This window comes from Clinocottus analis, unplaced genomic scaffold, assembly GCF_023055335.1.
Source record: "Clinocottus analis isolate CAN_PGR_092001 unplaced genomic scaffold, fCliAna1.0.p SCAF_22, whole genome shotgun sequence".
Classification (NCBI taxonomy): domain Eukaryota; kingdom Metazoa; phylum Chordata; class Actinopteri; order Perciformes; family Cottidae; genus Clinocottus; species Clinocottus analis.
The window spans coordinates 4,493,348-4,637,526 of record NW_027175954.1 but is presented as its reverse complement, the minus strand read 5'-3'; the positions used below and the strand labels follow the sequence as shown (position 1 = coordinate 4,637,526).

Genomic DNA, 144,179 nt, shown 5'->3' with positions numbered 1-144,179 from the left:
CATGATGATGAATCCACTGCCCATAAGAATCCAGAGCATTATTTTGGAGTAATAAAACCCTAGTGGGTTACTGTACATGCACAAGGCAACATGAATAAGCTCTCACCTTGCATTGTTGTGAAGGATAAGGTGGTGCTGTCTCCCTCGGTGTTGATGATGATGCCATTGGTAGTGACATTGCCATTGGTAGTGACATTGCCATTGGTAGTGACATTGCCATTGGTAGTGACATTGTTGGCGCTAGTGGTTCTGGTGAAGCTGAAGGGTGCTCCACTGGAAGAATTTTTGACATCACTGGAAGCTGTCGATGCTTCATTTGCTCTGACAGAAGCAACAACCAGACCTGCAGGAAAAGATGGACAAGCACACAACTATTCAACAGGTGAACACAAACACGACTGAAGCTTGAGTTTATAACACAAGTTCAGATTTGAGAAAAACATACATTATTTTTTGGTCTGTTTGTCTTTTTTTTTATTTGATTGTGTATATATTTCTTTCATTTCAGACTTATTAGTCCATATAACAACAAATAGAACAACAACAATATATAAAATACAATACACTACAATACACAGGTATAACCATTCGTTAAAAAAAAGTCACTCGTGGTTAAAAACATACAGACACTTGTTCCAATGCTTCCAGAGACAAGAAAAATACCTTGTATTGCTCTGTGTTGGCTTGGACAAGGCTCTTTGCATATATACAATAAAGAATTAATCACATTGATCACACAAAAATGTACTTCATCGTAAGTTTATTTAAGGATATTGGTGGATCTGTAAATCAACCCTGCACCTCGTATTCAGACTACAAGACTTACAGTAGCTCTGTTAACTGCAAGCCTGAAAGGAAAACAGCTATGTACTATATATTGAGGTGTGCCAGGCCGTGCTTGTCTTTGTTTCATTGCATTTTTGCCATCTAGTTAACAAATACAGAACATTATACCAGGTTCTCAGAAACACTTTTCTATAGACAACAAAACACTTTGACAGCAAAATAAACATTCATCTAATACAGCTCATACAGATGCTTAAAACAAATATAAAGAGTCTTACCCAGAAAAAAGAAGGAAAGACTGATGGAGGGCATTGTAAGTTTGTTTGATGGTAGCAGCAGGTTGGGGTCGTCTAGATTCACAGAATACATACATATACATGTATAGATATATATACATGAACATATATATACGTATTATAAAAGCTTGGACCGTAAAGGTGATGCTTTCATATGCTCTGTTTCTTCCCCATTGCCTCAGAGCGTTGCATGCTTATAAAGAACCCCAAAAAGAGGATCAACGCCTCTGACCACAGCAGGATGTGTTGAGTGTTGCTCAAACAGTGTAAGTGAGAGGAAACATTGGTACGTTGCTTCAGTGTCAACAATATGAGAACTCGTCTCGTCTTGTTTTGGCTCACTGTAAATCAAAAGTAAAATTAAATGAACAATGTGGCCTGTTCGTGCCAGCTGTAACATCTGTGAGGGCAAATATTTAATCTAATATTGACCTCTTCGTGTTTGACGGATTAAAGTGTCAGTTTGTGTTTGCAATTTATTTCCACGAAGCAATACCTTGTTAAGTTATAACACAACTACTGGTCTTCTTCTTGGAAAACGTATAGTGTTGCAAATCATGTTATTGTTCCACTGTTGTCAGTAAATGTTCTGCTCACTAGATGTCGCTGTGACAAAAGGGAAAAATACCAGATGAAGTTAAAACAGTTGCCCCTCTTTTCTTTTGCTGAAGGTAAATTTAACTTACCTTTAACTTAACATCAATTTCCCTCTCTTGCGTAGGAGAATAAATGAGCTACAAAAGGTTCTTAAAATGTATAGGGACCTTGTATTACATCTGTATTACAGTTTAAAAAAAAGATCTATAACAATATGTTGAAGCATTTGTTGTGGAGGCTGAGGAAGACATGACAATAGTGAGAAAACAAATAGCGATGTAATAATCGATTAATCGATCAATAGGAACCCCGATCTGCAACTAATTTAATAACCGTTTAATAACTTCAACTGTACTTTATTTATTTATCAAGCAAAAATGCCAAATTTTCACTGGTTGCAGCTTCTCAAACACGAGCTGTGACGCTTTTCTTTGTCACATAAAAATGTCTTTAGGGTTTGGACTGTTGGTTGAAATACACAAACAATCTGAATCCATCTCTTTCATTGTTTGTCACTGTTTTCGGGCCTTTTACAGATGTGTGTGTGTGTGTGTGTGTTTTTTTTTGCTGTAATGCTGTTGCTTTTTAATGTTCATAACTTAGTGAGTGTGTCGTGTTACTTGTCCTGTGTGGGTTGAGTTGTTGTCAGGGTGTATGTGTGCTCAGCCTTGTAGGTTCATTTATTACTGTTTATTTCCCCATGCCAGTGGTAATCAGCAGCAGGATTAGTGTTAACTGCCACCCAGTCACTGGCAGGCTCCACGTGGGCCACCGCAGGCCCCTCCTGCCGACTGGCCTGACCGGGTCTGTCCGGGACCGGCTCGGAGTGACGAGAAACTGGGAGTCCGCTAATCCTAAAGAAAGACTGTCCGTCTGGCTTCCTCTCTGGGCCACCTATCACCACATCACAGAGACCAGGCACCGGCACCAGGCCCGGCCCGGTGGATGAGCTAATCACTGAGAGGAGAGCAGAGTGTGTTTCTATGTGGTGTGTGAGAGACACACAGAGAGGGGAGAGAGCTGGACCACCCACCCGGAGGATTCAGAGGCACAGGATTCACAGCCCATTCTGTTGACCTGCCACACCGCCCCAGCTCTGGGCAAGGCCCTCCCCAATTGTTCCGCCTGCTAACATGAGGAGGGGGGTTACACAAGGGGGATGGGGGGTGGACGAGCAGTAAACAGTGGGCTGAGCTTCTCTCCTTCAGCGCACAAAGGGGCTGAATTGTATCGGGACTGGAGCACTTTTTAGAGTGGCCCTGCCATGGGGCCTGAATGAAACATCTGTGGAGGCTGAGCCCGGGGGAGAAAATGCTATTTTGCTGTTCAACCACACTGACAACCTGTTTTCTCTTTCTTTATCCCCCCCCTTCCCCTCCCCCATCCCACACACCCACCATCACCACCTCCCCTCACTGTTATTTCTCACTTGGCCTTGTAAAACTATTCAAACTGTATACTCACATTTGCCAAGCAAGTAACAGAGAAGCAACAGTAAATGAGGGAGGGAGAGAGAGAGAGAGAGAGAGAGAGAGAGAGAGAGAGAGAGAGAGAGAGAGAGAGAGAGAGAGATGACTTGAAGGTTTGAATGAGGAAACACTTAAAGTGGAAACTGGATTTTTATTTTTTTTTAAAAGAATTCTATATCCTTATGAACCTGCGCAGGATTTTCTTTTTCAGTTCAGTTAAATTCAACAAATACAAAAAAAAAAAAAAAATCAAACTCATCGTAACGTATATTGAAATATTGTTCACATGGATGGCTGCCCAGATTTCAGTTTCCATTTGAGGACTAATTTTAATATAATTCTGATGTAACTTAGAATAAGTCCCTGAAAAGCATCCAGAGATAAAGAAAAACTATTTAAACAAGCAATTAAAATGGTAAGTACAAAATAACTATTTACCAAAAGCACTTCAGTCAAAGAACTGACCACTCACAGCAAATGGTTACAGTTAAATGTGGCGGGAAAAGCTCTCCTCCTTGAAGGAGCTGAAGGAATCCTAGTGGTTGTTGAAGGAACATGCATGAATGTTTAATCTTAATTATTAAACACCACATAAGGAGTAGGGAGCTGTTGCATTAAATGCTGTTGGCACGAGCACATCAGCAGATTGTGGTCTAACGTCCGCACTGTACACCTGCTGTGAATGAACTAAGAATGCTGAAGCTTATAGAAACCAATAGAAGTGTGAATTCAGAGCTCTCTGCCTTACCTTACTTCACTATAAAACACCATGAAAATAAATTGTTATACACTGGAACTATCCTTTAATTCATAAAAGTGTGGAAGCTGCAGACAGCTAACTTCCTTTAATCAGATGAATACAGTGACTGTGAAGGCTATCATGGGTGTCGAGTCCCTCCATCCGTCAACATCACCTCCCCTCTTCCAAAAGGAACCCCCGCACTTTCAACCCTCTTCCCCCAAAAGCCCTGCTCCACCACACGCAGCTCAAAGAGCGACATTTCAGTATAATTGAAGGGGAAACAAAGATCCCTGCTTACTTCCTGGTCACCCATTTTCTTTAATCAATTTCCTCCCTTTGGTCCTATATCATCTGTAATTACTTTCCCTTTCCCGCCCCTTGCGGGTTCCTCCTGGAGCAAAGGTCCAAATACACACATATAAGAAAACACACACACACACACACACACACACACACACACACACACACACACACACACACACACACACACACACACACTTATTGCTAACCCCCTACCGTAAGCAAGCAATACCTTTGGCATCAATACTCGTTGCCCCCCTTTGGCTCCTCCAGCCTGAACAATAGAGAAGGCCCACTGGCTCCAGAACCCCACCAAGCAACCCCTGACCCTGCCCACCTACTCCACTAAACCCCTACACCCCCCCACAACCACCCACCCACTTCCCCTCCCACCCCCTCCACACACAGACCCACACACACACGCACACACACACACTACAAAAAAACACACAGGTTCATGTGGTATGTACTCTCATATTCAAGTCGTAGACATTGTCACACACAGCTCACACGAGTCTGCAGTGAATGGGGAGGGGTGAGGAGAGGAGGGGGAGGCAAGGGGGAGGGGGTGGGGGGCACTTTAAATACCAGCTCAGCTTGTAATCACTGGAGTTTGAACTCAGAAGACTTCTTACGCTAAGAGGTCAAGAAGCCAGAACACTCATTCGCTCCTTTCTTTCTTCCCTGCTGCCCTCTGTCACTCACTCCTCTCAGCGGGTCCCTCTGATCCATAAGCTGGTCGGGTTGAGTACAGTGAAACCAACGCTGATGTCCTGGGGAAATCTTGCAGCAAAACAATAAGCGTGTTGTCTTCCAAGCACCAAATTCATCGTGGCACAAACTTTGACTTCCTCCTGCGCTCAAGTAACATGAAGCGAATCTTCTGCCAAACAGGAACAATTTCTGGAAGAACTGAGGTTTATTTGCAATCCAGATCCAAAGGGAATTCATTACATTCGGCCAACCTGCCAAAGAGACAATGAAGACAATACCTGTAAATATCATTATTATAGTGTTGGACCCGCTGCTTACCTCAGGACATTTTGTGTACATCTGGTAGAGGCTGGATGAAAATGCCCTCCAAATTATACACCTTTATTGGACTTCACATTTCCAAAATATGACCACCCAGAGAACGCAGCCCATACCACCCACACACTATTGAGTGGATTTATCACTCAGCTTATGCCAGTGTGCTTGATGAATGAAAGCGGCTTACAGTATTGGCATCATTGTTTGATGGGGAAGCGAAACATCAGACACTCCTTTATTAATAGGTAAACGCCATGAGAGGGGAAAGATGTTGCCTCCAGGCAGGAATCACGATCAAGCGCTGGTGCAATAATGTAAAAATAATTTAAAATAAAGTTGAGGAGGAAATGTTTGAGTGTGGTAAAGACAGGTCTAAAATTGGCCTCCAGTTAGTCAGCAGTGCAGTGGGATACAGATAGGAGGTAAACAGTGGTGTCAGCCAGAGGACATTGCTGCAACTAACAATTATGTTTAATGCCGCTTCATAATTCTTCAATAATGAATTTAATTAATCTGGTAAATATTTACTATTATAATTGTCAAAAAATACAACAAATATAATACAGTAATCAAAGGTCACCAGTTTTGAGAATTGATTATTAATTTTAAGCCGTGTCACATTTATGTGTCCAGCATCACAGTACTGGGATTTTTCTTTTTTTTCAGATTTATGTGACTGTAAATTGCACATCTTTGAGTTTTAGTTGGTGTTCAGAAATGCAAAGGGCTGCATTGATGCTGGTGTTTTGTTTCAGGTCAACTCATTTGGAGGAATTCCTATGAACTCCTATATTTGTCCATCACAAATATAGGAGTTCATATAGGAAACATACATTTTCTGACATTTTATAGACTGAACAATGAATTGATGAATTGAAAAAATAGGCAGATTAATCAACAATGAAAATAATATTTAAGTCAGTGACGATATACTGGTTTATATCTCACACACACACACACACACACGCACACACACGCACACACACGCACACACACAAACAGTCCATTGATGTGGGCCTTCTTGTGTGGGATTAAAGAAAGAAGACAGCAGGAAGGAAAGGACAAGACTTTGGCCCCAGAATTACTGGAGTATTTTCAAAAGTCTAATGTGCAAATGATAACGGCGGTTCATCCAAACAGTGTGTGTGGTCAGGTGTTGACACACACGCAAGCATGTTCTCACACACGCACAACATTGCCCACACACATACTGTATGCACGCACACAACAACTCAGTGATTGGAGCCTTTGGTCTTCATCAGGTCAATCAGTGGAACCATGAGACCTGGAGGCTGGATGTCCTTCTGCTTCCAGACTTCAATGTGGCCTGTTCCAGTAACTCCTGAGCAAATACAGACCATCAGTATGTGTGTGCGTGTGTGTGTTTGTGTGTGTGTGTGTGTGTGTGTGTGTGTGAGAGAGAGAGAGTTAAAGAGTGGGGAAGAGGAGGGATTGTAATCGTAGGAGCTGGGAACAAGCTTTGTGTGGGGTAAGAAATGAAAATTAGGGGCTATGACCTCATTGTCATTTACTGTAACATGCATTACACGTTATCCATCCAGGTCATTAGCACAGCCGTCAGCTCCGAGGCACCCATAATGCTCAGGGGTCTGCTCTGACATCACGTTCAGGTGCTGTGGTGTGCATGTGATCAGTAGTTGGGAGTATGCTCTGAATGGAGTTTGTTCATTCAAGAGTAAAAGACGTTTGTTGTTGCTATCAGTTGGGGGCCCACCTGCGGCCGCCTGTGAGCATGTGCGTGTATCATGCGTATCAGCTTGCTTCATACTCACAGAGCAAAGCCCACCACGGGCAGAGCCCACCACAGAAGGTGCACAGATGTTGGCTACGAGCAGAGGTAGGTCTCGCATTTAAAAGTGAGAGCTCTCATATGGAATAGTGAAATCTGACATCACTTCCACTCTGAAATATACAGCCAGAGAAGGAAGACAGATTGCAAAGCAATTTGGTGTAGAAGGAATATTCATGATCTTTCTTGAACATGAAGTTATGTGTGGACACTGATAAGGAAAGCGTGTAATCACGGCGTTCCACTTCACTGGTGGTTTGTGTGACAGCGGGTGATTGATTTTGTTTGTGTTGGGGATTTCTGAAAAATATATGTTTAGCCTGAATTGAGAACCACATCAGTAGGAAGACCACCAGCTCCTTCCTCAACTTGAAGGTTAACACATTTCTGTCCTCCACACGCATGAATCAAGAGCTTCATGAATGCACATTAAAGGATCGGTTCGCCCCAAACAACTTAGCAATGCAATGCAATGGAGGCGAATGGAATCGTGTTAGAATAATTAATTACATTTAAATTAGACAGAGTCTACAGCCATGCCAGCAGCTGTGTGAGGCATAGTGGTGCTTTGGGCTAAATACTGTTGGCATGCTAACATGCTAATATTTAAGAGGTATGAAATGCACCTTGTTAACCGACTTTCATGGCACTTAATGCCCCCTTCCATCACATACAATCCATAATGAAACAAACAATAAACAACAAGTTTACTGTGTTATCCTACTTAGCTAATTGTGTTATTGGCTAATTAGCGCTAACATAAAGTGAGTCTGATTAGATTAAAACTGTTTTGCAGGTATTTGCTCATAAACCAAAGTGTTGGACACACGAAGGGATTCATTTATATGTTAATGTTTTTTTATAGAGACAATTAGGATTATTATTAATCAAGGAGATGACAACTGACATTTGACACCAATATAAGTATGAAATAAATAAAAAAAATAAAAAAGTTGTTTAAATGCTTTTTAGCAGATATTTAAATACATGCAGCAATATAGACTCTTTTAAAAACATCTTATGTTCTTCCAATGCAGACAACTTCCTTACACGTATGGCAGACTGCCTTCCCTGATGTTGGTCGTGTGTTAAATTCTTTTTGGAAGCGAGAGAGAAGAAGATTATGGAGTGAAGCTGCCATGTGATATTCCAGTCAAGTGTTTTAATTACACTCTACTTAAAGTGACAAATAGAGTGATGTCTCACTCATATGTACGGGTCCATGTGACATTTGTCTGGTATATAAAGGTCTGTATCGTCGCTGCCCTGCGTCTTTATAAACTATGATAATCTGGTCACGAATCACATTTCTCGTCCAGGTTCCGTCTCACTCGCTCTTCCTCTCCGAGGAGTTCTCATACAATTGGAGTTACATCTAGTAACTACTATCAGCCTACTACAAACGTTACCAGCAGACAACTTTATTGTGTTGGAATGTGACGTTTTTTACATCTTCAATAATATCTGCTGTCACACAACTCTGCTCGCTCACTGGAGAAGCTCTAGTCTACGGCTGTCTTTGCCCATCTGTGGTACAGTGGCCTTCTTGACTATTACTCGTAACCTTTAACCATTCAGATAGTGCTCTGGTCGGACATGGGGTGAGACTACAGGTTACAGTTACAGACAGAGACAGGTGGCTGCATCAAAGACAAAGTAGCACATTTATTTGATCTGCTATCAGATCAAAAACAATGATTCTGACTGAGACCAATTATTGGTTTATCCCAAGTGTGGTTAACTGTCCCAAATCTCCCGTCAATCAATTTTGACGAAGCTTAATATGGCCGTCAGAGCCATGCCACTAATGTGGTCCTTGTAGAGGCTGTGTCTCTGGACCATTCACAAAAAACATTGGAACTATTTATATTGGTCGAAAGTACTCAAAGTACTCAAAAGTAAAAACAGTTGTTTTTTCATGTTGTGAACACCATAAACGAATTAGGGGTAGTGGTATAAATCTAAAAACCTAAAATGTAAAAATCTGGCCAAATAAAACTCAAACTATATTTATGGCATGAAGAAGGTAAGTGAGAAAACATGTTTTTTTTATTAGCGTTCCTTGTATTCCACCAGCAAACGCAGCTAAGTGAATTAATACCAAATGGCTTTCAGACATATCCCTGCCAAGTGCCAAAGTCGGGATTGCCCCTTTTTCATCCAGAAACCGCAAATGTAGCAGATTAAAGCTATACCACCACCCAGCCTGCCAATACCAACTAGCTTCATCTGCCATTTAAAGACTTCTAATCCATCATTAGCAGAAAGTTAGGTCTGCGCTTGCCACAAGCCTTTCTCTGCACTGTGAGTGAAATCTGCTCTGACTTGCTGCTGCCAGGTTCGATAGTTGCATTGAAACACGTGTGTACACACAATGGAAATTGTCTCATTTCCTGACAACAGCATGCCCCTCTTTCCAACTCGTAAAACTTGTTTATCTCATTTTAAGTTCCTTCAATAAAAATAATTTTTTATAGCAAGTCTCCCTGCTTGTTTATTCCCAACAACTTCCTTTTGATCCGGTCCCACAAATGTCACGCTGAGGGCACGATGTCAGTATTACTGTAAATCAGGAACCCAGTTTTTTCCGAGTACCGTGACACACGGCACAACCGGTAATGGCCACGGGGAGGGTCGTGGTGAAATTGGGGGTGAAGTGGGAGCAGAGCAGGGGTGTCCAGCAATGCGTCACCAATCCCCTGAGTGCTTTCATCTCCTCTGATAAGTGCCATACCTAATCAGGTTAAAGCAGCGCATGCCACGGAAGGAGAGGAAATTCCAGCCAAAACGGTAACGTATCTGTTCCGCTCTCATGCGTCGCATTCCTCCAGCTAATTAGGAGTAAATATCTGACCCCGGAGAGAAAACGTCCACATTAGTCCAACCAGTCAGTCGGTGTGGTCCATCTGCACTCTCTCTTTTGCTCTCCTCACCACCCCCCCCCCCCTCTTTCCTCTCCCCTCTCACCCTAATTTGGCCCACAGATGACAAAAAACATAGGGGAGTTCTCAGTAGGTTTCTTTCTTTCTTCTACGGCTCCCCTCCTTTTTCTTCTTCAGCGTTAGGCCCCATCATTACTGACAGGCTATCAGTTGTTCTCATACCAGATTATCTACTGCCAATGACCTCCAGGTCGTGGCAGCGTGCTCTCTGCCACTTTCTCTCTTTGCTTTGCCTTTGTCTGGCCCCAGATACACTTCAATGAGTTTTAAGGCCTTGCTGACTCCAAATCAAAGATACTAATGATTGTAGCTCCATTTTTATCAACAGCATAGTGTGTGATTCCCAAAATCACTCTGATTAAATTAAATGTATAGGAGTTAGTCATCACGGATGAAAACAAAACAAGGCTTTGTTTACACTGTTTCTTGTACTGTTTTATTGGTAGACAAATATTGTGTTTGTGCATTATGTTTCCTCACTCTCTTCACTTGAAACTGATTTCAAGTTGCCATGACAATTCTTATTGCAGAAAGGCCAAACTATCATCTGCCTGTGAAAATGATATGAAGATCTGCAGCCAGAAGGAGTTGAGAGCAGGATGTATGTAATCTTATCATCAAAATTGGAAAATAAAACGTTTATTTGTGCGGTCTCAACTCTTTCTCAAAAAAGAAGCGGCTTTTCCAACATCACACTTTTCTCCCAGATTAAGTTTCTAGTTTTAATCATGTGGTTAACTTAGCAAATACAAGAAATACAAGAAAATGACCTGGTTAGATTTAGTAAAATATTGGTGTGGCTGAAACTTTTATCATGTTATTTAAGTTATGGATTAAAAAGGTCAATGTTGACTTTTTGTTGCACACGAGACACACAGGGTTCTCCTGGGTGTCCTGTTTTTTTTGGTCAGCGATGGAGCCTCAAAGCTCTAACATTGATGATGTTGTTTTGTTTTTCATGAGATGATGGGATCATACCGTTTAATTTGTGTATGTGTAAAATCTTCCTGCTTCTGTCTGATGTGTTACAGGTGACCTCAGTTCAATTCTTTTATATATTTAAGGTGATGTAAAAAATCTTGAAAAAATGGGGGCAACAGTGCACATTTTCAGGTTTTTCCTGGAATGCATTATGAGAGTTACACATGGTTGTACACACAAAAAATACCACAAGGTAACACAAGTGCATAATTATATAACTCTGATTTTGTGTGATATGTGATCTTGCGATTCTCATGTGATCTTGTGAAATCCAGAGAATCCAGCTACTGTGCAACATAATTACAGTATCCAACATAGTCTTGTTGTTGGGCTTGAGACACGGGAGCACACTGCCGGCAATGCTTCTCATTGAGTTTCCTCGGCCGACTTTGGTGTGTGGCGTGTACAAAGTGTGCCAAACACCACCATTATTTGTTGACTTAGCCTTTCATGCTTTAAATGTAAAAAGGAAACAAGCAAGGATGAAATCTAATGAAGCCTGAGGTGTATTTGTAGCTGACAAACATTGTTCCTAACAGAACTTTTTTTGCTTTGTTGATTTCATCAATCTGTAGGGAAAACGTGATGCAATACATGTTGAACCCTGGTGTCCATGTTCACAGAAACAGTAACATATCCCCAAAATATTTCCCTGTCATTTTCAGCTTCATGTCATGATCAATTTCTGCAAGATTTTCCACCCCACACTCCGACAAATCAAAACAGTCCGTGGTAATTTGGCTGCTTCCATTCACTGTCCATGTATTTATAACTACGCAAACAGACTCACTTTATGTTTCATCAGCTGACGTACGCAGCATGCCACACACATAGCAGCAGGAAGCAGCCCAGTGTAATACACTTGGAGCTGTTGACATTGCATTACAGGGGGAGAGGAAGGTGCTCGAAAAGCACATCATCATCCTGACCCATGATCCTGACCTGTGCGCAAGTGGATGTCGAGCCGCAGTCCACATGTTCCAAACTGGACCGCGGTCAAGAGCAACATTAGCAGGGGTTTGGCAGGAAACTTCAAGATTGTGAGAGAACTACAGTGGGCAGGAAAGTACAGAGTGTGTGTGTGTGTGTGTGTGTGTGTGTGTGTGCTCTCTCACCACCTCCTTTATGCAACGCTGCACTTGCGTGTTATGAAGCATAAAGTTAAGCTCTGTAACAGCAAACATGATGTGAAAATCATATGGCGCACAAGACTTGTGTAGGAGTGACAAATGTTTCCAAGGCCGATGACAGATCTCTACGCATACAGGAGCTGCCATGATTCCTGATCGTAGAGACGGTGCAAGGCACCAAAAAAGGCTACATCTACTCCAATGTGTTCAACGAGGCATTTGTCAACAAGGAGGGGAGGACTGAGTGGTGATGATGATATTGCTGGGTTATGTTGTGGCAGCAGCATTATGAACACTAGAGTGTAGTAACCCACATAAAGTGCTCTCACACACCACTTTAGTTTATAAAGCAGCTGAAGACCACATTCGTGTGCAGCAGCTAGCATTTACACCCGGGTGGCTCACAATATCTTTTTTTTTTTTTTACTCATATTTACTCTGTGGAAGGTAATTAGCGTGCTGATCAGAAACCATATTTATTCCCTTGTGGTCAACCACAGCACTTTTTCCACTTTGAAGTGTTTGCTGAGCAAAAACAACAACATCTAAATGTTTCCAGATAATAAGACAAGAACTATTTTCAGCTTGATGTCACTTTTGTTGAGTGCTGGTTCTTTTGAATGGGTGGAAATTATGGCTGACTGAAATAAAGTAATTCATATATACACATGTTGTGTGTGTATATATATATATATATATATATATATATATATATATATATATATATATATATATATATATATATATATATATATATATATATTATAAGGACTACAATAAGGCCAAATACCACCTCTGTGGTGTTCCACTCTATGAATTTTCTATACTCCTCTGTGGTTATAACCAATTATGGCCATAGCTGCTCATTATATAAAACATTACTCAGTGTAGAAACACACTAAATGTTATGATTTAGATGGGAAGACATTTTTTGCGTCTCCACCTAATAAATAATTACATAGTATATTTCAAAAAAGTGCTCTTGCTTAAGTTTTGGAGCTCCTCTGTGCAGCCCTCTTTCAGTGAATGTCTCTCAAACCTGCAATACTGGATTACTTTGGCCTTTGGAAACAATTTGTGAACACAACACCGACTTATCGTTTAAGTTTATATACCAAACATTTTCGCACACAGTTGTTCATTTACACATCTAGCAGTTACAGAGCAACATCATCATTTTTTTGGAGTCATACTTATGGCCACCTGGTTGAAGTACGTCCAACAGTGACTCTCTTTTATTGGATTTTTGTCTTAGCAACTATTGAGGGAAGTATCTGGCTCTAATGTTTTATTGGCTAGGAATTCCATGCGAAAAAAAAAAAAAAAGGTCTGGAAAACAATGTGTCTTGTTATATTTCAACATTCTCCCTTTTTATTTTCGCTAGGTTATCTACCAGACCTCCCCAAAATGAATAGCATTGTATCTGAAAGGACTAATTTATGTTCAGGATAAGGTTAACCTTCAAATCAATTCAAGTTCATGGACTAGCGTATTCTAAATTGGCTTTTATGATGGAAACGCCGTGAACAATTTGTCGATTTATGCGAAGAGTATAGTTTGCTATTCTATGGTTTGCTATGCTAACATGCTTTGTGTGTTTATATTTAGCAAAATACAAATTTGAACTACCTTGCCTTCAGGCAAATCCCTTTACTTTTTGCAAGAGTTTGTCTTTCTTATGTTATACTTTATATTTTTAGGAGTCCTGCAAATAAGTTATTGTTTTAATTTAAACATCAAATTAAAATTGTACTCCTATATTCTTTTTTTTTTATTCGTCGTCCTTATATTATATTTTGTTGTGTTTCCACTTAATTCAACTAGTTATTGAACAATCTTGCCTGAAAGTCCATTAAGTAGCTGTTCAGGAGCTTTCAGTCACATCATATGATCTTCATCAGTATATTGACAGGTGCGCCCTGTGGTCATGTTTTCCTTTTTTTCTGAGGACTTAAAGTAGTTATTGTCTATTTGGGCTAACTTATTGAGTCCATTCATGAGCTTGAAAGCAGAAGTTGACAAAACAATCTCACCTCAAGGTCCATTTGGCAGCTGGAGATTTTGATCATATCACATGATCTTTATCAGCAGATGAATTTGGGTTGGAGTTTGCGTTTCAAAGGTCAAGAATGAACTTTGAATCTTGCGGTCACCATTTTCCGTTTCACGAATAATCCACAAGTGCTGCTCAACACACACACACACACACACACACACACACACACACACACACACACACACTCACATACACACGGGTCAGCGGTCTGTGGTTTGAGCCTTGTTGTAGTCAGACAGCATGATGAAGTGTGTAGAGACCAAAAGAGAAAGAAAAGTGCTTCCTGGGCAGTGATGTGTGACAGGAGATATCAGAGAACTGGTGCAGGGTCAACCGTCGCTGACAGCCACCACACCTCTTGACATCCACCCGAGACCCCGGGAGTTGTGCTCCGCAGATATGGGTCAGTGGAGGCTGGAGATGTGCGGGTTCATCACCTCAGTGTGTGTGTTTGTGTGTGATGGTCGTTTAGTTTTTTTTTGTCTGTGCGAACTCTTTTTGTGTCCCTCCGCTTGTATCCACACTATCTGATTCCCCTCGGAGCAGCACCGACTACATAGGTGGTCCTGAGCCGCGAGGAGAAGAGGCAGTGAGCAGGTAACCTAAACCTCCAGACCCCCTGCCTGCAGCTGCCTGATCTCCTCCCTCAGGAACCGGGGCTTCTTTTACTCTGCGCTTTGTTCTCCACCCTGCAGGACATTAGCACCACAATGACCTCAACAGAGAAACCCGAGTCCATAAAAACCTAATGGAGTAGGATGAGGCAGGCAGGCTGAGGGGACGGGTAGCTGACCAAAAAAAAAAAAAAAGGATGCCAAATTTTGTCAAGTTTATATTCACCGAAATTCCTGAACTAGAATTACTGCCTTGAGGTTGTATGTCACCGCCAGCCAGGCAGGTTGCAGTTTGCGTCCACGTCTGTCCAAAATGTCATCATTTTATCCTCTGAGACATTTGTATTCAAATGTTTAGCGCTTGAATTCTTGATTTATAACTAAAAATGTGTTTTGTAGGTTATAATGAGCTTTGATCGTCAACATCTTATCAGTTTATCCTTGACTTCAGGTTTGAGGAAGGTTTAAAGACATTTGCACAAGGCATACCTGAGATATCGGGTTCACGATAATGGATCAGATGTGAGGGCACAATGACCTTCACCTTTGACCACCAAAGTATGATCAGTTCATCCTTGGGTTCAGGTGGACGTTTGTACCAAAATTAGACAAAAATCCCTCAAGGCGTCCCTGAGTTATCGCGTTCACAGGAATGGACAGAGGGACAACAACTCTCAAACATAATACTCCCGATTCTGCTATGGCTGGCGCGGAGGCATAAAAAAGGATCTTTATGGCGCTGATTTGGACCTTGCCGAAGGGGGTTTGTTTTTAAGTAGCAACTGCAGTTTTTGATTTGGGCTCGATCATTTTTCAAAAATATCCCCCTATCAGCGGTGAGGCGGGGGGAAGCGAGAGGAGGGGACCACCATGGCATGAAATAATGGCCTGTCATTTTTCATCAACATTCCCGACAATGCATGACCCAGACTGGAGCCAGAACACACACTTAGGGAGCTGACACACAGCACAGAAATACATCACTTGGGTCAGAGGGTCGGCCAGCGTCATGTTTACTGGGACCATGAGACCCTGCGTATGTGTGCATAGAGTCAGGGGTATAGTCTTCAACATCTTGGCTGGGAGTTCAAGACAGGGGCTTCATCTGTCGGAAAAAGACGTGCGGCTTCCCCTATTCATCCCAATGTCTGCATGTCCTTCTTGTGCTTTTATTCGTACCATCAGGATGCATTTCTTGAGAGAAAGTCAAGCACACAAGCCCTTGAGCTGAGGGCCCTCTGGGATAGGATGGCTGCGCCACACAGACCCCCGCACCCCGAACCCCACTCTTAGCCCCCTTCTCAAATTAGATCTCAGGTCTAATCAGAGACAGCTTGGCGTTGTGGGTGGAAACTAGCCACAAACCTCATCTTCAAACGACTGTTGGTTGCTGTGAGAGGCCCCCCTGTTCTGTTGACTGGGCAGGATGGAGCACTGTAAGCGGCTCTCTCAATTCTCTTGACCACACAATGGAAAATGGGAGAGAGACCACACAACAATGAGTGATTTCCAACACAGCGGTTGACCTACACCGATTTTCAGAGAACAAACCTACTGGAATAATACTTCTTCTTAAAAAAAACAACAAATATTTAACGTCTTTCTTTTTCTTGGATGACAGGTCAGGTTGTAAATCCATCCAATAGTTACCTTGATAAAGTGAAACCAGACAAAAGTCAGGGAATCATCAAATTCATTATGACGCATCGCCTAAGAACATTTATAGCACATTGAATGGTCCAATCTACCCAGCAGTTGTTGAGATATTTCAGTCTCTACCAAAGTGCCGGAGTGATTGACCGACTGGCTCCACATCTCGCATGGCTAAAACTCACTTGGTTGCGGCATTATTTTAGCTGCAAATCAAATAGAGTCGTCAGGAAACAAAAGTAGCATACTGCATCCTCACATGCTCATTAAAATCGACAAATATAGCAGCAGTTATGTGACCTTGGAAGACTCAGCAGTTGTCGAGGTCAGCACTAAATTAGACAGCAATCAGCCAAGGATGAGCCCTCCTAACCCACTGGAGGAAAAAAGGAGAAAAAGAAAGCAGTAGTGAATTTCTGGCAACCTCTTCTTTGGCAAGCCCATGTGATTATCACGTTGTGTGGAAGCATTCATTTTGCTCTCAATTGTAAGACAGAAAAAAAGTCCATTCCCCTTATTACACTGGTAATGATAGATTGCTCTGGGGGAGAGCACATGCCCGGCCAGCCGGCCCGCTGCGATGCTACCTACACCATTGATACCAGAGCAAGTGGGCCCTTATTTGAATCTTGTCAAGGGTAAAATTGGGGCCGTAGCCAGTCATTACAAAGTGGCACATAAAGTCTAATTTGGGTCAGGCTGTGGTGGCCTAAAAGCAGTGTGAGTACAGTTTTACTACCCACGATGTGTCTTTGTGAAAATTAAACAAATGTGCTTTTATCCATCAGTGACAAATGGAAATGTGTGATGACCAGCGCTCTCTCCCTCAGGAAGTTTTTTCTATTATCCAACCAATAAACATTAAGAACATTAACAGAGAGTCAGATGACTCTTGGTGGATGTGTGATATTTTCAAGTGAACAAAATTGTGATTGACATGATACTGTTCCACATATCCTCTATGAAACAGCATCTGCTTTGGAAGGAGAGAATATCCAGACGAAGTACTGACGGAGCAAATATTACCGTCTAAATTCTTTCTTTCATTAATAAAGACTCAATCTGTAGCCAATCTCTCTTTCTCCATCATGAAGTTATTAATGTCGAGTGCTCATTACAGCTGTTCAAACACTGGATGGCGGCCAAATGACCCACGCTCTAGAAAAACACGGCAATCTGCTCTGGTGAAATCATTTTAAAGGGAGCATAATAACGCTTGTCATAACTCATACGACACCGCCGACCCGCCGAGAGAAGGCTTCAAACCCAAACACGGTGTGTATGAATGTTTGTGTGTATGACACAAACCAAAACAGGCAGCTGTTCACACCAGGCCGGTAAAGAGAGGAGCTGATCCAGTGATGGAGGCCCTCCTCAAAAGTGCTTGATTCATCTGTTGAGGAGGTCCAGAGATCAGAGGGACAGAGAGGGGTATGCACAGAGCGAAAAGTCTCTTATGAGTCGATCTCAGGGGCCAAAAATAGCGGCGAACGCCTCTCTCTCCACCCGTGACTCATCTGGAGTGTGTTAATTAGCAAGAGACGGTTCGCCACCATCGTGGCTGGACCCACACGGTGCGTGGTGGTGACAAGGCCCAAAACAAACGTTCCTTAAAGAGGGACAGGGTGGCAGGGGAGGGGAGGGTAAAGAAGGAGAGAGCCAGAGAGCAGGAGAGTGAGGATATGTCACACTTGGAACCGATTGATATTACCAAATCCTTCCAAGGACCAGGAGGAGGCGAGAAGGAGAGAAAGAGGGATGAGGGGGGGGGGGGGGGGGGGGGGGAAACCAGCACGACAAGATGTTAGGCAGAGAAAAAGTGGAGACGAACAAGAGCTGTCTCGTTTTGAGGATTATGATCCCTTCTACACCCCCCCCCCCCCCCCCCCCCCCCCTCTGGACTTTCCACTTATAACTCAAGAGAGTTGAAAAGTGGAACTTACTTTTCATCCAAACCAGTGCTGCATTTTCTCTCGATGGCATGCACGAATGCTGGTCTGTTCAGCAGCAAAACCTACAACAGGAGAGATTCCCAGTTGACTATAAGGGGCTCAACAGGCCCTTGGACATTAAAATTACACATCAATTAATTCACCTCCGTTTTCTTTGCAAACAAAATGGCCCATTCACATATCATCACAGACCCTGCTGAGCAAATAAATGCCTTCATCGTGTCCGTATGTTTTGGATCAATGTTTTCTTTGCATTTTGAGTCATATTGATTTATGTCTGGACCTCGTAACCTCTGTGTCTGTGTGTGTGTGTGTGTGAGTGAGTGTGTGTGATAGAAAAATAGAGAGATGCAGCAAGAAGAGAGAGAGAGAGTAAGAGCGAGAAAGAGAGACAAGTAGACACAGCAGAGGTACTCTGTGTACATTTGTGCGTTGACTTTAGAACCATGAGATGCCACTGGAAATAAGCCATTAAACCTTACATAGCTTGCCATATAAAAAACAAAAAACCACGTAATATGTTTTGTGGGAGGGATTGTTGGGGATCAAAGACAGAGCAGCAGATATGAGTTTCTGTTCCTGGCTAGTCGAGGAGGGGGGTTGTCATACCAGACATGGTGAGCACATACATTTCCTTGGGCCCCGGGCGTGTGCTGAGGTTCTGTTGGGTGGACTCATTACTCACTGGGAGCCCTGAGCCCGGGGTTGAAGGAGAAGCCTGTGTCACACCCACTACGTACTGACCGTTGTGTAATCCCTCCTGGGGTTGTGTAATGAGCTCGTAATGATGACTGGTTTTGATACAGCTTCACCCTCTGACACACGCAGAGATGCTCGAGAGGCACCCATGCACACACAGACCAAAACCTGCTGCGATGTAAGTGATACTATACCCAGCGAGAGCTTCTGTCCAAAGCTGGAAGCCCTGAGTAGAGGTTCACATGCACAAAAGTCCCGAAAGCCTTGAAAACTGACATGTTGCAGCAAAATCAATCAATTCCAATGGAACGCAGTGATCAGAGGATTCGCAGGCAGGGACAAAGTAAATCTGCATTTATCTTTTCCGACAACTGAACTTGAGCCATTGCTCAATAGAGTTTAAGGGGACAGAGAGCTGGAGAGTTGGAGATCTAGAACCCTACCGTAGCTCATTATTTCAGCCATGCGTGAGTCTGTCCATGTCCAATGTCGCATTCTGCTGCAGCAAACGGCACAATATTTTGGCAGCTCAGTAATGGCTGCTTGCTTAAGGAGGTTGTGGTTGCGGGGCCTTTGATTGCCTTTGATACTGCCATTGACCGCCTACTAAATCCTAAATCACTACCCAAGGTTAATAATATGAGTTGATAACGGGCCGATAGTGAGTCGATAGCTGTGGCCAGAGAGACATTGTAAGGGTGGAAACAGTTTGCACATTTGTATTGTTTCCGACCGTGTGATTGGATAACAGCTAACCAAACTACCGGTGCACATCGCCGCCATTCGGCTCGGTGAGAATACCTTTGAGTTTTGGCAGCATTGTTTGAAGTGTATTATACAACGACTTTGATCCCATTGCTTGTATAAAGTTACATCATCGCAACCTCCCTCTGTTAGAGTACATACTGCTCCACAAAAATGCACAATTTGCAGAGAGTTATGAGTCGATGGTCTTTTGAAGTGAAGTTACTGTCATTTCAACTGAGCTAACTGTCAGTAGACGAGCTCAATTATGCCACTCACTGATGTGGTCCTTTAAAACTGCACAAGTCTTCTTCTTTTTTTAAAACAATGGACAACTCAATGGAATGGAAAAAAAGGCCTGTCAGAAATCATTCATGAATTCCACCTGTAGCTCTATCAGCTTCCATAAACTGTTGTTCACAGATTCCGCCGTTAAAACGTAATGTTATGCAGAAACATTTTCTTTTGAAAAAGCACAATGAACCAAACCAAGCTCTCTGACCTGCTGCATAATTAGCCTCACCCCTGTGATTTTGTCTCTTTATCAAGAATGTTCACGAATCCCTGTGGATGACATCATCTTGTTCTGGAGAGTTGTAGCCAAACAGACAGAGAGAGAAGCAGCACCAAGCGTAGCATCCCGATCCAAGCCCTCAGCAGGCACTCTCTTGAGCCAGCAGACCTGGACACCAGTCGAGAGAAATGCCCCTCCCCCCCCCTATTATTGCTGCCTCTCTCCCTGTTCTTGAAAGCTTGGTTACATCATCCTCAGTGTGCACATTTCAATAATGCCTCTGAAATCTCCCACTGGCTACAAGAATCAGGGTGGGGGGGGGGGGGGACTAGGATGGAGAAAGAATAATAGCAGAATGTGCGATAAAGAATAATGACATGCATGCAGGAATCGTTGAGCATTCGTTGAAAGACATGAGTTTAAAACGTTTGGAACATGCCAATCGGATGTAGCTTTCTCTCTGTCCTCCTCTTCCCTCGTAATCCCTCCAAGTAGATGTGTAGTGGTAAGCGTTTGTATTGACTCAGGCTGGTCAGCCGAGCTCTCTTTTCAACCTTCAACCACCCCCCTCCTCCCCATTCAGCCAGTGGGGGGGCTCCGAGCTCCATGCAGACCCAGCCATAGCAGACATTTTTGTGGTGAAATCATTAAACCCACGTGCAGCTCTCTCTCTGTGGTCACTGGGGGTCGTGCTCCTCTGCCTTTAGCTGAATAAATCATAAAGTTTGCCGGGGGACCACACAAGAAGCCAGCACAGTGCAGCCAGCCCATCTAGTCTATGCAGCCAGCACAAAACACATGCACACGCACAGCCCCAGACCTTGTTATTTTTCAGAAAAACACCAGCAGCGAGACGGAGACAGAGGAAGCTAGACAGAGAGAGGCAAGGAGGCAAAACTGTTAAGGCATGAAAAAACAATAGTGAAGACATTGCATGAGAAATAACGTCAAAGAGAGGATACAAATGTGTAAAGTTAACATATCTGCGCTCTGTGAAACATAAAAAAGAAAGACTTGCAGGTACAGCAATGTGGAAATAAACAGAGAGAAAGGGAAAGATTGAAACTGAAGCTAATGCGCAAGAATTTGAAAAAGATGTCAACAACATTTGCTAGTAACATCAGCTCGGATGGAACTGAAAAAAAAAAACAACATTTTTCTGAGCGGGCTCGGGAGCATCATAAAGGAGAGAGATCCTCTCTCCCTCTCTGTCTCTGTTTGGATGACCTCGCCAGACTGATCCTTCAGACAAGACCTGACTACTCGAGGAGGAAGCACTGTCCTGTCTGAGGATCACATACTGTCTGGGGAACACTTAAACAGGTCCGGCTGAGAATGTGTGTGTTTGTGTGTGTGGGGCTGTGTGCGTGCATTCGTGTATTTGCAAGTTGCATCAATTAATACTGTCAACTACTGATTTTAGAGAAGAACGTCTGTGTGCGCTTCAGTCGTATTTAAATGTTTGATTGTACAAGAAGAACAGCGCTGGATGTTTTTGCTTCAGTATTTAGAACTTTACTTTTAAACCTCCTGTGAACCATGTTTTATATACACATTTCTACCAGGCACTTTTAACTGGCTCAATTTGATACTGATGCATTTATATGACCTACACAAACAAATGAGACCTGAGCTGATTATTCCTGAATCCCACGTTTCGATGACAGGCGATAGGTGCTCTGCCTCTAGTGGCAAAATCTGTAATTGCAGGTTTAGTTTATAAGTTATAGTATTAATACTAAAATGTGAACGTTTTTGTCTTGTTCATTTGTCATGACACGAAAATGTAGCTTTAACTGTTACTTTATAAAATATGGTTTCGAACAATGGCATTCAACAATGGCATATTTGACATGATCGGTTGTGTATGTTATTTCTTAATTTGCAATGTAAATTGGAATAAAAGGTAAAAAAGTGGAAATACAAGGGTAAAGTGCCTCATAATTGTATCTAAGTACAGTATTTAAGATGTTGTATATAGACTCCACCACTGCTTAACTTCTAATGTACAGACTGGTCATTTGATGAGTGAACCATGCATCTATACCATTACACCATCTTCACACTTGCTCCCACATTAAAGTCATTCATCAAGTTTTCCAAAAATCATTTTTTAAATGTTTGCTACAGACTTTCTCCAACTTAAATTCATCGACAAACGTAAACCACCAAACCACTTTTATTCTGTTTTCTAACACCATACTGTCCTGCTTTGTTGTTCCCTCTTTCTTCACCTCCATCCAGCCTCTGTCACCTGACTGGAAGGTGGGGGTCGTCACGCGTGTCATAGTGAGAAATGTAAGTGGCAGAGCAGCCTGGAGAAAGAGGAGAGGACGAGGGTGGAGGTTGAAACTCTACCCTCACCGTTAACGGAGGCCATACCACCTCTCGACCCCGGGCCACACATTTTTGAGTGAACTTTGGCCCTGTGACCACACCAGTGGTGCTGAGTACCTCCTCGAGTCATATATACACATACATACACACAGTATATCCTCAGACACCCTCTGGCTTGCAGGCAGGCAGCCATTACCTGGAGATTGTATCAGTGTCAGTGTGTGGGGGATTCTTGCTCCCTTGGGGTAAAGCGCAGAGGGCAGGCGCCTGATCTCTCTGTGAAATGTTAATGTGGAACAAAACAGGCTGAACTTTGAGTGTAGCAATGTGTGGAGCCGAGCTCACAGGTTAAAGCAAACCACCCGGTCAAATTCAAATTATCAAAAATTTGCCAAATGTGTAAAATTAGGTTTAAAAATCGCAAAAAAAACAACAACAGTATTCTCTGAAATGCTGGCACCACTTGTGTGGTCACAGCTGTGCGCTAAAGTGTTTTAGAAACATCATACTGTCAGTCGCTGATGGGTCATATAGTTTCGTCCTGTTGCTTTGCAAAGATCTGATGCAGATCTGATTGTAAATCCTGACATCTCGGGAATATGCATTCACAGAAAGTCAAGGAAGTTATCGTGAGCTGCAGGCTGTGGTAAGTATGTACGTTGTGTTGTAACTGTGTCTAGCTATTGTTTAGTGTTAAGGAAAGGTTATGCTCAGGATCAAGATCACATAAAGCCACGATATCAAGCCTGCAAAAAAAGATGAAAAACTGTTTAACAGTCCAATTCCACAATTCGGTATGAAATAGTGCAGTCTTTTTACATGTTTAATAAGGTTAATAATGTGACCAATCCCAAAACAAATCAGACGGCTTTGAGTGCTTTGCAAAGCTTTCGGAGCACACATCGATGGTTCCACAGTCAGATCACTGACTTGCATGCTTTGCAGTATATCTTAAATGTACTGCCTTCATTAGCCTGAGACAAAAATCTCCCATTCAAGCTACAGTTGGAGTTTTCATTAGCACTGGTATTTCAATTTTGAAGACCGTGAATTGGCCGAGGAATGCAGCTTGTTCCTTATCAAAGTCTGGAAGTCAGGGATCTGGAAATGCCTTGCTTTGTTGAGCGTTTAGTTTATCTGTCCCGTAATTGCACATTGTAAAACTGTCTTTCTGGGCTTCTTGCAATCCCCAGTGGCCAATGTAACCATCTGGCCCTCGCAAAGATCTGAGCAGGAAGTTATGTGAGACGTAAGAGGATAGGAACTCTGATAATGGATGTTTAGGCTCACATAAAGTCGGCTGATTCTTCAGCAATCCCGTCATTGTCTGAAGTACCTGTCACCGCGTGTTTGACTACCTTGCCAAAGTCGTCAATCTTAACGGTGCTTTCCTGCAGTAAGACGCTCAACAGGACGTTAACAAGCTTTTCACGTTTTTTTTTGTTTTTTTTTTGCACAACGCACTCTGCATTGGTGTGCAGGTGGAAAGCATGCAGACCGCTGCGTTACTCGACCTGGCATAAATGGTTCATTGAATCACAAATTCTGGCATCTCTTTACCTAAGTGCAGGTGGATGGAGCACACAGCCAAGTCTTTGTGCAAACTAGCATTGCAATATCACCACGAGGAGCACCTGCTGTGTTCCTGCACAAATATGTCTCTATTAGGAGTCTATATGTCAACATGACATAGTGATAAAAACATTTTTTCATTATTTTACCGTTATATTCTCCCTACTATCCTGTCATTTTAGGGCTTGTAAAGTTATGAAGACACATGTTCTGTGTCTATCTTCATCATGTTTGAACAATAAATCACTCTGTTAACACATGTATGCAGGTGGCTGGCAGCCTCTGCCCAGCCAAGTCACACAGTCCAATTGTGTAAGATGAGAGAGAGCGTGTACGTCCAGCATCCCTAGGTTTCAGAAATCTGGACACCGGGATATTAAGACAAGGAGGTCCGAGGAGAGTCAACCCTCTCAGGGCACCCTCTGTGCACAGATCCCTCTTTATGCTCCTGTTTATTATGGTCCCAAGTAATCCATGGCTTGTGCACTACACCAGAGCTGCCATATGTCAACATCTTGCTGGTGGTTTGCAGGGTTCCAAACAACAGATAGGGTGCACTGAACCTACCATGTAAACTTTATAAGACACATTCAGCCGAACTGTAATTATTTACAAAACCAGAGCATGGGAATATTTTTACTAGAGGAAGGGGGAAAGTTTGTTGCCCACGGCCTTTGATAAAAAAAAAAAAAAGAAAGTTATTAAGAATTATATTTTCAAAAGCACCTTGTTATGACATCTTCAACGCAACAGCGAGTTTGAAATCAAAGCTCTTATTTTTTAACGTAAGGACTAGAACATTCTGTATTGTATATGAGTGTTGAATTTGCGCAGCTTTCCCAGCATGGCTAACACACAGGATTGTGTGTGTGTGTCAACATTTCACCTTCAGTGCCTTCACGGTCTAATGGAGGGTTCTGCAAAATTTAGTCCACCTTTCCGTAGGGCAGGCGTGGCAGAAACCGGTGGGGAGAGGGGTAGTTGGTGAGGAGCGAGGGGGGTTATTTTTGTGAGCACCCCTACAATGCTCCACCTGTGCCTCAGCCATACCCCAGAGGACCACCCACTTAGGGAGAGAGAGGGCAGTCGAGAATCCCTATAACCTCTTTGGGTGGGCAATAAGGCCTTGCGCTGAAGTAGAGTGTTTGAGACAAGTGAAAGACTCAGGAGGAAGGACTCTCGAATACTATCACACCACCAGCGAAGAATAGCAAGTGCTGGTGTGAATTAAAGAGGTGCTACATCAGGGCAGCCTGTGTGTGTGTGTGTGTGTGTGTGTGTGTGTGTGTGTGTGTGTGTGTGTTAGTAGTAGTCACAGTAGTAGTAGTGGTAAATGCATTGTGTAAAGTTGAGTAAGAATGAAAAAAACTGACTTTATTTATCTGTATGGGAATTATACAACGGATTTACAAACCTGTGTTCGTTTCATCAGGGAACTCAGAAATCACCGTGCTAGACATCATGCTATAAATATCAAAGATACTGCAGACACTCCTCTCATCGCTCTCATCGCCACTTTCATGGTAAATTTCATGCAGATAACCATAAACATTAATAACTGTCAGTTATGACGCCAACATGAAACGGCTAACAGCAGATGAGTAGCAGGCCTCCACAGAAGACACACGGAGGTCCCAAAGGTCAAAGACACACTTCACCATTACTGACATACTATTGAGTAGGTTTGGTGCAGAGGGAGTCCTTATGGTAATATGAAACACCAGGGACGTGAACGCCTATCAGCTGTGATGTGTTTTTATTCTGATAAAATGTCTGCAGTTACCTGTAAACACACAAATCAGGGTAGTGAGAAAATACACATTTTATAGCAACTCATTTTATCGTGATCCTCTGTAAACCTGCATTTAATACTATTCTGTCTCTGTCGGGGATTATTGTCCACCTACGGACCCTGCTTCATCCATTAGTGGCCCTTTCCCAAGTCGGCTAGATATGGCAATGAACATTAAAGAGGGTCTGGCCTGATTTAAGTGGCATAAACCTCCCTATCTGTAAGCGTAAAGCCGGAGCTCAGTGTTGATTACGGCCTTGTTTGAAGGCGGGAATTTAAGGCGTTGTTAGACTTGTACTGCATTGCTTTTTGGATGGTCGAAAAGCATCTGAATTACAGTCCTCCAACATCTTTAAAAACAAGCAAAATGTTCTATCTGACAGTACGGTCCACCGCACGCAGCTTGGTGTGGAAAAAAGAGAATAGACAGGATTTGCGTCTGGTCCCGCTCTGCGACAGCAGGCTTTTTGAGTGTGGCTGTTGACCATAAACACTTTGCTGTCTGATGGTGGGAGGACGAGTCGTAAAAAGTAATCGTTTCAAGCACACTTTGGCCTTCAAGATTCACTCTGTGACAACTTTTAGGCATGGAGCGAAAAAATGAGTGTCAATTTGAACAGAACAAAGCCAACATTAAAATGAACCGCACATCGGTCAGCGAGAAAAAAAACACATGCTACTTTAATCAATGCACGGGAACCAAAGATCTGGCATCAATCACATACATCATAGCGTCTTTTCATCGTAGGTAATTCTGTGTGAAAGTAAGTGTAAATTACACGTAAGGGCAAGGTGTAAGGATGAGCGTCTGGTTGTGTTTGCTTGTATCTATCTTTGCTTATATGAATGTGAGTGATTGATGGCTGAGGAAAGAGGTGAAGGCCTCCTCCCCGGTGGTCTGACTGGGCTCTTAGCCACTGTGCAATGATCGCTGCTGCTGCTATCCCTGACCCACATCACCACATCATTGACACTAAACCGACCGCCAATCTTCCGTTGGCCTGTTGCCCTTGGCACCGTCTACGCTGGAGCTGTTTGGATTATCACCCGGCTTCATAATGAACGCTGAACAATAATGAAGAGGAACACTGTATCCACAAATACAAGATAAAGTTTGTTTGTCTATCATTATTGTCAGGCTGACTAATATTTTCCTCTTTAAAAAAACAGAAAGAAAACGCAGTACACACTGCTGCACAGGCCAACCCTGCGGTGCACGTGTTAAGTGGCAAACACAGGGAGGATAAAACAGCTCAGGAACACTATCCCATGTTCAAATAAACAGAGGTGTGTGGGGTCTGAAGGACAAACACACATTCATTAGGTGTCTCGGTGCCTCCAGACCCGTAGTGTTTGCGCAGTGATGCACATACACATTCATACACGTACACACACACACACACACACACACACACACACACAAACACACGCACATACTCTCTTTTTTATTTCCCAATTTCTCTTTTTCTCAAACACACACTCACACAGAGTACAACCCCCAATTAGACAATCAAACAGCTCCACTGACCCTTAGCTTCTCTGGGATTTGGAGTTTACGCCCCGACATGGGCCGCCCATTCCTGTTTACCCAAGAAACCTGACTGATGGATTGTATTGTTTGGCCTTTCGCAGTTATAATTGGCTCCGTTGTATAGGTTAAAGCTTGGGATATATTCCGCAGGCCCCAAACATGCCACGCTTGGCCTCAGGGTCAATGACACTCATATCAGACCAGGGCCCCCTAAATGGTAAAAGGGTCAGTAGCGAACATCACTGGCTCACTAACGACATCGGTCGGTGGCGATGACTTCACCAACTTAGCCCCTTGCTGCTGAACCAGAGACACAAGCTCGGCCAAGCATGTCTTCTAGTCCCCCAGCACCCAGTAAATATTTAGCCAGAACTCCACACTGTGACACACAGCCAGTCCAAACAACCTGCTAAACAATTATCATTGGCATAATCTGTATACTCCACTGCCTTCTTTATGTATCCATGTGTCAATATAGTATTTGGCTTTAAACCGCCATGTGATATTTTGTTAACTTGAAATGTCAAATTGTACTGAATGTGTACCAACTATCATTCTGACACCACAGAGAACGAAAACATACATTTCAAGATGGTAAATCAAGGCTGTAAATAATATCCAGGGACTAGGTTCAGCATGTTTCTGCTTTCACAAGCAGCATTGTACCTCAAACACAAACATTCTGCAATTCTGCATCAAGAACAAGTCGAATGCGCACAAGACGGTCAGCCCTGAAAGTTGATAACCAGGCTGGCAAACTTAAAAAAGGCAACTGCAAAGAGAGTAAACCCAAGATGTCAAAATAGCGGTATAACAATTCAAAGCATTGGCTATAGACGTCAGCTGAGTGACATCACAACAGCGACCGTGCTTGTGTAATTGTATACAGCTAAAGGACAAAATGCTCGGTCTAAATTCTTATTACATAACAGATGATTCAGCCATCGGCTGAAAAACTGTTTACATTACGGTGGGAAAATAGCTTCACAAAAAAAAGCTTAGACTGTATGCTATGATGGAAAAATAATTGTGTTCTGTGAATCTACAAGTGTCATTAATGACTATGCCACAGGTTGCTAAGCATTCAACAAAGACAGGTGCAAACACATGACACCTCTGTGTTTGGCCACTGGTGAAGTTGTCACACTTGGTTAAGCAAACATTTGTTAAAATATGGCTTCTGCTCCTCTGCTGCTCGCTAATGAGGCTGCAGGCACAGAGATTGAAGGATGTCCAGCATTTTACTTTTGCATTTTGTGTGTTGTAGTTTGTGTTACACTCTCAAGTTTTATTTCCGTCCACACTGGAGGTCTACAGCAGTGATGAAGAAGCAACACGGCACTCACAGTAACTGAGCTGTAATCCAACAATGATAGACGTTTGTGTAATGTGGCTGTGGCTGCCTATACTGCCAAATGCTATTTTGATTTCCAGATAATGCTGCACCGTTTGTGGTGGCCATCCAAAGTTAGATGGACCATATCTTTTAAGCACGTACATGTGCAAAATGGATAGTAAAGTATAGATCGTCATACACACTGAAGGCTGGACTGCCACCAACCTTTATTGAACTCTCTGAGATGAGTAATGAAAAGACATCGTAGTAGTAAAAAACAAGTAAAAAGATGAGAAAAGTCCAAGAGAAAGGTTTGTGATGCAAGCTAACAAACCATTTATAAATGGGGTAGATGGATAATGAATTTTCTTAAATTACAATGAGCAAAGTTGTTTTCCCCCAAACACACTGCTGACTCACAAGTGACCTCTAAAGCAAACTTCCAAAACATTCACTTAGTGATCAGAACATACACTGCATCGTTTTCATTTACATCATACTGCTCAGTGAGAGCAGAAATCTACATCTCCTCCCTTGATTATCTGCCACATTTGATTCATCGTACATGACAAAATAAATGCCAATACTTGAACAGCACAGTGTAAAACATGAAGCAAGTTCAAGAGTGTTTGAACATCACTGATGGGATTCAACCGCAGCAGCTCTGTCCAGTTGACCACACAAATATTTGGAGTACGCAGTGATACTTGGCAGCCTCCTTCTCCTTGAAACAGCATGCAAGCCACAGGTTGTGAAAGACTGGTAGGGGGAAAAAAAACCACTTTCTCAAGGAAGGACAAGTGTTGAAATGCATCTGAACATGACACTGCAGTGCACAGATGATTTATGATTAATCCATCCTTTCATTTTCTTGCTGGTTTATAACACCAGGATTGTCGAGTTTTGTTGTCTCTGCCTTGGACTCCGAATTCACAGAGCTCTTTTGGTGGGCTGAGTGCACCGCAAGAGCATACAGGCTCAGTTCATTTAGCATCTTAATACAAAACATGCCATATGGCTTCTATGTCTTGGCCTGTAAAAGCAAAGCAGCCTTTCTAATCAAAGACATTGTGTCAAAGGAATACTGATTCCAGTTGTGGCCTAATGTTGGCAAGACACCCCGTTTCTTTCTTTATATTCCTCTGCCAAAGGCTGAATAAAAAAGTCATGGTTTTACAGGAAATTAGCACAAACTGTACATCTAAGAGTATCGACGTCAAACACCTGCTCGAATGCAGACCACCATTCGAATACAAATATTGCTGTTCGCCATTATGCAGAGTATATACCAGTTGGAATTGAAAACAGACTCCTACATTAAAGGGTCGGTTCACCAAAAGTACAAACAAACATATTTTTCTCACTTCCAGATAGTTTTGTTTTTTATCCAAGCTTTGACGCATTAGAGTCTGAGATTTACTTCCACCACTTCAACATAATGGACGTGAATTACATTTGATTTAGACTATGAGCAATTCATTAAATAATTGGTGCGATAGTTTAGTCTGGACCATCCAACCTAACATCAGACCAATTTCGCCAGCCTTACTGCTAGCACGGTTAAACTTACATTAACAAAAATGAAACAGGAATGTTTCGCTCCAGAACCAAGGAGCAAGTTCCTCTTTACTATCTACAGACCTCAGTGTGGACAGTTTTCATTTGAACAACATTCTACTGAAGCCACAGTGTCTCTGAAAAGAGTTGACAGTGTGTTCTGTCGAATATTCAGAGTAACAGGGAAGTTCATTCTCAGATTGTCAACTTGCTTATAGAGTTGTTAAATAAAAAAGACGCCGTCTTAACGACAAAACACTGCCTCTCTGACAAGGAAAGAATGGATAAGCCGCAGAGGGAAACCTATTTGAGTCTTTGTACATCTCAAGTCATGTAAGTATACTTCAAGTCCTTGGTGGTCCAGTACTGCTATCAGCATCTGGAATGCAGCACAGTGGTGACTGCACCCTGAAAGTTCTGCTCAGTATCTTTGCAATTAGCTGAAGATAAACTTGGTGTTATACACTGACCTGATTTATCCTTTGTTTCTTAAATTATTTACAAAATTATCTTTCCCACAAGAAAGTACAAACATGTAGCCTGTGTTTATGGTCACTGACTTTGGTTAATTTGTTGTCTGCTTTAAACGGCTATGACGGGAGTATGAAGATAATGATGCAGTGTTTACGTGTTTGAGTGTTTTGTGGTCATAGGCCTGCGACTGTTTGCCTGTTTTGTACTCTTGTGCAGATGGGCTTCCACTCATGGGTGGAGGATATCTGCAGGTTTCAGACCATGTGAGAGACGGCTCGTCTGTCCAAGTGTCAATGTGATGGAGGGTTTGAGGAATGGGAGGGGGCCATACAGTGGCAGACAGGGCAGTGACCCCATCCGTCTGAGATAAACCCTGCTGAGTGAGGTCTGAGGTCGGGGAAGAAACTTCTTAATTACACACAGTGCGTTTACATGCACTTTGGGAAATCGTCAGATTTTTTGCATTGACTTAAAGTATCTACATCTGGGAAGAGAAACTTGGGTTTCTTGTTCATGTACACATTTACTTGTTTTTGATACGTGCCCATGTGGATGACACATATTTTAATGCAGCAATGAAAATAAAGATTGTTACCAGTCCTCTTTCTGAAATGTTTGATTCCAAAATTCAACGAAATGTAAAACTGACACTAATACAGATGAGTCTGGACAAGTCAGTCTCCACAGCTGACTGTAAAATTCAGATTAATTTCCACAGCAAGAAAAAAAGGTCTGCTACTCATTTAAAGCCAGTTCTCCTGCACCATCAATCCAAATGCTCCTCCAATAAATGAAAGAAAAAACGTGTTCAGCTGCAGTCATATATAACTGACTGATGACACTTAATATGGATGACAACATATGGTAGACATTACGGAAGAAACCTGATTACTGCATGTAGCGAATACAGACTTTACATTAACCAGATTATTGCAATGTGTATCAAACCCATTCTGTGATTTCCTAATTGAACTTTAATTCAACCTGTTTTTCTCATGTGCATGGAAAACACATACTGACTGACTCAAACCTGTCTCCACTGGGGCCAACATTGAGACCACCTTCTGACACAACGCTCACGTGCTGCTAATGAGAACCTTAAGGCCATAAGGAGGTAAAACACATCTGACTAACATGCAGTCGTGCATGACCAATACTGAGACTTTGTAGCCATTAAAGTGTTAGGTGATACATAAAGAGTAATAGCGGGGGCAAGGTGGAAATGCAGCTGGACATAAATAATGAAACATGTCAATGTCACACTGAGTTTAATGCAAGTGAAGCTAACAAAAGCAGTAGCAAAGCTGGCACATTACAGTTCTCAAGCTGTTGCATCAAAGCTACCACTAAATACCTTCCATGACTGGTATGAACACACAAAGGAGACCACAGTTTAAATTACATTTAGGGAGGCAATATGAAAATGTATACTGTAATAACTGGGTAGTGTTTTCGAGCAGACGTACCTTGGGCTAACTGAAAGGGATTAGAACAAAAACATCCTGACAGGAGAGAATGGCACATTATAAAAATGACTCACGCTTTGTAACCAGATCCCAGACAAAGGGGAAGTTTTCACTTTGGCTTTTTGATATAAAAGAAAAAGGGCCAGACGAGGAAATATTACTCTGAAATGAGACCTCAAAATAAGTCCCTGGGACAAAAAAACACAGTTGGTTCCCAAACAGTGACCTTTCTACGGCGGGATGAAAAAAACTGATTCCACACTACGCCCAACTGCCTTCTTTGGAGTGCCTGTTCCATTCGCCTCTTTTCCGTCTGTTGTAAAAAGATCCCGACGTAAAGAGGCTGTGTAAACCGGGATTTCACAATTGACCACAAGCCCTGGGAAAACCATATAATGCCCACTCTTGAGAGAACTTGTACAGCACTGCACTATCATACCAATCATCCCTCCAAAGTCAAGCTGAGGACCACCTTGAGAGGTACTTTTCCAAATAATGGAAGTAAAATACTTTCCATTTGCTCAATATAAATAAGGGTGGAATTGATTAATCTGGCTTGTGTGTCTGGAGGCATTTTTTGTTTTAATGATAAAAGTTCAACTTACAGTACATGGCAGTAAAGGCAAGACCCCTCAGATGAAATGTACAAGTTTAGAGTGAAGATTGCCTTTCATATCCACAAAAGTATTCGGGGCATAAACTTACTGGCATGGTTTTTATAAAGTCAGATCTTGCTTACAAAAAGGAATGACACTGTTGGTCAAAGTACTCAACAGTCCCTAAGAATGTCACGCCATTTGATATCACCTGTACTTCTTACCTGTCTGTGTCTGCAAGGATTACAGAAAAGTAAAGCCAGTGTGTGATGAATATTTTCACTTGAGGTGATTAGCCCAAAGGCAAGTTGATAGCCAGCTAATCACATTGGTGGGGCCTTATTCATCAAACTTTTTAGAGAGTACTTTAAGAAAACACACACACACACAGTCTTGCAGGTGCACACACACACACACACACACACACACACACACACACACACACACACACACACACTCCTCAACGTGACTTATTCGACGGCCATGAGACGAGAGGAGCACTCACTCGCTCGGGCCTACCTGATGGAGAGCCTGAGAGGCCAAGCAGGAACAGATGGGCTGAGGACGGCGGGGAACTGGGAATGAGGGAGTAACGGGAGGGAAAGACGGGAGAGAGCATTGACAGTCAGGGACCACCATCAATGCTGCCCACACCAGACTACACTTAGCACCACTCGCCTGCCCGCCCCCATCCCATCCCACCAAATTAATTTGCAGCTCAGTGATTCTAGACTGTAATGAATCTGCAACGTGCACACATATGTACGGTGCCCAACATGGTACTACTTTGGGATCTTTTAACCCCCCGATGGAAACATTTACAAACAAGTGGCCGCAAAGAGTCATCAATCGGCACATTAACCTCTTTCTTGCCTTTGGGGATTGTGCTATACTCTATTATAGGGTTCAGAGAGGACCAAAGAAACTGAAACAGGGGAGGAAATGGAAATAGTCCCTTTCAAAGCAGGCTAAAGAGGCAATTAGCCGAGCAAAAACAGGACCAAGCTATCGTCACTCCAGTCCTTGTCTTCCTTTTGCTTCAAGATCAGAAAAGACATGATCAAAGTGAAGTGAGAGATTTGAGACCCTTGAGAGGTGAAATGACCACTTCTAAGCTCCCTGAGTTGGAATCTAAAGCGTCAGTGTGCCTACACATCTGGAACGGCATCTATGTGAAGCCAATGCTGCTGTATTTATCTCCCTGGAGCTGTGTCGTTGTATTTGTGTGTATTTGTATGCATCAGGCATTGAGTATCGAGTAAACAGCGACGGGACACTACGTCTTCCCGACTTGTGCAACCCGGTATGTGTCTCGTGCCACCGCGCCAGGAAGCCCTGGGTGGCTTCAGTTACTCATGCCATGTGTATACTCTAGCCAAACAAGGCCTAAGGACACTCCAGGGTGGTACAGAGGAAGGAGGGGCGAGGAAGCTAAAGGCGAGGTAGTGTGGTCCGATGGTTGAAGCCAGTGATTTAGGGGCTGTTGATACCGGGCAGACAGCCCAGGCTCAGTCACTGACTCACTGTAGATGACGCTGCATAAGTCACTACACTTAAAATGTCCTCATATGTTTAGAAATGTTCAAGTGGAAATCAGGCGCGCTCACACAGCTGGAAATCGCTACTGGATCTGATTTTCGTGTTTCTCTCTAGCTTTTCCCTCAAGCTTTCATAAACAGATGGCCGAGGCTCATTAAGCTGTTGTCAGGACTATTAATGACATTGTGAACACTTTCCGAGTTCTGTGCGCCTTAGGGCTTGCGATTGCCAAAGCGGAGCCATTAAAGAAGGTGTGAGAATAACACAATGCTGCTGTGTGCTGCAAGGTGAGCGATGGAAGTCATGACAGAAACATACACACATCCTTGAATGGCTGTTGGGCTGAAGTTAATGATTTCATGTTCGCGGGGAGAAAGCCCGACAATGTTGCATTGCATGTTTACTTCAATACTGCGGCAGAGTGGACACACGACATTCATATCTGCTACTAGTACATGAGATAACACAACAGTTGCCATATGTTTCTAAGTTCTAAGTTCAGAACATTTTATGGTCTTGAACTCAAACAAGAGTGTGCAGCCACGACTGCGGCTCTGTGATGGCTATAATAGGGCACATCGCTGCTTTTAGCTAAATGCTAATATGCTTAGAATTTTATAAGGTTAACATGCTTGTATTAGGAAGGTATAATGCCCACCATGTTCACCATCTTAGGAACAAGAAGCATGCTCAAATATGTTGATTCAAGTGATTACAATTCATTCAGTGAGGAATATGAACAAACAAAATTTCATTGCAATCCATCCAATTGTTGAGGGATTCTACTCAAAGCCACACATGTGAGATGTTGTGGAGGAAATGTTTGGGTATTATTAAAGTCGTTAGGATTCAGGCTGTTAGGACCATGAATGTACATACCAAAATTCATGGTAATCATTCAATTTACTATTAAGATATTACTACTAAAGACGAACAGAAAAAACAACATTGGCATTCATAAAATAAAAAAAAAGAAAATCACTTGCAAAAAGACTTGTCACAGACAAAGGTTGAATTTGATTCCAACATATTTAAACAGGACTTTGTCAGGAAGATCCTGCTTTTCTTGCAGCTACGCAGATGAATTATTCTGGGCCAACAGCTAAGTGCTGGCTCCCTCTGACGACACTCAGAGACAACTCTAGGTGGACTTGTGAACTGTGAGGTGTGAGGTAGTGGTTTCGCCTGCCCGGAATGGAAAAATTCAAAACAGCTCAAATAAAGCCCTGTCATCAGTGCTGTTGTGTATGCTCGTGATTGTGTTAGTGAGTTATGAAGCAAACAATGCAGAAACAGAATAGACAGAGAGAACAGAGTCAACTTTCAACATCTCCTCAGTCTGGGAAACAGTGGAGGCGGCAATGAGAGCTCGCAGAGCTCCAGACCCATGTTGTTGATCCTTATGTGGTCACACGCAAACCTAACCATCTTCCTCTGGGATATCCTCTCTGAGTGCATGAGAATTCCCCCACTGACCCTGCAGAAATAAAAGGACAAAGCAGGTGGTATCTTTTCTTTTTTTTTTCTTTTTTTTTCAGGGAATCAATATTGAATCACAAGCACGATCCCAATTGAGTTAAATAAAAGCAAAGTGAGCTTCAGAATTCTACCCCACACCTGAAATGGGATGCAATAAATGTAATACAACCAGATTAGTTTGGATTACTGTGGAGGGAAAGTATTGCAAGAGAAGACAGTTCATACAGCTGTTTGCTTATTTCCTCTTGTGTATGCAGGTATGTACTGTATGTGTATGCATGTATGTACTGTATGTGTGTGCATGTATGTACTGTATGTGTGTGCATGTGTCTGCTCTTAGCCTGTGCCTCACTCGGACTCTGTCAGCTTAAAGCTGTGGTCTGTCAAACTGTGATTCTCTCTAATGGTCTATCTCTCCCAGCAGATGTACTCCTCTTTGCTCCACAGCTGCATCCCACATGTTTTCACGCTGTTCGACAATGCAGTTATATTCTTTTTCTTTGCATGGAGCTCGAATGTTGGTGGTGGCACATTCATTCTCTGCACATGGTTTTGTCCCTTCCCTCCTTTACATCCAGAACACTGCAGTAGCACTTTGGCTATACTTGGTCCTGAAATGCCTCCAGTTGGGTAACATAAGGAATGTTGAGGGTGGGGGGTCAGATCTGGCAGGGTCTGCTATACGGCTTCATAGTACACACAGTCATTTCCATAATTGCCCACAATCAAACCCACCCCTCCTGGATTCCTGTAGATAAGCTGAGCTGGGGCTCTGGTGAGTGCCGGAGACCCCCAAGTAAGAACAGGTGCCGCTAATGTCACTGATTTCAGATTCTAGCCAAAGAAAGGGGGGCTGTTTCTTCTCCAGTAATTGCCATGGTTGGACATTCCCTTTCGGATCGCAAGCGTGTGACTTTTCTGATGAGGAGAATGAAAGAGGATTTGTCCCACACTTGATACAGTACTATCAGGAGGCACATAAAGATGGCAGTATGTGCTATTGTCAGGCAACAAATTGCTGCCCAACAGGTCAAAGCGATTGATTCACAATGTAGCTGATTTCCCACTGCCAAACACGCGTGATTCTACATTCTGGGGCGAGTAGAATAAACCTTTCGATCATATTTTGCAACAAAGTCAAACACCCGTGACACAGTTTGTAACATAATATTCATTTTCATAATGTCACTGTCTCACAGAAATCCCCATGCCTCTTTCATGAGCTCATTTATTTGATAAAAAATAAAAATAACGTATTGCTCATTTTTCAAATATTTTAAAGACTTGGCTCATGGCCATGAAGTTACTCCAACATATGGACAGCAGTGGAATATTATGAATTCAGACCACGATGTAAAAATACTGCATTAGTAAAAGTCCTGCTTTCAATATCATACAGAAAGTAAAAGTACATATTATAGAAATAGGCTAATGTGAATCATTTGGGCAAAGCAATCTATAGGTTATTAGCCATAAGGGAACTGAAAAAAACCCACAAATAATATAATATAATAGACCACATGTCTGTATATTACTTTTTAAATCACACATTCAAAGTAGAAACAGACACGAGTAATACTGATCTTTACTGTTTAAGTCGATGGAGCCCAACACAGTGCGTCTCCCACTTCTTCCCCTCTCCGTCCGCTGCTGTAGCAGGTAACTGTTTATCCTCGACGTGGACGCGACTGACTGTGGCCACATGCGCGCACCCGCGAAGTCATACGTCACCGCGCTCGCTCCTCTTCTCGCGCGCTGGTTAAAAAGAAGGAGGAAAGAGCACGGGAAAACATGTGAGCGGTCTGAGGACTTTAGTGAGAGACAACTTTTATGTCTTCTATGTTTTTTTTTTGACCCCGTGCATGCACAAACCGCCGTGTTGTGCTTACAAGGATTTACATCTAAAGGAACGTCTGTTGCAGTTGGGGTTTTGACTTTTTGATTTCATCAGGATAAATTATTATTGTTTTGCTTTTATTTTATTTAGTTGTATTTCTGAGTTGTACTATATATGACGAAGCAGAAGCAACAACAATGTGTTTTTAAACAGCTTTCTTTATAGCAGTGAGTCAACATTAGGACACCTGTTCTGATTAACAGCATATTTGTAATTTTCTGGGAGTAATTGGCTTCTGCTGCTTTGAGAAATCCAGCCCAAAATAAATAAATACAGAGGCTGCATTGCAGGCTAACCCCACTCCTATTGTAGAAAAGGGGACCACAACTTTTTTTAATTTTTTTTTTTTATTGCATTTTTTTTATATATATATATATATATTTTTGTGAATCATTTTTTATTTTTCTATCACTATGAAGCATTTGCAATTTGTGCTCGTCCTGTCCATCGCGGTCAGCGTGTGGGAATGTGGGGACGCAAAATTCGGCGAGAGAGGAGAAATTAGCCCCAGGAGAAGAAGATGTTACGACGGAAGCTTGCCCAAGCGGCTGAAGAAAAGGGAGCGAAAAGTGCTGCTTGACGGCAGCAACAGCGGAGAAGTTTGCCACAGGCTGTACCCCCGCGTGTCCTGCTGTCCCACCAGGAGAGTCGCCTATCAGATCCTGCACCGCAGGGATGCCCGGGTAGGTTAATGTCCACCCACCACGCTGCATTTTCAAACCAAGACACCGGGGCTTTTACTGCTTGAACGCCCGAGGTGATGCATTTCACCCGCAGCCCTGTTTTGTATTGTCATTCTAGCTCTTGTTGCAGGAAGCTGAATTTGGGGATGGTCAGGGGGAATAGCCCTGCGGCGACGCTTCCCCTGAGTGTCCTGAGGGGGAAAGTATTGTTTTAACGTAGCTAATGTGCGCGTGGTAGCCTGGCAGGTGACCTCACCATGCATGGGTGTTATTTAATATCACCTATAGGTTCGCCCTGTAAAATCCCCATCTGTGAAACGCACGTTGTGTCTGTAGGCTCCTGTTATGTTATCACGTGTGCATCTCGTATGATTTCGCTAAATCCCTCCAATAGCTTCTCATTGATTAATGTATTGGATTATTATTTTGCTTATATACTACATCATTTCTGTCAGTGTGTACCTGTTTTGTTGTTGTTGTTTGTTTGTTTTTTACGAACCTGGTCTGAAGCTGATTTCCCTGCTTTTGAGGATATCTTTTCATTTAGTTTACTGGGTGTATATATATATATTGCTCCACACTGGAGCTGTGCAACGCGCTTCGGCGTTACCATGGTAATCATTTGCCGTTTTACGTTACTTCTCGCCACAGTCAACTTTAAGTGCCAGGAGAGAGGAGCAGCCTGCTAGACAAACTGCAAAGCTTAATCCTCAACATGTTCTTTTTTTTTCTTCTTTTTTTTTTAAAGTAATGTGATTCCCGTAGCTGATAACGAACTGTTTACCTGTCGCCTGGTTGACAGCCGTTAGTTCTCAGTGTTATTTCAGCGTTAACGTGCAGGAAGTTGTTCGGTGGCTGTCGAGGGGAAACAATCCACGGAATGTACCGCGCTCGCACTTTTACGACAAAGTCTCGTCCGTTGTGGCAACGGCCGAAGTGATCGAATGCTCGCTACCATGTAGCGTAAGCAGGAATTTTACACATTCGCTCAGTTTCCGGGGGAGTTAAAGGCATTACAACAACAACAACAACAACAACAACAAAAAGCGACTGCATGTACTAGTTGATTCTGTTGGATCCCGACTGAAACATTTCCCTGTAAAGCCGTTCCTAGAATCACTCAGTGGCTGGGTGGTATCTCACTTTGTGTTGCGACAAAAAGCCATATTGCATCATTTAATTTGCCCAAGTCATGCAAATAAGAGGAGGAGGAGGAGGAGGAGGAGGAGGAGGAGGGAGGGGGTGAATAGGACAAACTCGACTTCTCCTCCTCCCCATTACACTGCCCACACACGGAGCCCTTTCTGATTATGGCAAAAGAATAACAACCACACCATTGTGTTTGTTGGTTTCACTAATGGGAGAAGCTGGAGAACATCACTCTCCCCCAGTCATCAGCCCTGTCCAATCGTAATGCCTTTGAGAGGGTGTGTGTCCTTCACTATATCCCCCTGCCAACCAACTTACACCTATTCCCTGAGGACAAGTGTTTTGTTAAAGCTTAGCATTGCCCACATCAGTGCTCTCCCCCCTCTCTGTCTCCCTGACCATATGAGGTTAGCACAGTGTTCCTGATTTATTGCATTTGAATGGCAAGTGGGTTTTTTTTTTCTCTCTCCAAGTTCGGCAATGTATTTTATTATGTTTGTTCCGGCAATTTCATTGGCAAACGCAATCATGCAGATGCTCTCCTCGAAAGAAGTAATCCTGTAACAGCTGTTCTCCCATGTGACGCCATGCATTGCAACTTGGTGTGGTGCCAACTTTAGAGAATGTAATGTAAACATCTGAAATAGCCCGGTAATACCTCAATGACTATTTTAGTTTCTTCCACCATTATTGCTCCATGTTTGTTTGATTATGGCTCTGTTCTTGACTTGCTTTAGCATGTCCTCAGCAAAAGTGCAACAGCTGAGCCTCATTGCCATTTTCTCCTTGCTTTTGAGGAACGTATTCACTGAGATTCAGCTAAACACAACAAACAAAGGTCCACTTGTTCTGTTTTGGATGATGGCAACATTGGAGCCCATCCCGGCAACATATGGACACAGAGCATGGCTGAGAGCACACAAATGCTACTCTCCGTGGACCTTGTGCCAGCCCATGGCACACAGAATCAATGGGCAATTTAGAGCAGGAGGGCAGGCATGCCCACGACACTGCATGGCACGGGTTTTGAGGGAACGGAGACAGAGGAACACACCGCACAGCCTGGAGCTCCCTTTTTTGGAGGGGGGAGGGGGGGTGGCGTCAACAATTGGATAAAAATATAAACCAAAAGTGAGATTCCGATCTGAGTTTATCCATGGAATCTCAGTTCGGCCACAATTTGTTTTGCCATTTAGAATTCTGCTAAACTTTCTTTTGTGTTTAGATATTGTATGTTAGTATATCATTCAGGTAGACCCTCAAGTGTTTGCCAGATGTTCTGCTACCTGTTGGGTAAACACAGCTCTGAATAGCAGAACATCTTTTCTCCAGTTGCAGTTTATTTTGCTGTCAGAATGACTAGTCAGGCCTCCATATGTTGGCCTTGGGTCCGCTGGTTTAATTGACTTCGACAGACTGCTAATTTGTTGATACCAGAGTGGGAATGATGTGCCTGTCTATCTCTAAATTGGTGTTTACACATGGACCTCACACAGAGCAAAGCACTACCAGCCTGCCTGCCTGGCTGCCCAAGCAGCGCTGCTCTTGACCTAAAACAGATTACATTGTGTTTTATTACAGCTAATTTGTTACGTAAATAATCCTGCTAATTTCTTTTGGATTAACTCTTTGTGTACTTTTGTGTAATGACCCCCAAGTCTGTCTTTTAGGCTCTTATTTGGCTTCATTCATTTCAAGCCCGCGATCTGTCAGACATGGGAATTGTAATTTGACTTTAACTGTTTATGAACTTGGGTAAGTAGGCAGTGAATGAGATTATTTCTTTGTTTATTTCTCCAAACAGACAGGGTGTTCCAACCTCAATGTTTAACAAATTGGTATCAAAGGATATAGCATTGCATAATGCAGAATATGTTAGGATATAAATTTGAAAAAAAACCTGTGTACATAACTTTGCTAAGATTCAGTTTGTGTAGATTAAGATTGTAAAATTTCTGAAGAAATATTTCAATGGGAAATGTAGTCAAGAGGCTATACCGCTATCACCAGTAGACATTTGGAGTGTCTTTGCAGTGCGAATGGTGTGAATTATCATGCAGACCGTGGTGCTGTAGAGATGCTGCAGACTTTCACACCATCCAAGTGACTATCTGTGTCTCTGCTCATTCTTCATTCATCAAATGATGCAACCAAAACAAGAACTGTTCAGCACAATACCATATCAACCAAACAATACGTATCAAGATGAAAAACATGAGGATCATGTAGCATATATATATATATATATATATATATATATATATATATATATATATATATATATATATATATATATATATATATATATATATATGCTACATATATACATATATATATATATATATATATATATATATATATATATATATATATATATATATATATATTATACAGACATGATGATATTGATTAACGTGAGATAATGGGGTATTACACATAGTGTTGTCTTACACCTTGTTGCCATCAAGAGGGTATATCACTCTGAATGTGTCTTATGGGAGAAAGATGTTGTTATCAGACAGTTGCTTTCTGGCTGTGTTGATCTAACTTTCGAGTATTCGTGTGACGTAGAGATCATTGCCTATCTGTGAGGTACCTGGGGTGAAGTTGGCTAATTTAAGGCTGTTCAATAGAAAAGTACTTTTTCTAAATATTTAATCAAAACCTTTAGTTTTACACATTACATGGACTTATATATACACGATACAAAATGTAGGCAAACGTTTCCCCTTAAAACATATCGGACTCACCGGAATCATTTATAAACACTTTATTTTGTATCCGGTTTCACATTTCTTTTAAATCTCTGTGTTTTTTTTAAATTCATGATTCCGTCTATTTCAAAACGCACCTCACATTCTGAATTCAAGAAGTCAAAGTGAACTGCCGAACCTTTATAATCAAGCAGTGGGCCTTGTTGCGTGTGGTCCCCAGATTTTCTCCACCAACAACACCGAATGTGGACGTCTCCTGGAGGAGATCAAGTGTGCTCGTTGCTCCCCCAATGCCCAGGTGTTGTTCCACTCCTTGGACATGGATAAGATGCCACACAGGGAGCCAGACCTGCCGCGGCTCTGCCAGGACTTCTGCCGTGAGTTCTACTACACCTGCAGGGGGCACATACCAGGTAATTATACAGATAATAATGACCATGAATGTGACTTGAATTATAGCTCCTGTGTGGTTACCTGGTGATACCCAAGCAAACATATATATATACACACACACACACACACACATGAATGGAGTGAAAGTAGGCGTAAGTTATACCTGCTCATTTTTCCCATGCTTTTGAAATGAAACTGGCACTTTTTGATTGTGATGAATTCAAATTCCCAGCAGGCCACATTTCTCATTGAGACACAGCCTGCACATGTAGAACTGGCAGATTTTTGGACTTATGCAAGAAGTGGTGCGTCAGTAGTCTGGTCTGTGGATATTTATTTATCCAGCTCTTACCTCATCTGACCTCACCTCCATTTGTTGCTGAGCTTGTCTCATCCATTTGCGGCCTCTCTCCTCGCTTTACTGTTGCACTTTAATGCATCAGTAAAATGACTTGCCACACACTGCCCGTACAGACGCATCACAAGTCTGCAGCCTGACGTCGCACATTTGGTCTCGCAATATTTTAGCTTTTTATGAAGCAGTATTCCATCTAGCTGTGTTTATGGCGCCAGGTGCAGAAAGTTTTGTTCTCTTGTCTGTGTTTGGTTTGTTTGGACCGTGCAAGTTTATTTTAATCAGCATAAATATGTAAACATGACGTTTTTTTGGAGACCTTGAATGTTGTAACAGTCACCGATCGGAGGCGTTTCCTGTCATGTGAATGGAAAATATTTGATTTGACGGGTGTGAAAACATTCACCAACAAAAGCTGACCCAGCTAGACCAGTGTACCAGAAAACTGGACTGCATCAACTATTTTATAACCTGCTACCGGATACTGCTCACCAGACTCAACTCCTGGGGTTGATTCTCTATTCGGCGTGCATAAACACCCGAGCTGTAGTCTAGACGTGACTGTTCAGCACCTTGCCTTCCACAGACACTCAGCCACTTGAACACCTGTGGCGAGTAAGTCTGTATTTGACTTGTAAGTTCACGTGAATCTTAACAGAGCAAAGTTGCTTTTATCTCTGACTATGAGCTCTACTATGAATGGAAGAATCCCCAGAATAGGAGAAAAACACATTGATGCAACAGATTTCATTGTGGTAATGGTATTACTAAATGATGGGGACCCCTTTTGCCACTTGAAAGCATTTGGTCTTCAGAACTTCCTTTTTGAAAGGATGCAAGATCAGAGGTACCTGTGCCTTCACAGGGCATACCAAACATGATCAAACACTTTCTGACTGTCTTTGCTTCTCCTGCAAAGTCTTCTCCCGATCTCTGTCGCCACGAACTGATTAGATCTGCTGAGATTTGCAAACAGAGAACAGTTTCAAACACACTTGTCCGCAACCCACCCACATGGTATGCTTCAGCTCAAGTCAAATATCAAACGCATACATTCCATCCGAGTCCATCTGAGTCTGCATCTAATGGCCTGCTCGCATATCTTTGACTGCTGTTGAACTACAGCTGAGGTTTGGCGGGAGGAGGAGGAGGGGGGGGGGGGGGGGGGGGGCTCAACAGAGCCTAGAGAGAGGAAAGACGCAGAAGAAGACTTTGAGTTGACTTGCATTACTTGCTCAGGAGCTGACAGACATATGGGCGCAGCGAGTTAAACCAAAAAAGCTTGAGAGGAATCCAGAGAAGACCCCCCCCCCTTCTCCCTCCAGCCCTCCACAGATCAGCATATGTGGTGACGAATGACACATTTATTTTTCTACAAAGGTTGTGTGTATGTAAAACTGCTGAAGTGCATCAAGATGTCAAGTACTTTGGGTGGGCCACCCAGGTTGCCTTGGAAGATAACCAGATGGAAGTATAACTTTAGCGCTGGGGAGCCGGGAATATGGACAGAGTTCTGTCTCTCGCTCGCTCTCTCTCTCTCCCCCCACTTCTTTGCTCTTTCTCTCATGTCTTTTCTCTTCTTTTGCATGCTCTTCCTCTTCTCTTTTACTTGATTCACCCTTTTTTTTTTTAGATAATAAAGGTAGAAAAAACATACATATATTATAAAGGGATGAATTTGATTGAATCCTATTGCAGAGATAAACCTCGCCATAGAGTTCTATGCGTTTGCATGAACAATAACAACGATGTTGGCATTTTGGATACGAGATGTTTGATACAAATATTTGCGGCGCTGAATCTTTTCACGAGAGGCACTTAAACAGGGAACATAACCACCAACATGAACAGGCAATATTATGTCCTAAACCTTGTTTTAGTCAAAATCGCTGGCCAGAGAAATGAAAGTGAAACGGTAGCCTTTACTGCATCCGTAACTGTCGTCCTGCTCCCATGAAACTTCCTACCAGCCCTTGATTAGGGCATGTAGTTAGCCTCCTATTTCTCCATAAAGACATTTACTGCCTTGACTTTCACTTCTGCCTGGAGGCCTCCCACCTTCCCCAAACTCCTCTTCTCTCATATCTTCCTCCCCTCTCCACTCACAACCCTCCCACCCTGCACCCGAGGTCCCCAACCAGCATGCTTAAGATAACTGCAGACACAAGTGAGTGGGTGGTATAGCCAGAGCTCTGTGTCTGTGTGTTTGTGTGTGTGTGCGCGTGTGTGTGTGTGTTTGATCTTCATGTTGTGTTTAGATGTTTGAGGGGATATCCTATCACCTCCAGTTTTTGGTGCGGTCAGCTCTTGTGGTCGGTGTGTGGCAGGAGAGGGAGATGAAAGGAGGGACAGAGAGAGTCCTGTTTGTGTTTTTATCACTGGTGTATTTGCTCTCCTCTGTCCTCTGAGGGATTGACTAAAGGTAACAATATTGCCAAGATTATTTTTAGGTCGCAAAGGGCCTCTGAGACCCGCTGCACACTTTGCTTTTTGCCAGGAATAGTTGTGACTGCAGGCTGGAGGAGGAGCTGCGTGGACCTGTTGCGTTTACGCAGATCGCTTTTGGCTCTGGCACTGAAGCGGTTTAGGTAAACTGGCAGGCCAAAGAGACGTGGGGAATGATGAGATGGCAGTTGTATCTTGAATTGACATGCTAACTCGGTAGGATACAATCAGTTAGCCAAGTCACATCAATTCTATTTAGCCCATTCTGTGGAGCTTATGACACCCTCTATCGTTAAAAGAAAACTCAGGAACCATTTGACAACATCATGTCTTTGTTTGGCAATGCAATCTCTCACCCTGGAAACATTTATTTGTATATTCTAAAAAAGCCTAACCAGAATAATGTCTATTGAGATTTCAATATTTATGCTCTCTGGAAGAGGCACAGTTCATAGCATGGCCCTTTTTTTTAATCTGCGATCCATTTGGTTTGGCCCATTTTCTTTTTACTTGTTCATCCCGGCCCAGTCTAGCCAGCATTTGGTTTGGCTCTTCGAGCAAAACTCCAACCCTCCCAAACACACAAGCACATAACATTGGTTCTCTCTAATTCTTTGTCCTCTCTTGCACATACCCATGCACGTTGTAACACAGTTATTGTACAGCCCAATACAAGTACATAAATATGTACAGGAAGAGCTCAAGTACCATTGAAATAATGTTAGAAGAAAACTAATTGGATTTTCCTGGTTTAAGTGTTTGCGGTCGCCCTGTGTATGAAGTCATTTAACCATGCCATATCTACAGTTGGTTTAAGACCCTCTTTCTATGTCTGTGTGTGTTGTGTTTGCTAGAACTGTTCCAGGCTGATGTGGATGAGTTCTGCCAATACTATGGGAGGAGAGATGCCAGTCTGTGCTTTCCAGATTTTCAACGAAAGCAACCGCAAGGGCAAGATTCCAACTACTTAGAAGACGAGAAAAGGTTTGTGCCTGGCTTTTATCATGTATTGTTCCAGTTGAGGATTGACTTACACTGTGGAAGATGAACATAGTATTATTTAGAATGAGCTTTGGCTTGTTCTTCCATGTGTTTCAGCCAAGTCAACTTTCTGACTTTATCACTACTTATGAGTTAAGATTCATGACATTCAGCCATGATTTTTACGTTGTTATAGAAACATGTTCTGGGTTCACTGGTCCATTTTGACATGGTCTATACTCTCAGACAGAAATGCTATGCCATCTCCTCTCTAATCCTAAAGTTTGTCCAGACTGCATTTGCTCAGCTTTGCTCACATAATGAAAATGCTTATCCTGCGTCATTCTGGTTGCCTCTCTCACAGCAAAGGTCTATGCATCATAGAGGGCTTTGCCCTTTTGTCCATGGGGGGATGCCTTTCATCTCTGTTTTCCCCGAGGCAAGAGGGCCAAGCAGTATGTGCACCTGAATAGCAACGACCAACATTCAGTCAAACAACTTCAAAAAGTTAGCGAGTCAGGGGCTCATTTGTCACTTCTGCACCGTATCCTCCAAGAGGTCTGCTCAGATAAATGAGCAGGACTTTCTTCATTGAAGGCTGGAGGAAAAGATCTCAGTTAAATCAGAGTTATGAGCGAGCATTATGGCCTTTAGATGTGCTCATGTGGTCCTCATGAAATCATCAGAGAGAGTGCTGGTGCACTTTTTGGTATTTTCATTACTTTGGTAGCTAACCAGAGCACATAGAAAACCAGATAGGACAAAAAGTACAATTTATTTATAATAATCCCACCATTATAAATCAACAGCAGGTGTGTTAGCTAAGGGCTGGTATCAATCACGTCAGCTCTTGTCTGTGTTCTCTGCACCAAAAGGCGACCATCTACACAGGAAGGAAAGCAACACAGGTTATTTTCTGGCTCTACAGTTTAGTCCGGTACCTGCACAGTGGAGGCTGTACAAGGGAGAGAGAGAAGGAACCTTCTGCACTACTTTTGCTTCATCCTTCTCAGAAGACAGTGATGACGCACGTAGCAAGTTCCCTGGAGAACCAGTAAAAAAAACAGCGCGTTTTCTAGTTAATATTGAAAGACGTAGGGACATGATTGATGGGAACAGTGTGCAGTGATGTAGAACTACGTTTTTTAGTTGTTTTATAATACCCATGATGATGAACTCGAATTTTATTTTGCCTTTAAATGTTGCAGTCTTCTGGTTAAGAATGTTCCCACCTTGGCAAATGGCAAGTCATCAGATTAGTAAACCCGCAAAGGTGAGGGGAAAAACCTCACCGAGCTTTTGCAAAGTGCCATATCCCGCTTCTAATAATAAATAAAAAAGAGTCAGTTGAGACGAATATCAAAGTACTTGAAAAAAGTTCTATCTTCCTGCTGAATATCGTTTGCTTCCTTCCGAATATTACTGCTTCAGATTCTGTCATGCCCCTCATACCTCATAATTGGATTATTCACAGCCACCGTTGGTCTCTGACCTTTTGTCTCCCTTGTTACCCAGGAAACACAAACACAACTGCTACTGTGCCCAGGAGGTGTTGAGTGGTCTGAGGCAGCCGGTGGCCATGGTGCACTGTGGGGATGGATCCCAGCGGCTCTTTGTCCTGGAGAGAGAGGGAATTGTCAGGATACTCTACCATGACCTCGAGCTAATCAAGGAGCCCTTCCTGGACATACACAAGCTGGTGCAAAACGGCCTGAAGGTAGGAACAAGCGCTTCCTTTAGTGTTCACAGTGCTGGCAGATTTCCAGAGGTAATCGGATAATGTGGCTGTAATTTGGGCGCAAGATCTCGACTGAGTATGAAAATATTTGCTACATTGCTGGAGTAAAGAATTAAGGCGCTAGAGCCTTAACGCTAACGCAACACAACTGTTTGCACCTATGTAAACGTGTGAGGAACATTCACAGCCAAGACAAATTCCTTGAAACTGGTGCCTGCTCACTATTATAATTTAATCATATAATTACGCCAAACAAGGAGTCATTCATCAAATGGAATTGTGGCTAATCATTCTGCTATTATCTGCTAATTTACTGTACATACAGCACACATTGTGCATACTGCTAATTTTCTGCCAATTCTCATAAAATGGGTTAATGGCTTTCCTAATCTCTCCCACATTGTACCTATATGGGTTCTAATATCCCCCTGGTTACCCAATACTCTGTCTATACACTCGAATGCCTGTGATAACGCTTTCTCTTGCTTTCACTTGTGTAAAATAATGAGGGGTGTACTGAGAGGCTCTTTCTGTCAGGAATTAGTACTTATGTGGGATTATCTGCCAGAGCAGGGGACATGATAGAGGTGTCATGGGGCAAGTAGGACTACTTCTACTTCTGTTTGGCTTTGAGCCCTCTCTGAAAATAACATAAACATGGGCACGGCTGTATAAAAATAGATACAATTACATGAACTATATCTTTTCTCATTGATCCAAAATATGTTTGAACAAAAACACACGCATCCAAAAGATAAATACGAGGTGCTGGACAGAAGAACATGCTGGTCTGTACACTACAGGACGGTCAGTTGACCTGCTCTCTCTGGCAAACTGGTTCAGTGTGTATGTCAGGGTGTGTCTCTGTTTTATAGTCTCTGTTTGAAGAGGAGCTTGTCACACGAAACGTCACTCATCATTCATGGGAGCATTATCTAGTTTTTTCTTTTTCTTTCTTTTGTCTTTTCTAATCAATATTTTTCTAGCCTGATGTAAATTTTGGAAATTGTTACGTCAGAGTAGATATATTTTCAAGCAACTGTGTATTGTGGTATTTGCTCTTTCAATATCTTCTGCGTGACATTGGAAATATTACAAGATTTCGACATGAATTGTTTGTAACACCACATACATCGTAGCTCTTAGAAATCTTGATGGATCTCAAATGCAAAGAGAGGAAAAATGTCGTGATATTTGTTATTTACCGATTTTTTTGAATTTGAGAATTGTTCGGAAATTGTTGAGATGGCACGAGATTGGTTAGCTGGGATTTTTGTGGGGCACACTCCCAGACAGGAAGTTTATCTATCACGCATGCCTCCTGCTCTTCTACTGACAAGACCCTTTGCTTACAAGGAGTCAAACAGAGCGCAGCAAATGAATATGCAACTGCCCCCTGCGGTATGCTCTCGCTGCTCTGCTGTGCCATCTTATCGTCATTCAATCCAAACTGCTTGTGGATAAAGTGATCATTATGACAATTAGACGTGGCTCGATCCCCCGCAGGCCCCAGGAGTCCTATACTGTGATGTTGGCTGCCGTAACGGGCTCCCAGCCGCACGGGGTGAACAGAACCAGGGGAGGGCTAAGGTGTTTACTGGCAGCATCAACAGGATGGAGCTGCCTTTATACAGAGAGAGGAACCCGGGCCCCCAGGAGACAGGGCAGATAACGGGTTTATCATCAGCTCCACGCACATGCTTTGATTGTAATGTTCTGTGTTTCCTTCTGCTCCTCTATCCCCCCCCCCCCTCTTTCCATGGATCCCCCCGTGCCAATTAAGCCGAACTGCACAGAAACAATGCTGTGCTGTGGTGGTGTGGGCTCCTAGCTGCGCTGTGGGTGTTCTTCTCCTGAAATTCAATCTCTATACTATAAGAGATTGTGTTGCTTCAGCTTGGAAGCTGTGTGTGTCTGTGTGTGTGTGTGTGTATACTAAACAAGAAGATATATTATGAATATAACTTTTAAGTGGTCGAATCAAATATTATGTTTCAGCAATATTCTATATACAGTGCAATGCTTTAAAATGAAGTTATTTAAAACTGTTTTCCACAAAATTTGAGTTTCTTGTCGCAGCCTGTCCAATACAGTAATTTGAGTTGCTGAAATTTTTCACAAACCTCATGGACTTTAGGACAACGTAGTGCCGTTTCTTTGATAGTGAACCTCAGCCTCTGTTCAAACAATGAGAGCGCATTGGACGGTACAACTTCAGAAAACACGCTTGAAACTCGCATGCGTGACAGCGACAGTGAATGTTATAAATGAAGACATCTGTGAACAGCATCCCTAAACTAGCAGTCCACTGACATGCATTAGCCTGTGTATAATGGGCGAAGGGACCTCCAATAAAGTATTTCACTGTTAAAACAAATAAGTCACAGCATGTTATTCTTTCTTTCCCTGCTCCGCTGACAGCTGCTCTGCATTCTCAGTGGCCATCAGAGGCCCAGGGCTGCTCTGGACTAAAATAAGTGGCCTCCTCTTCACTATAACTCATAATGATCTCACAATTATCCCCAAACAGTGGGCTGTCTGCTGGTGAAAGATGTTAACAAATATAGCAGTTACAGTAGGAACAAAATAGAGTCTATTCTATGAATTTGACGGCCCAGTTGATGGATTATATCTTATTCTTGATTGGTGGCAGGATTAATGAGTCATGAAACTGCTCTGAAATTGTCACAGGCTTTATATGTAAACAGGTGGACTAGTTTCAGCGGAAATTGTGATCCTCATTGTACAAAGGAAAAGCAGACAATACTACACATTGTCTGTGTCGTGGGGGGCTGCGAGCGTAGATGCTGCAGGTAGTCTTTGAGTGAAGGGCGTAGACATTGCTTTGCTCCAATCAACTCATGTGGAATATCTTTTGGCGGAGGAATGCCCACGAGCCAATGAGGAAGGATCAAAAGGTTCAGGGTAACAATGCATGAACCAACAGGTGCGTCACTAAGACTCGAGGACAGCTGCCGCTGCCGAATTGGAAATCGTAGCGTTGTGTGCCTCCGCCACTCAGAAAGGACCGGCATTCAATGTAATGCACCGTGAGATGTGAGATAAAAACCGCTCCTCATCCTCGCGCCATACTTTCCCAGCTTTCTGTGGAGTGACGCCAACACTTTGACAGTGCCAAAGCCAGAGCCCCAGAGAACACTTGGAGGGAAAAGAGGAATGCAGAGGCAGGTGTTAGTGAAAAATGAAGAGATAATACCTCATGAGAGATCCAATCAGAGCCCCCTGCCTGGCTGTGGAAGAATGATGGCAGTCATAAAAAACACAAAGATGCTCACGAGAGAGATGGAGGGAATGTGATTTTAATTCGACACAACAGTCATTTGTACAGTTTGAGGTTTGGACATGGCAGGCGTTAGAATCAGCAAAATGAACCTCTGTTGTTGAGAATTTATGGAGGTTAGTGGTTATAGCACGGATCATTTTATAGCTTGCCTCTAAATTGTTCCTCATCTATGCATCTACTGAAGGTGAAAAGTATGCACACCTCTAGAAAAACTACTGAATCCAATCCATGGCTTTTCAATCCACAGCGTAGAAGCTGAAACCCCCCCGAAGATTCACTTTGCAGCTGCCAGTATGTGAAACCTGCAGTTTCTCTAAATTAGCTTGTTTGTACAGGGTATTGATTTTTGAGCTCTGCCAAGGCGGTTCTGGCACATGAATGCTGAGCACTTTGTCTTCTTTTAATCAACGTATCTCCTTGGATTGACTCTGCAGTGAACGGCTTTCTAATGCGCTGTTTGTTTCTTGTGGCTCTGCTGTCCGCCTGCTGCTCTCATTAGCAAGGGAGCTAATAGTTAAGCCATTTTAACCACTGTGGATCATGGTGGTCCTCCTTTGACTCCGGATCTAGGCCTCTTTGGAATTGTGGTCTTTGACCCACTCCCTATGACGAGTTTATTTTGGGGACGTGAGTCACTGCGTCCCCCAAAATCATGGATCCAGCATTTCATGGTGAAGTTGAGAATTTCTCTTCCTCAGATGAAACCTGTTCGACATTTTCTTGTGCAGTCACCTCTGTTCTCACTCGCATCCAGCTGCACAGTGCGCTGCAGCCGGTGCCACATAACTCCTTTTTTATTTGACTTCAGTGATCTGACATTTAGTAGTACTCATAAATTGGCTGTGGAGGAACTCTGCCTTTTGAGGTGGAGATTTATTTGTCAACTTTTATAACATTTCCCTTTTTATATTCAGATTGATAGAACCCCTGTGGATTATCATGCGGGTCTCTGCTGTTGCTCATTTGTGCTTCGAGTACATTTCTTTGTCGAGAGTCATCTCTTTTTCATTCGCATGCGACGATGTCACCGCTGCATATGACTGGGCCAAGTCTAACACAGTTCAACAGGACTCAGTACACCAATTTATGATGTGTCTTACTTGGCCTGTGACGTAGATTACACCTATCCGGAGCCTGCCACTGGTGTTCAAATCAATATCCATGTTTTGAGAGGGAATACCTTATGGATGAGACAGCTGTGTTAATTTTAGACATGATACTAATTTGTCTGCCATGAGTGAGAACGGCTCTGCATGATGCTCACTTTAGCTTCTTCTTTTTGTTTTCTTTTTTTTTTGAAAGAATCAAGCTGTTTTTCAGAGAGAAACAACCACACAGGGATTACTTTATAAACATTATTCACACCTAAGCCTCGCATTCTGTTCATTCTTTTGTCAAGAAGAAATAGTGAGGGAGAGTACAACATAAAAAAAGGGGCGACCAGGCTAGTCTTGCCGAGGGAATGAAATGCTGTAGCTGATTATTACAGCTAACTATGATGGGAGGACCACCAGGGTAGTGACAACTGATGTAGCTGCCTCCGGGGTGAGACAAAGGTTTACATATTACACAAGCAATTTCGATGTTTTCTAAACATGTTGCCAAGACAGTGGGAGTTGGCAGCTCGTCGCCCCCTTCTCCCCTCAACCCCTCCAAGCCTTGAATTTTGCATGGATTTTGTGTAAACCAGGAAAGAGCGAGGAAACGGGGAGCAAAAAGCACGGACTGAAGCACTCTGCACTTTTTGTGCGCTCTATGAACTGTGAGTGAGCTAATAAATTCTTTCAGCCACTCAGCGTAGCATTCACGGATATCCCCCAAAGATTACACACACAAATCACTGCACAATGGAGGCCACCGGGAGGGTCTGGGCGTCACAGCCCCCCCTTCCTCCCCCTCCGACCCTGTGGACAAGCACACATAACCAGGCTGCAGAGGGAACTGGGCAAAGGCGGGGGGTTTGTAGAGGAGGTGCAGCTCTACCCAGAGTCAAACGCTTTATAATGGTTGGTAATGGTATATTCAAGGAGGTTGGTGAAGGTGTGAAGTGAAACAGGCGAGGGTAGAAAAAGAGAGAATGGGAGAATAGCAGGGGTGTGAAAGGGAATGTGATGGATAAATAAAAAAAAAGGGGGGGGATTAGAGATGTGGAAGAATTAAAGAGGTCCCCCACCTCTTTGGGGGGTGATGGGTGTGCAGGGGTGGCATGTAGTGGTCTTGGTGATGAAGATGACCGAGGGGGGTGATTCCGACCCCACAGAGCAGAGCAGAAGCCAAGGAGGGACATAATTAACTGCTGGATCTTTTGTGTTTCTCATCTGACTGCAGGGCGGAGATGAAAGGGGCCTGCTAAGCCTGGCATTCCACCCCAATTACAAGAAGAATGGCAAGCTCTACGTCTCCTACACCACCAACCAAGAGCGCTGGGCCATCGGACCACACGACCACATTCTCCGTGTGGTTGAATACACCGTTTCGAGGTAATGGGAGAAGTGTGTGCCAAATCTACCTTTTTAAATGTGGGCCGTTCACTGCCTGAAAGGAAACCCAAACCTCAGCTGCCTCATAGTCTGCACAACGTTAAACTGACCTATTAACTATTGGATTAATATAGCGTGGACACATGCATTTCTTCATGCAAAGCCTTAGCCCATTTATTAAACCACTGAAAAATACAGGACAGTTTACAATGTGGTAAGTCGTAATTTGTAGCGATGCATGAGTATTGGTAAAGATTCCCACAATCTGCTTTTCACTGCATGCTCTCTTTTCACTGCTCAGAAATTCAAATGGTTCGATTTGTAAAAACAGGAAGCTTTTCAAATGCAATAAGAAAATTGAGAATCGGTTGAAGTTGAAATTTATTCGCTGTTGTGAAACGGTTTGGATCACAAAACCCTGACGGAACACTTTTTTTTTTTTTGCCAGAAACCACAGTAAATATGAAAGCTGCAAGAGCACACGCAGCACTGTAGTTCATTTGCAACACACTTGTTATGATAGCGACGTGAGCCTTTCGCTTTGGAGATACCTCACACTCCCTTCACAATGACCTGTAATTTAGACAACAATCTTTTCTCACGAATGTCTTTAAGTGTTACATTTTAATTTGCATAATCACAGTTGTAAGTTTAACTTAATGATGTAATCTTAATTATAGTCTTGGCACGCAGTCTTGGTGACGACAGCGCACAGACCTTAATTTGAGAGTCCTATCGAGAAATGACAGCTAAAGTATTTGATGGTAGTTCAAGAGTCATTTTTCTTTCTTTGGCAAGGTGCTTTTTAACAATTGCAGAACTACCCAAAATAACATGATGAAATATTTGTTGCTGATACTGTGAAGCCAAATCCTCACTTTGCAGTAGAACTTGTGCAACATTTAGAATCCTATGTTACATCTCCACCCACTGTCTTTCCCTCACTGAGACACTGCATTAGACTAAATGTCTCCAGACAACAAAAGATTCAAACTCATTTATTTAATGTTGGATCTTGTTTTGTATGTCTTGTCAGCGATTCTTATCCATGCCTTGGTATCATTCTACACACAAACACAATGATTCCCGAAGGTAATGAGAGAGTACTATTAAGGTTTTTTTTTGTTCAAATCATGTCTTATGCAGTGTATTTTAAACCTTACATTGCATTTCTTCATTGGCTTTCACCCCAATCAAGAGCCGACTGTCTAGAAAAGCTACTTGCCAAGACCCTGACACTTTTAAATAATTATCAGTCTATGTGGAAGCATATAGGTATGGACATGTTCATACTCCTGATATATATTCCTTCCTTAGTGTATCATGTTTGCACCCTGTAACAGAAACCCAGTGACAAAGACGCGCTAACTTTTGTCTTAATCTTAGGAAAAACCCGAACCAGGTGGACACCCGGACTGTCCGAATGCTGATGGAAGTGGCGGAGCTGCACAGGAAGCACCTTGGTGGTCAACTGCTGTTCAGCCCCGACGGTCTGTTGCACATCGTCCTGGGAGATGGCATGATCACCCTGGACGATATGGAGGAAATGGATGGACTCAGGTGAGATCAGACGTCTTATGCTGCATTCCCACTACAAGTGACACGGCAACAGCCAATTCCCATTGAGGCTGGTGGCATGAAGCTACAAATTGACCCCCGACACTTGTCGCTACAAATCAAAGTTTAGCTGGTCTCAATTGTTTTCGAGCCTTCCATTGTTGCAGTGAAGCGTCAATCAAGCACATGTTTTTGTTTGACTCTGTTGGTTCTGTTCCATCTAAAACATATAAAAAATGCCAGAGACCAGTTCTCTTCTGCTATTTAACAACAATAACTTGGCAGCTGTGTGGCTTTTTGTTGTTCAAAGTGTGTGAGCGCCATTAGAATCATACTATTAATGGTTGAGTGCTGGTGTTTGTGCCTCAAGAATAAATCCTTTCTAGCGCCCACAATTGTGAAGCTCTATGTTTGTGTGTGTGTTTGAATGCAGTGATTTCACAGGGTCCTTCCTGAGGGTAGATGTGGACACAGACTGCTGCACGTCACCTTACTCCATACCGCAGAACAATCCATACTTCAACAGCACCAACCAGCCACCTGAAATCTTTGCTCATGGATTACATGACCCAGGCAGGTGAGTGAAACAATCGATGAGAAACTTCAGGAAAGTCACACTGTGGAACTAAACAGCTGTTACTGGCGAAAGAGATCCACTCTTCAAAACGGGACTCTAAAGTTTGCTGCTTTTTGGTAAAAAAAAAAATGTAGTACCTTTTTTTTAAATCATTTTAGAAACTTTATTCTTATGCCAACTTTCCACCTGGTAGTTGGTTTCCCTCTCTGTCTCCTGTATTCATGCTATATTCTGTTCTGTAGGTGTGCAGTGGATCGGCTTCAGACGGACAATGGGAGTCTCTTGATCATCTGTACGGATGCCAGTGGCAAAAACACATCAGCAGGAAGAATAATGGAGATTACTAAAGGGAAAGATTATGGTGAGTTTGAATTTCCATGACCTTTTTGGAAGGAGTTAATCCCTGTTAATCAATACTTTTTTTTTATCATGAGCTATATTGTCTTGTTTCATTATATTTTGAGAAATAAATAAAATGCATTAACTTCACGGATAATCGTTCAGATTTATTCGGCTGAAAATAACATCTGTTTTTACGAATGCCTTTCATTTTGTAAGAACATGGTGTTTTGGCAACGCGTTCAGAAAACACCCCGGATTGAGTGAAGGTTGAATGTAAAAATGATGTGATCTAGAAAGATTCCCCCCTTGTGGAGCGTGGCCTTGCCAAGGGAATGTGAGATTATGTCCACAAGTACGATTTAAAGATGTCAACAACAATAACTGTCTCAATAATGGTTTAGCATAGCTTTGCTTCTTTCTCATTGAGATAATAATCAATAACAGCAGCACATTCACAATCTTTGTGTCTTTGCACACGCACACAAAAATGACTGCTGTTTGTTCCAAATGTAATGGCTCGTTATCTTTGCCACAATAAATTGCTGTTTTTTTTTAGCAACCCAAATTATTCCCTCAACAGGGATTTCTCGCTCTAATTCAAAGTGCCGGTTTTTGCCACAGACAAGTTACCCAAACTCTAAAGTGAGTACAGTTGGGAAATAAGCACACAAAGTCTTGGATCATACATGTTTAAAGACTTCAAACCTCCATTCATATTTCCCTTTAGCAGAAAACATGTTGTATTGCTTCAACATCGCCCTTATTAATAAAAGATTAGTGCATTCTGTTCTGATTTGATAAAGTCATCTTGAAGTCTTCAGTTGTCTGCCAAGGATGAAATATAATATATTGCTGTCTCTTTAGAAAAAAAACTATAGAGTAATACAGGGATTAGATTGCCTCTATCGTTAATGTTGTTTACCGGTGTTGCATGAAGGCAGCAGGGCCTCAATCCCACCTTTTGCCTTCTTGTCCGTCTCCAGAAAATGAGCCTTCTGTCTACGACCTGCAGTCCAGTGGAGGAGCACCACCCGTGGGGGGCTTCATCTACAGGGGCTGTCAATCTAGAAGACTCTATGGCAGCTATGTGTTTGGAGATAAAAATGGGTGAGAATGAAAAAGGACTGACTGTAGACCTTTTCACACCAGACATGTCGCTGTAGGAAAAGCAGAAGGTGTATTTGATGCCATTAATGATAGCTGCATTCCACTTAGGGGAGGTGTTGTGCTTTCTGGCTCACGGGCATAGCTTACCCGGATACTTAATGTAACTGAGCCATCGTTAAATTGACCAAGTTCAGCTGTGTTTTTCATACTATGACATGTCAAAATACCTCCCGTGAAAAAGGTTGATTGAAACATTGCTGGTGATGACGTGTTGTGAAATCTCGTTCAACTCCCTGCACGCTCGTCGACTGTCTTTATTTGAAAGACATCGTGGTGGCTTTATCCTGTTGGCGTTAAAGTGCCCTTGTTTTCTACACGACCAGACAAACATCTTGAGCCCGACTGAGATCCACACGACACGTTCTTCTCTTCTCAAATGGAAAATCTGTTCCTTGCATCGGCATGTGCCAAAGTAAACACAAAGTCCCATCCACGTGGGGGGAAAACAAGTTCTATGTTACTGTCACCACTTCGTCACGGCCCATTCGGTGTAAATGGAGATTAGACATCCTGCTCTGTGCTGTTCACACTTTTCTTTGGTTTGTAATTTATCCTACTTTGCTGATGTCAAACACTGACGCTTGAGTAAACAAAGGAAGTAAATAGCAGGGGGCTAGCACACTATCAGGAGTAGGCACTGTGTTTTAAAACAATGTGTGCTCGGTTAATTTTGGGCCTTATACAATTTAAGGGCATACTGTTGTGGCTAAGTGACGGCTCCGGCATGATGTTTGTTTTGAAACTACAAGCTGAGGTCTTGAATAACACCATGTGAGACACGGGGTGGGAAAGAACGATGGGTCAATGAACCGTGTTACATGAAGTCAAAGTTGTAGATCTCAACTGTAAGGTGTCTAATATTGCGGCAAATGAATCAATTTGTATTTCTTACTTGTAGATATGAATGTAAGAAATGTGCATGTCATCTATAGTACAGAACAGTATCTTGGGGAGAGAAACTGATAAAGTAATGAAGGTAGTAATTCACCTACTGTGTGTATATATGTGTGTGTGTGTGTGTGTTTTTGTTTCTCAGTAACCTGCGCATCCTCCAGAAGTCTACATTGTCAACATCAGCAAGTGGCGAGCAGTGGCAGGAGAAAGCTCTGTGTCTGGGCTCAGTGGGCTCCTGTGGCTCCATGCTTTTGGGACACATCTTGGGTTTCGGAGAAGATGAACTCGGTCAGTATGGCAACGACAAGAAACCGACACAGTAATGCAGATTATCTATGTTTTCTCAGATTCTTGCTTTTCTTTCCTGATTTCTCTCTTCCCTTTTGTTTTGTTCTTAAGCCCTACAACCACATTTAGTGACAGTTATGTGTTAACATATTTTCTGAAATCCCTTGTGGGTTTTACCACATGAAGGCTTGTTGGCCTCAAATGACGGCTGGCAAAACTATGGAAAAATCATGGCTTAGTTATGTTGTTGTATATTTATCAATGGTGCACATGTTAGCATCACATTGAGGAATTTTCCACTTGGTTATTCAAAAATGTGTTTGTAATGTTTTGCACTAACTCAGTGGAATGCATAAGAACATGATTTTAAAATCTGGAAAAATTGCAACACCTATCCAACCCGGAGTAATACTCAAATCTACAGGGGAACTAATACTGTTCTTACCTCAAAGGCACATTCCCAACCGGATATTAAAGAGCGCATACTTCCTTTTGGATTAATTGTCATTTCCATAAGATAGCAACGCTACTCCAAAACCTACTTTTGAGCTGTGTTTAGGGCCACCCACAATGCAATGTTTTGCATGGGTAGAGAGATGTGTTACTGTTTACCTGCATTAAGATAAGGTAGGGTGAGCTGAGGTGAGCAGGCTAATATGATACAGAACATTTTTACCAGCTGGACCCCCACCAGACACACACACACACACACACACACAATTATTACTGCCAGCTCTGGTGTTTCTGATTAGCATGAACACATGATGTGGCTCACTCACACAGCCATCAGAAATGATTAATCACAGCTCTTGCCAGGTCTTGGAGTTATTATTTGACGAGATATTTAAAGATTCCTGAATTTGATCATCATGAGCTGCAAGTGGTGCAAGAATCATGGATGTATGGGCCTCACAGACACATGTTTACAATTTGTCCCCTTATGGAATTTTCCTGTTTGCTTGATCCTCATTAAATGATCCGCTTGGTTCCCAGTCATGAGTATCCAATTGCCCAGTTAAACTCTTTCTTCTAGTCCTTTGGCAAGTGCAGCCATGCAGAAGCGCTAGTCACACTCATTCTCCTCATCTCCTCTCCTTTCTGTCCTCTTGTCATCGTTTGCTACCTCTTGTCTGCTCTCCTCATTTTAGCCCAGATATTGCAATAATAGAATCTTAATGCTGCACATTAATCTGTAAATCTGTAAAGTGCTGATGGCCTGCTTCCATGTGACTGTTCCTGCAGGTGAAGTCTACATACTGGCGAGCAGTAAAAGCATGGCGCAGTCACACAGTGGGAAACTCTACAAACTGGTTGACCCTAAAAGGTACATTAAGAACATTGTATTTATCTCAGGGGGTGGTTTGTTTCACATTTGGAAAGGGGCTTTGAGTGAACCATGTCCTTTCAGCCATGTAAACTGTTGCGGTATATAGTTTGGTCTCAGTTTAATAAGTAAGTGAACCCTCATGCAATCTAAACACACTCCAGCAAACCAGCAAACCAGCCCACCATCCCTAATTCCATACTGGTTTTGTTTTATGATGGGACGACGACGATTCCACATGCAGTATATCACGCAGGACTCTCATGCAACTAACTCATGACATCTCTAGATAATCCCGTTTCACTGCAGTGACGCCTTTTCTTGCAAATTGTCGGACTCAAGTCCTTACTACCTTTACATGTCCTCCCCACACACACTAAACATATCGCTGTCACCACAACTTTTGTGCCATTCAACAAGTCGACACATGGCCACCTTCCTGGGCCAAAACAAATGCTGTAAGAGGAGAATAAGCATAGCGATTGAAAATGTTATTATAAAGTATTGCAAACAGAAACACTGACTAGCTGGCCGGGTTTCACCTTCGTAACTATTGGCTGATGGTTATTTTTCACAGTATTTGACAATATAATTCATTCTGCTGAGTAAGGAAAACACAAAGGCCAGAGACGTTTACATGTTTTACATCGACACACGTGCTCATGCATCGAACATAGTGCTCCTTTTATTTGTCATTTTGTGGACAAGGTTGTTTTTTTTTAGACCTGTGTTTGTGTCTGACTGAGTCACTGCCATAATCCTAACCATATGCACCTCAGTATCAGAAATTATTCTGATAGGAATGGATCTATAAACTATTTGTGCAAATCCAAGTACATGTAAAAAAAAAAAAAAAAAAAGTGTCACTTAAGATGAGAAAATGGGCAGACAGGGCATGAATTCCTCAGACATGATACAGTAGGGGGGATGTATAAGCACGTGTCTGGTATACTACCCATGCAGTAAGGAAGTCACAGCAAACATAAGCAGACTGTAATTTAAACCAATTGCATATTCATATTTAAGCTGAATCCCCCCATCCATGTTTCTCCCTATCTTCTCATCAGCAAGTTGATAGAGTTAGTTCCTGCAGGGCCCATCTGCTCAGGTCAATAAGTGGGTCCTTTAAACATACTTGATGCACAAGAAAAGTCCTAATTACAAAACATTTCTTTAGGTTCGGTTTGATTAGGGGAGGCAGATAAAGTAGGAGAGGCAGACTCGCAGAGAGAGAATTTGCATTTTTTTTTTTTTTCCAGAATCATAATAGAAACGTATCCGCAGCTGATTATTCCTGGGTGACGACAGTGCCACCCAGGCATTAGCACAATTAATTACACCCCAGATGTTTCAAAGGATCCCCGGTGGCTCGCTCCATATTTATGCTTTCTGGCATGACTGCTGGACGCATTTCGAGCAGAGAACAATTCTTTCCACCATCAAGTGGACTTGTTTAGTCTGTGCGGACCCTGCGGTGTTGGAGTCCTGACTCCTAATACACTTTGGCTCCGTTATTCCGATCTTGTTACAGCGAGGATGGAGAGGGGTGACGGGGGGGGGGGAGTAACTGGGGTAGCTAACATGTCTGACCTCAGCGCGTTATCAAGTCTGGTGGTCCTCCCCTTTTTTCTTTTCCATACTGCGAGGACATCTGGACCCTAAAGCCCCTCTCATAAAGAGGTTTGTTTTAGAGTATGGTGGTTTTTGTGGTCCAGTATAGCATCTAGCGCTGTGTTTGGGAACACAGAGGGGGAAAGAGGAACTGTTAGGGAGGGCGGCATAGGCTTACAGAGAAACATCAGCCGTAAAATCCCTCAGCAGTGTTTGTGTAAACATGTCCTGGCCAGATGACTTCATTTCTAGGTATTTGTTTGTCAGTTGGAGTACCCCTCCAATAATAAATAGGCCACCATGCATTTTGAAACATGCTGAATGTGTGTGTGGTGTGAGGGTGTATGTGGGTGAGAGAACGAGAGAGGCAGAGAGCAAGACGGGGCTTGTTTGTGGTATAACAGTTGAGTAGAAATATTTCTAATCATATCGTCACTATATTGTGGCCGTGACATGCAGTTGAAAGCTCTGAATCCGTAGGAAGTGGACCTTTGGAGTTTAGATTCTCTTCACCGTACACCGCTCCCAAAGGTCAAATAGGCATCTTTTATCAAAGACAAGTGTATTTTAGAGAACCTTTCAACAGCAATGTTGTTCAAAGTACTTTACATCAAAAATATGTTGCGCTATAAAAGAAAAAGTCCCAAAAAAATAAGTAAATGTTTAAAATCGGATTCAGACAAAATATGAATGTGTATTTTGCTAATATTCTTTTGCTTTTAGTTTTGTTCAATTCAAACAGACAGTAATTGAGCAACGCCGAGGCCCTTAGACATAATTATACTTTAGTTTGACTGGTTTATTCTGCACACACATGTATTCCTGGGCAAGTTTGGCTACTTTACAGTCCCATTGAGTCTGCATTTGATAACATAATTATTTATACAGTAAGAGCATTATATTCATGCCAGGAACAAATAATGCGAGAAAGAAAACTGAAACAAAGAAATATATTATGATACAGCACAAAACCAGGATGTGCTTGAGTCCCTCTGTGTTTGCTCAATAAGTCATGGGAGTCATATAGCAAAGTTACATGTTTATCATATCCAAATTTAAAAAGCAGATGTTGCACTTCACCCATGCAGTTGGACAGAATCCGCTCCGCTCTTACAGTTGGTTCCCCTGCAAAAGCTTAATTGTAACACGCAGTATAGAGCCAGACCTCCTGCTGATTTCTTGTGTAAAATGCAATTTGCCTTTCTATTTGCTAGAGCCCCCTTCCACAGAGTAGAAGGGGAAGCAGTGTTATGAAAGAGGTTTCACACGTTCAGGTTTTGTCAGCTGCAGGCTGGACTGATTGAATTACAGTGAGCGGACCTTAAAAAGACACAACAAACTTCGAATAGGGTCCTAAGACCTCCTTTATGGACTGCATTAGCCATGGAAGTCACAAATCACTGGAGGTACAGGGGGAGGGAGACAGCGAGTGCCGGTTTGTGGATATGTTTATCTGTATGTGTGCCTCTGTGTTTTTGTGTGTGTGTACAGATATACACTGTGTGGGTGGTGCATACACGTGAACATGCACATCTGTGAGCCTGTGTGAGCGTGCGGTACGCTAGCTCCCAGCACGCTACAGAAAAAAAAAAGTCCTTTCTTTATTTTCCTATCCCTCCTAAATCTTCCTACATCTCTGCTGTGGTCCTCCCCTTGACAAAGCTACTTGCCAGTCGCACTGAATAGCCCTGGCTCCTACAATACACAGTAAATTTCTTGCACAATTAAAACAAGGAATGAAGCTACAAAAGAAGCCCCCAAACAATGGAGTCAGATGACAAAACAGCAAAAGAGACCACACTGGGCCGTTTGATTAAGCCATTGTTAGAGCGCACAATGTACACCACTCCACAGCCCTTTTCTCACATATACCTCATGTCAATCAAACAGACCCTGCGAGCCAACAAGCTAAACACACACACACACACACACACACTCTGACACTGACACACAATAATTAAACCGATCAGGAACAAATCTGAGGCGGAGCATTCACACTGCTCTGATGGCGCAGACTTGAATGGACGTCAGTGTTATGATATGTTAGTGTTCAGCTTCCCCCGATGCAAGGACAGAAGGGAGGGCTTTTTTCTTTTACACAAAACACCTGCATTCTTCTTCTTCCTGGTCCTTTGCCTTATCTTTACAGCTGTGCAGTCATTCCTGAACCAGTATGCCTTGCTCACTTTCTACTCCATTTTCATTTCAATTATGACATGATCTGCATTTTAATTCAGATGTTCATCAGTCATCATCCTCTCTCTCTCTCTCTTTCTTTTTTTTTCTCTCTCTCTCTGTCCATGTAACTACCTCATGTGTGAGCACTGTCGCCCTTCTCCCACTCCCTTGCTCTCACACATACACCCACCCCTCCGAAAGTTGATAAATTCCCACAGTGGCTGTTGACCCAGCTGCCTTTGTCAAGTGGCGCTACCAGCAGGTGCTGTTTTCACAGCCACCCTGGCAGTCGTACAGACTGTTTAGTAGCGCTGCTGACCCCTGCCTGCTATTAACAGTGTTAGCTACACACCCCCCAATCCTCCAGGGACTCTTACTCTTTCTCTCTCTCCCTCTCTTTCTGTTTGCTTCCCTCCTTTGCTCTTTTTTAACTGCATGCAGCCTGCAACAACAAAAGCCAGCACGGATGGAGTCTGGAGTTGGGTGCTGATGGGAGCATGGGAATCACCCCCCTCCAACCCCCCAAAACCCCCGCCCTCCATCATCCAAATTTAAAGCAACTTAAACTCACACAGTCACAGTATTGTCACTGCACAGTGCCGTTAGTCAGTGTGTCTGTCAGAACGTTTGCAACACACTTTTTGAACTAGGAAGTAAACACTTGCACAGTCCATACACAACATTGTAGTTGCAGTCATTTATCTAACAACTGACGGACTTTATTTAAAGCTTAAACACAGTAATTCCTGTACAATCGGTAAAACAAATATGAGATTTTCTCAACTACTGAAGGTCAGAACAGGTGTGACTCAACAAACTTGATACAAATTCCCCAACTGCAGAATAAGAGCCCTGAGAGTGAATGCACAGTTGGCTACATATGTGTGTGTAATACAGTACATTTTAACCGTAGCTGATTTTCAGATTTCATATCTGGTTGCATATACTGAACTTCATCTAGTTTTGGTTGCTACTGCTGATTGACCATTTGCTCTTTAGCCATGATTGATGAGGTCTGCTCTCCCTAAACATGACATATACATTACATATACATCTACATATACACACTGACCTCTGTACTCATGCGCTTCAGCCCTCATAGCTGCATCAGTCCACTGGAGTCCAGTTACCTACCAAACCTGTGTGTCCTTCAGTGTCAGCAAATTGTTTTGCCTCATTAGCTTTTTAGCTCGGTGCAGCACAACTGTTCAGACATCTGTAGTTCTCCCTGTCCCTCTTTTACAAATGCACACACAGAGAAATGTGTGTGGGCAGTGGGCACTAACAGACGCTTCGCATTTGAATGTTATTACACACTTTATTACTTCCAGATTTGTAGACTGTGATATGAAATAAATCAGTTTCAGCCTCCTTTGCTGATGTGCGTGTCTGGATGTTTGTCTTAGTATGGAATGATCACAATATGTCTCTTTGGTATTCAGACTTGACGCATATGGTGAGGAGATGTTTGTGTGCCTCTTCATTTTCCAAATCATGTTTATACCTCAAAGAGCCCTGTGTTAACCCTACATGCATGCTGTCTTTTTGTTATTCAGGTATTGTTCTGCTGTACAGTTTAAATGCATCTTTTGACAATAGAGAAAAGCCTCTAACGAATGAATGACGCATCATAGAAAAATGTATGGACAAAAAAAAAAAGTATTTAACTTGCTACAGAAGTTGAATGCATGATTCTGAATGTGCATCATTTCAAAAGTTTCATCCCATCGTGGCTCCATATCAACAAACGCTGCCCTACCTATCATCTGAGATCATCGACAAAACGTATGATGGCAGATGTGTTGATCCTTCCAAAAATAGCTTTACAATAAAGAAATTCAAAATGAAGCGTTAAATGTTTAAATAGAACGTGTTTCGTGCAGTACTGCCACGAATCATGGTATCGTACTACTGCTCTTTATTTGTGTCTTAGCAGGCTGTTTAAAGAAAAGTGATTCATTTTGAAACTGTGGTGATTTGGAAAATAACTACTGATGCGTGTTGTTGTTCGGCCCTTCTAACGTCATAACAGACAAATTTACCGTAGTAAAGCATACAGATGAAGGAAACTATCAATTACTAATCAAGCCAATCAACCCAGCTGTGGACACTGGAAACGGCTTTTCTGTTTTGGACATTGCAACCCTCCCAATTTCTGCACTTGGCTCAGCCGCTGAGCACAGAACAAATACAACCCTGATTAGCTGTGTAATGTAACTGGCCCAAAGAAAGTAGCTAGAATTGAAGCAAACAAATCATTTGATGTCAAACAAATCTCATGACATCAAATCCAAACATAGAGTTATTTCATAACTGCACACCTTGACAATGCATTTTGCTTGCCTTTTGATAAATCAGTCAGTCCCGGTTTACAGCTTGTTCGGGGTCCTTTAAGGGTCAAGAGTGGCGTGACTCAAGATCAACTATGTCATTGTGTCATTATTGGATGTAGAGTCAACGTTTAACCTCCAAACTTTGAGGGGATGAAATGTAAATGTAGACTTCTTGAATAATAACCAACAGTATTTTGAATTGGGAATCACTGTGAAATGTCTAAATATTTCAAAGATTCTGTTATCAGACACCCACTGTTTGGGATATTTTGGCTCGAAGACACTACAGTGTAGATTGAAGATCAGAAGGTTGCGTGTTCAACCTCATTTCATCAGAAAGGGCTCAACTGCATTTCTCTGTGCAGCAACAATACATTTTAATGTGATTTGATGTCTCTTCCAATTTTTTAGATTGTGTTAAGGAAATTGTCTTGAAACCGATATTGACAAACTATGTTCCCTAAAATGGCTTTGATTGATATTACCAGGGTGTGACCTTAATGAAAGATATTAAGCGATATTACAAAATGAACGCCTCGCCCTACGTTCTGCAGGAGATGCCTTGTGTCCCTCCACCTATTGACTTTCCCTTCTAACAACTGTTCCAGGCCTCATGCCCCGAAAGAGTGCCAGCGTCAGGTGGAGCCTCCAGAGCTGCTGATGACGGCTTGTTCCAGACACTGTAAGAACGGACACTGCACTCCTACGGGCAAGTGCTGCTGCAGCCCCGGCTGGGAGGGACCCTTCTGCCGAGTTGGTGAGTACCTGTGAAGTAGATTTGCATCTGCTGCTTTTTCAAAGTAGCATCCTCTGGACAAATCTCCATGACTTTCTAGATGTTTAAATGAGGTTCATTAATGCACAACATCAGATTCAGAACCATTTTGTTTGCCAAATATCTTACACACACGAGGAATTTGTCTTGGCGGGTGGTGGATGCATTAGACAAACGACAACAATCAACACAGTGCAATAGAAACATATTAAATTTAGAGTATAAAATTGCAGCGACAAACACATAACAGTACTACTAACAAGTGTACTGTAGGTGTATATGAAAGGGTCATATTCTGTCACGCCTGTCACATTATACAAAAACATATTTAAACTTCAATTCTGAATGACACAGTGCACCGGCTTCTGTTTCTCCTCATTGTTTCTGACTTAACTTTCGACTGCCGTTGTTTTCTGCTCCGTCTGTGGCCGCAGCCAAGTGTGAACCAGTCTGCCGCAATGGAGGAGTGTGTATGGAGCCCAACAAGTGCCTGTGTAAGAGCGGTTACTCCGGGGCCCAGTGTGAGAAGAGTGAGCAGGGCATGCCCAACGACCAGGAGAAAGACGGCATACTCGACCACATCATCGACATGACCTCGTACCTCCTAGACCTGACCAGCTACATCGTATAGGGGCGTGCAGAGGGGGGGGCTGCTCTCCATTGTCATCCTCACGTTGACACAAATCTACCTACCACCAGCAGACTCTAACGAGGTGGCCTCTTAACCTCCTTCACACCCACACAGGCATGTACACACACATACACATCCACAAAAACACACAGGATCCCCACGAGACTGCTTTTCATCCTCATCCTCGTCCTCATCCCCATACCAGACCCATCCTCTTTTGCTTATAAACTACATGCTTTTGAGCACCAGGCCTGGCATCCAAGCCGTGTTCACACTTTGGAGAGACCTGCAGACAGCAGAGGAGATGATTGATAAGCATTGGCCAAGTTATGGACGATCCACTAAGACGTTTCCTGTCTCGGTCAGAAAATGCGCACTCACGGCTGACTCCACAGGAACAAACCATTCTAACCCAAGACTTTGGATCTCTTCAGGGGATATCTGTTGCTTTGCTAAGACCCCCTCGATAAAAGGGAGTTTGAGGCTTTTCAGTGGAGACAGTTGATTGTTCAGGGGTTCTTTAAGGATAAACAAAATTGTAAGGAGCGGCGTGGTTCCAGATCCAATTTATGCTCAATTCAAAATATATGTCCACATACACAGACTTTGAAGGAACATTCTGCACCTCTGACGTCTATGAGAGTCGTGGGTCCCATAGAGCCTGCACTGCTTTGTGCTATACTATTCTAAAGGCACGAATACAAGAGATGAACCGAGACGTCTCACTTCAGATGTTGTATTTAGTTTGTGGGCACATTGTCATAAAAAAAAAGCTATACTAGTATACAATGTGTATACTTTGTTTTGCAACATTCACTTGCTATCAGTGTACAGAATGGAACAACAGACGACCGTCACCGACACAGAAATAGGAACGACTAAGTGAGAACGTTTTGTCAAAGCCAGTTTCATACAATCTGAACAGAGTTCCTGGCTCTCATGCACTGTATTCATTTTTTGTTTCATTCACTTTATTATTCAAAATGAATTAAAAAACATTTATTAAAAGCGCAGTGAGAGTAGTTTAACATTCACATGTACACACCACACTATCACAGGTATCATTTATCAGAACTCCTTTCATGCGTCACACACTGAAATTGAACCCAAACTCAAAACTATAAAGGGAAGAGATAGCGCAGTGATGTATATTTCCAATAGAGCTTACCTAAGTACTACTTAGCATTGCAAAAAAAAAACTAAAAAAAAAAAACTATAGCATTACTGTTTTCATAGAGGAGGGTTTATTTTTTTAAGCGTAATAATATATGGGAGAGAATGGTGTTTATAGAAAGCAGTTTTACACTAAGCTTGTCAGTTCATGTCATTTCATGTTCTTGTACTTATACATATGCAGCGTTTTCCTCTGTTAAGAAAGACACGTGAGGACAAGTTGTTTTTTATATCCCCCTTTACTGTAAAAGTAATGCATGTCTCTGCCTGCAGAGAGTAATTCGGAGCAGTTGACTGGGTCCATCTAATTCATCTGGTTTCACTACCACTGTCAGAAATGTGTCTCTGTTGTCAGACGATCAAACGTCTCGTCGGGCCACCAAGTCTTTGTGGAAGCAGTTCAGTCGGAGGCAGATCTTCTCTATGGAGAGCAGATTAAAGATTAAACTAATGATCTGTGTCCTGGAGATAATGTCGATTGAACGTCTAATGGACATCTGACTCCTACTTGTAGTCAGACAACCGCTGAACACAGTCTGGGAGGGTCTGGAGCCACAGTAATGTGTTGTGTCTTTTCAGATGCCAGACAGAAGTTAATGCAGATGCAGCACACATACATTCTTGCTCATATTCTCCATAAACTCCACCTTTTTGATAGGAGTCTCAACAGAACTATCAATCATAGTGTTTCACAGTTTTGAAGGCAAACATTTGCAGTTTGTCCCCCAACCCCCTCCCCCATTATAGTTAATTGAACTTCAGTGTCCGTTAAAACGATGTATTTGTTCCTCATCTCCCGCCTCGCTCGTGTTTGCTGAAATAAATCAACTACCTGGTCAAAATGGAATTCATGCTGTAAAATGGAAAATTATCATTTCTTTTAGCACTTAATGTGAAAGTTGCATTGTAGCTGCGGAGACGGCGTGGTGTGAATAGAATAACCATTTTCATTATTTAAGTAGTTACACAAATAAAATAATTATTTAAGTTCTTCTATGTTGTTTTTACCATTGTACTGTTTGTGACAATTTTTTTTTGTATTCCTGTATTGTAAATAAAACTAGGGATAACTTTGTTTCTCTACAGAAATATCAATATGTCTATTAAAATTTATAGCATGTCTGAAATATTTGTCTCTCTTTTGTTTTATGGTGAAGTTGAGATGTCCTCATTTCGGATGAACCGTGTACAACCAAACTGTCCCGGCAGCTTACTATTTACTTATTATTTCTAATGTAGCAGGCAACCGTGTTATAAAAGCAATAAGGTACTCGAGGCAGTACTGTATCTACAATAATGTCCTGTTCAAGGGTTTGCCCAACAACACCCTTGAGCAGGACATTATTGACGATACAGTACTGCCTCTTGTACCTTATTGCTTCAATATATGAATCTTGATTTTGGTTGTGGACCCATGTGGTCTCATTTCTGGTAAGTCAGCTGCACCATTTCCACTGACGGTTTGTCCTGCAGCCAGGTAAAAAGAGGAAAGAGAAGGATGTTGAGAAAATGTTTAAGTTAAACTTGGGCCAATGTGGCAACAGGCCCAGGGTTTTTCTTTGACTCCTGCTTGAATGGAAAAGCTGCCTGCGGAGTCGACAGCGAGGGGAGAGCGGAGATGGCTGCTATGTCGTCATGCGGCGTCATGGCATCGCTCAAAGTTCAGCCTGATAAAACAAAAATGTCCTCATTTGAAGTGGAAATTCTCCGCTCTGTTTTTCGGAAGTACGCGCAACACGCTCATGCATGGAGGCACACACGCAAGAGCCACTGCTGATGGCAATATTAATTTCCTTCTCAAAATACCAATGAGGCTCCGGGTTGTATACTGATAGTGAGTGGAGACCACCCACCTCAATCCGGTCTCACTCGCACATACGCACAAGTGCACTCGCTGCCATATTTAGACTAATGCAATACTAAGTTGTCTATGCACTGTTCAGATCCAATCAAAATTGCATAAAGTGGAACTGTCCAATAGTGCTGCGAGGTCCAGCGTATATTTGAGTTTATACACTATCTGTGGTATGAATCATTACTGTTCATTTGGAATAGTTTTCCTTTTCCTTCCCAAAGGGCTCTTGTCTGGCTATCTTTTCCAAACAGTGTAACCCAGTACTTTGAATAAACATGAGGAGCCTGTATACCAAATATTTGTAGGACTGAGATGGCTGGAAGTGCATGCTATAATATTGTATACATGAGTGAAAGAGTCAGCACAAGCAATACTTATAGGGTAACAAGAGGAGACAGGAAAAAACAATAGCTCTGGGATTCAAAAGAGATACGTCATTCATTTTCTACCTCATCCAGACGAAAGTGAACAATTTGTTTTTCCGTATGCACTTGTGCTTTAATTCTGTAGTGACGTATTTGATTCTGTGAGGGATTCAATAGATATCCCGCAGCTGCTTTGTTTCAGGACTACATCTTTCTTGTGTCTCACAAATCCAGCACAGAAATAGCTAATGGATAAAAGAATATCTTAAATTTCTCAAATATTATGGATGCATAATGTAGAGCAGACAGTGATAGTTACTGAACACATGTGACTCTTAAATGCCTGCCGGCCACATGATCGAAGTAGAGCTGCGAAGTGGGAAGAGCTGCTTGTTTTCCAAGTGTTTTCCCTGTGAATTTATTGCGAAAGGGAACAAAACGTGGCACCATATTTGCTGAATTAATCTAGAGTTAGTTTTCTCAACAGCATGATCTTTACTTGCAGCCAGCCAGTTTCTAACCTAAATGTTCTGTGGGAATCGTACTCAACTCCTCACCTTCCGTTGTTAGGCTCGTACCTTTGATTATGTTCGAATACATTTGTTAATCTTTTCTACAGAATATTCATACAGGATATATTTATTGAATCTTTGAATCAAACATTATATTTCGAGAAAACGAATGGACTCACAACTAGTACAATACACTATGTCAACTGACATGTGGTTGCCTTCGCATTAACTTGAAGAGTATAATTGTATTATTAATAATGAGATGGATGGCCCAAACGCCAAAAATAGTTACATTTTTTATTTTTGTTACATATCTTCAGAGGAGCTTTACCAAGGATCTCTACAGATTATAACATGATGTTATGTATGGTCCTGTAATTTCAACCCTGATCCTATAACTTATAGGATCAAATTACCTTTTTCAAGATCATTCAAGGTCATTGCGTTGCGAACCTTTTTGTGTTTTACATTTTCCCTTTACCGTGCTGAGTGCTGAGTTCATGTTTAGACGCCAGTATTATAAAACCTTTTTTCATGGCAGTCCTATCCAGGTGGAGCACTGTTTGTGTAGGAGAGGACTGTGAGTTCAACAGCATTAAGAGAATATTTAGGTTACTGTGAGATGTATATGTTCAAAGTGCAGCGCACACAAGGAGGTAAAACACAACACAGTGCAGGTACAGTTTTGTGGCTACGCAGTGGAAAATACATATACACTTCTACTCAGACATGCACGAAAACTTGAAAGGTCTGAAGTCAGTGTGAAATGTGTTTTAATGACCTGATTACTTAATGGCATTTTCAAATCAAAGTAAATGTACATGCAGGCCATTATGTTTTAAGGTAGTCTCTTTAACTACATAAACAAACACAAAAAAAGTAATTTTCCCCAAATTTGAAGGCACTGCCCCTTCATCAAAGCCACATTATTATCCATTTTTCCACTGTTGACTCCCAGGACTACATTTTTCTGATACCACCCATGTCACTTTTCTGGAAACGTCTCACGATCCTCACCACGATGACATCTCTTCGAGGTCTTTTTTGACTCTCCCTGCACCATAAATAACTGTTTCCATCGTGATTTAACTATTACCACTGCACCACAACATCACAGTTAAATGTACAGGATGTTGTACATTTGGCTGAGCTTGATGTCTCACGTTAACATATGATGTCATGACAGGGAAGGATCCTAGCTACCCTTATGATAGTTGTGCATTAACGTCTGTGTTTGTCCACATAGGCACTGGTGATTCGGAGTATAAATCGTGGCCTCCGGGTTGCAACATATTGATTCATGTGAGAATATTGTATCTGGACTGTGTAAACATGTGTGCTGGTTGTTTCCCCGAGTCCATACCTGCAAGTATGCATTTGCATGTGTGTAAATGTCAAATCCCCCGGTTGTATATCTGGTTTTGTCACACCCCTAATTGCAGAGTGTATTCTGTGACCTCATGTGTTTACTCGTGGCTGACTCGGTGAGTACTACTGCTGAAACGCATGACCGAGGCAGCTGAAATCTCATATTCCCTGGCCCCGATCACTTACTAATGAAGACACACTTTCCGACCAGCCTGCTGCTGCCTTTTCCTTCTGCCTCACTTAACTCTCGGCTTATCACATAACAAAACAAACCTCACTTGACGACCACCTTGGAGGAGGTTTGGGTGGTTTTTGCAAGGCTGTTGCTTTTTGTGGGTTTTTGTTATTAACTGAGAGATTTTTCTTTTGCCTTCCTGACACCTTCACTATCTCGTATTTCACACTTCTTCAATTCATCACATGCAGTATCTCAGTAATTTACGCCAAGTTCCTATCCTGATGCACTGCTTCTTCTTCTTCTTCTTTCTACCAGCTCTCATGTTCATGCTTCTCGTTCATCTCTCCATCACCCTTCCATCACTCCCCCTCTTCCTTCCTTCTCCTCCGCCCCTCACTCTCTCGGTGCTCCCTGATTCAGAGCTTGTTTACTCTCCCGGACCACAGCACTGACTCGCATCCATGAAATTATGCAATTAAGGTTCCCACTGGGGCTCAATCTGTCATGTTAACACATGCTGAACCCCCACAGAGGGCTGAGAGCAGCTCTGAGTGTTGGGAGACAGGTAAGACTGGCGGGGGTGAGGGGCGCTGGTTAAAATATGAGACGAGTTTGATGTCCTGTACTGCAGAAAACACGACAAATGATACCACCCGGCATTGAAAGGGAAGGATTTTGAGAGAAAACATCATTTCTGAATCCAAACTAGTTTATTTATTGAGCACAACTAAAAAGTTGAGAACGGTTTCTGTCGAGACACACAGCAATAGCCGCCCAAATAGTGAATACATCAGATAATCTGTATTGATTTTTGATGTGCTGGACAACTCCTTCTGATAAAACTTTGACAGCAACACAATGATCGGTTTAACATCCTCAGTCAGCTGAATAAACTCGTCTGATGGGTACTTAGATAGATAGATAGATAGATAGATAGATAGATAGATAGATAGATAGATAGATAGATAGATAGATAGATAGATAGATAGATAGATAGATAGATAGATAGATAGCTAGATGTGTGGCTTTGCATATATTGTATGTTTCTGTGTGTGTCAAGGACAACACATTGCTCTTTGTCTGCTTCTCCTCCATGTGATTCTCAGCAGAGCTAGGTAAACAACTGATGTCGGCTGGAATGGACCACCTAAGTATAAGTTTCCATGTCGGGGTATCCCCTCAAAGCAAAGCAAGAAAATTTTCCGAAACACATTAACAAGAGTTATGCAAATGGTTTACGGCAGCGCTCGTGTGGCTGTATTGTTATATTAATCTGTATACACTGTGGCTCATCTTGGCAGGGCCCTTTGTTTGCCTTCACTCTTAATCTGCAGGGCTCATCTTGAGCTTACATCACTCCGAGTCAACAGATGGACATCCGCAGCAGCCTTACTGCTAACACTAGAGCTGACACTGGGGTCAAATAGTGTGTGTATGTGTTTGTGTATGTCAGAGTGTGCGTCAACCAAAGCGTCCAAGCGAAGCCAAAAAAGGGTACACTGAGTGTCCACCGATCATCCGATCACAAACTAATCCTGTTCTCGGTCTCTCATTTACAAAAGAAATGGCCCATAACAATTTTCGGATGACAGTGTTCTTGCACATATTTTCTTTTTTTTTTTTCAAACACGGACTTCCTTCCAGAACTCTCCGGCCCTACGAGAGAGAGAAAAGGGAACGGTGAAAGGAAAAGAAAGAACAGCACAGTTGTTTTTTCTGCGCTTGCAAAGATGTGGTTTCCTCTGACTGAAGTGGGGCCATAGCTTGCATCAGCCCTCTGCCTGTGTGTCTTTGTGTCCAAGCCAGTGAACTCTGCCAGATGCCTGCCGCCTTGTTATCTGTACAGGCACGGCCCGTTCTGTTGGGACAAACTGTTTATCACACTTGCAAAGAGGTTGAGATCTTGCACAGGTGATAACACACAGCTATACACACCAGAGTAGCATGTACACCTAGAGGGAGAATCTTGCATGAACCAACACGGATGAAGACAAACGCACACACCTCTCTACATGCAAATTCTCAAACATCCCACAGAGGCGTGTGTCTGAAAAGTCCTGCTTGGTGATTTTCTTCAGCGTACATGACAAAACCCAGATCCTGCTTCAGCCAATTTATAGAAATAGTTTTTGACATTTTTGGAATTATTTTTTGCTCCGAGTGTCGAGAAGGTTGATCACTCTCATTGAATGTTACTGAATACAGAGCAGAAGATAGTTAGCCTAGCCCAGCCAAAATTGTTCTATCAAAACCTTTTCATCTCGTTTGTTAAATCCAAAGTAAAAGTGATCATTTGTGTTGTTTGAATGTATTGTAAAGACCTGACGTTTCTTATAGCGCCACAATAACGATAACATCTTGATTTTTACCTTAAAATTTGGTTCAGTTGGCCCCAGGATAAATTGTAATGGAGCTCAAGCATAGATTCATCCAGGAAGACTGTTCTGCATGCTTAGGCCTGTAGTTTATTTCTCATATCCTGCATTCACTCCTCTCACGCATGTGCACTCATAATTTCCTGCTGTCACTGTCTGAGGCTCTCAATCCTGATATCAGCTGTTTTAGCACAGTGACACATCTACATTGCTAACCTATTACCTTGCTGCTCTTTCTTTTTGATTGTCTCCCTTATCTTATTTTTCATGTGAATGCTGCTGTTTTTGCGCTTATCTACTCTAGCTGCATCAGATCATCAGCCAGCGTCCACCAGTGACTGGACTCAATGGGAGGATTTATCTTGCTGCTGCTCAGAGCAGACTCCCCTCCATGATAAATCTACCTGTAATCACCAAAAGCCTTTCACGATGTCTAAATTTTAACTTGTCCAATATTTGGTTTTACCTGTAAAACTACGGACATCAGTCTCAGTTGTACTTTGTGTCCAGTTGTGAATATGAGAATGCTAACATGCTAAAATAGAATGGTGAACATTTGAAACATTATATCTGCTAAATATCAGCATGCTAACATTGCTATAGTGAGCATGTTAGCCTGCTGTCTTCAGCGTTTCACTGTGCAAGCCTCACACACGCATGGCTGCGGACTCTGTTGAGGCTAGCTGTTTTCCTCTGCTTCCAGTCTTTATGCTAACATAAGCTAATCACCTCCTGGCTTTAGCTCCATACATGGTTTCTGCAGTTCATACTCCATAATGTACAAACACGAGAAGCTGCCAAAGAACAAACTCTCTGCAAGAAAGAAAATAAAAGCATTTTCCAAAATGTCGAACTGCAAGATTTGAAGAGTAATTAAGAAAAAGCTTTTAAATGATTCAAAAATATAAATAAAATATTCTCTTAACTTGCGCGCTAATGAATCAGCAGTTACTATAAAACACAAGAGGCAGAGCAAGACTCTGTAAACAAGAACGCCTTATGGTTTATGGCTCTGCTATACCAAAAACAATTGCAACAGTCAAACCCACACAATCACACAAATGCACAACCATAACGCCAAGTCCTGCGTCAGAGCACACTCTACAAAATGAATCATACATAAATCTAGTTATAGAAATGGAGGATTACAGAGTAAACATGCCCTTCTGCTCAAATAAATATTGAACTGAATAAGAAATATTGCTCATTCCTTCTCAGAAAATATTGCCCATTCATTCTCATCTGTGCCACATAAGGTAAAAACACATATGGTGAATCATTTTCTTTGGCAATGCTCTGGTGCGCTGCCTTGCCATTGCCAAAGCTCTAATCCTTGTTTGGTACGGAGACTGCCTGTGTTGGTGGTGTGTGTGCATCCTAATCTCTCCAAAGCTCTGTGTCTAATGGCTGCACTGCCTCTCTGTACACTCTGTACCTCCAGTTTGACTGAAGCCTAACAAGCACAGCAAAGTGGTGAGAGGAAGGGGTTGTTACACATACACACGAGGAAGGAAGGAATGAAGGAAGGCCCAGTCGTGAATTCTATGACAGTATAAATTGTGGAAATATTCAGAATGTGATTGCAGATAATGTGACTTTGAAATGGAAAATAAGCCTTAAATGTGAAATACATGCCTCTTGTTGACAAACAGATGTAAACAAACATGTCGCGACATCAGAAAATATTCTTTCCCAAAATATATATAATTCTGCTTCATACAAGACCTGTCAATCAATTTAGTTGTAATAGCAAATCTTGTGTTTTTAGTGTTATGGCGGGGCTACATATGTATTTACATTCTTTACTTCTTCCTGTCTTTTTTAGACTTGCATCATACATCAATCATTAAGCCTTAAGATTATTAGAAAATAGTTACAAATGTTATAAGTGAGGCAGATCCCTCCTTATGTAGCACAACATACCCTTCTGGATTTCTTGAGTTTCCTCAAGAAACCTTTTGTTGGATTAATTCAAGTTGTTTCAACACAATGATATAACAATACAATGTAAAAGGTGATGACTCAATTAGAAGACGGCCTTCAGTGAGCCACAGTGAACGTGTACGTATAAATATATATAATAATATAATATATAATATATATAAATGTAATGTTTCTGCACAGGAAAGAAGGGCGCAGGTAAAGAGAGAGGATTACAAAATGATGCACCTGCACTGGCTACTCAGCATCCTGGTGATGGATAGAGTGGGATGCCTCCTTATTTATCACCCCAAATCGGCTTCATTGTCCTCCTGCCACAGCAGTCCCTGCTGTGCTCATCAGACCCTCGCAGGTGTCCTCTCTGCTGACCTCATCCCTGACCTTTACTCTTTAACCCCTCACACCTGGGCGACTCCTTTGCATTGCCACTCCGAACTCCGACCTCACACTGTCTATCATCCTGGCGGTCACCTGGTAAAAACATTAACCAAAAGAACTATGTTAGCTCTGTGGTGATGAAGCTTTGCGCTCAGCTACTCAAAAAGGAGAGAAACACCCTAAAAACAGTGACACACTACTTTTAACTCACAACTTTGATTTGTATTCAAGTTTCATCATACTTTGCTGTTTCCTACGAGGAGGTTGGCATATAGAAATAGCCAGGCAAGAGGTTATTTATGTCTAGAATGTGTCAAAGAACCGGGCTATTTTTCTATTGATTGCATTTGGGGTCTTTAAGAGCACATTAAAAAGTGTTGAATGTCAGTTTCTTTTATTTCACTAGGAAATAGATAAATAAACATGCAGAGGTCCACCTGCACAAACACTCACACATGCATTCATAATGTAAACTTGCATGTGTATCAGAACCAGATGTACTTCAACACATTGCCATCTGCATTTGAAACTACGCATATGAATACATATTATGCCATGAGAGATACGGCACATTGTCTAGCTATGATTCAAATGACTGAAAACATACTCTACCCCTCGTTCTGTGGCAATTTCACATGACGCGTGGCATTGCTTTGGTTTTGTCAGTCCAAATCGGTGAAAGTGGCAGAAAGCTGCAGAGTGGGATATTCATTCTGAGTGCTACTGGCAGCACAATGTAGTATCCTTAAGGAAATATCAAAACATTTTTATCACATTATGGTTTTGTTTGTAGAAAAATAAAAACCACCCTGGTGGTGATATTGGTGATGAATCTTTTGATAGCATGCAGTGGGAGACACTGTCTTCTCATGCGTTCTCTTAACTTACAAATCATTAAATTGTTCATGACAAACTGTTCCTATGTTGTGATCTTTAAAAACTGCTTTAATCGTCAGCTAAACAGATTGATTCGGAAATATCACCAAAAAGGTTATTGTTAATATAGTTTATAGTTGTGTTCAAGATAGGTTGTGTTTCATTGGACGAAGAATGAATGAATGAATAAGAATCCTCTGATAGTTCAGACTTTACGAGAGCCCATACTTACCTAGTAGTTACTTTTCTATTCTTTTACTTTTCTCTCCTATATATTGACTTTTAGTAGTATATATTAATATGGTATTGACATACAGACTGTGAGTAGGTTAGAAAAGGAAACAAAGTGACTTCACACTTTATTGAGACATTTGGTTTCCTCTCATTTAAAACATGTTAGGAACTAAAAAGGTTTTCCTTAATATTTCTTATAACATGTAAGATGAAGGCATATGTGCAGCATGTTCCCATTTATCTTCCAATTTTCTTGCATTTCTATTTTACAGTAGGTGTCACAGTAAGTACATTCTTAAATTGTTATAGTTTCTCCTTTTTTTCATAGCTTATTATGTAATTAGTTCCCAAATGTTGTTATATTTCTTGGCAAGTAGGTAAGTAAAGCCAAGTGTGACGATGAACAGAAAGAAAATGAAAACACCCAAAATGTCAAATATACACATGTAAAAACTCAAGCAGACCAATGATAATTAAGTTCAAATTAAGCCATTAGAGGCAGTGTGTAACTCCAACATGCTGGTGGTCTTTTCCTCTCTGTGGACACGAGGAAATGCATCAGGAATTGTCAGAAAATACACCCGCCTGTCACTTTTACGTATGAAAAAGTACTGTTTAATAAGAGCAGAAGGGCTGTCTGTATGGACCCTGTGACTGACCACCAACATTGTTCCAGGAATCTTATTTTCACATCGGGGGACTCACTCCAACCTCATCATTTATGACGGATATGTTATATCTTTTGAGCAGGTGGGGGTAGGGAAGAGGCTTTGCATGAATGACATCTGATCTCTTTGTGGGGCATCCCTTTTCAAGTTGAGGAATCAAAGACCACCAATGTGTTACACCTCTAATGTGGTCAAAAGAGGAGGAGGAGGAATCTGCAGATTTGGCGCAGACACACACTGGAAATCTTGATCCGCTCCCACCGAGTCCGTGCTGGCAGATGGAGGCGAGCACAGCACAACTCTCTGATCAACCCCTGCACTTGCCACACACTGTGCTTGCACCGACAACGTTTATCATTCTGTTTTACTGTTGACGGCCACTTTCTTTTTTCTCCATTTCCCTCGCTCCTTTCCCTTTTGGCAGGCAGGATTAAGTTTAATTGTATCGTTTATGACAGATACAGAGTGAGGTTTGGCACTGATTCAAGGCAGACCGTGCTCAGCCATTTTATGGTTTCTTTCCACCTCACTTGCTGATGTGTGGTAGTGACACATTTGACAAAAAACATCCAAGATGGAGGTTGGCTGGAGAGTATGTGTGTATGTGTGGAGGGAGAGATTGAAAATGAACTGAAACTAAACTTTTACAAACACCAATTTCCAATTTTCAGTCACCCTTAACCACACCTTCTTTCCTGTCATCCATAACCTCATTTAAATGGCATTCCTCTATGAGTATGATTGGTTGAATTTTTTTTTTTCAAAAGTGTGGTTTTTAGCTACAGTCTCCTCTGCAGCGGTGGCACCCCGGGGCCACCTACCCACAGTGATGTCATAATTAGTTGAACCGGTTTGGAGGAACCTGCCAAATATGTGCCATTTGTTGCTTAGTGGTCAGACAAATTGAGGTGTCGATTGAAAACAGGAGTATTGCTGTAAACTGATTTAAGAAGCAGAACAATGTTACGGCCTCAGTTATGGTCCAGATAGGTACAATCAGTTTGATCCGGCCGCTCTGAGAAGCTGTAGGGTTAACACATGACATCTAAACTGGTTTACCAGCTAATGTTCATCCATCAGACAGATGTAGTGTTAAGGCAAGCTGTGTGTTTGTGTGTGTGTGTGATTTTGCACACAACTGATTGCTCTCTGATCAGTGCTGTTAATAGTTAAGGCTTCAAAGGCTTCACCTCTGAGGCTGCCAGCAGTTATGTCCGAGCATGAGATTGTTGACCCAGACTAAAATCTTTCAGTTTAAATATCTAACAATATTTCATTTCCCTTTTTTTTTTTGGAAACTTTTTTCAGCTTTAGTAGAAGCAAACAAAAGATAAAAAGGTAATTAGTTAAAAAGGTAACAACAGGTATTCAGGGTATTCTCTTTTTAAATAAAGCCTTAACAAACACACTAAATATTAATTAATAAGAAAATATCCAAATATATTCTTCAGATTACAGATTTTTTTTGTTTGTTGTTGTTTTGCGCAGCATTTAGGACTTACTGTCTGTTGGTTTGAACTACATTAAAATTAGAGGATTAATATCACACTCTTGACTGTGAAACTGTAGGCATGAGGCAGTTAGCCTAGCTTAGCATTAAGACTGAACGCAGGGGGAAACAGCTAGCCTGTCTTAAATGTAAAAACAGCACCTCTAAATATAACAAACTGAACATTTGTATTATTTTGTTGATGTAAGTATAAAAATGACGGACTTTGGGTTCACTGGAAACAAGTTTAACGACGCAACGACTGTCTGACTGTCACTGTGAGAGACAACCAGTGGAGAGAAGTGCTGCCAGCACACAACTCCCCGTAAAGTAACAAAAACAAACAAAGGAGATATTTAAGTAGAGGTGTTTCTGAAGTAGTAAGTAGTAGTATTTTTTCATCTTTGGACAAAGCCAGGCTTGCTATTTCCCCTTCTAGTGTTACACTAAGCTAAGCTAAATGGTTCCAGCTTTGTATTTGTCCGCCAGTTTTGATTGGCCGAGCCGCCCTGGTTAGTTTCAACTGTCCCTCGTTAGCCCTGCACGCACCACACCATCCCCATTTGTCACTATCCAGTCACTATTTGTACTAGCTTAGCTCCTTTGTTACCTTTTAGCCTGTGACCTTGCCTGCTGTTACCTGCCAGCCCTTTTTGGACTCAAGACTTGAAAAGCCATTTCCAATAAATCATTGAATTGTTCCTTCTGCCTCCTTCTCCTGTTTTATGCGTTTGCATCCTTCTCCTGCTGCCGGCTTCACAGACTGTGACATACTCTCCACTCCCTAACATTGTCCCGCTGATAAAGACCATGTGATGATAGAAGGAAAAAAAGTAGTCCTTTAATGGAGATTGCTCTGTCAGCTGCTGTTTTAAACTTCAAGATTTATGTACGGTCAAGTCGACATGAACAAGATGTCGTAAAATGAATCAAGAAATTTCTAAGAAGTAGCGACACCTGAGCATCTGATGATGAAGACTCTGGGAAACAGCCCAGAACAAGAGAGTAGGTGGACATTTAGTGGAAATTGTTTCGTCAACTAATACATTTGTTCAGTTCTTTGTATTCCCTTTCCTTAATCCTTGTTATTGTCCTCTCTTTTTTTCCTCCCTGCCTCTCTTTGTCCCTCTGTCTGTTTCCACACACAGGTGAGCTGTCACACCTGGACCCTACAATTAGACCATGGGACTCCCCCTCCTCCCCAAACAAATACATTCACACACACGTCAATGTCCTCCGGCCCGGAAGACGCCTCTACCATCGCCTTTCAGCACACATCACAAGACGAGTGCCTCGTTTGACGGCGAGAAGGTTTTTGAAGGTTAGATGTAGTTAATATGAACTTAAAAAGTCGTAATAGAAATGATTGAAATAAGCCGAATGGTCTTTGGGGTGATTCTGCATTTTATTACGCTCTCCATGGCTCATCATCAGGGCAGGTAAGAAAGAGTTTGTGTAAAAGTGAATCTGTTTTTTGCTGGTGGAAAAAAAAAAAATTGTATGACAATATAAGATAATCTATCCTTTGAAAGCGATATATTAATCGATAGAAGTTGCTCAACTAGCTAAATACATTTGTTAAAAATAAAGGAGGGTGCGTCTTTGGTTACAGCGTGACCATGTATGTGAAATGAACCGTTACTTATTGGCCTGGGTCTTATCATTTATTATATTATAGTCTCAATTGCTCCGTGGATGTGAGACTTAACAGACGTTATGAATGAAACTTGTCCGGTGTTTCCGTAGCCTTGTAGTTTATTGCACTTTTGTTTATGACAGTAGATTTTAATGAGGGAAAAATGATTTCTGCTTGCAATTTAAGGATTTCTGGCAAATGCTTGGGAATGAGGAAGGTGTTTCATAGTTACGGTATACAGCTGCAGTAAATGGGTTCAAGTGTGGTCAAAAGATCCGGTAAGCTGTAAAATGCATGAGATATTTATTTGAATGGGAAATGCAATTTAGTAGCATTTCATTGAAAAGTAAGCTAATTCTTGACTAGATACATTTCCTCTTTTTCTTTTTCTCTTTTATGTTTTACTTACATAACAGATGTATCCTTGCCGTGTACTTTCAGCTCAAAGTCTCTACATGCAATGCATCAAATTATATAGATGTGAAAATCGGTGTGACTGTGGTATGAGAACTTGGCGGTGATGACTCAAAATGACTGTGATAAATAACTCTTTAAAAGTTATTGGTGGATGTTTATTAGATTCATTCCTGCGTTGTACTTCCTTAAGGAACTTAATGTTGCCTCCACTTGGATAGTTTCCTTGTTACCTCATCAATTCTTTTTTGGAAAACCAATTGACTCACAATTGTTTCAGACAAGGGTTCTCAACCTTCCCAAACAAAGGAAAGAAAAAAACATAACAGGAAAGAAGAAAAAAAACATAACAAGACAAAAGAGAATAAACTGCGCTCAAAATGTGTTACGTCACATACGTACTGCTTACCTTCACCCATGACTGCCTGCCGTCATGTCTCCTCCGCATATGTTTGGAGCTTTTACTGGCGGCAGTTGTCTCCCACATTACTTTTTTGTTTAGAAAACTGATATGTTTTTGTGTCGATGTATGTGAGGTAACATTGGCTAACTAACAGTGGCCAAACATGTTGAGTTCCACCTGATATGTCATGAGCGGCGCGATGATATTAAAACCAAACTGTTCACTAAAATGAATTTGACTTTTACAATTTAACACCAGTAATAATAGCAGTACCTCCTCAGCCCATAAGGTTGTGCTCGTTAAGACGTCTTATTTTTCTGATTTGTTGTATCTATCATTGAATGGTCGTCCCATAGTATTTTCAGTTACACAATTGAAGGTAGCTGTCTTTGTGTTCATTAAGCCGTGTTGTGTACTTGCATATATTGTGAGGCCAGAGGAATAGCCTGGCTTTTCTATTCTGAGGTGTGTCTCCATCTTGAATGCTTGACGATGCTTAATGATCCGATAATCTTTTGTCGCAGCCTCCACAGGTCAGTGGAGGATACGCAGGAGCAGTCTGGGGGTCGCACACCGCCAGGCCTCTGCAGCTACGGTCAGACCACTTCCTGTTGTTTCGGGTGGAGGAATGTTGACGGCATTTGTCGGCGTAAGTCATTCTGCAATGCAGTGACAGCACAAGAACAATTACCCACATTACACACAGTTCACAGGTTAGCAGTTCAGCATCTCTGCAAATCTACAAATACTGGACACTTAAGATTTTACATGTGTGATGAGAACATAGCATTAACTAGATGACACCACCCAACGACGTGTGAAGTAGGTAAAGTCATCCAGCTACAACATTTAAATTATATTTAAGTGTGAATGCATCAGTAATAATTCAATATTTTTTATATGAAATATAAAACACTCAAAGCTGCTTTACATAATAAGTACTTTTGTTACTCAAATTCATTATTCTGATACTACCATTGCTTACGTAGAAGTGTGAATGCAAGATTAGTTTTTACTTGAAATTCAGTATTTTTAAGTTTAAAACTGCACTAATCAATATTGCCAATTCATCAGATGACTAAATGTAATTTGAAAGGTGTTGCTCGTTCTACATGACAAACAAACTCTGAAAATCAACATCCCCTCAGCTCTGACGAGTGTTTTAACATCTTTCTGCCCAAAATACAGACACACTGGCGATTAGCTGGTCGACATAGTGGAACATTTAGTCGCTAAAGAATCAAACATTTCCCACAGGAGGTGGTGGAGACCAAAACAAAGGCAAAAAGTACAATTTAGCAGGAACCATGAAACCCAATTCAATTCAGTACCTGTGTTGGATGTGTGAATAGACATTTGTTTGCTTGAACAGTCACCATATTTATAAAATGATACATGTCATATGTCATATACCAGTGTACAAAAGTTTTTAATGTTAACGTGATTTGATTTCACGGTGTGCTATGTCTGTCATCTTCCTCAGCGGTGTGTAAGAAGTCGTGTGTAAATGGAAAATGTGTGGGACCAGGCAAGTGTTTATGCTCCTCAGGATATAAAGGACCTCAGTGTGATGAAGGTAGAGTGTAATGCACCATTGTCAGTCTTATGTTTCTAATTTCTTAACCCGTTCTCCTGCATGATTTACTGCAAGGGTTTCTTTCTGCTGCTCCAAATAATGTTTCATTGACTCCAGATGTGAATGAGTGCGGTTTCCTGGAGAGACCATGTTCCCACCGCTGCATGAATACACACGGTAGCTATCGTTGTTACTGTGAACCTGGATACACACTCAGTGCAGATGGATACACCTGCACCAGTAAGTCATTTTCAATGTAGTATCTTAACCCAAATGATGGAAAATCTCTATTAAATATCTATTCTTTTACAATACAGCTTTTTTGTTTTTGTTTTAAGTAACGTGTGGTCACTATTTTTGTGGTCTTGTGCTGTGTGAGTGCGTGTGTGCGTCTCTCAGCGGTGATCCAGTGGCCCATTTCTCTGACCGATCCTCAGCCAGTGTTTCCCTGTCTGTCTTCCAGGAGAGGCCGCATGTTTCTCACTGCGTTGCCAGTTTGGTTGCCAGATGGAGAGAGGGGGAGCAGTGCGCTGTCTGTGTCCCCCCGGCCTCCACCTGGCCGCTGACAGCAAGACCTGTGAAGGTAACGCGCCTTCAGAAACACCCCTCAGCTTATCACTGCAACACTACACTTTTTCACGCTTCATGTCGGCGAGATATCAAAGCCTGAACTGCCGTTTGGTTTCACTTCATTATTCAGGCTGATATCATGTTTGTGTTTGGGGGCGGTTGTTATTTTAAGTTAACTAATAGTGTATTAATCATTTTCTGCATGTACTGATGAAACAATGGATGACCGTCACCTCTCAGCTTCAGGGGTATTTCGTGTCGTTCCGTTGGTGTTTTTGGTTTTGCGGCCCACATGCTGTGGTTCTCGCTCACTGTTCTCATTAACCCTTTTTCTTATAAATCCCACTGTACACGACCTACCCGGGAGCAAATGGCAGACTAAATAGTCAGTGATTTTTCTGAGGAAATGGTGGAGACAAAAATGGATTGACATTGATGAGGTGGCCAGATACATAATCTAAAATGAATGCCTATGTTGCTACATGTTTAGTAAATATGCAAATGTGTTCTCACAAGTTCCCCTTATGAATTTCAAAGGGTGATAAGATGTTAATGCTGAGTTGACAGTAGTTTCAAGAGGTTTCACTGATTACAGGATAAACAAAGCTAATGACAAAGACTCACGTGCACACGTGTACTGGACCAATAAGACTATTGATACATTTTTGACATACTAAATAGTATGGAAGTATTTGAATACCTCCTACATTTTTTCTTTAATCCATCAAAATGCAGGTTAAGTTCCCGAGTTCCTAAAAAGGTTCTCTGTCCCTTTGGGAAAGTTCTGATAGTGATTTGTTGTAGCAACTAATGTATTTATTGTCATGGATCTATATTAATACAGTTGTTATATAATTTGTGTGCTGTTACCACTATCATATTATGTCCGATTTTGTCTATTTTGTCTTTATTTGTAAGCAGATGCACACAGCTTCCCATGCACATTAGATTAACCCGCTACCTTAACCTAACTTCCCAGTGGGACCTCCACTGGGTCTGTCCACACAATGGTGAAAAGCCTTTAATTACCTGATGTAAAGAAAAGCATAGCCTGGACTCTGTTCCTCAGTGTCCAACCGCTTTATGACTGAAGTCCTCCCTCGATAACTCACCTTCTGTCCTGTAATGAAGAAACGCTTCAGCAGCCTCCCTCACGGCTTTAAAGGACATTTTCACACTGCGGGACAGCTTTTGGTGGGAAACCATTCATCCAGGACAGAAAGAAATCATAGCTTTTGCGTCACCATGACATTTGTACAATACACTACAAATGGAGTAGTACAATATAGGTCCAATGTATTTTTCTGGATTTTTACATTAAAAGTCAAAATATAGGTTTCCTACCATGAAGTAATTTTAAAAAAGTAGGATACAGTGCAAGGTTATCAGGTACAGGTATGTTCTGTAGCTGAGTGTGTCAACAATGGACTTAATTTGTCTATAACAACCGATAAGAGATTACTTGTTTTATTCCACGAAGATGCCATGAAGGACTTATTTCTGCACGCCTGAAGTGAACCCTTTGTGTTTGGGTCATTGCTTGTTGTTAAACAACAGTGCACCTTTCAACGCATCATTATAAAGAGGTGGTTGCAAGGTTAAGGTACTCATTTGTGCCTCTTGTGTCTTTTTGAAGGTAATTATTGTTTTGCGCAAAAGACCAGAAACCTTTCAAGCTGCGTTGTGTGGACGAGAAGGCCAAAAATGTGATTTGTTGTTCGTCAAGCGTGTTGCTGGCGTTTGACACGCGTTTGTGTTGCAGATGTCGATGAGTGTCGGCGAGATGCTGGTGTGTGTCCGCCACGGCAGACCTGCAAGAACACCTTCGGCAGCTTTGTCTGTGTGTGCCGAGAAGGCTTTGTGATGGGGGCGCTGCGGGGCGCGGTGCAGTGTCGAGGTGTGCTCTTTAATCCTCATAAAACAAAGCTACATTTAAAAGGGAATAATATGATTATGGACATTGTACATATGCAGTAATTCACCATTGTTGTTTTGCAGATGGTTCAAGTGTTTCTGATGAAATCTCATTAAATTGGTGTAAAATGTGAAGATGTGCTTGAATGTAAAGGAACGTGTGGGGTTTTCTTCACCTTTTGACATAATGAGATGGGAGGGATAAACAGGAAAACATGGGGGGCGGGGAGAGTAAAGGGGATATCATGCCACAGAGGTCTCACACCAGAATCAAACCTGCGCTGTTAAAACAACTTCTCAGACCATGAGGCCACAGTGTGTGAAGCCACATTCAAAACTGTTCCATGTCCAATCCTGTAAATGACTGAACACAGCTCCACATGTTCTCCTCATCTGTGTTAATTGAGAGAGAGAGAGAGAGAGAGAGAGAGAGAGAGAGAGAGAGAGAGAGAGAGAGAGAGAGAGAAGAGAGAGAGAGAGAGGGGGGGGGGGGGGGGGGATCATGTTTAGATGTGCTTTGGCAGCAAAGGATCCAGAGAGCATGTTTATTTGATGAGCACTCATAGCTCACCCACTCAGCTGTGGGCTCACCCACGAGCTGTTTTTGTTTTCATCCATGTGATGACCAGTGCAAAATTATCTCTCGAGAAGGTTTGAAACAGACACTTCTTGGAAAACCTTTTGCTCTCTCCACGCTGAGCGAACGTGACCCGCTCGGATACGAAACAATGAAATCTCTGACGAGCATTCGTTCTCCTCCGCTCCGCAGATAAGGACGAATGTTTAATCGGGTCTCACCGGTGCAGCCGCCATGCTCAGTGCGTCAACACAGATGGTTCCTACACCTGTCGGTGTTTGGAGGACTACTCCGGCAACGGACGCACCTGCTGGCCCAGGAGAGCCGCACAGTCCAAGGCGGACATGTACTTCCACTACAAACTCTCCAGAAGGACCAAGCCCAGACAACCTTCACCTTGAAGCTGACAGTCGACATGGCTCAAACCAAAAGGGACAATATTAAAACATTACTTAAGGGGTGTTTAGGTCAAACCAATGCTATGAATAGATGTGAAGAAAGTATTTTGTTAAGTAATGTTAATCATTTTACCTTTTTTTTCTTTTTCTTTTTTTTTTTTTTATTAAACCTTTTTCCTTTTAAGGCTGTCATTTCTCTTCCCACTGAGCCAGGCAAAACCCCTGGAATACCTCCAGCACCATTAGTTACCTGTTTGAAGTCTGTTGAAGGAACCATTCATTTCACAAACGCACCACAACAGGAGCACACTCTGTACTTTCAGCCCAAATGTTCTGTGATGACAGGAGAGCTTTCCTTGCGCTGGCATCCCCAGTGTCACAGAAACGACACCTCTGTTATTGCATCATGGACCTACTGCGCCCCACGAAACGCTCCGAATAAATTGTAATATTTCTGATGAATCACTGGTAATTTATTCAAAATTTTCGATGAGGAAAATGTTTTTCATCAGAGGAAAAAGCTGTTTTGTGAGAACTCATCAGAATTTGTTAATAAAAGGCTGACATCTGGTGGATAGATAAGGGAAGATATCTCTGCTCAGTTTACACAAAACTCTGAAGAATCTTGGTGAAAAGAAATGAACGTGAATGAAAAAAGAAATGAAAGTGAATGTGGAAGGATATTCACTGTGATGTGTACATCTACCATATGATGTGTCTGTAATGGGTTACTATGATGCTATTCTTCTGAACTTCAAATAAAAAAAGTTGGAAATTATAGCATCTTTAAACTGTTTATTATAAAAAATATATTGACTCTATAATACTACAAAGATGTTAGGAAAGGAGAACATATCTTGCATGACTAAAGCAAATCTATAGTGATTTATAAATGAAGACTGATTCAATACATCTCTAGGAGACCTAATAAAACTGACATAAAAGTATAAATGCAGGCAATAATGGCTATAGGACAACACACACAAATTTAACAGTCAATTTCAAGGCATTTGAAACCTTGCAAAAACGCAGACTGATGTTTTTCATACCTCCCTGTTTATCTTCGGCCCTCTTCTTCTGTTATGCCACAGGGAATGTTTTCAGACCTACTAAGTCACACGCGGGGCAGACTACCACACAGCAAGAGAGCATAGACAGGTCAGACCAACCAAATACCAGGAATCTCTGTCTGTCAGCAGCTGTCTGGAAACCTCTTCCTGCGTTCAGAGAACAAGAATGGAAATTGAAGTTGGTTTTTGATGTTTTCCTCAGGTCAATTTTACGTTTCCATCCGTACGATTAACATCGTGACCCTGGGAGCGGGGGGAATTGGAGATAATAACTGTAATGATAGGAGATGATGGTAGGGGGCACTATGTGTCGTGTCAGGGCCTCAGTTGTAGTCCTGGAGGCTTTGGAGCGCTGAGAGATTCGGGTTTGCAGTGAGAACAAGCAGCTGCTGCCTGCTGAAGGGCCCTGCCACTGACCCTATTCATCGCAACAGCAGGTGTCACATCAAGTCCCCGCCTCAGCCTCGCGCACACACATTCACACATGTGCTGCGCACACATCCACCCATATGCGAAATCACAGAGGCTCGCGCGCGTTAACACACACACATACATACACACACGCACACACAGATGAGTGTGTGTGTGTGTGTGTGTTTGAGAGTGAGGGGGGACCTGGAACTACTTACAGAGAACAAAGAGGGAAATCAGGAAAAAATGCAGCCTCTTCGAATAAATCTCACCACAATGCTGAGAAAAATCCCCAACCTCACCCCCAGAAACGCAAGAAAAACCTTGTTTCTCTCTTTGAAAGCAGTCAAAAGTGTCCTACAAAAGCAGAAATAGAAAACATTTTAGATAAAAGGATCCAGGCCCCTCTCTGAAAAGGACCTCACACCAAGTTGTGTGTAATTCCTACCAGAAACTGGTTTATTTACCAAAAAATAATAAGATTTAATGCCAAAGCACTTAGGCCACAAATAAAGGACAACAAGTAGTGGGCACCCTGAAAGGGGTGAGGGTGAAAAAAGAGGACGACGCCGGAGTGGAAATTTTCCCTTTTCTTGTGCTTGTTATTTTCTGGTTCCCTGTTTACACCACACACAAGAGTTCGCATGGAGGAGCAGCGACGGGAACAGTGGCGCTAGAGCCGCGCAGATTGGCCTCCGCACCATAAAAGAAAACAATAAACATGTCAGAGGAATTTGGACATCTGCAGTGACACGAGCTCTCACGTCGAGGCCATGGCAATTTCGCAAATCAAAGCGCTGCTGCCTCGGCTTTCCCCGCATAGAGCAAAATCAACATTTATCCTGAGAAAGTGAGCAATGATGCTGACAAGTGCATAGAGCCAATGACAATACGATAGCAGAGATGCTAGGAACAACCGTGCCACCCACGTTGCTGAAAGGCCGTGCTTTCAAACACCACCACTGAACTGTAAAACCACTAAAACCCCTGTCTTGCCCATACTGTCCTTTTCACTTTAGCTCGAAATAAGCCAGTTTTTTTTTTTTTTCTTCTCCCTGTCAGAGGAGGCTTTTCCACGACTAATTCTGGTATTATGTTCCTATTGGACCCACGTCTCCGACACACAGTCACTCTACGGAGGAACACAGTGCGGTGTTTCCATGAATGAATTGAAATTATAAATGCTGACCAGTCCCACTCAGGAGGAAGGAGCCAAGGCTTGAACACTTGCCGTAAAATTATAAACCTTGTCAGGGAGCCATTTTCTCTTGCTCGACTTTGCCTTCAGACTTCGCAGTAGAGCAGAGGGAGTGTGACAGCTCGCTGCCTACAGCAATCCCCCAAGATGCCTTTTATTGAAGTTGACTAAAATGAGCTGAACTAAATAAAGCTGAGCTTATTGGTTCAGTTGCCAAATCATTCCCCGCATTCATGATCCTGCGTCAGAAATAAATGAACTCGCTTCATTTGTTTCAGTTTCGAAATTAAAATAGAAACACATCCCGGCAGCTTAACTAACCCACTATTCACGATTTTGCCACAGGGATAATTAAAGCTTTCTGTTATCTGAAAGGCAGCTCTGTCCTCTCAGTCACTTTTAAATCACGTTATGTGGAGCGAATACATGTGAGTCACTCTCTTCTGTGTGACCCCGGCATGAAAAAAAAAGGCTGTTTGCACCCGCGCCTACTTGTAATTCTCATTCATACTAATACACTCCCAATGAACGTTTGGCTCTGCGGTGGGTAGTGTGTCTGTGTGTGTACGTGTTTGTGTGTGTGAGGCTGTAGGAAAACCTGATGAGGAAATATCCGACAGACCTCAAACGTCTTAAAAAGTTAACTCCCAGACACCCTTCTTTCAAACGGACTGAGCTGTTGTGTCTCAGTGACCTTAATTCATGTTTCAAATCCACATGATGACTTTAAACTCTGTTTGAACAGTAAAAAAAAAAAAAAAAATCCCTCTTTTCCTTTCTTCTGTCCGCTCCGATTCTCTCCACGAGGTACATTAAACAAGTGGAACAGCCGCATCATAACATGAAAGTGGAGCCCTGACCTGACCGGATTTCACTGTGCCTAAATCATTCTTAATATGAGAGCTGAGCAGCCTTGTTCGAGGGATTATCCTCGATAGAACAGGAAAGATTTCCAGCTAATCTATATAGGAATGCTCACTCTGGAGAAGGTGAAGGGAAGTAGCTGGGACCAAAGGTTTCTCTTCCAAGCCAACACACTTCAATATTCTTTTGTGTAGCAATTATGGCCCAACCGTTGAGAAAAGCAATATATTTCTGTTCTTTTATCACGTTTCCTCCAAAGTACGGACAGAAGAGTTGACTTCATGCTGGTGTAGGAATGAGATTTTATCTATTGCCAAACATTTCAAGGTTCTATCTTATCTAATGCAATGTTTTTTTGGTTTTATTTAGCAGAATATCTTTGGGTTTTGGGCTGTTTGTTGTTAACTTAAACAATTTCAAAATGTCCCCTGTGTTCTGTGAAAATGTCCTATATTTTTCCAATTTTTCCGACATTTTATGGATTTACACTTTTCGGGGCTAGTTTTGATATCGCAACAGGGGAGTTTGAAGATACATCTTTTTGCTCATTTGCAATATCCTGTATGTACATTGCCTCCTCTGTTTTCAATCGCGCAAAGAGGAAAGTAAAGGAACGAGCATTAGTGAGAAGTTAGAAGTCAATCACACAAAGACTAAAGCTGCACAAATCAATATAATATATATCATATTTTCACATTCAAATAAAGACGAGTTGCTAAGTTATGAACCGACTGAAATATCATCCAACTCTGCAGCTTCCTTCACCTTTACATCCTGTGCCAACAGGTCCTGACACATTGATCCCTCTATACCGTCTAGAACGACACTTTCTTTTGTTGTTGTTGAAATGAAAAACAAAGCTAAAAAGGGAGTTACATTCATCCAAAAGACAAACTCCTAACATATCAGCGGATTTTTTAAATGAGTAAAATAGTTGGCTGAGATGTTCAGCATAACAACTTCATAAGGAGAAATTATGTCAGTGTTGTGTTTACATCCTGTTCTGCTGCCACCAAGTGGCCAAAAAAAAATGAAAGATCCCCAACAAAAATGTGCACAGCTCTCACTCCCACCATCCCAGTTTCTCTCTCTCTGTGTCCGCTCAGCTCCTGTGCCAGTTCAGGTGTCTGGGGCAGCTCAGGAAGCACAGGGTGGCACAAACCCAGACCCGCCGAGCTGGCAGCGGCCACTCCGCCGAGGAATGTATGAGAAGCTTGCTGGCGAGCTCGCCGTTTGGCAGGTTGTTCCGCTGGGGAATCACTCAGAGAGAGCAGACGGCAGCCAATTCCCTGTCAGTGGCCGGTGAGCTCACAGGGGCAGCGGCCGGGGAACAGAGACGTGGACACAGAGACGGACTGTAGTCATGCCGTGTAATACCTTCCCATTCACTCCCCATTGGTGCGGCCCCACCCTGCCCGAACTCAGAAGTGAAAACTGTGTGTTCCGCTAAAACCTTCAATGAGTGGAAATGTTACTTTATTCGTGTAGTGCTCAAATTGCAGGTTCATATGGTTGCCTTGATGTCCGACGTGACTGCTCGAATAGGAGCATGAGATGTTTTGCACTTTATAGACAACGGTTAACATCATGGTGTTTGTGTCTGAACTATCTTTTGACAATGCAAAGGAATGATGTGTTGCTCAAGAAACTTCCCCGATTTCCCGCTCCATTTCTAAACCCACACGAGTCAGGCCAAACCCAACCTCAATTGCCACTTAAGCTAAACTTGAGGAGGAACCGACAACCCCAAAACCTCACCTCAACCTGACCGCACTGCAACCCCCCTTCTGGCAGTCTGACGCATCGCTGAGATGTTACGAGCCATTGGTTAAGATATTGTTTTACTTTAGGCTTCACTCTGTCTATTTTGGCAGCGTAGCAATCCGCACTGGCCTCCATGTTAGCTCCGTGAAACGCTGGCAAACCGTTTCAGTTTGAGAAAAAAGGGTCTCGAAGAAATTGTGTCGGTTTTGATGGAAAAGTTGAAATAACTTGACATGGAATGTTTCTTGAAGCCGGAGTGAGAGTCCGATTTTCCACCCAACTGTACCAGTGTTTCACTGTGAGTCAGGTGCTGCCAAGAGAAATTCAAAGGCCTCTTTCACGTAACTTCTTGGGGGTCAATGACAGTCTGCAGCGCAACACTGACATCTCATGGAAGACCAGGAGATGTGCAAACAAAACGAGAGCTCAGAAATGTAACAAAATGCCTGTTTCTACTGATGTAAATGTACGTTTTAAGTGGCTTTTTTAAATGGCGTGCGAAAAAAGATTGCAGAGTAAAAATTTGATGTAAAAATCTTTGCAAAGAATTCTACGTAGAACCCAACTGACAATGAAACACGCAGAGCTATAAATGCAAGGTCGCAATTAATATTGCCAACTTTTATATAGCTATAACTAATGTATGTTCTCTATATTCTATTCTCTATATTATTATAATAATGCATTTCATGTATATAGTGCTTTTCATAGTACTCAAAGACGCTTTACAAAACATTTAGTGGCTCCTTCATTATCGTTCTTCTAAATTTGCAATTTTCAACAAATATTGTTGGTGCCTTTAGTGTGGTCCACCAATCATGCATTATCATAAACCCTCATCAATATTATCACCATCGTCAAACATGTGACATTATTCACTGTATTTATTAACCATGGAAATGCGTTCACGTCATACACAAAGTTATTTTCAGAAAGAACAACATTGCAGTAACTCTTAATCTAATTGTATTGGATCTTCATGCATTTCAACACATCAACTGTTAATTCATTAAAGATGAACAATAGACGATAACGAAAGTGATTTCAGTAGATAGAATCTCAAATGAATGGACATACAGACAGAGACTTGTCTACACTTTAAGACCCGTGGCTGGATATGATAGTAAAATAGTCCTAAAATAATTAGCTTGCGATGTGATGATAGGGATGATTTGACGCACTGTGCTGCGTCAAGCGCTCCGTGGTTAGAAACAACAACGTGCATGCCCAAGGCCATCGCCAATGCCATGCTGCAATCTGATTGGCTATTTGCAAAAATCTATTGTCCACGTGTTCATAGTTGCCAAAAGTCCCTCATTAGATATGATACAGTTTGAGACTCTGGTCACTGGGAGCATTGTGGATGATCTTCTATAGAAAACATTTAAAGTCTGCCTTTTCAGAAAATCTGATTTAACGTGAAGTGGTTCTCCTAGAAAAGTATGGATAACTCCTTTAGGAGCCAGAGAAAACACCTTTTTGCAGGTGTGTGTTATTCGGAGGGTTTTGAAGCTTACCACCAGGTGTTCATCATCTTAAGCATTTTTGGATTAACAAACATGAAAGCTTCAGGACAACTAAGTAAAGTTGGGCAAACTTAGCTCTAAAAGAACGACAATCAAACTGGACACCGAGCAGTATAACAGGCACTTAAGAACAGGTATATGTTCAACTGCGTGGGAAATGTGAAATAGCTTATTAAATCAAACTGTTATATTGTCTGGTTTTACCTCAGTGCAAAGTAGTTGTTGCCTCAAGCCACTGTATAGGCCTTTAAATGCAATAAACACATCTGAGTTATCTCTGAGAATTAACACCATGTTCTCACTCTTTTATTCTGAAGAGAATATCAAACACATGAACAACACATAAACTGTAATGTGTTAACATTGAAGATGGATGTATATTTGAGGATACTTAGCAGTGGAACTAGTATGTGTCATAAAGTGTCATCTTCAATAAACTGCAGCCCAAAAGTTTCAAAAACGTTCACTGACCACTTTTCACCACAAGATGGCGCTCAGTATCTACTTAATTGTTGGCCGCTCTTCTGTACCAATGGCCAGATCTGTTCACATATTTTTGGATTTATATAAACAAAATGGGAACAATGTCGTTCATTTGAAAAACTATTTAAATAAAACCTTTAATTAATATTATTTGTATTTTCTATTTATGGTTTATTGTTGATTGTTTATTAATTGTATCATATGTATATCATCATGTTGTAGAATAATCATCCATTTCAAGGATTGTGTGTAACTGTTAAATATTAAAAAGCACATTGTCGGTAATGGCAAGAAGAGATGATTGTTTTCTACTTGAAAAGCAATCAGATCTTTTTACAGAATATCAAGAATGTCCAACTTTTCAATTGGTTGGAGATTCATTTGCATTTCCTGTTCATTTTAATGCTTGATCAAGATTTTTTTTTTTGCATTTATTCACCCTCGGAATTGTATTTGCAGAATATGAATGAGGCTCTCGATGGCTGGTTTGGGAAAATTTCATATTCTTACATAAGAGTGAAGCGTGGCTTTGGCTTTGAGTTAATGATGGGGACTGGGTGACTTCTGTTGTTACAAAAGACTACTTATTTTATTGTGAAGGGAGGGAAATAGCATTTGGCATCCTGCACACCTGACAAAGAGGAAGAAAATCAAACCCTCAGAAGTCATAAAGAGCAGGTCGTAGGAAGGTGGACCGATGTCCTGAGAGGAAGGACTGTTGTAAATGGTTATGATCGATGGGCCCCCACCCCAAGGACCGAGTCTTTAAACTGAGGGTGCAGCGGGGTTGAGGAGAGGGGACGGGCGGTGCACTTATCTGGCTGAAAGCCACACATGACACCGCGCTCACACATGAGCAAAGCCTCGGTTGGTTTCCTCGGGAATGAAGTGAATGGGAGTTTAGATGGAGGATCATCCAATAAGGTTGGGCAGTTAGGCGAGCTCCTTCTGTAAATGTCCCCGTTAATCACGTCTGTCCTGGTCACGTGACAACTGTAACCACAGGGCTCAATTAGAGATTGGTGACATCACCACAGTGTCTGGGTACATTTTCTGTCCCTCAGTCCTCGGTGTGAGGGGGGGAATTCCCTGGTTGCCAATGTGTGTCCTTTACTTCATTTACGGCTATCCGACCCGCTGTTGTTATGGGTTCAAGTCAGCATTGGTTCAGAATCACGTGGCATTTTTAGCTAATGATTTGCACCCACCTTTGCAATGCCGAGACAAGATTCAATTCATATGGTGTCATGATACGGCAGTCGAAAATATGCCAGCTCACGTATCGCCCTATTGTTATGCGTGCATGAGTTCTGTTTTCCGAAACATTTCCATCATGTCTTTTCTGCAAATAGCTGCGAGAGCCTCCTAATTGTTCTCCATTTTGGGACATGTGTTTATTAAGTTTCTGTAAATATTGAAACAAATACACATTCAATTGAGCATGCAAACAAATCAAAAGGGTGCAGACAAGAACACTTACAGCCAACGACACATCACAGTAAATAAGACTCTTAAGAGTCTGCAGCCATGTTCGCATGTTGACGTCGACGTTGCAACATGCACATCATGACAATGCTAATGTTTAGCTGGGATAATGTGTACCATGTTTACCAGCTTAGTTTAGCGCCTTAGGAAGCCACACTTTTTATTCTGAAGGTGGTTGATCATAAAGCAACATTTTAGACACATTTAAAATTTCACCCAATGATGAAGAAATAATAAAATAGTCAGAGCGATTGCCAGGGTTTCAACAATTCATCCTCTGGGAACCACAAGGATTGCGCGTCATTGCACATCATTTCTTGGTAATCCATCTCATATTTATTGAGATACTTCAGTCTGGATCAAGTTGGTGGACAGACTGCCATTGTCTGCTAGCTTAAATAACATTATGCTGGAAAGATTCAAAGGACACATAACAGGGTAAACAAGAAACCTTACACATGTAACACAATATAAAATATCCAGAAGCTCTGTCCACAAACCTACAATTACATAATGTGCTCCACATTTGATAGAAATATCTGTTATATTGGCATCAAATCAATTTAACAGAGTTATATAGAATCTTGTTATCCATTTACAGCTCTTCTCTTTGACATTTGACCTTCATGTCCTTGTGGTTTATCCACTGGCGTAATCATTTTCGCTGCAAACAATCAGTCATCAGCTTTGTTTGAAGAGCGGTCTATTTTTGCCCTGCAGATCTGTCTTTGGAGGCCAAACCAGGAAGAGGTGATGTCATGATGGCTATCGCTTACAATGCTCCAGCCAGCTGCAGATGTACAGACCCCCTTCTCTCCCGAGGTATGACCTCAGCCTGGTTGAGCAGAGGGAACATCTGCTGGATGATCTGGTTAGCAGGATGCAGGTTTGATCTGACGCAAGACATTACACTGCAGAGAGGTTTCTTGTGGGATCTCGAGGAAAATATTGTGATCGGTCCTCATCTTCTGGAGCTGTGATCGGTGTCGTGAAATAGGTCACAAATAGGAAGATTAGTTCAAGGTGTGTGTGTGTGTCTCCGTGTAAACTGAACTGTACTCATTTATCCACCATGATACACAAGGACATTTTCTTAAAAGTTTCATATTTGTTCCAGACAACGTGGAAATAACTATGTCAAGAAGATCCAGCAAAATGCAGAATTTACTCATCTGTGACCATGACATTCTTGCGGCATCAGCTTACACATGTAACCTTATATTAGATGTAACCTTCCTGTATGATAACATATTCTGTCCCATACGACTGTGTAAAACCATAACTTGACATTCTCCCGTTTATTTATTTTTTTGTACAGAAAAAATGTAGAGATATGACGTGTTGATAAATGAGCTTCAGAGGAATTAGTAGGTGTTATTTTTTTTTGCCTTTTTAGATGGAGCCGAGCTCGATGCTAAGCTAATAAGCATGGTGCTGGCTGTAACCTTATATACATATATGAGATGGGGTGTCAATCTTCTCTCGTGACTCTCGGCAAGAACGCAAATAAATATTTCCCAATTTCATTTCTGCAAATGCTACCCTCCAAAATCAAAACCTTTGCAAGTAACTTTTGGGACTTCTTCTGCATACCATCCTACTCCATTTGATTTCAAGTTTAAAATGTACTTTATTCGCGTGACCGTGATTAAAGTGTTGCTGAAGCTTCTGAAGTCTGTTCCATCTCTTTTGACCGTCTCATAAAGTCAAAACTGACAAAAAATGTGACTTGTCTAGCAGGTTTCAGCAAGCCTTCGCTCAGCAGCCGAGGTCAGAAGGATCTTCAAAGGTATAACATGTCAAGTGCAAATTCATTAATCGTAGGGAAACGCCCTGGATTGGACACCGATCCTTTGCAGGTCGAAAGCGGAACACCTCTGGGCAATTTAGACAATTTATCACTTGACTCTCATCTTATCTTTGCAAAAATGAAAGGAAATTCATAGAAACACACGCAATATGCATTATTGGGGAAAAAAAAAAGACACGTCCTTCGAGAACAAATGCTTCTGGTAGTGCACCTGTATGGTGAGGGGCAGCTGGCCAACATGCAGGTGCGCCGCCATGTGTCCACAAGCGTTGATTGAAGTTCATCGTGACACCACCCCAGTGTGCAAAATGTGCCGCCACTGCTTTGACTGACAGCTGTGCTATCTCTGGTTAATGTCCCATCTAACAAGTGACTGTGACAGCTGCCATCAGATGCCTCCCCTTCCCAAGACTCCAACACTTCCACTCAATAAACCAGGACGGACCACCCTCCATACTGAGCCCGTGGAATCTCTTTGCAGGGGGTGAACAGGAGAGTATGTGTGTGTGTGTGTTTGTGTGCATGTGTGTGGGGGACGGCGGGGTCGGGGTGTGTGCAGAAACAGTCCTCTGGGGAGTGTCATTTTACAGAGTGGGATTAGATTGGAAATACAGCATTGTCTAGTGAGGGGGCCAGAGATCAAACCTCTAAAAGACTTGTGAGGGACGAACAATCAAGTTTGTTCGAGAGACCATGACATTAAGATACGGCTCACGTCTACCCATCATGCAACTCACTCCATGCAAATGAACATAACTTGACCATAAAATGACGACGTGGCAAGCGCGTAGGACTGAAGGTACAGTGTCCCCCCTCTGATTGGTGCATCCGCTGTCTCTGTGCGATGGAGGTAGAAGAGGTAAACCGAGAGGCCCCTGGAGACAGCGTTCAAATATTACCACCCCGGACATTATTTCTAGAAGGACTTGCAGAAAGCCGCGCCAAATGAGCCAGCCGTTTGAAATGTGAGCCGGCCTGATGCGCTGCTGCCATGCCTCGCATCGCTGCGAAAAATGTGACGGCCCTGCCAAAGAGCCCTCGGATGGCAAAATGAATTGCATGTGTGAAGGAGTGTCATCTAAACACTCGTGTCAGTCATCGTTAAGCATTTCAACCCCGCGTTAATTCATGGGAGTCTATGGAGTTAATGTTGTAATCAATCCTAACCCGTGAGTCCACTCTTCCTCCGTCTGGTCAGAGACAGGCAGCTCACCAAAGTTTCTAAATGGCTCCTGCTTTTTCATGAACCCTGACCTAATAAAGCCGGCTACTAAGTGCTTCAAATGTTAATGCCCTGTCTACAAGTTTTACAGGCGACATGTTGACCTTGCAGTTCTTGTCCTGTTTTGGGTTGAGGGAGCAGAGAAGTGTATTTTACAATTTTTAAGAGCTCTTCGTCGGGAGGAAGATATCTGCCCTCTATGTCCTCCTGTATTGTAAATGTTGTGACTGGACAGTAGAACAGGGTGAGAACTTGTGATGAGAAATGTGTGCATGAAATGTTGACCTTTCATGCTATTCCTAAATCTAGATTGTTTTATTGTGAGTTGCCTAATTAGGGAGGTCTCAGCCCTTCCCTTGAATATAATGGGACAACACGGCACTTGGCTTGTAAACATAAACATCACTAGGGATGCAGCAATACTGTCGTTGTGCGCATTTACTTTTACTTTAACTCTTAGAAACTACTCTGGCAACTTGGCGTTTCTCTCTTGTCAGTTGAGCCCGAAAAAAGCTGCTCAAGTGCAACAAAGACCGGATGCAAGAACGGGTTAAATCCATCAATTTTACACCAAGAAGAGTCTCCACTGCATCAATGTGTTCATCTCAGAGGTTGTCAGCTGTATGTCTGCCTGGTATAATGTGTCAAGGTTTCAGGCAGAATGGAAAGTCCGGCGTTTTTATTTGTAATATTGTTTATTGATATTGTTTACCTGATATCTTGGTTAACTTTTATCCTCTCTACTTTAAACTCTGTCAGGAAGACACTATATTGAATGTTAAAATGTCAGCAACAGCATGTTGGACATTTCATTTGTTACAGTCAGAAGTGAAGAACATCTGTAATGTGCTCGGCAAGTGTAGTTAAATCAATGTAAGTACTTTTACTTATTGTATATTGAATACTTAACGTATTGGTGCATCTCTAAATAGCACTACAGTTAAGAGATTTGATTTCGATTGGGGTAAACTTTTCCTTTTAATGTTAATGTTTGTACTTTATCATCATTACTTTATCTCTTCAAATGTAATCTTACTGGACAGCTAGAAGTTTCCTGAGGTTTTGTTCCTTCTTTTCCCCTTGAAGTTGTCCTGTTTTGTGTGTGTGTGTGTGTGTGGTTCCAGGTCTGAATCGAAGGTCTGAGAATACAGGCTATACAGAATATATGCCTTTTCTTGTATTACCCTCTGAGGCAAATGTGGGATTGGTTTTGAGCTTTAGAGATAAAAGAAAAGGTTTTTGCATCAGGATAATAATTTAAAAGGCAAAAGATGGGGCATTTGACGTTGATTAATGGTCCAGACATCCGTTATAAACCACAGAGATAGCACTGTTACATTTATTATGATCCAACTATTGCTGAGTAGACTTCAACCCCAAATGGATTGGATTCATGGTTTATGGTATTATGGTACTTTCAGACCTGTATGTTATTTTTTTCTGAATGGAAACGGAAAAAAAATGACACTTTGTTGCCATCTTAAGTTCTAGTTTGGTTCCTGTTCATGCAGGCGTTGGGCAAACTAAACAAAGACCTGTAAACATTGATTTGTATGAACTGACTCATTTGTGGGACAGTCGTGTTTACAGTTTCGGTTTTGTTTGTAAAAAGCTGGTCCGACCAGTGACAACTGAATATAGAGACGACTATTTTCTTTCTCGGTCCTGAACAAATAAAGCGTATTTGTCTTTACAATTTATCAATTGACAAAACCCAATGTAGTCAATGTTAACGTCTAAAATCTGTTGCGTTTTTTGTTGTTGTTATTAAATTGGATCTTTTGCCGTGTCTAAAACCCAAGCACATTGCCAGATGTGGATGTTGGCCAGAGAAGCCAGAGGTTTTCCATACATGAGGTGAGCAGAGCTTCATGTCACCACTCGGTTTGGTTCCTTTGAACACAGCTTAATGTCTGTCACAATCCTGCAATGTGTTTGTTGTTTAAAGTGGAATTAATTTGGTTGTGATAAACTTATTTCATAACGAGAGTCATGATATCTTCCCATGTCTTACCATGGTTTAGATTCAGAGGGTGCTCTTGCAGCTATAGGTAAGGGTGACACGTACCACAACTTGAGATGGGAAGGAGGCTGACCCCTCTGTTGGCCTTTTCTCTTCTCCATCAGTGGTTGATGTCCTGCTGTGTGATGGCTCAACAATGGGGACTGTCATCTCAATTGCCTCTACATTCAGTGCTTACCGCTACAGTGTAAGGCCAATCGAAGGATGGGAAATCACAGCACCCTCTCCTCGTTCATTATACATATGAAACACAAGTTTTGTTTTCCTGTTCTAGCAATATTCTGTCTTCCGTGTGAATAAAAAGTGGGATATAAACTCATTACAGTGGCAGCTGTCATAAGCATCATTGCGTCGAGGGAGACGGCCTCTCTTCGTGATGGTTTGCGTTCTTTCCACTGATACAGCATAAACAAGTACATCAGTTCATATGCAACGGTAACTGATTTTTTTTTTTTTGCGATCACATTCCAGCAACTGTATTAGTGTGTGATATAAAATATAATTTCATGTTAGTCTTTAAAATATAAATATTTGCATTGTGGTTGCTTGATCCTGCATAAAGACAAATTACTGACACTCTTGAGCCAAGCAATTAAATTTACCAACAGGACTTTTTGGACATCTGTGAGATTTGTGTCCCGGCAACACTTTCATTTGAAACAGCTAGATTTTATACAGCAAATGTATTAAATAATTAAACGGTTAAATTATGATATAATACAACAAATGTAAACAAAAAACACCAAATATTTTGGTGACCCTGGGTTTAACGGTTTTGGAGTAGAATTAGCGCTACTACGATGTACAAATTGTCCCTTACAAGATTAATTCCACTTGTTACGGAATATTTTTACATTGTGGAAATGCTACCTTGACGATTATATGGTATGTATGGAAAATAATACAATGGCCGATGTACAAATATCAAAGTTAGTCTTGGGGATTATCAACAGCTGATTACACAGTTATGAAGAGATAAAATGTCATAAAGCCTGATGGAGTCGGTGTAAACTCAGTAACCTCTTCCTTAAAGGCATGAGGCCTGCAGCTATGTCTGTGGTGTTGTAGTGAATGTACAGTAGCCGTGTGTGTGCGCGTGTGTGTGTGCGTGTGCGTAGCTGTGTCTGTGTGCAAGGGAACCCTTTAACTAAAAAAAAAAGTTTGGGGAGCCTTCTTTCTATTCCTACTCATAATCATCATCGTCGCTCCCCGCCCCTCCCTCCCCCTCCTCGCACTGTTTTCCCAGATTTATTCACGTGCAGCTCGCTCCCGCCTCACTCAGACATTCTGTCGCCAGCGCCGTGACGTCACACGCCAGAAGCCTCCTCCGCTCTGAACGTTTCCCTCCGCCTGTCTTCAAGATAATCTAGTCCCTCCTCGCCGCGGCGACCCTGAACTTGATTATTAAAACCCACGAAACGATGGAATAAAATCAATTTGACTCTAGGTTTTTAATAAATTCAGATATGCCTGGGCGATTTTTTTAATAGTCTACTGTAATGTTCCTATAGTATTAAATCAAATATAGTGTATGTTCGGAAGTATTTTCTTAGATTACACATTATACTTGTCAGTCATTTAAACTTTCTGTTATATGAAAGAGAACATTTTTATGTAGTGTCTATGAAATGATTTTATGACAGGGAATTCACCTCTTCAGCTCTGTCTTGATCACAGAAAATATTACCTGATCAAAAGTTATTTTAACTCCTATTATTTCTGATGCACATATGCAACCTATGCATGGACTGATTTAGCTCACATAGGTTAATGACACTTCATGTCCTCTGCTGCTGTTCCCCTGCCTGCAGGCTATTTTCATGCATTATCATGCAATATTAATGAGATGGTCCGAACAACAGTTGGAAGTTTCCTTCTTGACATTGCAAAATTATCCCTCTTCCTACCCACCAGTGTACAGCCTGCTTCAAGCCTGGGCTGGTTGTGTGTGTGTGCACTATTGTCTCGAGGTGGGAAGCTGAGATGATGGCATGTGTTAGCCTGTTCCTGTGCTTCTGGACACTTTTGATCTCCTGACAACCAAATACTTATCATAAAGCAAGAGAGGAAGTGAGAGGCAGGCTTAACAAAGTGCAGCTCAGGAGTTCACTACAGATACATCGGAGAGTAAAAATTGTTGCAAGAGAATACATGCAGAAAAGAGCCAAAACAAACAACGATCCTATATTTTGCAGTGATGTTCTTGGAGCATCTGAAGGGAAGAGCCCCCCCTTTGCTGCTGCTTTCTTTCTCTCTCAATTGCATGAGACAAGCGACATTTGCGACAACGAACTCAGACATCTGAAAAAGCAAAGTCTCCAGTGGCGAGAAGCTCTTCGTATGCAGCGAGAAACCCCCATTGTTTCAGAGTTACATAATACATTTCCACACAGTGAATGAAGACGTTAGATGTGTGAAAAGTAGGTCTTGTTATTGTCGGGGCTGCATGCTCCCGCGGCGTGATACTGGCGCTCAGCGGAGGGTGAGAGGGCTCCGCGACTGACTGACGCCAGGCCGAGCAGACCCAAGACGGGCTGAGAGAGCACACAGGAGGAGACCGAGAGAGAGAGAGAGAGAGAAGCAAGAGAAGAGAAGGTACTGTAAACTTTCTGTTTTATTTTTTAACATGCTAAATGAAAAGTTTCTTGATGTGTCTTTTCTCCTGCTACGGCGTGCATGGTTCTGTTTGTCGGGAAATAGAGCCCAGCGGTTATCAACGCAACAGTGTGTCAGTTGGCAGCTTCAAACTTTTTTTTCTTCTTCTCCTTTCCCTTAACTCACACTATCAGACTGGAATGTGGTAGAATATCTGCTTTTGGACACTAAAACACTCCAGATTGTGGGTTAATTCTCTTTAAAGCTCGTATCAGTAGAAGCCCCAGTACATGTATTGGCCTGCAGCTGCACACAGTGAGGGACTAAAGATGAAACTGCAGGAATTGAACACATGGTATGGAGCTATTGGGATCATGAAGTTATAGAATGTGTCATACTTCATGAATTACATGGTCAATGAAATGTCAGACAATTGTGCATAATGGCCTTCACAATTTCCCATGAAATGTCTTCAAATTGCCAACCCAAAGATGTTCAATTTACGATGATATGAGATAAGCAGCGAATCCTCAAATCTTCTGGGAATGTCATTTGTCCTTGACAAATATCTTATATGAATTGCAACTATCCATTGAGCTCTATACTATATTGTGGTGTGATGCTTTGATACGTGGTCTGTATTATACACGTGTTAAGTGATCATACTTTGATGTGACAAAACTAGTGTTATAAATGAGGGAGTACACATTCAGTATATTTCACCACACGTGCCAGATCGTTACATCTAGCGCAGGACGTCCTGGTTGTCAATATATTTATGAATTTGTGTAGATATGTATGAGACAGAGAGAGAGAGAGAGAGAGAGAGAGAGAGAGAGAGAGAGAGAGAGAGTAGGGAGGGAAAGAGAGACCAACAGCAGCTAAGGCTAGATCTCCTGACATTATTGAAGATGACATATCAGATTACCTAAAGGACAGGAATTTGTCCTTGTCCGTGATTTACTTCAAATAGTTTTTGCTTCTTTTTTTTTAATCGTTCCTGCATTCTCAGGCTATTCAGTTTCATATTCAGTTTGAAAATGAAACAAATGATGTTTTAATAGAATTTAAATGAGGGGTTTCTTCAGTAAATGGCAATGCAGATGCTATTGTAAGATTATTTTATTAGCTGCATTACAGAACACAGCAAAACATTATACTTGCCTCTGTATGCTGAAGTCAAACATTACTCTGTCTGTCTGTCTGTCTGTCTGTCTGTGTATTTATCCATCTATCTACTATAGCAAAGGCACAAAAAAACTACTCAACGACACGGTGTAAATATAGGTTAGCAGCAAGCAGCATTCCTGTATCCAGAGAGTCAGTCACAACAGTAGTGAACAACGTCAAAACCCTCCTGTGTGTCTGTACGGCCCCGGACAACATCGCCTGCCATGTGTCGGGGTGAGGTGTCCACCCTAACACAACACTAACCCAACACTGAGTGCCAAGCATGGTTGAGATAGCTGCATGAAACCCCATGTGTTTGCTAGTTATGTCTGCAGTGGTGTGTGGGACTGCTGTGTCTGGGACATAAAGAATCTGATCCCAGTTCAGCCTTTCAAAGTTAGTCTTTTTGACTAGTTGGATTTCTCTCACTTGTACAGACGTGTAATCTTTACTCGGTCCAAGCTCTGCATGTGCGTGTGTGTGTGCGCCTGTGTGTGTGTGTGGGTGTGTCTGTGTGTGTGTTTGTGAAGAAAAGTGACCCCAGCAGTGAGTTTAAGGAGCCTCTCAGGCCATGTCTAGTCGCAAAGGGCAGCACTTCATGTCTGACTGGTTATTTCAAGCTTTGCTCTTTGACTGTTTCTGCAAATATCTGCATTTGTTGGCTAATAGGGCCGGCTATTAGAGATGGATTAGTAATAGTTATGCTCAGGATGGGCTGATACACCAGCTAAAACTTCTTTATTGCAAATGCGGTATATTACCTTTTATGTTGGCCAATAAATAGCAAGAAATTGCATTTGCAACGTATTCACCAGAGAGCCCTGACAGATTTATTTTCCAACCATAAAATGTCACACTCAATACTTATTTTGGTTAGTTTTTTAAGAAGCAAAATTTAAGGAATCTATTTTAAATTTGTGAAATGTTTTTGATCAGATAGTTTCTGATTTAGTATAGTTTTGTCCATTTTATTAAGACAGGTCTTGTAAAACTGTTTTTATTTGTTTTTTTATATTTGAGAAGTTTTTACTTTTTTAATGAATAAAAAGGTTTTGTTTATTGTGACTAATAACAATTTTCATTGTGAATTAACATGCCGATAACTTGTTGGGTGAATCATTTGTTATAGAAAATACCAGATAATAGAGAAAAGTTCTCACCACAAATTTCCAGAGTGACGTCTTCAAATTGCTTATTTTGTTGCACTAACAGTCCAAAATTGACATGCAGTATATTTCATTTACAAAGCTCCAAAACAGTGAAATAGCTCATAAGTCATTTTTTTCCAATGTGTAGCCACAAGTGATGTTGAACTTTGGGACATCTCCTCCTCCACAGATGCTTATAAAGTCACTGCTGTGAGTTACATTTGTGGAACAGCATTTCTTGCATCCTTGTAGTGTCACTCTTTGCTTAGTAACGACCCTTGAAGGCACTTCATCGGGAAGTGCTCGCTGAAGAGACCAGATATACAAGTCTTTTCCATATCTCTCCCTCCAAAACAATCACTCTGTCTTACGTTGCCATCACTCTGACTTTATTCCTCTATTTTTCAATCTCCATCATTCCCCCCTCTTCCTCTCTCTCTCTCTCTCTCTCTTTATCTACCACTCTCTCTTCCTGTACTCCTCTGTTTATAGCCAGTGACTCCATTTGAGCGGGGGCTAATGGAGGCCCCATCCAGGACCCTGCTGATAAATAATGTAGCTTCTGTATAATGCCTCGTCCCTGGGGAGGGTCCAGAGAGCATCATTACTGCCTCCTCCTCCTACACAGCCCGGGCCTAAATTGATTAACAGACACTGGAGCGGTGCAAAATGATCCATGGGTCTAGTGTAGTGGCTAATAGCTCACACCAGGTGGGTCAAAGCCTCCGCCTGCCAGTGTCGCATGATCCCATTCTGTGCTCCCATTAGCCTCAGTTTCTGTCCGGTACGCTAACGGATGGCCATAACAAGCTACCGCTAACACAATAGCGAGAGAACATTGCCCGGCTTCAGCTGGAGGGAATGTCAGAGTGGTTTTTATGGAGCTGTTGTGTAAATGATGGTTTGTGTTTCAGCTCTTACAGGGAGGAGAGCAGCGGCCAAGGCCAATGCCGGCATCTTGACTCTTCATTGACTGTGCGAGACATTAGCGATGAGGCTCAAAGGTTGATGACTACATGTAGATATTTAGACGCAAGGAATAGATTTTGAGAGATCAATCTATGATCTATCATTATGATTGCTGCTTTTCTCTGTTTTGTTTTATTGACAAATGTGTTTTGGGCTGTTTGTTGGACAAAACATGCAATTTAAATATATCAGCTTTATCATTGGATGTGAGGAAAAGTTGCAGCCCTAAAGAGAATTGTTAGTAGGAATCTTAAAGCTGACCGCATTTCACAATTTCAGGTCCAGTGTTTTTGTCCGCTTCAGGTGTCAAACAACCAAACCCATCAGAGCGTTGTAGTTGGGATTAAGAACTTGGATTTCCCGAACCCAAATGGCGTTGTATCCGGCCGGACCGATAATCGATGGATAATTCAGAATTATGAAATTTAGAAGGTGCGCTTTTATTTAAATGGCGCAGCTTTCTAGACTTTGCAGAACTTGTACAGCGGTCCAGGAAACACAGAGACCAATTGAGTTTGTTGTACATCATCTCACCTGATTCGGCTCTGCCAATCAAATATGTGTATTCAGATAAGCACCGGCAGTAGTTAGACACACACACACACACACACACACACACACACACACACACACACACAGAAGAGGCGGGAAGAGAGACCAAATCTGAGAAGTACGTGAGTCAGAGAAGTTATTTCAGATGGCGTGCTCGAAAAAGAGAAAAGTGGACAGCGAATCCAGAGCCATTAACCAAGAATGTAAAGACCCTTTTATGTTCATCCTCTCCATGCGCGGTTCAAAACCAGTGTGTCTCCTATGTTCAGAGACCGTGCCAATACTTAAAAGCGACTACGAGACAAAAGTACAACCCTTTTGAGCAAATGTGCCCACTCGAATCCAAAATGAAGGCACAGAAAATAAACGATATGCAACCAGAATTTTAACAAATTAATTTACTGCCCCCTTGAGAATAGAGCAAAAACAAGTGGTTTCAATAACCACAGATATACACCCTGCACACAATATTCTCTTTTTAAAAGATGAGAAGACGATAATCACTTCACACCTGAATAAAATGAATATAAAGCTGCAGGGCAACTCAGTTTGATTCATTTTTCATTTTTTATTAAGTACTTTAATTTAAGATACACATTTTCAAAAGCTTATTTTTTATTTTAAAATTCAGCATTCATTTCACTCGAAATGTGAGAAGAACATTCATTCATTATTTGAGGATGTATTATTTATGATCCATCCAGTTCAGACAGGACAGACAATACATATGGTTGAGATGTTTTTCAATATAACTTTCTTTATCTGATTGGACAGTTAGTCGTTGACCACATACAGACATTGATACAAAAAAAATGCAAGTTAGACATTTTTGGAATGTTTCAGACCTTTGCATGAGGCAATGCTCTCTAACTGGACTTTGTTTTTATGTGAATACCCATGCCAAAGACTCTCCTCCCCTTGTTGACACAACTGGGCCGGTTGCACAGGCTTTTAGTGCGGACATCCTTGTCTATACATAGGTATAGGATCAGGGAGCAACTCTAAACTAGCATTCCCCAAAGAGCCAACACAAACATCAAATCATCATGTCAGACCTATAGATTGCATATGAGAAGTGGATGTAGTCATCGTGATGTCACCCATTGATTTATGGGCTGCCGATATGAAGCCTTGAGTTTGGCGAGTTTGCTAACACCATCTTGGAATACAGTCGCCATGTTGTTTTTTTCAGAATCAATAAACAGACGTTACCAGATTTGCAGAGAAGTGGCATGAAGACGCAGTCTACGGCTCGGACCTGTCAATCACAGGAAGCAAACTCCACTTTATGGTCTATTTGGCAACTCTGCAGGACCAGATGTTGACACCTGATCAGAACATTTACATAAGCATGCGGTCGCGCCAGCAGTCATGATTGGAAATATCCAAGAGATATGGTCTCCAGCTGCAGCAGGATGACAACAGAGGTTGATGGAGCCTGCTCCAAATGTTACAGTACAGAACGTTCTGGAATTTTATATCTGAAATGGATTAAAGGTTGTCTTTCTGCGGCCAGTCCTGAACTGATAGCACTGGCTGTTACTGAGAGGCCATCAAAGCAGCTTTGTGACTGGAAGGGGATCAAAAGACTCCTTACATATCTGAATGCTGATCCAAGGAAATATTGCGTTTATTACTTTTGATCTATATGAGGATGAGTCAGGTCGTGCTAACACTTTGACTTATGTCATCAGATCATGCCTGGATGCAATAAAAACCAAGTCTTTAAGCTCTGAGAGATCAGATCTTGCTCGCATTGGGAACCGATCAGCCAGACCACATGCTGAAGGTGGCCTGGCTTGCATTGAGTTTGGATCTGTGAGGTGTGGACAGCATGAAAGCACAACAAATATCAAACGTAGGTCTCTCGTCACACAGGAGGAGGAAAGCCAGGGCTGGAGGAGCACAACTGACATTGTGTAAAGTTACTGTTGATAAAAACACAATATTTCCTGGTTTTGCTGCTTCAAAATAAAAGAGATTTATGAACAAAATAACAGGGTGATCACTGAATTAGCAGATCTTTGATGGCGTATTTTCTTTAATAACACAAGTCTACTAATACTGTCAGGAGGAACGGGAATAATATATCATTTAGGGAATAAAAAGTTGTTTAAACAAAGGCCACACCCATGACATTTCTGACCCATCCTCCTCTGCGTTTAGAAGTAAACTAGTGAGAGAGAGCCTGAAAGGAAGTTAATGGTCAGGGGTTGCTGATTCAGGAAACCGCCTTTTTCTCTCCCACCCTGCACCTGTGGAAAAACCTGCAGCTCTCAGCAGGAGGAAGTGATGTTGCTGCTGTGCAGGCGTTGACAGCTATGAAGACAAAACTCCACAGCCTGTTTCCCGTCTCTGTGATGTTGGAGAGTTGTTCTCTGAGGACGCTAGTAGTTTGTGATATCATAGTGGGGTCTTGAGGCACAAGTGGTATCAGTGGTGAGATATGTTTTCTCCGTCCCTCCTCTCACACAAACGTATGTATAGTTTGATTAGCCAATGTGATTCGGGTGGTTAAGCTAAGTATAGGTGCAACTTGCTGCCTTCCCGTCACTGCGGTTAGCAGTAGTAAGAGTCCAGGATCCACACACACACACACACACACGCACGCACACACACGTTGTAAACAGCACCTGTTCTCATCAAACTCCCCTGCCTGTTTGTCAGTGTGATGTAGCTTACACATGCAGTAGCTGACAAAGATAGAAATCACCATTCATCCCATAATCTGAAGGGCCAAGAATAACTACAGAGCAGTCTTAATGATGTATTTGTTCCGGCTCGTAGGAAATCCAATATACATCAGGCTTTACTGTCAGGGAGCAACCCATGAGTCAGTGTGGATGAAAGGTGGTGGATTTCTGAAAAGCTGTTTATTTGATCCTAGGATCGCATCTGAACAGCTGTGCAAAGCCAAACCTGAACCATAGCTATGTTTTTTTTAGCTTTCTTAATTGCATTCAGAAAAGATTGAAAAGAAGGAACTGGATGAGCTCAATGTGCTTTTGTTTTCCTCTTTAAAAGTTAGAATGTGTGTACGTCCTGGCTACTGAATTGCTCCTCTGGGACTCGAGTGAATGGGCACTTTTATTCTGGGGTCCACATGCACTTTCTTTTTTTTTAGTCCTGCACATTTACAGATTCCTGCTCCAAGCCAGTGTTTTTAGTTGGTGTTGTTGATGCTTTTGAACATTTGCCTCAGCGGGCAGCTGATTGAAAGACTCCATCTGAAAGACCGTTTCAAATTCCACTTATATGCAGAGTTTGCTGGCAAACACTTTTTCTCACGCGGTTGTTAGAGAGCAACTGAGAGCATTTAAAATGTGTTGACTCATATCAAGTGAAAGTATGGGTTGGCAAGATATAAATTCCTCCATCTGTTTTTTTCTTTTATGACAGTAACATGAATATATTTGGGTCTGTGACTGTTAGTTGCAGGAATAAATCAATTTGAAGACATCAACTTGAGCTACTAAAATAGAGTATTTGTGAGTGCAATTTCCTTATTTATTATAGATCATTTTAAAGTCCAATTGTGTCCCAGTTTATTTCCTGTTGCAGTGTATGTGAATCCTATAAGCTGACATGAAGTGAACATGGACCCAAAGACTAAATTATTGGAGTAATTTTACTGAACAACGATAAATTATAATGAACAAAATTATAACTTGCTGCTAAAGCTAAAGACATCAGTCAATTGTTCGATGTTTTGTACTGGAACTGTTTCACCATTTACTGACAATGTGTTGGCCAATGAATTTGAGCTTACACTATGAAATACATGTTGAAGAAATGGTCAGGATGGCAGATTTAACAAGTGAAAGAATATACATGTGGAATCCTTTACTGTAAATGACATTAGTGAGTGGTGGTAATGTGACAAGCCATACGGACGGGAAGCTATCTGGAGAATGTCTGGTTGGGGCGGACGTTCACCAAAGGCTGTCCGCCGTGACTCCTCTGCCAGCTTCCCAGAAGCCATGACTGACATGGCCATAACGGCCATAATGATGACAACATCGCCTCGACAGGGGTTGTAATAGCTATCAGGGCTGCTTATGAGGCAAAAGGGGGAGAGGTTAATGTGTGTCATAGTTGCTACAACTTTGTTCGGCAATGGACACAGCGAGCAGGACTGATCTACAGAAATGTGTTTAAAATCTTCTTCTTTTTTTGTAGAAAGTGTTACTCTTGGATGCTAACCTAACTTTCCTTTTCTTCTAGCAATCGACTGTCAAAAAGACCTGATCGTACGTCGCTGAAGCTGAGGATGATCTGAGACTCCAAAAAGGACAAACACTCTTTCCGCCCTACATTTTTGTCAGACGAGACTGTCCACTATCGCCGCTCCCACTTCTTTTGGACAGAAAGGAGAGAGGAGGAGGAGGGCGGCTTGTCCGACATGAACGTCACCTCGCTCTTCTCCTTCACCAGCCCGGCGGTCAAGCGGCTGCTGGGCTGGAAGCAGGGAGACGAGGAAGAGAAGTGGGCGGAGAAGGCCGTGGATGCTCTGGTTAAGAAACTGAAAAAGAAGAAGGGAGCCATGGAGGAGTTGGAGAGGGCTCTCAGCTGCCCGGGTCAGGTCAGTAACTGTGTGACAATCCCCCGCTCCCTGGATGGACGGCTGCAGGTGTCCCATAGGAAAGGCCTGCCGCATGTCATTTATTGCCGGGTGTGGCGCTGGCCCGACCTGCAGTCCCACCACGAGCTGAAGGCCCTGGAGTGCTGCGAGTTCCCTTTCGGCTCCAAACAGAAGGATGTGTGTATCAACCCCTACCACTACAAACGAGTGGACAGTCCAGGTGAGTGATTTAGTCTGGAAATAATTAGGGGTATACCGATTATATCAGCGCCAATAAGAACCTTATTGAGTCAATCAGCCATGACAGGGTGACCCACATTGTCAATGATATTATTAAACCATAATCAGTTATATTAATTTAGTCATGGCATCCCTTGTGTTGCTTTATATAAGAATAATGTGTCAAATGTTTGAATTTTAAGGACATCCTGGTTTCCTAGTCATTCAGACACATACCATTTACTGTGATCGCAACATCCCCATTTTTATGTTCTTCTGTATAAAAGGAAAACCTTGAACAAATATTTCCAGAACTTTTTGAGCCTGAAGTTATTAAATTTTCCTTTCCAGTAATGTCTTACGCAGGTCTCTTTTTTTCCTCCCGCATGTTTATATGCAGAAATACAAATCAAACACGACTTGGCCTCTTCCTAAACAGAAAATGAGGATCAGCTGACAAGATAGAAACAGCTGTTTGCAGAGTGTTAAGTGTGTAAAGAGCCAAGAGTGTATGTGTGTGTGTGTGTGTATGTGTGTGTGTGTGTGTGGGAAAAGAAATTCCATCTAGGAGAGAATGAGGGCTTTGTTTTGAGCATGCTGGCCTTTTTTTTTGCTCACATGTAGACACACTTCTACACTTGAACGCATATTACAAAAACCAGGATACACACACACACCCACACACACACATGCACGCACAGTTTCTCTGAGGATGGCTGGAACAGGAAGCCAGTCACCCACACACAATGGGAGGAAAGAGTTGTTGCCTGGCTTGCACACTTTTTGTTTTAGCAGCGGGTGGAAGACGGAGGGTTAAGGTGATTAAGCCCCACAGCACCTGTCTGTCCACATTACCCCCTCCCCTTCTCCCCTTCTCCCCTCACACCACCCGCCTCCACACACATCCTGTCAATCTCCCTGTGCTATTCAACCAAACACCTGCTCCACATATAGCCTTTGAAATAAACTGCTACATGGATGCATTGGCCTGCTGCAGCGCACATGGGCTACCTGCAGGAACACTGACAGCAGCGCGGGCCTCAGCTAATATTTCAGCAGCAGCTTTATTTATCTGCGCAGGTATTTATAGACACAAGTGGAGCGTATCTCTGTAGTTTGTATGCAATGCACCTGAATAGCCCTCACATCAGCCAGGATATTTATTTACCCCAAGTGATGAATTCCTCAAGAATGGTCTGCCTCAAATGGTCTTTTCAGATCAGAAACCTGAGAGTCTGGGCCAAATACCGCTGGCTAAGATCAGCAGGCAGGAAGCTGACATAGAAAAAAATGCAGGGACATCTGCGCTCAGAACGTAGAAACATGGCAAGTGCCAGAAAGATTTTTTTTTCAATTTTTTTTATGTTGGAATCAATTCTTTTTGAGTTTGTATAGATTTGTTTTGCTTTTGTGTGACTTTAAAACAAGTCTTCTTTGTTAAGTCAATTAACCCAGCAGCCAAGTCACATGAATCACAGAACAATAAAATCTAGACACTCAAAGATAAACGCAGGAAACAAAACAGAATACATTATATACAAGTTGTATATTGCCTTGAAACAATAATCCTCTTTTATTTAAAACATTGCATACAATTGCAAAACAATAGTATGGCAAAATTGACATGATAGTGTCTCACAGTTTATGACATTGTGTCTCCCAATTGTTATCAGAAGGCAGAGAAAAAAGCCAATTGCTTAAAGAACTGCCGGAGCATTGAAGCATTTCCTGTTTTAACCATTTCATGTCTTTCTCCGTCTTCAGTGCTGCCCCCTGTGTTGGTACCGCGGAACAGTGAGTTCAACGCCAAGCATACAATGTTGCCTCGCTTTCGCAACCCCCTACAACAGAACGAGCCGCACATGCCGCAGAATGCGACCTTCCCAGAATCCTTCACTCAGGCCAACACGATGCCCCCCGCTTTCCCCAATTCGCCGGTAAACAGCTACCCAAACTCGCCGGGAAGCGGCAGCAGCAGCGCCACCTTCCCTCAGTCACCATCGAGCTCTGACCCCGAAAGTCCATTCCAAATGCCAGGTGAGATTCAAGAGCTAACTTTTCTTCCGCTTTTCTTCCTTTTTTCCGCAGTGCCCGACAACCATTCACGTCGCTGCTCTTTGTTTTTGCCTCCTTCCTGATACAGAGACACCCCCTCCTGCCTACATGCCCCCAGAGGAGCAGATGACTCAGGATTGTCCCCAGCCAATGGACACCAACCTCCTGGTTCCAACCTTGCCTATAGAGAGTAACAACCGGCCAGGTAACCATGGCAGTTGCTATCTCACACACGCATACACCCGTCCTTGTGTTCACAGTGATCATCATCCACATAAAGCTGTCTGCACCGGCTTCCCTTGAGCTGCAGGTGCAAAGATGTCTGGGAAGTCTGTTTTTTTTTCTTCGCTTTCCTGTCTTGTGGTCGACCTCCAAATGCAAAAAGAGAAAAGCAAACCTCAGATGAGTTTTTATGCCATATCCTGTCAGATAAAACCTGAACAGTTGGTGGAGAGGAGCTGCTCGTGAGGCTCTGTCTGTGGGTGCGAGCTCATAGGAAGCTCAGAGCCTCAACAAATTAAGCCAGGCCTCAGAGCAGTTTTACGAGGTCTTTAAAAGCTACGGCTTATGTCATCTCTGCTGGTGGTAATGGCTTGAAAGTCGTTACCAATGAGATTCACTAATTACCTCCAACTTTCAGATCGGAAATGCGGCGCAATAATTGCCGCTTTCTTGACTATGTGGTTTTGGCTTTATTGTGCAAGAGACACATGTGAACTGTGCATTCGTGAATACGTAAGACGTACAGGCCATGCAGCACAATGACCTGGAGTCCAAAGTCATCTCATGTAGAGAGTAATCCCTCAGGCTGACCCAAATTTGAAGCTTCGATGTCTGAATCAGTATTTGCATCGTTTTAGTTTCGTTTTAATTAACGTAAATGCATTACCCCAAAAATCCCTCAATAGGCCGTAAAATAAGGACTAGTAATTCTAGATTATTCATTATGCATCAACTTGAAGTATTATGAGTTTTTCTCAGACAGATAGTGTTTGTTGTGTGTAGTGGGCGTGTGCGTGCGTGTGTGTGTGTGCTGTCTCGTCCCGGGTGCTGAAACGCAGGGGAGGAGACAGACTCAACAAAGCCAGGTATTTTGTTTTAGGCTTACATGTTGTCACAGACTACAATCCTTTTATTCATTATTTCGGTTATAAGCCTACATATGAGCAAATTGTCGCCGTAATTATTTCAATTACAAGACAATCCTTGAAGTTTGATTTTTGTCCTCATCTCAGGATGCTCTACAACGGCGGCTGTTTTTGTACAACCTGCCACAACTGTTTTTTTCCCTTTAACTAGCAGCTGTATATCTGATTGAAACTTTCTCCCACTGGCTGAATGACGAAGTGTAGAGTGAGAGGCTACCGACGCCTGTAAAGAGAAGGAGGTTATCTTCCTCTTTATGAACGATCGAACCAACAGAAATTAAGGCCAAAACAAAGGAAACCGACCAAGTCAACCACTCCTTCTCTTTGCACGAACACACTACGAAGGGGTTCGCGCCCCTCATTAGAATAACTGTTGCTCTCTGGCATGAACCTTAGTTCTCCACAACTGACCAACAACATAGTTGTACCTTTTTATGATCATGCACCCAAGGCCCAGTAATTCTGCCCACACATGGTGACAGCAGTAGCAGGAAGAGCTGTTGAAATGTTTGTTGAAAGTGGGAGTTTGGGGAGTTTTGTTCTTTTCCACAAGCTGCATCCTGAACAGGGGAGCGGGTTTCTATTGTAGGTTCTGGGAAGGGGACAGACAAAACACACCTGCTAGCCAGTGCCATGCTACAGGAAGTTTAGGAGAAGTATGTGCTTCGATAAACATGATTTATTCTTCCCTCTCTGAGTGGGTGAGGCCAGCTGGCACTGGCTCAGAGAGCATTGGCCAGGCCCCGTCTATTGACTGTTTTTCTGCTCAATAAAGGCTGGCACACAGATCTCAGACAGTGGGCGTACTTTAGGATGTATCTGCATTGATTTTTTCCGCATAAATGTATACAAATGTAGCCAGTGGGTCCTATATATTTATTCAAATCATTGTTAATGGGCTGTTGGGGACAATTTGCCAGATATAAATGTGCAGATGAGTAAGATTTACAGCTGGCATCAGCGGCTCCTGGCAGCTTGCGTCTGCCCCGAGGAGTCTTAAATGTGCATTGAATGTGTCTGCGTCTGTCTCTGCGTGTTCAGGCTACTCAGCTCACCCTTTTGACCTGTCAATGTGTTTCCTGTGCAGATGTGCAGCCCGTGGCCTACGAGGAACCCAAGCACTGGTGCTCTATCGTTTACTACGAGCTGAATAATCGTGTCGGGGAGGCGTTCCAGGCGTCCTCCACCAGCGTGCTCGTCGACGGCTTCACAGATCCCTCCAACAACCGCAACCGATTTTGCCTCGGCCTGCTCTCCAACGTCAACCGCAACTCCACCATCGAGAACACCCGGCGGCACATCGGCAAAGGTGCAGTGCGGAGAGCCCGTCAACGACTGCAATGCACCGACCGTCGGCAGACGAGACTAAATCAATTGATGTTGTCAATAGGAACCATAATAACACATCGAGTGAACATTTTAGCGTATTGATATTAAGACGACCGCACTGACACTTAGTTTTTGCTGATGAAAGTGACACAACGCTTCTGCTTCTCCAAGCGACCGACATTTAATTCTCTCCCGCTTTCTCTCAGGTGTCCATCTGTATTATGTTGGTGGGGAGGTGTACGCAGAGTGTCTGAGTGACAGCAGTATCTTCGTCCAGAGCCGTAACTGTAACTACCACCACGGCTTCCATCCCACGACTGTGTGTAAGATTCCCAGTGGCTGCAGTCTGAAGATTTTCAACAACCAGGAGTTTGCCGAGCTGCTGGCCCAGTCCGTCAACCACGGCTTCGAGGCCGTTTATGAGCTCACCAAGATGTGTACCATCCGCATGAGTTTCGTTAAGGTGAGCTTTGACTGTCTCATGCTAATATTCACCTTCCTACAGTATATTTAGTAGAAGCTGACTGGACGTTTTACAGTTGAGTCACTGTTAATAATAAGTAAGTTAGTTTTTAAGATATCTTGGAATTTATGTTTATTTCGGTGGACATTGGATTTTTTTTTGAAAGATCTCAAAAATCGGAATTTTCTATTTTATTTGCTGTGCAAACGCTGCATAATGTAATATATTTTTCATTTGGTGTTTTTTCTACTCTGCTGCACTTACTTCGTATTACTCGATGCACATTTTTAACTGTGCTAGTTAGATAAAAGGTCAAGGTAAAAATCTATTTTTGATCTTCTTGTTTGTAGTTCTATTGTCACTGAAAATCAATATAACCAGAAATCACATCAGAAAAAAAACCCACATCAGATATTTAAATATCTGTATTTATTTATTTTTCTTAATAATAATATTTTATGTGGGTATACATATCAACATCAACATGCCGCATCCTGATGTAAAATATGAACATGTACTCAAACACAACCACAACATTCACACTCGACAGTCTAACGAGTCTTAAAAATGAGAAACAAGAACAAATTCAAAATGATGTGTTCCCGTGTGTTCCAGGGTTGGGGAGCAGAGTACCACCGCCAGGATGTGACCAGCACACCCTGCTGGATCGAGATCCACCTGCACGGTCCCTTGCAGTGGTTGGATAAGGTGCTAACCCAGATGGGCTCCCCCCACAACCCTATATCCTCCGTCTCCTAGGCTCCACTGTCCTCAGCCCCGCGGCTGTCCATAGCCCAGCATTTTGGTCTAAGTAGCAAGAATAGGATCACAGATTGGCTTGTGGTTCAGCCAGCCTGCCTTTTCCAATAACTGATGGACATTTTGACTGAAACACAAGCTGATCTGGGACAAGTAGGACTGGGCGGGTTGTTTAATTGGTTTGTTCTCTACTTGAAGGATGTCTGAATTGGGCACATTTACAGTCTGGGAGAGGAGTAAGCAAAGTGAGTGTGATGCAACTGGAAGATACTTGATCTTTGTGACCAACTGAAATAATTAGACCATCATACACATCATGACGCAAGTATCCTCCCTGATCTTGCTCCAACAATGTCTCTTTTTCATTGTTCTATTATTCTGACTCATTACTAGTTTTCATATAAATATTCCCTCTGAAATCCAGATATACTTGTGTAGTTACAATAATTATGGGACATTCCACCAAAATTGCAGTCGGCTGCAGTGAGGTTGGCATGAAATGTACTTACAACATGTAAAAAGTGAGCAGGGACTTGACCAGTATGACTGAAACATTTGAATCATCTCCAGATACTTAAACAAGAATGCAGTTTCTTCAAAGTGTTCTTTTTTTGGGCTAAAAAATGTTAACGCAGTACCAAGTTGTTACATAAAAATTTTAAAATCCCATTTCAGAGATCATGACAAATAATCAGAAAGGAAATTAGGGGGCGTTAAGAGTGGGGTTTAGTGTGGGGCATGGCACTTCAAGGGCATTTCAGACTATTCCGGAAAAAAAACCTAACATTTGAATGTTGCTCATCTTGTGTTACACTTGTGTTTCAAATGCATTTTGAGAAAAAAAGAATAGTGTTTAGATATATTCACTATTAGAATATGTGCTGTGCAGTCTGGTTTTACAAAGCGTAGTTTGGTTAGTGTCGTGTTACACATTTAAGACTGGTAGCTGAACACCACATGACAGAGGCAAATACAAGTGCAGTTTAGTTTGTCCTAAATCAAATGTGTCAAATACAGAATCACGTTGAGGACATAAATATTTCAGTGACTCCTCATTCTCTTTTTACATCGACTGAGCAAAACATGTTAGATGACTGTTATGGGAAAATGTTGAGCATTCAAATTTTACTTGTTGACTGAGAAAAGGGTATCAGTTACAGATGTCTGAATATGATTTTTCTTTTTTGTATTAAATGCAGATTTTGCCATTCAGTTATTTTATGCTTTGAGCAATCCTTTTTGCTGTTAAACTGTATTACTCTTTACATTCTTTTTGTATTTTTTTTTAACATGTTTTCTGTTGTCTGTCTGCACTTTCACATATTGCCTCTTTGTTTTGTTTTTCTCCTTCTTTGTGTTTTTGCTCAGTAAAACTCCCAGAAAAGCAGTTTTATTCCATGAATATCAAGCCTCGACTGGAAGATTCAATAAATTTGTTTCAATACTTCCAATATGTCTGTCTCTTTTATAAAGGCTGTGTCAGGGCATGACTTTGTGTTTTTTTGGGTCCTGTTTATTTGATTACAGGCCACCCATGCAAATACAATATGCATCATGGAATATGGTCTGGGACTTTCAAAAACATCAACCACTCTGTATGTGTGATTGTACGTAGACCTTCAATTAGAGGTTACAAGTGAATCTGAAAGCCAACTGCACTAATGTTAAGCATGATTGCATTTTCCAGTCAATTTTAGGAAAATGCATGAAATGATGTGTTGGTCTTTTGTTTTGTGGGTCACATTGTGACAATCCTGGAACACTTACAACAGTTTTCCAGGAAATCCCTGAAATATGTGTGTTTGTACGCGCAGGAGTTCTATCTGACTGTACATGACGTGGGTGGTATGGTTGCATAGTGGTTAGTGCTGTTGCCTCCCAAGAGTTTGCATGTTTCTCCCAAATTCCACAGAGAGGCACATCAGGTGGACTATACACTTTGAATGTCTCTAATGTAAAGCGTCAGTGTCATACACCCTGCACACTGAAGCCCTGTGATGGTCTAATAATCCAGAGGTGACTCCTTTTTTTCACTTCAAACTCTGACTGAACACCAAATGTATTAAGGGCTTTGAAACACACCAAGATAAGAAGATAGATGTTCATTCATTTTTCTGGAAATATACAGATTTGTCTCGCATATGGTCCTATAAAATGTATTTTATTGGATTCATGATTTTCCATCATAATTTCTGGTTTTATTTCTTTTCTGTATTGCAAATAAAATGTCCATTATTGTATTATTTTAATGTCTGTAATGCACTTTGTGAGTCCAAGAGGCCATCAACTAGAGCACAGGAGTCACCAAGACCCCAGATGCAATTGTATGTGTGCATATTAACAATTGCAATTTTTTTGAGAAATTACACAAATTAGTTTTATAGTATAGCCTAACCAGATGGGTTAAGAATAAGGATTTTAGACGTGAAATACACATTAAAAGTTGCAGTTTTTATAAATGTTCTGTCATTTCTGATGTTTTTTTATTTTGGTATTGCCGCTCCAATTCTATCCTATGCTACATATTTGCCTATTTTATTGTCTGTAGTGTGCTTACTAGTCATCTAAGAGCTCAAAAAAAAAAAATATTTATAATCAAAGCTTTTGGAGTAGCACATCCTCTCTTAAAAACTGATGAAGATGAAAAAGGGGTCGTGATTAGGAATTCAAAAAACAAAACAAATGCAGGTTGTACATTGAATTATCATTAACACCCAGAGAAATTGTCCAAAATACTCTGCAGTCCAGAGTGATACATAAACACTTTTCAATGTAAAGGTTTGTAGTTATAAATATAGATTGCATAGCCAGTAATACCTTCAAAACAAGCTATATTGAACAATCTGGTGCTTGGTGCACGTTAAGGGAGAACAAGGGTTCAGGGATCTGAACATTTCCCTCTGCTACCACCTGCTGGCGAAAGTTATCCACTGACGTTAACATTTTATAAACGATTCAATACGTCCACGTATACATATTTATGTAAAACATGTTTAGTTATATATACATGCAGGGTGCATTAAATACCTTCAATCCTAAAGATTAAATATATTTGTAGTGCATAAATTACTTGACGGGAACGGTTTTTGGAGGCGGTGCCCTACGTCACCGGAAACAGGAAGTGGATGAATGAACCGCTGATATGTAACGTTAACCTGTAAACACACCTCCAAGCAGCTGAGACGAGGTCAGCCTGAATTGTCATTTCAAACTATTTGTTTTGTTTTTCTCGACAAGCGTATTATTCGCCTTGTTTGTAACAACTGTATTGACAGTCGCAGGACGCGGAAAACGTCGCGTACACATAATGTGAAAATGTAAAGAAATAACCGTTACAACGGCAAGTTGTGTTGCTGCTGTCTGGAAGTTACAAGCTAACAGTTTAACAACGTCAGCTAACAATACACGTGCAAGTTCCCGCATGTAACTATGTAAATGTATGGGACGTAGGATGTATTTTAATAATAAAACATTGTGGCTCAAGTTAAAACGCTGAAGAACTACCTCTGACTAAGTGTTTGTCGTCTCGTCTCACCTTCTAGATGCCCCACATTTGCCATAAAATGCGGCGGGTGGGCTTCTCCCTCCACCGCCTCGTCACGTCCGTCCCCTCGTCCACTGTCACCAGGACATGCTGCGTCCACCAGAGGGTCTTCACGGGGTCCCACACGCGTTACCAGAGCACCTCGCATGGTCCCAGCTGCCAGCACAAGAGGGGTGTGAGCACGGCCCTCGGGTTGCACATACAGGACCCGAGTGGGCCCGAGCAGAGGCTGCTGGATAAACTGTACACAGGACTGATCGCAGGTCAGCGGGCGTCTCTGGCGGAGTCCATCACTTTGGTGGAGACCCAACATCCCAGGAAGAAAGAGCTGGCCCAGGTGCTGCTGCAGAGAGTGCTGGTCTACAGGAGGGAGCAGGAGAGTCGCAATGGAGGGAAGCCAGTGGCTTTCCGAGTAGGTGTGTGTAGTCTGTGTTTGAGTGGCTGAAGTTGTTTTGTTTTCAGCTCGGCTTTTAGAGAAGACGCCGCCAATCATCAATTAATTAGAGGCACCAATACAACAGATCTGCCACCTATTCTGCATTTAGTAAGACTATAATGTTCAGTTTGTGTTGTTTACACTTTCTGAGATGTTGATTATTGAGGTCATACTTATTGGTAGTTTATTATTATATTTAAAGAAGTTTCTATTTTTCAAGCTTCATGTTTATAAATATAGGGTGGTTAAACATTAGAAACACTTTTCAGCTTTGTGCGATCCAGCTCAACAAAAAATTCTACCTCAATATTAAACACATGCTGTGGTTAACATGACACGTCTGTGTCCCTGTCACTCAAAACTACAATATTTTCTAAATGATTAATCTCTTTAGAAAAGGATACACACAGGGCCACACCAATATAGGCAGTTGTCAGTTGGGTGGAGTTGCTGGCTGTGAATTAATTTGTCCCCACTTTATCAAAAATATAATATTCCTCATGTTCCACAACATAGAAATACAAGAATCTCCTCAATGATTTCACAATATTATAGGATTATTTATTTAAAACTAATTATTTATACTTCTAGAGCAAATTCTTGCTTTATTGTTGCAATTGAGAACAAAACATTTGCGTTATAGTTTCTGAATTATTTCAAAACTGAACTACAATGCAAAAGTGAAATATTTATATTCAATTAAACGAATGCTTAAGCGTGCAACATGATTTTAAACTTGGTGTCTCTGTGTCCACAAAAGAGCAGTGCACCACATTCATTAAGTGAGAAAAAAATGTTCTTAATGCCATTGTTTGCTGATTCGATTGCTCTAATTTCTCAGGTCTGTCCGGACCTCCAGGGGCAGGGAAGTCGACCTTCATTGAGGTGGTGGGGAAGATGTTAACAGCACGTGGACATAAGGTTTCAGTGCTGGCTGTTGACCCGTCCTCTTGCACTACAGGAGGTAAACACGGATCATCATCGTATATGATTCTGATGATGAACTGCTATTGGGTGCTTTACACGGCACATTACATTTATTTGTGAAATTGTAAAAGAGAAATGTGTAAAGATTTAAATGTTTTATGTATGTTTTGATGTCTTAATTAGGCTACAACTATTATATATGTAGAATTAACAGCAGGACTTTCACACTAATGCATGTTAAATTCATGACACAAACTGACTCATCCCTCTTGTTGCAGGGTCTCTGATGGGTGATAAGACTCGTATGACTGAACTCTCCAGGGACATGAGCGCTTTTATCAGGCCGTCGCCGGCCTCAGGAACACTTGGTGGAGTCACCAGAACAACTAATGAGGCCATTGTTCTCTGTGAAGGAGCGGGATATGACATTGTCCTTGTCGAGACCGTAGGTAAGACACTGATTCTCAAACATGAATATTCTCTTTCAGGCTATAATACTGTATTGTTATCCATTCGAGACAGATTTCTTGGAAGTCATAATCTTGGTTTCTACCTGTTAGTTTCTTTCTGTTGTAATAGACACCTTTTTCAATACACAAAATAGGAATTGTCATTTTTTTGACGACTGTTTCCCTCTTAAACATCCTCTTCATCATACCATATTGTTTTGATATTTACCATAAAAGTGTTAACTCAACACATTGGCACATTTTCTTAGTCTGGCTACATATTGATACTAAATGTTAAGATACCAATGTGAAAATGCCAATATGCCTTTTTTGTTTCAACAAAATAAGCCAAACTACATAAATGCCTCATTGCTCAGTGCTGTTCTAAAATTGCCTTTTAATAACCTCTTCAAATGAAATCCAGTGTAATGAAAACATTTCATGATTATTCAAAAGCATTTTTTAACCTGATTTTATTTTTATACAGTGAATTGCATTCATGTTTCACCTGTTCATACAGTATACTGCAGAATACAACATTCAAGTCTTTATTATGGATTTAGTTTTAGATTTTCTCTTGTTTTTGTCTGATTTGCTGTGAGACTAAAAGCATTATATTTTCTCATATTACTGATCACTGGCAACACCTAAATCTTTTTGTTTTTAGGTGTGGGCCAGTCAGAGTTTGCAGTGGCTGACATGGTTGACATGTTTGTGCTGCTGATTCCGCCAGCAGGGGGCGATGAACTCCAGGTCAGTGAAAAAACATGAGCAGCAACAAGCCCATCAGAGTCCAATGAACTGGAAGAAAGAGAATGTCAGATGTTCCAGGTTGAATAATGTTCATTTTAAAGCTAGCAGGTTATACAGTTGGTTCTGATACAGGCATCGAAACGATTTTCTGAATATTATTCTTTATTGTTGTCGGATAAGTTTGTCTAAATTTGCACACACAATGTTTGAGTAAAACAATTTTCATGAGTGAAAACATTGATTTATTTATTACAGCACAGATTTCCGATTGAGGAAGTAGATGATCTAATCTATATGTTGAATTACCTTCTTGCATAAATACATTTACAAATTGACATCATCAAGCAGAAACTGACTTTTGCATCCACATTTGTATGTAAAGATGAGCATGCGGACAAAAACTACATGCTAATCAATTTATTAATTGGCTAAATTAATGACTTAATCAGCCTAACTCATTAGGAGTGATAATATGGTGATTATTCTGGGACATTAAGCAGCTCATTTGTTTTGATTATTTTTATGTATCTTAAATGAAACGCATTCTTTAAAAAAAATCCTCAAACCCTCATGAACAGTAAACGTATGGTATTCAGATTGGAAGTAAATTGTTTAAACTGTAATTTGCAAAGTGCCACAGAACCATGTTATATAGACATTAATTTGCATTATTTTACAACACATTACATGGAGGAAAATAACTTATTGAGCCCAAACAACATTGACAGCTGCAGACATTCTCTCCATCTGCTCTAGCTTCGACTCGCCAGCTGAATACAAAGACTTGAACTGAAAGGACATTTCAACCTGTGATTTCAACAGGTCAAGGGCACTTCTGAGAGTAACGGCCTCAAATAAGCTCAACTGCGGTCCTTGTTTTGATCACTCAGAAGCTGACAGCAGTGAGGGATCGATAGAAAGCAACAATATCAGAGTAATAAATTAGTAAACTGGCAGCCGACCACGGCTCCATCCATCACTCTGTACACAGATCCCTCAGCAGATTAGGTGTCTAGACATCAGATTTATTTACAGTGTTTTGAGAAGTTAATGACCCCCCCGTTTAATGCCAAAATCTCTGTCCAGGGTATCAAGAGAGGCATCATTGAGAGGGCCGACTTGGTGGTGGTGACGAAGGCGGATGGAGACCTGCTGGTGCCAGCCCGCAGGATCCAGGCTGAATACACCAGCGCCCTCAAGCTGCTCAGGAGACAGTCCAAGTCCTGGAACCCGAAGGTGTGTGTGTGTGTGTGTGAGAGGTAGTGCAGCGAGAAAGGGAGCCAACATCAGAATGAATGGGCATTTTCAAAACTACAACCAGATAATTGACAAGTGTTCAACATTTGACCTACTGGGCGGCCGCAGCAGTAGTTTTGCTGCTCTGTGTACCCAACAAGCCATCCCACTGAGAGGTCAGTCGACCCAAGATGGGGCGGGCGGAGGAGGAGGATGATGATGGTGGTGATGGTTGTAATGGTGATGATGTCATGGCATCGTGGTTTCAGTACTGCAGTGTCCCACCCCTCCCTGCATGTCCCAGCTCACCCGCCTGCCTGCCCGCTTGCCTGCCTGGCCTTGTCCTTTTGTTTTCCCAGCCCAATGCAGCATCTGCCCACTGGGCAAGCTGCCAGGAAACACCCCCGCCCTCTACGCCACTCCTCCCCTCATCCCCCAGCCCCTGCTCCTCCTGCTCTGAATACTGGTCTGCTGTCTCATGCATTTTGCTGATTAGAAGCCTGCGCACTCAACATAAAAGCTGATAGGCTTCTCTTCGTAGTCTGCTCTCTGCATTTATTCTACTTTTGCTGTCTTGCTCTCTTTTGTGTCTTGTGTGTCTTTTCGGCCTCCAGTAGCATAATCTTTGATTGAGCCTCTCGCCGTCTCTCATCTTCATCAGTCTGCCCTCTGTTGTCCACTGCACTCAGCATGAAAACGTAAAGTATTAATGCCATGACATTAACGCTACTTTTGATGTTATTGGTAGTATGAGAAAAATCTTGAGACCGAATGATAAAATGATTTAACTAACAATTAGGACTGCAACTAACGATTCTTTTCGCAATTGATAGTTTGTTTGATTGTTTCATAAAGTGTCAGGAAGATGTAGAAAAACAAAACCATCTTTAAATGCCTTTCTGTCCGACCAACAGAACAAAAGCCAGAGAACATCCGATTGACAATGAATTGACACAGAAAAGCATAAAATCCACAGAATATTTGGAGTCTTTGCAAAAAGACAGTTCTACCAATACATTGACAGGATCAATCTCTGATCATCTGTCAGTAGCAGTCTGGTAATGTCTCAGTCTTGAAGGGGAACTCCACTAATATGACTTTATGTATTAGTCATTGGGAATTTGCTTAGCCTGTGAAAATAGTGGAATGATTTCTCCTCAGGATGAACTTTACTCTACTTCAATCTCATCTCAATTTGATTTTTTCTTGAAATATTTATTTAAATCTTTTTTTTTATTGTCTTTTTTTTTGTCACTTCAGAGCACTTTGAAGTGCTGAACAGTTAAACATGAATACATCTACAATACTTCGGGTCTCAGTTTCAGGTATTTACAAGGCAGTGATGATCTAAAAAGAAACTATTTGTTGTTTTATGAGTTGAGAAACTGGTGCTTTTGGAGCTGAATCATTCTCTTCCTCGTGGTTAGAAAAGCTTGAAAATAAATTGTGGGAGTTGCCTTTGATGGGGCCACTTCTCCCAAGTTATAAAAGAAATTATTTTTTTCACTTAAATTGATCAGTAAAAAGTAGTTTATGAGGTCAGGAATAGGAGCATTTGTTTCTTTAAAAAATGTATTAAAATGGTTGTAGCTGTTTGCACGACAAACTAAATAACATTCAACTCCTTTGTTCTGGGACAGACACAAGATCTTCAAACGTAGATCAACATCAGTAGGGCAACATAAGGTCATGCTTTTTAGTTTTTTGAACTAGTCCTTTACAAGGATAATTCACAAATGTGCAGTACATTTCATTTCAAGTTGATTTCCTGTGTTTGCATCAGACTCATATAAAGTCCTTGTAAAATGATCAACTTAATGATGTAATTAAATGATTCTTAATTGGCTTTTGATCAGAAGCCGCCAATATTAATCAGCTGTCGCATTCAACTTTGTCGAAGACCAGATATTGATTATCTTCAAATGACACATGCAATGTCTTCACACTTCAGCAGCCTGGAGATGGTTAAGCATCGGTGGTTTTGTTTAACATCAACACTGAGGTCTACTCTCGTCCTCCTTTTGATTCACAGGTGTGTAATTAAGTGATAACAAACAGAAGGTTAACTGTTATATAAGCAGTTAATAGAGGTGGTCCACATCTGGATGAATGGCCTGACTCCTTTTGTATTCCTAAATCTGAGGCTCTTTCACTTCTGCGTCGGAGTTGAATTTAAACGTTACCCTGAATTTCATCATGTGCTTTTGAATCTGCAGCAATCTCTGGAACGAGACATGCAGTCACATGAACGAAGCACACAAGTGACATTTATCAACGGATTGCTTGTGTGAGCAAGGATTTATATGGAGACAAATACTCAGTTTGAAAAGTGACATGACGGCTTCTTACAAGGTGCATCGCTAAAACAATCTTTAACATAGAAAACAAACAGAACTGAAAAAGTCGCAATGTTTCAAACTCAAGTGCAGTTAGCTATATCCAAAATGCTTCTTTATCCTCAAAAATAAATGTGTGCACCTTTTTAAACTTGATCTTTGTCAAAAGAAAGCCAAAGTGTTGTTTTGTACTGGAGGGCAATATTTCTTTGAGATGATTGTTTTGGGCATTTTTTGATTTTATTTTTAATACATGCATCATATTGACAATTTAGCATTTTTGCCGTCACATGACAGTTGTCAGTACAGAAACAGATGGGAAAAGAAGAGGGTAGGACTTGCAACAAGGACCCTCGGCTTTAATTGAAGTTGGGATACTGTAGTTATAAACTGTGTCTCAACCATTTGGTAGCAGGACAATTTTAACCGTATTTTAAGTTTGATTATAAAAATGCTGTGTACGGAGGATTTGATAGGTTGAGTGTTCCAGAGGTTTCTCTGCTCTACAGTCGCCTCTGGCAGCCGCCTTTTGTTTTCCTAGAGGTACTGTCCAAGAGATTGGAAAGTGGTTCAAAGGTGGAGGCTTTAGTCCATACTGAATCTGAATGGACGGCAGTTTGCTCCGCCTGTGTTGATTTCCTCAGAACCGAACAGTCGAATTGTCCAAACCACCAACTGGTTCTTGAAAAAGCCAATCTTTAATTTCACGCATGCATCGCTCCCCCCCCCCCCCCTGCCTTCCTCTTCAGGTGGTGCGCGCCTCCTCACACACCAGCGAGGGCATCCCAGAGGTCTGGGCAAAGATGGAGTCGTACCGGGACGCCATGTTGGCCAGCGGTGAACTGCAGGGCCGGAGGAGGGCCCAGCAGAAGGTTTGGATGTGGAGTTTGATCCAGGAGAACGCCCTGCGCCATTTCCGGAATCACCCCAGTGTCAGAGGGGCTCTGCCTCACCTCGAGGAGAGGGTCACCAAAGGAGCCATCTCCCCGGGTCTGGCTGCTGACCTGCTTCTTAAAGCCTTCTCATCATCGTCATCGTCATCATCATGATCATCATCACCATAGCAATCAGTGGGGCTGCACGTTTGGAGAAGGGTGGCTGGCTCCTGGCCGATCGGGGCCACTCAGAGCCAAGGAAAGCCAGGGCGACGTGAGAACAAGTGACCTTGACTCTAGTTTGCACAAAAAGAAGCTGTCTTGCTTTTTTCACTCTTAATTTGAAATTCAAAACACCTGAAATGGAAGTCCCCCTCCCACCAGAGAAACCTCCGTTTCTGCATACTATGATCCGAATCAGGAGCGAAAGAGCGGGCTGCGAGTCGTCCGTCCTCAGCTCGTGCTCCTAGACACATCCATTTGGACCGTGGACGGCCAAACAAAACATTTCAATTGTGTTTAATATTGCTGTGAGATATGAAATGTTAAGCTGCCTACTGCCTGGTTATCTAAAGCAGACCCTGTCCTGGATGACAAAGACACTATAGATCATCGTTTTTAATAAGTTTATTGCACCACAGGACTAACGATGATGTTGTTACATTTGGAGTTTGCACAATACCCATCACCTTTAAGAATGGGGCTCATTACACGTAACTTGTTCATGCCCTAAATATTGACATGACAAGTACTGTAGTGGTATGATTTATTTTTAATGAACCTCTTGCTCACCATCCTCATGCAGCGATCAATAAGACTATTTGTCACCCAAAAATAAACGATCAGGCTCAGAGAAAGGGGATTTGTTTTGGCCGGGCGTTTCTCTGGCTGAGCTGCCGGACATTGTTCCAATAACAAACACGCTTTCTCCCTTTCTGAAAAGCAACTGACCTACAACATGTTTTTATTCTCTATTTGTGTTCCCGAGTTGAATATTATATTAAAAGAATGATGTGAATCTTAAATGGATAAGAGAGTAACATTAAATCTGTCAGTACACTTGGCCAGGCTTCTCTCTCTCCGTGTGTTTGCATATGATATGAACAAAGGGGGCAGTGATTAATATTATCTCCACGAGTATTAGTCTTGAGATTTGTCAAAGATGTAATTAAATTCTTTCTGCTCTCTGGAGCCAGAAATGTCAGTGCTAGGTATCGCCTAAATGAGTCAGCTGCTTCTAATTCAGGCAAAACACACTTTTAATATTTTCTGAATTACTTTCATAATGCACTGCACTCCTAGAAGCCACCAGAGAGTTATAGACAAAAGGAAGTGGAAGGCTCGTAACTCCAGTGCAGCGAGTTCATTCATTTATGCAGACCTGCTGCTTCTTCCAGGGGAAAGCAGAAGGCTCCAGTTCCAGTGACATATGCCTGTATAATATTTATAAAGGATATCTTCAAATCATAGACATCGGTCATATTGCATATATTGTATGTGTATCATATCCGTGCAAAGTAGGGTTGCTACGAAGTTATTCATTCAGTCTGTGCAATTATAGTAAGACATCTGAATAACTTGATAAAATATATTTTTTTTTTAAAAAGACCATTAATGTGTTATGATGATCTAAAACTGAGAAAAGCAGCAAATTCTCACATATAGGTAGCAGAAATCTTTTTTGATAATTTTTGCAGAAATGATTAGAAGAGTAAATTGTGCATCAAAATGAATACATTTTCTGTTGCTGCAAAGTGCAACAGCACCGGACCAACATACAGGGTTACAATACTGTGCAACACTACCTTTTGTGAAACATAAAATCATTAAAATCAATAATGCTCATGTATAAGGGCTCAATGTCAGAAATATTAACTTTCTGAAGCTTTTTTTTTTTTTTTTTTCCATCCAACAGCTGAAGAGCTCAGTTTTTAGATGTCAAATACAAATTTGCCATTTAGGGCTGAGGAATGATATATTTCCCATATATATAAAAAATGTGTTGGCACGTTACAGTCCAGTGAAGAAATCAAGTTGCCATCCTGAACTTTTGTACGTTCAGTGCAACTTTGAGCCAGAGAGCTCAGCAGAAACTTCATATTAAAAGTAACTGGACGCCAATGAGACCATAACAGATTTGGGGTAATTTGTTCTTGTTTCTTAATTATAGTCAAAATCCTAACAGCTGTATTTTAAACCAACTCAAGACAACTTGGAGATTTTTTTTTAAATGAAATGCATATCATAAAAAGTTACAAAAATGAATATGGCATGAAATAGTTGCGTTAATAACTTTCTACACGTCAGACAGTCGGGGGTTGGATTTGATCATACAAAGCATGTATTTATGTACACGATGCTGTATCTCTACCCCCCTGTGGGTGTGACTTTCCACCCTCTTCAGCCACTAGATGTCTCCCAAATTCCACTCGGCTCAGGGTTCATTATTGTAATGACTGGGCCCTCAGTGCCAACCACCCTCCACTTCTCAATGCCCCCGCCTCCTGCCCTCCATCCATTCTTCATTTAGGTTGCCGAGGGTGCCAGGTCACTCGGAGGTGAGGACATCAGCAGCTGCCACTCTCCTGGAGCACAGGCTGTACCGTAGTCTTCGCCTTCGGTGCCAAACCTTTCCTCGGCAGCTCTCGGTCCTCGCTGAAAAGCAACACACACACAAAAAAAAAGAAAAAGAGCCGTGCCACAGTACAGAACAGGAGTGTGTAACTGTACGGCTTTCAACCTCAGCCCTCTCTTTGAGAGTAGGCTGTATTTCAAAGCTAAAAAAAAAAAAAGAAAAAAAAAATCTGTACTAATCCATGCTTGTCCTTGCTGCTGTGCTTCGGAAAATACTGAGCATGAGCCCCCCAAACCGCTGGACGCGCTCCCAGGTCGCTGCTCGTTTGCTCCCGCCTGCGTACGAGAGGAAGAATGCCCCTTGAATGCAGATGGATTCATTAGGTCTGAGTAACACCCTTCTCCTCCATCATGCTGACACAAACACATACACACTGTACTGCTCTGGCTTCGCGAAAAAGGGAACAGTGAGTTCTGCAGCTCTGGACACACTCCACACGCATGCACACACACACACACATATATATATATATATATATATATATATATACACACACACATACGCATGCATGCATGTACATACACACACACACACACACACACAGTTGTCTCCAGTGTAAACAACACCATGCGGTTTCACTAAGGAAGATTAACTCAAATGCTGCCGGATCGGTTTCGGCCATTTTAGCCTAAACACAGGACCCATCCACATGTGTTTAGCATTTCGCTGGATCTCTTGAACGTAAGCAGAGGACAGAGACTGGCTCTTTGAGGGAGTTTCATGTCTAATGGAAGAGCTTACGTTGACAGCCTTTCTTTGTGTCAGCAGTCTGAAGTCAGAACGCTTTCCTGGCTCAGGACAAAATACATCTGTGCCCTCATACTGTTGTAATTGAACACACACAAAAAACAATAAAAAAAAAAACAACCCTCAAACGAGCGCTGAACAATGGGGCCGCTGCAAATGTCAGTAAACAAAGTGAGCATATCGTGGCACGGAGAGACGTCTGTGTTCCCTCCTCTTGTCGGTTGAGTCAGGGTTACAGTTTGGTTGTTTCCTGGTCAGATCAGAGCGCAAGGGGAGCCTGACACTGAGGGAAATGTCAGACTGGCCCTCCTACCACGCTGATTTGGGAGCTGTGCTTGTACTAGTGTGACAACCGGTCATGGGCTGCCGATCCACAAAGCCTCACCCCGTCCGCGCTCTGTTTGCTCTGCACCTCCTCACACACGAGCACATACCACCACACTCCCTCTCCCCCTCTCTTTGAACACCCAAACCCGCTCACCTCCTACACATCTCGTACATACATACAAGCCATCCATCTCTTGTCACACACACACACGTACATTCGTACACACACGCGCATGCACTCACACGTGCTGCCTGCCTGGCTGCTCAACTGGCCGCTCCGCCTCGGCTGGCTGCACCGCTGTCTCTCTGTAGTGACAGATGAGTGTGCGAGAAGCATTTCCTCCAGGCTCCGAGCTCACTTTCAAGACGGCTGCAAAACGATACAAGAAGCCACACGCTAATGGGGTTGGAGTGCTGCAGCAGAGCCCTAAGTGAGTGCGTGTGTGTGTGTGTGTGTGTGTGTGCTTGTAGATGTAACACCCCACTCATTATGCTGCTCTGATGGGGCACTGTGCGGCGTCTTTATAAGGAGACCCTTTTGGCAACATGTCTTATTATATCAACCGCTGAGATGGATGTTAATACCAGGCGGCGCTGTGCATGCTGGGTGCTCTCCAGCCCGTCGACTGATGAGACGTGGTTGGGATTCAAAGTCCGTCTCATTGCATGGGCTAATTCTATTTAACCTGGTGAAGTCTGCTAGATGGTACGGTCAGAATCCCCCGGGGGAGACCAGTATGTACCTCTGCTTTATTACCCACCTGAGGAGGCTCGCTCTCCCACACACACACACTCCACTGTTTGCTATGTGTAATTTGCTGGGCAGCCTGTGGGCCAGGCCTTCATCTGCAGGAAGGCGCGAATAGAGCCTTGGCGCCAGTAATTGGACTTTAGAACTGATTGGGGAACTTGATTGACCCCCGGTAATGGATTTGAGTGAATAATTATTTGTAGTTATGGTTGGGAGATGATATCAGGGAGAGAGAGACCAATCCCACCAGTGTGACTCACCCCTGCCACCAGAGCAGAACGCTGCCAGCACTTAATTAATGAAATCCAGCTGCTCAGACTCCCCACGTGTAGTGGCTGATCAAAAAAACACACAGGGGTCTGGTCAGAAAAAAGGGTTATCTTCATCCAACCTTTCCCTTTCGCACAGCCGGCAGCCCGTGGCCCATCACAATAGTGATTATAAAATCTTCTCCACTCCAGGTACAAGACATTAAGGTTGATAATGTCTCCATTATTTTTTAACTGCCGGTGGCAGTGCTCAGCACGGCCGACGGCGGCCATGTTAATGAGACCTCTCAAGATGGCAGGCAGCGCCTCCTCAGGACACAAAATGCAATCACTCTTAATCCAGCACTTTAATTGCCGGCCGAGCCGGCCTAAGTGAATTCAGCTGTTCCGTATCTGCAGGCGAGTCGCTTGCACCTCGAGAACACTCATCATTCCTCGCAAAGATAAACTCTGCTTCAAAACAAATGGCAAGAGATGCGCGGTGGTCTGTCTTGTGAAAACAGAGGCTTATCATATTTCTTTTTTTGCTGGTTTGAGGGTGTCGGACAGAGACTGAAAAAGTCCGATTGTCTTTTCTCTTCCCTCATGGCCGTAACCCATAATTTGCGAGGTGAACAGCAACCACCTTCCTTACCATACCTCTCTTTTATCTTCCTCTCTTTGCTTCTTGATTCACCAGCATCATTATCCTCACAGCTCTCCTCACTATACAGTCAGTTTCTTTTCCCTCTCCTCTTCTCAATCTCCTGCCTCCATCCTTCGCCCCGTCCTCCTGTCATATGTCCTTGTCTCCCTCCTCGTCTCCCTCCTCGTCTCCCTCCGTGTGACCCCTCGTTGCCCTCTTGCCAGTCCCTATTATTCCTGGCTGCCCAGTGGCCTGGTCAGGCTGGTTCTCCGGGGCTCCGGGCAGCCCGTGTTATGACAGGTAACACTGGGCCGCACACTCTCCCTGGTAACATGAGGAGGTCAGCCTGTCATACCTGTCCGCGGCTCCACTGTGCGCACACATGCACGCGTGTGCACGCGCGCACAAATGCCATGATTCACTGTGTATGGATAACTGCCAGGCAGCCCTCGCCGTAACCTTAGATCCAGCAAAAGTGAGTGATGAGGCGCAGTGGAGTAGAAATACACCTTTCCCCATTCTCTCGCTTTGTGTTTGCAAAACAATGGCTCTTTTTTTTGTGTGCTAAAGTTCTTTACATAATGCTTTTACATTCTTGGCAACCGGTCGGAATGCAGTGGTTGTCCTTGTTTAGCACAGAGGAGGAGGTTTTAACTGGATAGTGGCTGTTAACTACCGCTAGACTCCTCTCTCTCTGCTGGCATAGCCTGCTGCCCGTGTTAATGGCCACTCACAGTTGCTGCCCTGAGGGGCCGCATGACAGAGTCAGCCAACATCGGACCCTCACAGCACCTCCAAGACCATCTGGTCAAACAACAGACAATATGTTCCGTATGTTATTTGTCTTTTGCGTCCATTGTTTTTGGCTTGGAAGAGGAGGCGCCGAGTTGCAATTTGTTTCATTGGTAACGTTTTTAAATCGGGACGGGATCGCTCCGGCGGAGGGCCCAAACGTGTCCCCTGAATGGATTTCCTGCTCATGATGTCTCATTTATGTCCAGCTGCCCTCTATCAACCAGTGAATAGCCAAGTTTTGTAAGGTTCAGGGCCAGTAATGAGAACAGTCATCCTCTACCCGACCGAACAAGCTCTATCCACCCCGGACAAGATGGTCGCTCCCCGGTAGTCGATCAGCGGTTGTTGTTACGGTGGCATGTTCCTGGCTCCCGGTCTGATCCGGGGCAGCGCCCCGCACTACCAGGCCTGTGAGGGCCAAGGGGGCCGGCATGGGTTTGTCACGCCAGGTTGACATTTCAGGGAACTTTGCCAGGACACCACAGCACATTTTGTCCTCCTGGACACTGGTGTGGGAGCGAACGTGTCAACTCGGGCAGATGGGCAGGCGTCAGTGCCAACCGCACTGGACCGTACCGGACCGCTGGCCTGGCAACCGTCAAGCAGCCAGCTAGACGTAGCGCTCCCTGGCACGTAGCGGAGGGGCAAGTGTCTCCCTCTAGCAGCGAGCTCTGGGAACATGTCTGTCTGCATACAATTTATGAGCCTGCGTTTGTGAGACAGTGGGGAAAAAAAAGAAGATCAAACCCATACACATCCTCTCAAGATAGTATGCAGAACAGAGTATAACTGGCTTTGATAGAAGAAGTTCAGGGCTGCCAACATTTACATTAAATAGTTCAAACAAACCAGAAAAGAAAGCACATGGTAGTGAAAAAAAGTCAAACTGAAATGAAACGGATACCAGACCAGTCTACTGCTATTTTCAGGCAGCGCTCCAATTTGTATATGATAAAAGTCTACGACTGCTAATTCTAATCTAAAATCCATTTGAAGAAGACAAACAGAACTGTAACCAGACTGCAGTCGCTTTACTTTTCAGCAATTGGTGAAAAATATTATCCAAATTGTGTCAGTTTGTCATACATAAATAAAGCACTGCAGCAATATGCACATAAAAAAGTGCAGACTTTCCTTTTTCTCTCCGTTTACTGCTGATATATCTATTCTCAACGTTTTGTTCCTGCTGGCCTTCGTCAGCTATAAAGACAAGCGGCAGTTCCTTATACACATATCCTGAGTGCAGAGGAAGTATTGTGTTGTTCTACACATGTATACAACACCACACTGTCAAACGGAGAGGGCTAAAGGTAAATGGGAGCAAAAATATCAACTATGAATCACAACTTTAGAAGTTCAACTTACATAAAAGCATTCCCAAAACAGTCCTAAAAACCAATAACTCTACCAGCATTAAGGAAGAATGTGCTGGAATCTTTAACTTTTCATACAAGGAACTCACGACAGACCAGAATTGATCTGGATGTGGTTTCGTTACTTGACTTTCATATTTATTAGTTTCCAATTTAAAAGACAAGTTTGTAATTTCATTTTTTCAAGCTGAGGCTGCACATCGTCTGCACATAAGAAAGGGGGAAGTCCACTTCACGTTTTAATTTCATTGGAATTGTGACAGTGAGGGTTATGCTTTGCAGTAAACTGGAAGAAAAAAAACAGCCAATACAGACTAAAACTATTGTTGGATCAAGCGTGCTCGAGGATGATTTGTGAATATATATCTATTATACACACATATGTGCGTATTGCATCGTCTGTGTTAGCATACACCTGTGTCTCTGCAGGAGAGAGCCTGTGTTTGGCCGCATGTCTCAGGCAGGCGGGCTTGGAGGGAGGGCCATTAATCTTAGCTAAATCAAATAAATCAAGTGCACTTTAGAAAAGAGCTGTCAGTGTAATTGTTGTGATAGCCATTCCCTAGCTTCTCCAGGGTGAGCTCTATTGGAAATTGTGCCAGGGAATGCACACTCACTGCCGTTCTCCCCTCTCTCCACCCCCCCCCCCCCCAAAAAAAAGCTCTGAGAAAAGATGCCCTCTGAATGAAGACACGTGAAGCTGCTCAGTGACGTGACGAGAGCGCGATGAGATTGAAGTCTGCGGCCACGTTTCCGCTTCGGAGTCCAACCTAGTGGGATGTTCGGACAAGGCCGTCGCAGCGTGGCGAGCCTGTCTTTTGTGTTTGATCGTCCCGCCAGTGTTAAATGTGGCCCAGACGCCTCTCATGCTTCCCCTCTGCGGTTGCTGCTGCTGTTAAACGGTTTTGCTCAAGAGAAAGCCACCGCTGTGATAAAACATCAAACCCTAATCTTCAGCTCCATCCCGTGCGTCTGTGCAGAAAGAGCACAATTTGGTATTTGCATTGTAAAGATTGCAAAAGCCTTTCAAGGAAACCATATTGGTAGTTGCGTAGATGAGACGGAGCAGATAATGGGGACGGAAAGAGCAGCGCGTGAATAGGCCGCCCTGCACTCTGCGCGCCTCTCAACCAATGAGGGTTAAATGACTATATGGGCACCTTGGCAACCATTGCTGCGTTTCTTCTTCCTCTAATTTGGCTGTGAACCGGCTGAGGAGGCGGCATCCGTGAGTCCAACATGCCTTCGCTTTGCCCGGAGAACTGTACGCACGTTTTGGATCCCGCTGGAAGAAAATGTGTCATTTTTGTTTCAGGCGTTATATTTTTATTGTGTACTTTCTTACAAATATCCTCTGAAGCGAATATATTTCTCCTCCATATTTCTCAAGGTTCCAGCAGATGGTGCCAAACTGTGTGTGTTTTGTGTGCAAAAGGTGTGTGTTAGTGTGCATTTTGATCTCTTTAAGTGTGTGTCTTTGTAGGAGAGTGTTTCTGAGACATGAAGAAACCCACTGTCACTCACCTTCCCTTCAGGTGACAATAACCAGCAGACAAAAGGGTGTGAGATAAAAGACTATACTCTACTAGTTATTCAAGGTTTCAGTCGAATGCATTATAATCATAAGCACGGCACACAAGCGAGGGTCATTGGAGAGCCACGTTATAAGGAAGTTAAGGATATATAACTGCAACTTCAACCCTTTTGATAGAAAATACTCCGCTTGAACCCTATTCTGTAGACAGAGGACACAGAGTACGGCAATTCTTCCAGAACAAACGCTCGCCACACTCGAGAGTCAAGTAATAGAAAAGGTTAAAAAATGCACACACAAAAAAAAGATGGAGAGACATGGATGGATGCGATCTCTGTTAATTTGCTTGACCCACTCTCTTCTCAAATGAGGATGGATGGAGGGATTCCCGATGTCCTGATTGGAAGATGGATGACTGTGCAGCTATGGCTTTAATTGATTGAAGACAGGAATTCAGTTAGGGATAATTGAATCATGGAAATCATTAAAAGCTCAAGTGCATGAGATAATTAGGAGAGCTGGCCAGGTTGTAATCAACCCTCATCACAAATCATCTTTAGGATACTGACGAAAAGGAGCTTGTTATCCTGCTCGATTTAAGGTTTTCTGACATTTGATGTAAAAACATCAAACCCTTTTTTTTTCCCCACATAAAAGTACATTTAACAGTCCAAAAGCTTCTTTTTTGGATGACTCTGATCATATTTATTAATAAATGACTGCACTGTTTTTAATATTCCCGTTTACTTTTGGGCTAATTGGTCTCCAGGCCAGTTTCCTTTGCTACGGATTCCCAGGGTCAGCCGGGGGTCGGTGTTCTACTCCATTACTCCATCCAGGGAAATGAGGAGCCTGATTAGTTTGGGCTTGACCTTGCTATTCCGTTAAGCTCTCTATAACAAAGTCTCCTCATCTCAGCCGACTCCATTCGTTGAAATCGTTGCATCTCGCAGGTGAAAGCCGTAAATAAAAAAAAAACAAAAAGTGGGCGTGCCGATGTTTCAGAATCTTGTCGCGTTTCCGTCGGAGAGATTGTTTTTTGTTTTTTTTTTACTTGCCGAGAATCAGTGGGCGACATCGTCAGGTTCGGTGTCACCGAAGACGTGAACGAAGTGCAGCGCCAACTGTTACCCATAGAAACCAATAACCTATGGCTGGTGACTGTCATAGAGTGCCATGGTAACGGCAGAGCTTAACAACAGGGGAGTTGGCTGGCTTTTGTCCTATCTATTTCAAAGACACGATCATACTTAAGTAGAGCTGCGCTCCCTCTCCTCATTACCCTCCCCCTCCCTCTTTCCTATAATGTGTTTGTCATCCAGTTGGAATGGCCAAGCAGTAGCTTTATATTTGAGGCAGCACCCAACAGGGGGTATGATCTGTCCTCTCCACTGATTCAGGCTGCCCTAAGTCTGTATATGCCAAGCCCAGGGACTTGTGGGTAATCCCTCCCTCTCACCCTCCCCTCCGAAACCCCCCCCCCCCCCCCCCCGCAGGCCTTCCTGACTCAGATTGCTGCTGACCCCCGCCGAGTGATGTCTCACCCCAGAGAATGGGGAAGGGGCGCGGCGGGGGGTTTGGGCAGGCAGTGATGCTACGCCCGCGGGCCGGGCACCAAACATGCATGTAAATATATGTCCCGCCATGCGTGTCCTGTCCAACCCGACTCAGTGGCGAGTGAGCACCGCACCACACGAGCCTGCAGATCATCTCTCTCTCTCTCTCTCTCTCTCTCTCTCTCTCTCTCTCTCTCTCTCTCTCTCTCTCTCTCTCTCTCTCTCTCTCTCTCTCTCTCTCTCTCTCTCTCTCTCTCTCTCTCTCTCTCTCTCTCTCTCTCTCTCTCTCTCTCTCTCTCTCTCTCTCTCTCTCTCTCTCTCTCTCCTGCTCTCCCCCAGGTGCACCTTCAGGTGTGAAGTGTCTTTTATGCACAGGCTTGAACTTGTCATCTTTGTTGTTGGCTTGCACTTTGCATGTATTTCGAGCAGGCTGTGCAGACTTGCCCGACTGCTCCGCACTATGGAGGCACTGAATAAACATGGTGTTTCGCATCCACCGATTCATTTTGGTGCCTAATTTTTTTCTTCTTCAAAGATTGATAGATTTACGAATCTGCGAGCAGCCTCAGCAGAGCCTTGTTCTGCGCGAGTTTTGGCCCTCGCCTCAACCCGTGCCAAATCGATTCCAGAGGTCATTTTCTTCCTTCATTCTCTCTTCCCCGTGTGCCAGTGCTCCTGCTCTGCAGCCCGTACTGAAGGCTGTGGATGGCAGGACTTTGTATGTTTATTTTCTCTGCTGGAGCAAAAAAACAGATCTGTCTCCACTTAGTAAAACCTCAGCTCGGTCACAGGGTAAAAATTCTGGATGGTGGTGAGGGAGGGCGGAGGGCGGAGGAGGGGGGGGGGGGGCCCTGGAAGTATTGATGCTGAGTGAAGCATGCGTGGAGTTAAGTGTAAAAGAAGGAAAGGGCAGAAAAAGATGAGAGAAACAGGAGACAATAACAGGATAGTATTGAGTAGGGGTAAAAGGAGAGATTCAGTGTGATTAAAAAAGATGTATATGGAGCTATAAAGGCGGGGAAAAGTGTGAGGTGAATGTAGTGAGCAAAATGGAGAGAAAAAGAGAGAGAGAGAGAGAGAGAGAGAGGCCAGGCAGCTGGGAGCTCCCACAGACACGCACTTCTGTCTAAGCAGCTTTCCTCTCAGGGCAGGGTCACGGTGGGTCACGGTGGGATTACACTTTTGGCAAACAAGAGGGAGCTCCTCTCTCACAAAGCCGTGCACGACTCCCCCATGACTCTCAGCAGCTGTAATAAAGCCAAGGCAGCCTGAACCTTCAAACAAAAAAGCTAACACGCTATCGATCGACAGCGGCCAACTTTCGCGAGGTGGTGTCGAAAGGTCGACATTGTGCAGACAGCTCGGGCCGGGGTGAAGGGCTATTATTGGGATGAGGGAAAACTCTGGCGTTTAGTCTTATCACAGAAGTTCCTCACTTAGTTGACAATTCCACCAAACTGTCAGCGCAGGAACGGAGTTATTGTTTTTCGGCGAATGGAGAAAAACAGCCCGTGTGTACAGTGTGGTTTTTCCCCAATCACAAAATCCAAATGAGGTTTTTCTATCCTTTCAATCAATAGCCATCCCCTGCAGTGCCTGCATGTCTCTTCACTTCCTAATCAACACTTCCACTCATAGCGAGGTCAGCTGAGCAGGCGCAGAGTGCCCCGAGCGCTGCTTTGAACTTAATTAAGCAGCTTTAAACACAGCCGAAAAGATTCATTATAACACAGGCGAGATGAGCAGCGAGATGAGAACACGGCCCCTCAACAGAAGCGATTCGGCTTCGGATGGCTGTTGAACCCATGTGGGTCATCTCGGAGGGCGCGGCAACGGCAGGCCCCGCAAGGACCGCCAAATCCTTTTTTTCGAAACTTTGAAACTCGCTGCTTTCTTCAAGTTCAAACTTCACCTGAGCTGGCACGAACCCCGCGGAAGACACGTGTCGATATAAACGGCGATAACGTCCGTTACCGCCAAAAAGCAAAATCTGCGAGGGGAAAAAAAAGAGATAAAGAGCGGTAAAGATGGCGGCGTCCATGTGCCTGGGAGGCTGCAGTGTGCCACCAGGGTGCTGTGAGGCAAGGCCCGTTAAAGGAGAGCTCCAGACCAAGGTGTTCTATAGCTCGGGGGCTAACGGTGATAAATGAGTCCCTTAATGTCGGCAAACACTTTATCTCTGCTTCATCTGTTTTCATTAGGCAGGGCCAACCTTTGGCTGGGCGAGAACGTGCAGTAACTTTCATTACTACAACACAGGAGGGAGAGGGAGAGAGACCTCCCATCGGTCTAATAAAAACACCAGCTAGACGCCATGACGGATCCTATTTTTTATTATTATGATGGCCACTGATATATATTAGAGCACGCTATGTCCCTCAAAGATGATCAGTGCTGACTGAGTCTTAACTCACATCCTTGTCTCCCCACTGAATGATGGCCACTCTGTTCTGCTGCCCTCGTTGCTCCGAAACATGCTTCCGTCGTTCTTTGCTTTTCTCGAGAAATATCGAATGGCCATCAAGGCTTTGGCGTTTCTCTTCACTGGGATTGCAGTATTTTTTGATTTTAAGCTGAATGACGACAATAATAACTGGAGAGCGCAGAGCTCGACCGAGGCCAAATGTCCCATCTCGCAATTTGTGTCTCTGCCCCGTTTCTGATCCACTCCAGAAAGCGATGCCATCTTCCATATTGCTCATGGGCTGAGCAATATGGATTATTATTGATCATTCCCTTTTGGTGGAATTGTATTGTAACATAATTCTTTCATAACAGAATCATTGTTTATTTTGTATGTAATATTGCTAAGTAATTTGCTCGTATGATCAATGAAATGATACAACACAATTCAATTAAACATCCTATAACAGTATGCCATAACATCTCTTAAAATAATCATAGTATATACAGTATGTCATGAACAGTGATGGAAAAGTCATGACATCTTTGGCTTACTGTAGTAAAGTTATTCAAATGTTATAGTGCATGATGTTGTGAAAAAGGTCACAGTATAGTATGCCATTAAAATGTCAAAATAATAAAGTCATGTTATATAAAAGGAAGTCATTAAAAAACATGAGTCATTGTATAGTATATGTCATAAAATGGCATAGTACGGTATGCAATAAAAGAAGTGTAGTTTGACAAAACAATCTCATAAAGTCATAGTTTACTATGCCATTAAAAAGTTGTTGTATACAGGAAGGCAGAAAATGTCAAGCGAGTCATAAGAACGGTCATAAAAAGTCTAGTGTGTATTGTATTGTATACCATACTACATTAAGAAAAGGTCATAGTGTAGTACGTCATCTAAGTGTAGTGTAGTGGGTTGTAACAAATATAATACAAATGTCATAACATAGTCATAGTATGCCAAAAAGAGTCATAAGGCAAAGCACAGTATGTCATATAAAAGCCAGAGTATGCCATCAGAGGAGTCATGGTGTATAGTCA

At 42.3% G+C, this 144,179-nt stretch overlaps 4 protein-coding genes and 1 long non-coding RNA gene across 5 annotated transcripts in view; 3 read left to right on the top strand and 2 right to left on the bottom strand.

Annotated features, from left to right (window-relative positions):
- Window positions 1-4,149, bottom strand: part of si:dkey-27h10.2 (uncharacterized) — a 17,408-nt gene extending 13,259 nt beyond the window's left edge. The window contains exons 1-3 of the mRNA XM_068589417.1: window positions 4,092-4,149; window positions 2,430-2,636; window positions 107-343 (exon numbers count right to left, since the gene is read on the bottom strand). Coding sequence (XP_068445518.1) covers window positions 107-343; window positions 2,430-2,636; window positions 4,092-4,149 — 502 coding nt within the window. The remainder of the gene's footprint in view (window positions 1-106; window positions 344-2,429; window positions 2,637-4,091) is intronic.
- A 31,769-nt stretch (window positions 4,150-35,918) lies between these two features.
- Window positions 35,919-39,428, bottom strand: LOC137793235 (uncharacterized). Its single transcript, XR_011078198.1, has 3 exons — window positions 39,359-39,428; window positions 37,584-37,749; window positions 35,919-35,992 (listed from the first exon to the last, which is right to left on the bottom strand). It is a non-coding gene; the product is annotated as an uncharacterized lncRNA (long non-coding RNA).
- Window positions 38,295-70,110, top strand: hhip (hedgehog interacting protein). The gene is made up of 13 exons (XM_068589258.1): window positions 38,295-38,574; window positions 42,658-42,850; window positions 46,485-46,614; window positions 48,127-48,328; window positions 53,982-54,133; window positions 55,520-55,693; window positions 56,124-56,267; window positions 56,510-56,628; window positions 57,593-57,716; window positions 58,813-58,958; window positions 60,201-60,282; window positions 67,013-67,161; window positions 67,614-70,110. The coding sequence occupies exons 1-13, from the start codon at window positions 38,305-38,307 to the stop codon at window positions 67,808-67,810; spliced, it is 2,082 nt and encodes a 693-aa protein (XP_068445359.1). The 5' UTR covers window positions 38,295-38,304; the 3' UTR covers window positions 67,811-70,110.
- A 34,956-nt stretch (window positions 70,111-105,066) lies between these two features.
- smad1 (SMAD family member 1) lies at window positions 105,067-121,006 on the top strand. Its single transcript, XM_068589042.1, has 7 exons — window positions 105,067-105,161; window positions 113,225-113,802; window positions 115,566-115,838; window positions 115,945-116,061; window positions 118,092-118,313; window positions 118,540-118,796; window positions 119,412-121,006. Exons 2-7 carry the CDS (start codon window positions 113,403-113,405, stop codon window positions 119,553-119,555), a joined length of 1,413 nt encoding a protein of 470 aa, XP_068445143.1. The 5' UTR covers window positions 105,067-105,161; window positions 113,225-113,402; the 3' UTR covers window positions 119,556-121,006.
- A 1,672-nt stretch (window positions 121,007-122,678) lies between these two features.
- Window positions 122,679-131,174, top strand: mmaa (metabolism of cobalamin associated A). Its single transcript, XM_068589015.1, has 7 exons — window positions 122,679-122,742; window positions 123,098-123,515; window positions 124,377-124,499; window positions 124,741-124,911; window positions 125,579-125,664; window positions 126,751-126,900; window positions 129,986-131,174. The coding sequence occupies exons 2-7, from the start codon at window positions 123,098-123,100 to the stop codon at window positions 130,283-130,285; spliced, it is 1,248 nt and encodes a 415-aa protein (XP_068445116.1). The 5' UTR covers window positions 122,679-122,742; the 3' UTR covers window positions 130,286-131,174.
- The last annotated feature ends 13,005 nt before the right edge of the window (window positions 131,175-144,179 follow it).

Coding starts and splice junctions, on each gene's coding strand:
- mmaa (XM_068589015.1), top strand. CDS start 123,098: ATGCCCCACATTTGCCATAAAATGCGGCGGGTGGGCTTCTCCCTCCAC. Junction 124,500..124,740: donor GTCCTCTTGCACTACAGGAG/GTAAACACGGAT, acceptor CTCTTGTTGCAG/GGTCTCTGATGGGTGATAAG. Junction 126,901..129,985: donor CCAAGTCCTGGAACCCGAAG/GTGTGTGTGTGT, acceptor CTTCCTCTTCAG/GTGGTGCGCGCCTCCTCACA.
- hhip (XM_068589258.1), top strand. CDS start 38,305: ATGAAGCATTTGCAATTTGTGCTCGTCCTGTCCATCGCGGTCAGCGTG. Junction 38,575..42,657: donor TGCACCGCAGGGATGCCCGG/GTAGGTTAATGT, acceptor TGTGGTCCCCAG/ATTTTCTCCACCAACAACAC. Junction 56,268..56,509: donor GGATTACATGACCCAGGCAG/GTGAGTGAAACA, acceptor TCTGTTCTGTAG/GTGTGCAGTGGATCGGCTTC.
- smad1 (XM_068589042.1), top strand. CDS start 113,403: ATGAACGTCACCTCGCTCTTCTCCTTCACCAGCCCGGCGGTCAAGCGG. Junction 118,314..118,539: donor CCGGCGGCACATCGGCAAAG/GTGCAGTGCGGA, acceptor GCTTTCTCTCAG/GTGTCCATCTGTATTATGTT. Junction 118,797..119,411: donor TCCGCATGAGTTTCGTTAAG/GTGAGCTTTGAC, acceptor CGTGTGTTCCAG/GGTTGGGGAGCAGAGTACCA.